Source organism: Lutjanus erythropterus, chromosome 18 (genome assembly GCF_056507025.1).
Source record: "Lutjanus erythropterus isolate fLutEry1 chromosome 18, fLutEry1.hap2, whole genome shotgun sequence".
NCBI classification, from domain to species: Eukaryota; Metazoa; Chordata; class Actinopteri; order Lutjaniformes; family Lutjanidae; genus Lutjanus; species Lutjanus erythropterus.
Window position 1 is genome coordinate 30,716,686 of NC_139334.1, and position 144,179 is coordinate 30,860,864.

Consider the following 144,179-nt stretch of genomic DNA (forward strand, 5'->3'; position numbering starts at 1 on the left):
TTTTTTATAAGCACATGAATGTTGGTTGGCTGCATCAGAAAATCCACTTTTCAGACAAAAAAAACGGAGAAAACAGCGTTTGTGAAAGAGACATTCTTAAACAGAATATCAACTTCACTTTTTTGTTTTTTTATCACTTCACATTACATGTGTGACTTCATTGTCACCTGTGTGGCAGTGAAGTCACCTGTCCCCCACCTGAAACCCTGTCCAGGAGCCCCAGGGACTGGAGCGCTTTCACCCCCCACTGTGGAGTCCCAGGGGCTGCGGTGTGAGCAGCCTCCCTGTGTCCTGGCTGCTGTGGAGGTCTGGGGGCTGCAGCGCGAACAGCCCTGCTCTTTGCAGATCCACGGATCTGCAGCTGAGTATCAATGTTTTTATGCTAGATAGCACCATCCTCTTCTTCTGCTGCTGCTGATCCATCACAGCGCCCCCTACCACCTCACAGTGAAAACAGCAATTGACGAGATGTGAGAGAGTTGAGAAGGTGTGCTGGATGGATGGCTTAAGCAAACAGAGGTCAGACCGGAGTTCATGTCCCATGTGAAACTGAAACAGTGAGAGATGTGTTGAGAGTGTGTTGGTCAAGACTGATTAACGCACAGTCGACACAGAGCCTACGCTGTAATCTACACAAGTGGCCTACGCCGCTGTGAACATTTATTCTTATTAAAATAACTGCAACACAGAAAAGAGAGAAGAAGTGAGAGGAGATTATGTGTGTGACGATTGAACCAATCGTGGTTCTTGTTTGGTAGCTGAGAGACGCAGATGAGGAAGCGGACCAATCACAGCGATTGTGATCTGCGTTGCTCTGGTGTTTCTGCAGAGGTGCACATCAAGCTGTGTTCTGGGCTGGAGGTCTGCAACCTGCAGCTCCAGTGGCTCCCTGTGACTCTGACAAAAAAATTACATGGAAACGGATAATGGTTATTATTGTTATTATTTTTTTGAACACTTAATTTTCATCTACCATTATTGTTGGTCTGTGAAAAAGTTGAGAAAACTAAAAGTTTCAAGGCAGCATACTTCAATAGATTTTTGAGTCCAACTCAAACTTTTAAGTTTTAAAAAAGTTTGACCAGCTAGTCTATTGTTAAGATAATTTACCTTTCTTACTTAGACAAACTTAAGTCTTTTAGTTTTAGAAACCCTCCAAAACTGTATTCAAACAGATTAAAGTGAACGATGGTTAAAATAATATTTTCAATTAAAACCATTTCATTTTCAGGCACCAAAATAATGAAAAAAATCAGGTTCACAGCTCACTGTGACCAAATTTTGAAACACAATTCTGAGTATCTAAAACTCAAAGATTCAAGTTTAACTTAGATTTAAGTTTATTTCAAATCTTAAGAGTTAGAAGTTCTCAAAACTCAAACATCTATTTCAGCACCTTGCTTTTTTTTTTTTTTTTTTTTTTTAGCTTTTTTCAGCTTTTTTTTTTTACAGTGTAAAGTGATTTTTACATTTACCAGCTGTAAAAATATGTCACCTAAAACACCAAATTTTTACAAAAAGTTAAAATATTTTGTCAACTAAAATGTCCATCATAGCCTATACATCTACATCTTGGTGCCTTTTCCTCTAAATTTTGACACTGGCTCGTCTTTTTGAGTCTTCATAAGCTATGGATACTGGTTTCTTTTTTTAAAAAAAAGGGAAAAGAGAGAAACTAACTGTTTGTTATGTTATTGTCTATATATTATTTTACACCTGATTCTGTGATTCAAAGTGCCTAATTTGTCAACTTTTTGTTCTATATGTCCCTTTGCACTTATTAACAAATCAAAAAGTGTATTTTACAGATGAGACAAAAACATAACAGCCTGTTAACTCCGGCTAAATCCATTTCTCACTTATAAAGTATTTAACATGTGTATGGTTTCAATAAAACATTAAGATAACATAAGATGATGCTGAATTGGCAGTAAAACACTGAGGAATGTTTATTTATGCACAAATTGTCTCTTCCCAAGATTTATTTATTAGGCCTTTTTTTGAATTGTAATACAGAAGTGCCAGGATCTAAACAAAACCACTAAAAACAGTGACGTTATTAAATTCATCTCACTGCTCATCCTCAGTAATTTGTCATCAGTTTTCACCAGATTAGTTGTGCAGTGTGAAATAAAGCTTAACTGATGTTTTCCAGGTGTTATTTTTACCTCAGGATCAGATACTGAAGCTTTAGGGACCGTCTCAAAAGTTCATGATGGGCCAAAGGAGCATTGTAGATTTTTATCTGCACCTCCTCTGATTTTAATCACAGTCTCCAGATGAGCAGTTATGGTTCATTTTTTGCATCTTTCCATCTCAAAACTTTGTAGTTTTGATGCCTAAATCTGACCAAACTGGACAGTCTGTCTCCACTTCATTCTGCACTGTAGATAGTGTCCCGTCAACGTAGGTGGAGCTAATTGTCATAGCAACACATTTCCAGAAGTTGGGAAACTAAACACAGAAGCTTTGGTTTGGTTTTGAGAAGTTGCAGCATTCGTTCTCTGACTGACTCCAACCTAAACTCTGCAAATCATGACCCGTTTGCTCAAAATAGTCCACAGACTTTCTGCGAGCAATTTCCTGTAGGAAGTACTTTCTTCCTTCAGTAGCATCTAAAGGAACTACTTTAGAATCTACTGGAACTACTTTCTTTCTGCAGCAGAATTTACCAGACCTGTTTTAGAATAAACCAGTACTACTTTAGGCTCTACTAGAATGTCTTTCTTTTTGCAGTAGACTCCAAAACTTTCTTTCTGAAGTAGAATGTACCAGGACTACTTTCCTTCTGCTGTCACGTCTTTCTTGTTGCAGTAGAAATTGCAGGAACTCCTTTTGTTCTGCAGTACAATGTACTGGGTATACTTTAGAATCTTAGCATGAGCATGATGAGACACTAGAATTGAATTTTTCCAAAAATATTTTTCTCTTTGTTTGTTTCTTTGAGCACCAGAAGCCAAGTACCATCTACTTCCATTACATATGAAGAGAAGACAGACATCTCTCTGCGACTGACACCAAAACTATTGAGATGGATAAATGGCACAACAGGCCAGAGGAAAAATATGTCATTTTCATTTTGAAGTGGACTGTCCATTTAAAGACGAACTGTGCAGACAAAACAATGCATCGACTCATACAGAAATAATCCCTGCCTTCTTGTACCTTCTTATCTTCTCTTTATTTTGCTGCTCGGGACACTTTACCAACCTGAAATGTCAATATTTCAGGTGTGTTTGCAAACAACAACAGACAAGTCCTACTTATTCTACCTGTAATGATACAGTCGGTTTCTTTTTGTTAATTATTGCGATGGAAGATTGAACAAAAAGGTGAGAAAATACACATAAACAAACAGGTTCTGGTTTGATTTAGGTTGTTTTTAGATATTTCAAGTTGTTGAGAAAGAATGTTTGAGCTTCAATCATCTTGACTCGCGTTGTTTCCGCAGGTCAAGACTTAACGTGCGTTCACATCACAAACGAGCCAAATAATCAGCAGCCAAACAGAGCGGAGTCACGACAAACTGAACCACACGACAACAAACAAACATCCGTCTTTCTGCAAACAAACAAAGGAAACTGAGTTGATCCAGATGAACTCGAGCTCACTGACAGCAGCCATTGTGCTGCGACGACACGCCGCTCTGACACAGACTGACAGCGATTGTTGTGTGTGTGTGTAGGCCCTGACGATGATGATGATGGTGATGATGATGAGGATGAAGGTGGTGGTGATGATGGTGGAGGGTGAAAGCCACTGTCAGCCTCCGCCGCTCTCCGCTGTCATCTCCACCACCGGCAAAACCCGCAAAACCACCGCCGCCGGGCCCTCGCGCTAATTACCGCTACATCTGTCTCTCTGTTTTTTTTCTTCTTCTCCTTCCCTCGCTCCTCCGTTTGTCTGACGAACAAATAGTTCACGCCACCTCCCTCCCCTCCTCCGTCTCTCCTCTTTACTCCTCCTGACACCTCCCTGCGTCTCCTCACAGCTGGAGGCAGTGTCAGCGCCGCTCTATTGTGGATCGTATTTGCATGTTTTCGTGCGTGGCATGTGTGCGAGTGCGAGGGAGCGTTTGGTATTAAACACGGGCGCATTTTTCTCTCTTCCCACATCCTCTCTGTATATATTTGTGTATGCTAATGAGGGATTTCTGTGCTGCCAGCCATAATGGAGCTGCTGGATAATAACCCTGCTAAACAAACTCAGCCGCAAACCAACAAACCAATTATCTCTGCTCTTGTTTTTCCAAGCCCACTGTAATTACTGTACGCGGGGAAAAAAGAAAAGAAGAAGAAGAAGAAGTCGGTGTGTTTTCACCGTAAAAGAAAGTGAGACAAAAACGGCGTGACCTCAAACAAATCATGAGAAATAATCAGGATGAGTTTCATTTTTTTAATCTTCGGCTTACAACACCACCACCGCCACCTCCACCTCCACCGGGTTCAAATTTACCCATCATTCCCATGGAGGGGGCTGCGAGGATCGACAGACAGACAACGAGACGGGCGTTAAAAAAAAAGAAGAAAAAAATGACAGCGCGACAAATAACCTTCCTCGCTTTCTGCCCACAAATTCGACCAAAGATGTAAAAAAAAAAAAAAAGCCCTCTAAACTATGTCCCGCGGCCAAATGAGACACCTGTCCAAACCTCTAAAGACCTTTTGTGTCTTTCACAGATTCTTTGCGCTGCCTTCTAATTGGCTGGCCGGCCTGTGTGTTAGCGTGCATGGCATGCCCGGCTGCCGGGAAGGTAAAACAGGCAGGCGGGGGAGCTGAATAGAAATGTGATTGTGTTGCTGTCAAGCGCTCCCACATGAACTCCCCTTTTCTTTCTCCACCCGGACAGAGAGGAGAAGTGTGAAGGGAGAGGAGGAGGAGGAGGGGGGAGGATGAGGAGGACGGGGGGGGGGAGAAGAAGAAGAAGAGGAAGGGTGAGACTGAGAGGGAGAGAGTGAAAGAGACACACTTCATTTGTCATCCAGCGGCCTGATTGGAGTGGCAAAGCCAATTCACATCTCGAGTGGAGTTCCCATCACACAAACCCCCTATACCAAACCTCCACTCCTCCTCCATCACCCCCCCACCCCACCCTCCCCTCCTCACCCCCTGTATCCTGCCAATCAAGCGCAGGCTGTACAAGCTGCCGGTGTTTCGAGCTGAGAGCTTCATCATCATGGATTATGGGAGCGGTAATGACTCTCTCTCAGGGGCTGTAATAGCTGCAGCTAATGGGGAAGGGGTGGGGGGGAGGCGGGGGAGGGAGGAGGGTGAGGGTCATGGGGAAGGTTGGATGGATAGATGAGGGGTGGGGTGGTGGTGGCGGTGGTGGAGGGAGGGGGCGACTGCAGAGCTGCCGCTGTTGCTGCTGTCACGGACAGAAGCTCAGAACTTTTTTGAGTGATTTTTGTCAAAGGTTTCAGGGTTCAGAGAGTCTGAACGTGGCAGATCGACCATGAAGACATTTTTTATAAACACCGGAAAACCAGAAGCTGTATTTATTTAGCATTTATTTACAATCTTAGCGTCACTATCAGGTATATTGATGAAATACTGACATTGATCTTTACATGATCAGACAAGTTCACATCAGTGAGAACGAGGAACAGGAGAACTGAGCATAATGTTTCACACCAGCATCCAGTCACATTTTCAGAAGTTTTTAAGTGCTGCTGCCAGTTTATTAATCATTGATTTGTCTTCAAAATACATTTCTGATCAATTTGAAGAAATGCATTTTGTAAGAACTAAAGGTTCCCAATATGACTGCGTGTTCAGACCTGCTGTTAACATGCATCCTGAGTACAGGTGGGAACTGATCGCTCAGACCACATTCAGAGGCGGTCTGGGTTGCATGAAGGGTCCTCACTGAAGGACCGCCTACTCAACTGACGTCCTGTAAAGTCCATGATTTGGTTCACTTTAATTTGTGTTACATGCTTGAGGTCTTACCTGCAGGGGATGCTTGTGAACACACTTGTAATCCCAGACTCCATTAAAAAACGGCGCTATTTTGAGAGTTATCGAGAGAGAAGAAACCTAATCAACTTTGTGAAACTCTATCTACAACAAATTTTTAATCATTTGGCCCTTCTTGTAAAATCGGCATATACTGTACCTGAAGTTTTTTCTTCCTTTGTGGAAAAAACAGTGTGTCCATTTGTCTAAGCGTGTTGGCTACTACTGTTGATCCACTGCTTGAAAAACAACAATTATGCAAATGCAGAGAAGGGAAGTGAAACAGCTATGGCAAATTCTTAATCTGTTGTATCTTCTTGTAAATTTGGCACTAAATGCAAAACATTAAGTTGTTTCTTTCCTTGAAAAAAAACATTGTGTTGCTGTGAAGAGAAGAAAGAAGAGAGGCTCTGTGGTACACTGGTATGCACAATTTTATTTTCTCTGACTCTGTGAATAATGTCTGTCTTTGTCATCTGTGAAGTCAAAACATTAGATTTCTACACAGTCCAAAAAAAAAGTAAAAGTGTGCATAAGTCTGATCATAGTTTAGTTATAAACTATAAAATCCCAGCACACCACGGAGCTTTGTAGGCAAAACATGAGGCTCATGTAGTCTGATAGAGGAGTTCAGTGAAGTGCTGAGCTGAAGACAAGAACTGAATTGTCGAATCTTCATAATTAACAGCCACACGGACAGCAATGGACAACTGACAAATTAACCCTAATATTTATTTGCATACAGAGCAGATAAGTTAGATCAGATCACAAGTGGTCACTGAGACACATCCACAGCTGTTTGCTAGTGATCTGATCACCCAAGACACATGCTAATACCAGGTGTAAACAGGCTCAGTATTTCAAAACTTTTAATCTAGATCAAAAGTAACTGGACAGGATTATATCTCAAATTTGGGTATTTCAAAACCAAGAGATGTGATCCCGATCCTACAAAATTTAGATAAGGATTTGGTAACCAAATCCCACCCAGAATCCAGATCAAATCTTACTTTGGATATTTCAAAACTCTAAGGTGGAAATTCTGGACTCGAATATACAGTTTACACACACATACACACACAGGCCTAGAAATATTCATATGCACATACAGGACCTACAGGTCTGCAGTTGAGGGGAGAAAGTTGCAGGGCTGCCATATAGCAGAGGAAAAAAATGACTATTGTACGGTTTTTCATGCAGCCAATCACTGCAAGCATTCTTTGATTTAATGTGATGTGTGATTTGCAGCTAGAACCCTTCAGTGTGCTGTACAGCGTGGTGAAGTCAAGTATGGTGAATCTGGTGGAGTTGACAGCTCAGCATACTAAAATGCCACCAAAATGTTTGACAGTACGGCTGAACTACACACAGGAACACTTCCATTCACATATAAAAGTACTCTGTGGGTGTCAGCATCAGTTTGTGGGTGCAGATATTGTAATTTTTTTTTTTATATCAAGCTCACGGGCACCTCAACAGCTCCCAGGAGGTGAACTGGTTCTTCTCCAGCTACCAATCCACACTTTGTACTGATTAGTCTGTGCTGGACTTGACTGGTTCCCAAATCAAGTCCCCAAAGGCTGAGCTACCGCCACCCCGCAAAATTTTTAACAGCTGCAAAGTAGAAATTGTATTCATTTTAATATTTCTCGTACAGTTGTCCTGTGTGTTGCACGACATGGTTGCACCTTGTTTGGTATCTCGTCGTTGTGTTATTCATTGTGGTTTGCAGCAGCAGAAACATCATCACGTTCCTCTATGTACTCTACTGTAATCTATACAGATACACGACAATAAAGCCTCTTTTATTACTATTATCAGATCATTTGAAATGCAAAAAATTGCATTTTTTATGTATACACACAAAGCATATACATGCATGCATTTTTTTCCATATGAAATTCTTACAGAGATGCATCTTTGGTTTTTAGAAAAGTATTTTATAAATTTTACTGAATTAGAAATTGATTTCAGTCTGTTCTGTTTTTTATTCTCCAAAGGAGTTTAACCTGCAACATCAGAAATATTGAAGACAGATTAATGACAGGAGATAAAGTTTATGGCAAATACTCACTGGTCCATCAGATTCATTCTTTCCTTTCCAACCAGGGTGTGTGGACACCATCAGGCCTATATTATACACTTTGAATGGAAGGTTTTTACAGTAGAACGAGTTACTTTGGCTGCTGTGTTGGGAAAGTAGAGACGTCAAAGAGAAATCTATCTGAACCATGGATTGCACCGCTGTCACATGATCAAATAGAGACAACATCAACATACCTATTACCCAACAATCACCATAGTATACCTATATATGACAAATGTACCAAAGAAAATAATAAAATAGTTTACACTGAATAAGTATATAATTTTGTTATGGATTGCTGCGGACTATTCTAACAAAAAACAAACAAATAAAACAAAATAAAAAGACAACCATGATGGAGAAGGGTTTCCTTGCAAATAAAAGGCACCATATTTAATTTAATGTAAGTTCTCTTTGGACAGTGGATTGTTTGAGGGCGCTCTCTCTAAAAACACAAACATATCCTTTCATGTTTAAAAAGGTTCAGTAATTTCTTCAAACAACTTCTCACTTAAGTTTTCGTCAAACAGGAAATAGCGCACTTGTTGGGGACTATTTTCAGTGGTGGATTAATCTGTATATGCTGCTCTAGTGAGTATTTGGGGCAGCAGGACGGTGTGTGTGAGATAAACTCTAATGTGTGTGTTCATGCTAATGAAGGAACATGTCAGCCAGTGCGACAGTGTGGCTGAACAATGTGTTTTTAATGGAGCTCTACTGCACAGAAGAAGAAGATCTATCAGGCTGTGACACAGACGCGACACTTGTTAGTGGTTATATTCAGTGTTGTTTGGAGATTTGAGGTTTTCACCTGACTTGAAGTGAGAGAAGTGAAGTTAACCTCTGCAGCAGAAGGACAGAGACGATTATTGTCTTACAGCTCAGATTAAATTCTCTGAAATTCAGCGTCTGACCTTCGACCTCGCTCAGATTTCTTCTCCTCCGCCTGCTCGGCCTCCGGAGGATTCGCTTCTGCTTTTCGTCTTTTTTGGTCTCTCAGTCTCGTTTTAATATCGTCCCCGTCTCCGTCACCTCCTCTCCACTCTGTTTTCACTCTTAAATGATGCTGTCAGTCCCATGAATGCAGTTTCTGTGGATGCTGGATGAGTCATGTGCAGGGGTTTTCTGCAGGGTCCGCCATGGCTGCTGGCTCTGCACATAATCTGGTAAACAGTTGTGTTGTTGTGTCTGCTGTGTTGTTTGTGTTGTTTGTGTGGGTGGAGGTGTGAGTCTGCGAGTCTTTGCAGAGGTTACAAACTGTTTCTCAATTTTTTTGTTGCTTTTTTGTTGTGAAATGCACCAGGAAAACAGAAAATGTCAAACTCTTCTCTTATCTCTGAAACTGAAGGTATGTCAGTGGCTGTTCCTCGTGTTTTACACCAGAAAACTTGTTTGGAGGAGTTTTTAAATTCATAATTCCTCCTAAATGGACTCAAACCTGGTCTCTCCTCTGTGCTGGAAGAAATATTAAGACCTTTTACTTAAATAAAAGTATCAATACAACATTGTCAAGTCCTGTATCTGTATTTTTGGTCCTACTTTTAGACAGATTTTAAAAGCTGATTATTATTTATATTTCTTTTACATTTTCATACATGCAATACTGACCTAACTACATGGTTATATGTGCAATAATTTAACTGTGTAATAATAAAAATTTGATAGTACAACACACTGGTAACATTGGAATCATTACTGCATTTATGTATTTATATTGTGCATTTAAACCAACCTAAACTCTAATTTATAATATTTGCGTCCACACACTTATCCCTCATCTTCAGTTATTGTTGTGTTGTTCTCCATTATGTGTTCCACTGTTGTATATATTGTTGTATATTGTTTGTTGTTTACATCTCACATTTTTACACCTCTTATTTCTATTGTTTTATATATTGTTGTATATGGCAGTTTAACACATATTTTTTTTACTTGTTTACAATTTCTATTTCCATTCTTATAATCTTCTATATGCTCATATAAACTTCTCTTCTTGAATGGAAGCACAAACAATTTCCCTAGTGGTCGATGAGCAGGTTCTAGGGGTTCTTTTTGATGTTGTTCCTACAAGGTTTTAGGTGACCTTTACGAGGTTGTGATGGTCACTGATGATGTTATGGAACATTGCTGGGGTCCTATGAGAGGTTCTACTAGTCCCTAGTTTTATTATTGTTGAGGGGGTCCTGTGGCCATTTAGGAGGTTCTAGTGGTCATTGATGAGATTTAATATGGCCTGTAAGAGGTCCTTGTGATTGTTGAGGTGGTTTATGGGGCCTTCAAGAGGTTCTAGTTGTAAATGATGAGCTTCTAGGACTCCTTTTAGATGTGTTCCTTTGAGATTCTATGTGACCTTCAGGAGGTTTTGATGGTGGTCACTAAGGATGTTTAAGGGTACGTGAAGAGGTTTCATTGGCCACTGAGAAGGTTTTATGAGTCCAGAAGTTTTAGTGTTCCTTTAGGAGGTTGTAATGGTTACTAGTGGGATTGTGGGTATTCTCAAGGTTCTACTGACCATTTAAGAAGTTATTGTGATTATCCAGGAGGTCCTATGGGTCCTGTAGGAGGTTATAGTGGTCACAGTGAGGTTATACAGGTTACTTATGAAGGTTTTGGGCTTCTTTAAAGGGTACTCTATAACTCTTTGAGTTCTATAAGTAGTTCTAGGTGTTTTTAGGAGTCTGATGGTCACAGATGAGGTTTTAATCGTCCTTAAAGATACTGTTATGATCACTGAGGTGGTGCTATAGGTGATTTAGGAGGTTCTAGTTATCACTGAGGTGTTCTAAGAGCCCTTATAGACGTTCTAGGGTTCCAATGAGGTTCTAGATGATGTTTAGGAGGCCTGGGTTGTCGCTGGTCATCGATACAATTTTAGTGGTCACTGAGGAATTTCTAGGGGTCCTTTAGATCTTCTAGTTTTCCTTTAGGAAGATCCGTATGAAGGTGTCCTTTATTAGGTTTTAGGGATCCTTTTGGAAGTTCCTGACATCCTTTAGAAATATCACAGGAGTCTTTTGAGAGGGTCTAGAAATCCTTGAGAACATTCAGGGCTAGGGCTCCATAGGAGGTTCTAGTTGTTCTAGTTGATGAGGAAGCTCTAGGAGTCAATGTAGAAGTTACAGTGGTCCTTTAAGAATTTCTTTGGTCCCTGAAGATGGTTCCAGGACTTGTTGAAGGTTAAAGCAGTCATTGAGCAGGTTCCAGGCATTTTAGGAGGTTCTAGAAGTATTTCTAGGTGTCCTTTATCCCATAGAAGATCATTGTGACCATAGATGAGGGTATAGAAGTCACTGATGAGGTGGAAGGGGTCCTGACTATGTTCTACTGGAACTTAAGGAGGATCTGATCATCACTGGTGAGATTGTATGAGTCTCTAAGAGGTTCTAACAGTTCTTTAAGAGGTTCTTGTGGTCACTGATGAGTTTAAGGGTACGTTGAAATAGGTCCTAGGATCTAGAAGAAAGTTCTAGGGGTCATTTTAGATCTTCTAGCGTTCCTTTTGGAAGTTCTGATGGTCACAACAATGGTTCTACAGGTCCTTTCAGAGATTCTACTGGTTCCTGTGATCACTGAGGAGGCTCTATAGATTAGAAAGGACTTTGAAAAGATCTAGGACCCCTTTAGCAGGTTCTGGTGCTCACTGAGGAGGTTCCATGGCTCCATAGGAGGTTCTAGTTGTCACTGAGGAAGCTCTAGGAGTCCATTTAGAAGTAACAGTGGTCCTTTAAGAGTTTTGTGGGTTCTTAAAAGATGTTCTTCTGGTCCATAATGAGATTTTATTTGTCACAGAGAAGGTTTCAGGGGTTTTTAACAGTCACCAGGATATTTATAGGATTTACTGTCATTTGTTAACAATAATAATTAGAAATAAATCAACTATTATTTTATGGTAATTTGTTCCACAGATGTTCTCTTGAATCTAATGCACACTGTCACTAGAGGCAGTAGTTCCTTGTTAATGAACTGAACCTGTAACCGTGTTGGTGTCGGGCGTCGCTGGGCCCACACAGCAGCTGCAGTCAGAGGAAGTCTCAGCGCTGAGTTAAAGCCTTTAAAGGATTAGTCCACAATATATTTAAAGTGTTTCTATCAAAGCGTGTAATCCTCCTCCGCAGGCCTGCTGGGAAATCTGCGTTCCTCCGCTGAAGATCTGTCGGTCTCTGCCCCGACCAGCTCGTCTTTCCCTTCAAAGACCAGAGACCAAACAGAGGTCACAACCTCTGACCTCTGCCAGGATGACCCCCTTACCCCTCCTCACCGTCCATGTCTCCCTTTAAGTTCAGTCTCTCTCTTTCTCTCTGTTTTATAACCTCAACAAAACAACTCAACTTTTGGACTTTTATCTAGAGAGGTTTAGTTTAACTTTATGAGACAACCTTCATAAAAACTTTACTTTTTTTTTTGCTTCATTTCCAACCAAGCTTCATAGAGGAAATTAGTGATTTTACCTCACAGAACACAGGAGTTGTTGGTCCACCGCTGCCTCCGTCTGTTAGTTAGTTTGTTTTATTACATGTCTTCAGTGTTTTAAAAAGACAGTTAGGACTCAGTCACACAATAACACAGAACACAGAAAAACAAACCATCTAACAGATCTAACAAGCTGGACTTTGCAAAGTAAAATTACTAATTTCTTTTATGGAGTTTGGTTGATGTGATATTTGTCTTCCTGTCATTAAAGGCTGTCTGACAGCAAAATAAAGTGATGAAAATATTCTAAGATCCCAGCTAAAATATGAAGCTCAGGTACTACAACGTGTCAACCTACTGAATGTGAAAAGATGAGTTTGCATACCAAAAACTTTAGGTAATTATTTTTAGTCAGATAATACAGGACAAAGTTTAAAGGCCAGTGGAAAATGTTTTCGGCTGGTAAATTTTCTCAGTTTACCTGATAATAACAGATGAGCCAGAAAGTTCATTTTGGACCCTGCTTCCTTCTACTTCTCCTTCATCTTAAGTTGTCTTAATTCCTTTTTTCCTTGCTTGTTTCTTCTGTTTTCAATATTGCCTTTCCTTCCTTCTTTTCCTGCTTTACTTCCCTTCTTCTTCCTTCGACTTTCTCTTTTTCCTACTTTTGTTCCTACCTTCCATCTTCTCCTACGTTCCTTTGGTCTTCAGCAGCAGTGAAACTAAACTCTTCTTCCTCTCAGTGAGTAGCTTTACTTGAATCGATACTTGGATACTTTTGTGTACTTGAGTAGTTTTTCCCTGCCGATTCTTTACCTCCATCTCTTCTCTCACCTCTTCTCTTCCCTTCTTCGATGTCAAACCTGTAACTTTCCTCACGTCTGCACATGTGAAGCTTGAACGAGCTGAAGAAAAAAGAAAACCAGCAGTTTCCAGGTTCCCTCCTCCTCCTCCATCCCTCTCTTCCTCCTGTTTCCCTCTCGGAGGAGAACTCGACTCCTCGGCGGCTGTAATCACTTTACTACTGTTTTTGTTCGCGGTAAGTGGACTAAATATTTGGATGCTCATAAGCAAAGCAGAATAATTGAACGTGTGATTTGTGGCAGCTGGCTCAGAGTCTATGGGCTTGTCTCGGCATAATGAAAACAGCTAGCGAGCCGCTGTAAACAAAAGCAACTTGTTATGTTGCAAACCCCTCGCTGTGCTTTGCTGTGTGTGGGAAACAACTAATTTTCTTGATGGCGTACTGTAATCATGGCGAAGCTTTACCACGCGCTGTGCTGAGTACTGCACTGCTTATTAATACAGAGAGACAGAGTCGGTCCACTCCTGGCACAGCTACTATTACTGTAAACACTTTGAAGCAGAAAGAGGCAGAGAACAATAAGAAAAGCTGAATTATTATAATTATTAGTTGAGTCCAGAGCGGCGGACGGGGCCGGCTGGAGGACCTGAGCCTGTTTACAGCCGCCGCTGGAGCCTCAAACCTGGACTGCGGGACAGAGTACTCAGGCTTTTTTAACAGCTCACAACAATAACAATTATAATAATAAAAATAATTACTGTAATAATAATGACGCAGGTGAAAGAGACCTTCTCCAACAAGCTGGCAAATTAAAGCTGCTCCGCTCGCTCTGAAGCGTTGTGATTTTAGGAATCTGAACGACAGATTCTGCAAGTTAAGAAAAATAAAACTATTATGATAATTGAACAGTTTTAAAAAAAAAAGTTCAAGTATGAGCTTTCACCCTGATGTGGAGTTTTCTCAGTACAACTAATTTTGTAAGTTAATGATAAAAGAACAAAAAACATACATGAATAATAATAATAATATAATGATGTTAATAAAAATACAAATATGTGACTGGAAACTGTCTACTACAAGTCATGAAACAAAGCTTGTCAGAGGTCAAAGGTCAACAATTTCAAAATTTTAAGGCTCTAAAAACATGTTTTACCATGAAGATAATAACGACAGAGATGCCTTTAAATTTTAAGCCAAAATTAATGATAAACCTAATGAAAACATTCCAGTGATTGTTGATGATAAAAGGAACAAGGTGATTTTTTAATCCCAAACTTCCTTTTTCCCAGTTGTCATTCACTTTTCTTTCCTCAGCTGTTCCTCTTTTAATCTGTGTCTCTCTCTGTCTCGTCCTCTCTGTCTTCTGTCTGTGAGGACTCTCCACCTCTTCATCCTCTCTGTCGTCCGTCTTCTTTCTCCTCAACAGATTCCTCCTCCAGAGGAACAAAAGCTGCTCTCCACATCACTTAGTCCTGACCTGCACCTGTGCACGGCCGAGAGACCATCACACAGACAGGCCTGGAGAGAGAGAGAGAGAGAGAGAGAGAGAGAGAGAGAGAGAGACAAAAAGAGGGGAGGCGGGGTGTCAGTCGACCCTTGAGAGGGGTCAAGAGTCAGGGTCAGGGGTCAGAGGTCAAGAGGAAGTCCTCTCTGCTGACGGAGAGCCACTTATCATTCTCATCTAATGGAGCAGCCATCTGTCAATCAGGAAGAGAGGGGAGGGGCCAACAGGTATCACTGGCCCCTGATGCTGCCACCGCTGTCCCCCCAGGGCCCGACGCTCCAGAAATATGGCTCAGGGGTCCAAATCGGGTCGTGGGATTGTTTACGGTGTCCCTCTGTCCACTGCCCCTGAACCAGAGAGACCGATGCAAACTGGTTGTCTCGTCTTTAATCAAGTTTCACTGATGCAGAGGAAAGACGTCCTGCTGCCGTTCTCATCATTAAAGTTCAGCTCTGCTTCATAACACGTCAGCAAATTGTGAAAAATACACATCCCAAGTTCCCAGAGTCCGAGTCGACGCATTCAAACATCTTGTTTTGTTTGATCAGTGGCAGAAAAACCCAAAATATCCGTTTAATATCATATTAGAATCAGAAAAACTTAAAATATTCACTTTTCAGAAGCTAAAATCAGATGATTTTTGACATCTTTAAATGATAAAATTTCCTTTCAAATGACTAATTGATTAATCACCTAATCAGTTAAGCTCTGATTTGGCAATTTCATGTGAAATTAAAATTTCTTACCAAATTTATATTGTGCCAGTGTCATTTCTTTCATTATATAACCAAAAGAAGATGAAGAAAATTCTCAAAAAAAAGTAAAGAAATTAAAATTATTCTTCATGGCATTTCTGGAATAGAATAAAGTTAGGCTACATTAAAAAAGACATTAGTTTAAAACTGTGACTTCACATGGTAGAAAGATGTAATGTTAAAATAAACTCTGGATTGGGCTCAAATGGACTTTGCTTTAGGATTTTTTTTTTGTCAAACTCCTTTTCCCAAACACTTCCAGTGGCTGGATGTACATTTTGCGTACATTTTATGTACATTTACTCAATTACTTTACAGTTTTGAGGTGCAACTATTACTGAGCTAATTGATTCCCATATCTCCAAAAATATCACAACAAACTAAATAAATCTTTAATGACGGAAAACCAAACTTGAGAAGCTTTAAAAGAAGATGTTGTGTCACAGTCTCAACACCGATTCACCAGTTTGACAACAAATGTGCATCACTTAGAAAAATTCTGCAAAGTGAGAAAGCACAAAGAAAAAAACAAGCTTCCTGTTTTCTTTTTTCAATCTGCAGCATTTTTGATGAGATCATGTGTTTGGTTGTGTGCGTTTGTGTCAAATTTGTCTGGAGCTAAAAAAAAACAGACAACACACTCCTCTTAAACGGCCAGTAGGGCTGAAAGTCAAAAAAAGAAAAAAAAAAAAAAAAAAAAAGTAAATAAAAAATATTTTTAAAGAGTTTTTGCAAAAAAAAAAAAAAAAAAAAAATCTAATGTTTCGACTTATCGTCCCGTTAATTATTTGCATATCTGCATCCGGCATCTTGTTTCCTACGTTCTACAGGACACATAAACACATCCTTAACCTGCTTTTGTGTTTTTTTCTTCATCACTTCAGGGTCTCTGTCAGTCTGTCAGTAATCATCCACCTCGAACATGAAGCTGTTTGTTTCACCGTCACATGATCGTCTCCATGTTTACAAAATGTTGTGTAAATGACCAACGGTTCAGCTGGATCCTCGTGTGTGACAACAAACCTGAGACGTATCCCCGCCTCCTCCAAACCTCCTGACTGACTGATCGTGTGTGTGAGAACGCCGTGACAGAACGTTCTGGGCTGTCTGTTGATTCACCGTCACACATTTAATCCACCGATCCTTCAATTATCCCGAAACACAATCTGCTGTCACCTGGGCTCGCACTGCCTTGGCCCACTAATAACAAACATTCCCACTGTCACACAGAGCTGCACAGGCCTCCCTGTGGACCTCCTCCTCCTCCTCCTCCTCCTCCTCCTCCTCCTCCTCCTCCTCCAGACTACACCTCCTGCCTGTCCCAGGATCATCTCCTGCTGCTTTAGAAGCTGCTTTTTGGTTTATTTTTATCCGTTTGGTCATAAAGTTTGTTCATCTACACTAAAAGTTATTGCATTTTCAAAAACATGAAGAACCTGTGGCTGAGACAGACTGAGGACGTGTCCTGCACACAGAGCGGTGTCCCTGCAGCTCTGTGTCTTACATACTGGTGCTCTCTAATGATCAGATCACTGATTTAATGACAGGCTGGTCGGTCTGGGAGAAGCTTCTCACCGTGTTTCTCAGAGCTGCAGGGATTAAGACAGCCATGCAGGGACCGCTGTGGTAGCAATGGCCCAAAACCACAGGTGGTCCCTGGGGGACAGTGGTGAGACACCCACCCTGAGACCTGGAGGAGCAGGTGGAGTGTGGGAAAAAAATAACTGTACTAACCTTCCTGACATGTGCCTTCATTAGCATGAACACACACACTGTAGTGAGTCAATCCCACACACACCGTCCTGCTGCCACAAGTACTTGCTAGAGTAATAAAAATAGTCCCAACAAATGCACTTCTTCCTCCTGTTTGTTTGATAAAAAATACAAACTAAACTATATTTTCACGATGTTTAAGATACATCTTTCCGGTTACATCTTCACAGGTCCAAATATTTCTGGCCAAACCCAAAGAAACCCAGAAATGTACTACCTGGAACCAAGAACGATGTGTCTTTTTTCTGAAAGCTGGGACACGGACTCATGTAGAACAGAGTGATGTCAGACCAGAACCCAGCCAGGAGACACAGACCTGATCGACATGATTTAATGATTCAATGTGATTTCATTTTTGAAACTCATTTTTAAGGCCAAGGCAAACTTTTTTTTTTTTTTGCAGAATTATGACATACTATTTTGAGTAACTGTCCTTGTACTGTACTTTACTCGAGTGATTCCATTTACTTCTACTCTTCTGCCACTTAGGGTGTCATGATTCTCCAGTCTCTCTTTCAATCTGAAGGTCACGATTCCGTTCAGTTAAATTAAAGTTTTTTTGCACTGACAGCTCTGCCGTTGTTAGACTCTCAAGTCATGATTTGAATGAATGGATCACTGGTTTTATGTCCTCACAGCTGTCATTGACATTTTCTAAGACATACTGGACGGTAAGCTTCGCTGTGTCAGGTTAAGGTTCCTTTATTTGTCTCAGATAAAGAGAAAGCTGCGTCAAACCAGACATCAGAGGACAAAAAACAACCAATAAGAACATTAAATAGGTCACATGTGCAAAACATCAGCTTGTGTGTCGATTCAAATCGATTTAATTTTTAAATTATGACGCCAACAAGTACATCTGCAATACAGGATAGATAGATAGATAGATAGATAGATAGATAGATAGATTCTCATTGTCACTCTGTTCATTATTTATTGTTTATTTCTGTTTTTTGACACATTTATATATTTATATTATATATATATATATATATATATATAAATTACACAATATAAACCACATTAACTGCAGCAACAATGCTGGAACACACATTGAATGAGACTTTTTGTGCCCCAGTGCATGCTGGGAGGGCATCCTCACAGACCTAACTCTGAAATATAAACTGAAACTGCTGATAATTATTATTTTTTGTCCTAAAGCACAGCTTAAATTTTTAAAAAGACTCCTTTCTGTCTCTCTGTTTTATCTGTGCCTCAGCTGAGCCCCCCCGCCGGCCCCCGCCGGCTCCTGCTGGCCCCTCCCCCCGCCCCGTCTTGTTTGTTCAGGTGAGCTACCCGGAGTCACGTTTCATCCTCATAATAACCTGTTTATAAACAACCAACACAACAAATCAAAGACTCAGCGTGTCTCTGGTTTCTGTTGTCAAACATAAAAAACAATCAACATTTAATAAACTGTCACCGTTTTTAACATAATTAATGTGTGACTTTGTGTCACGTTTATATTTAGCGTAATAAAAGTAACAGATCTGTGGCTCAAACTGCTCTGAATGATGCTGTTTTTAAAAAATGTCACAAGAAATCAGGTGAAATGAAAAACTGACTGTCCCACTAATCAGCTGTTTGACAGGACGCGACAGAAATGTGTTATTTTTGTTGTTTTAATTTGTAGTTTTACAGGTAGAGTGACAGGTGTGTAGGAGAGGCTGATCCCTCAGATCATCTGTGTCACTCAACAGGTTTCTGAAAACATCTTCGACACACGACAGAGACGTTTTAGAAAGTTTAAGGTAAAGGTAAAGATAATGAGAGGGTTCGGGGAGAGTGAGAACGGGTTGACATTTTTGGAAAAGTGAGATTGACTTTTGGAAAAGGGAGATGGATTTTTGGAGAGCAAAGACATTTTAGGAGATGAGGACGTTGTGTCTGATCTACTCTTTGGCACAGACAGATTTTTCAAGAAGTGGAGCCATTTTAGAAAAGTGAAAACTTTTCTGAAAAAGTCAGGACAATTTTTCCTAAAGTCAGGACAATCTGTCTGGTCCTCACTTTGACAAGCAAAGACATTTGTGAAGAGCGAAGACATTTAGAAAGGGACAAAACATTGTGAAAAGAGCACCAGTTTTGAAAAGTGGGACAACTTATCTGATGTTTAGAGACATTGACATACTGTCTGGTCCTCACTTTCAGGACAGTTTGGAAAGACTATGAAAATGTTTAGACAAGCGAGGACATTTGTGGAAAGTGGAAACATTTGGAAGGGGACAAAACATTTCAGAACGAGGACTGTCTTGAAAAGTGGGTCATCTTGTCTGACCTTTAGAGAAAGTGACATTTGTCTGGTCTTCAATCTGAGGACATTTAAAGACAGAGAGACTCCTCTGGAAAGCAGAGACATTTTGTGGGGACAGTGATACCTTTTCTGCATGAGACGACATTTAGAGAAAGTTCTGGATATTTTTTACAAACTGAGGACAGTTTGTCTGATGCTTGAATATTTTGGCACAGAGATTTCAGCAGGTGAGGTTATTTTTGGAGAGCGAGTATAAAAACGTGAGGACATTTTGGGAATTCATCACGTTGTGCGCTCGAAGTGACGTCAGGACGTTACATAAAGTGTGGTGCAAACAGTGACGACAACACAAAGCAGAGACAAAGAAGAAGAAGAAAGACATCATGTCAAACAGAGACAGAGAGAAAAAGGACTGAGTCAGTTGGACAGATTTTAGGAATATGGAACAGTTTAAGGATAATAATTACATCACTACAAGCATAAATACCAACAAAGGCAGCGGGTAAATATTTCTATTGCAGATGAAACACCTTCACATTATGGTCATAAAAATGAGCAAATCTTAAAAACTAAAATTTGCACATAGTTTAGATGATTTCTGATGAAGTGTTAAGGAATATTTTGTCCATGTTTCTGCATTCAAGATAGTTTGAATCAATATGCTTTGTGTGTTTAGTTTGTAAAATATGATGGAAAAATGTCACTGTTATAAATTACGGCACAATTTCTCTCTCTCTCTCTCTCTCTCTCTCTCTCTCTATTTTTTTTTAACAATTATTGGTTTATGATAAAATAAGTTAAGATAAGATGGTAAGAATACAAGACACTTAGGAATTCACAAATCACAAAAATACCACCTGACCATTTCTACTGCAGAGTTTAGATTCAGAAACACCTCACAAAGAAGTTGCCATCTTCTTCACGGTTCTGTCATCGTTTTATCTACAGATGAACCCTGAAGTCGTCCCTGCAGGTCCGACTGGAACTCACAAGATCACAAACGTGAATCCTGATTAAATCCTGCCTCTTCTTCTGTGGTGTTGGTGGCAGTCTGCCGTATTTACACCACAGTGGAAATGAAATTATCTCAGCTGGAACAGAGCTTGATTGATGAGTATTTTCAGGACGGGGCTGATCTAAATACTCCCGGCTTCAGGTTTGTCATGTGCACACTCGGGGCGTTTATTCCTCCAGAAACACACAATTCCTTTATTTCCTGCGTGTCAATCATCATCGTTTTTTATTAAACGATTAGTTAAGGAAAGAAAAACACTGTGATTCTGCGGCGGGATCTCCAGGAAGCGAGCGGCGGCCTGATTGCGGCGCAGCTCGGCCCCTCGCCGTCGACGGCCCTCGTCGGCTGAATGCCGGTAATCATTTGTCTGATTTGATACGAGGAGGAATGAAGCGAGCCGTCCTGATTAATGCTGATTTGGACGGATGGATGGATGGATAGAAGGATGAATGGACCCCCCCACACCCCACCACCTCCTCCCACCATCATCACCAGTATCACCAGCACCCCCCTCCAGGAGCCGACGGCCTGCTGGAATATTATTACACATCGACAGCGTCCAATCAGCTAATGGCTGGTTATCAGACAGGAAGGTGGAGGACTGTCAGATATCTGACCTCCTCGGAAAGAACGAAGGCCGAAACCTGAACACACAGCCGGAGTGTTTGGATCCAAACAGGCGAAAAACACCAGGAAACAGGAGACAGCTCCTCCTCCTCCTCCTCCTCCTCCTCCTCCTCCTGCTGCCTGACGGTCTGCACACAGATCTGACTTTGCACTAACTCACATTAATCAGCATTATTATTAATTATCTGTTTTTATTCCTCTGCCTCTGATTGGGATCAGTTTTCAGAAAACATTTGGTAACTGGCAGAATTCAATTACAGGAAAATTTCAGATATTTTAACAATGTTGGGGAAGCTAACGCTAGTTTTTCAGGCAAAAACAGTGACTGTATTCCAGAAAAAAAGATGTAATCAGATTACAGTTACATATAATGACAAGCAGGTTTTAACAGGGTCCAAGCAGGTCGCAAAAAAGACATTTCTAGAGCAGACAGTGATGACTTCAAAGATTTAAATTTCGGCTCTCTGCTGTATGTGAGATAATTGGTAAAACTTGATTTTACATTTCCTTGAGGTCAATGACATGATTTTTATAAAACTAAGAAAAGGTCAGAAAAGTTGACAGTTTTCCAGCAGAAGACTAAATGAAAAAAGACTGAGAGGAATTGAAAGATTAAAATGGTTAAAGAATTTTATCTCTTTGCTAAGCTGTTTGAAAGATACTGACAAAGACTAAACTTGTTTGTTAAAGCGCCACCTTGAGGTCAGTGAGTAAATGGTGAATTTTTGTCTTGCAGTTTTTGCTGCACAAAAACGCTAAGCAAAAAAAAAAAAAAAAAAGAAGAAGAAGAAGAAATAAAGAATAATCAGAACAAAAACAACAGAGGTCCACAGCAAGTGACACTGAACATAATGATGACATGAAGCACAAACGTGTAGTTCATTTTGTATCATCAACATTTAGATTCTGTTATCTTTAAAAATGTAAAAGACTGACTGATCAGTCCCTCCAGGAAGTTGCGATCACAACAATTCACGCAAATTCAACCAATCCCTGTGAATTGTGCATGACCTTGCCATTTTGTCCAATCACCGCAACTTTTCTGCATCATGGTTGCTTCTCGCAAGTTCAAATAAACATAGCAGCCCCCACGCACACGTCATACATGTACGTCTCAGTGAACGCACTTTGTGTTTTATTATTTACTTTTTTTGTATTTATATTGTTTTAGTTTGTCACAGTCGCTGTTTTGAATGAGTTTTAGCTCCTAAAAGATTTTGCTTCCAAACACCTTCATTTAAAAATAAAATATATTTTGTTAGAATTTTTGTAACCCTGAGCCTTTTTGTTACGGTTACTGAGAACAGCAGAGAGCTGTTTTGTTCTTCCTGGAACAAGTTGCCTTGTTTAATGGATTATACAAAAAAGAAACAACTTTTTTTGCAACTTTGATCTCGCTATTTCATTCCATAAAAATGCCTAAAAACATTGCAACATGTGTGGCAGTTTTCAAGACAAGCTGCTTTGAAATCAAGCATTTTATGCTGCAACAATTGCAAAAGAAGCTCACAAAACAATGGAGGACTGATACAGTTAATGTTAATGTTGAATACGGGCTGTGGACTGTACCAAATCACCTGCTGCATCAAGGTGGGGTTTGTGGAGTGTTCAGTTTGTGCATTTGTAGCAGAAAAGCCAAACACGGAGGCATGCACAGATGCAGCAGCTCATGGCTCTCAGTTTTGGTCATTCAGCTGCAGATGTTTGCTTACTGTGCTGGTTTTTGTTCCCGTCTATTTTTGTATATATTAGGTATATTTTGCATGTGTTTTTACTGCAGTGATCCCAATGCTGCACAATGACAATCTGATGATTTTTCATGCTGGCATTAGGTATCTAAAAACTTTCAGGTGAAAACTCCTCTTGCAGACTCAAAAGAGTATCTGGTCTGTGGTGTACATACTTTCTACTGGTATGCATATACTGTATGTACGTAAATACTGTGTATATTGTTTTATTTTATATAAATTGTATTCTATTTCAAATATGTATATGCACATTTTGTGTGTGTGTAGCACAACTGACATTTCACTACACAAATGACAAATAAACCTTGAAATGTTAATTAGTTCAGCAATTAATCAGCAACTATTCTGATAATTGAATCAGCCTGATCAGTAAAGTCAACATTATCAAAATCATTAAAGACATTCAACACTGCTGTTTGTTTTTATTGTGATAGTTTCTGCGAGGAAAACAGGAGGACGGGTGTTTTCCGTAATTTTCTGGAAGATGACGGAGATCCGAGGACAGAAGAAAAAAAGATGGAGGAAGACAGTTTGAACAGTTTAGTTGAGGACAGTCCTATTGAATATGCGAGGAGGATACGAGGAGCGGTGTTGCTCGAAACGTCAGTATTTTGATGCATGACATAAGTGAAAATTGGAGCCCTGCAGCGTGCGAGCTGAAGCTTCATTTAAAACTCAAAATAATACTCCAAATGTAAAATAAATAGCCTGCTTTTCCAATCAACCAACAGATGTCAAGACTCATCTGTTCATACACACATTCATGACGACAGAAGCTACCATGCAAAGAGTTGACCTGCTCATCAGGAGTGATACAGAGCAGACAGGACGAGCCGGGGATCGAACCACCTGACCTTCTGATTAGTGGACAACCCAATCAATACTGTAACTATGGCTGCATCTAACAATTATTTTTGAAATGATTAATCATTGATTATTTTTGTTATTATTCAATTATATAACAATCAATTTGCCTACAATGCATTTCAAAAAGTTGTCTGTTAATATTTCAATATTTTTTGTAACAGTTTTAGCTCTTTCTGACTCATATGTGTTTGATGAAGTGAACAGAAAATACAAAACTGCAGAATAACAGTTAGAAGACGCGTGCTGTAAAGTTAACAGAGCGCTGCAGACATTGCGTTGTTGTCGCACAACATGCAAATCGACATATTTTTGTAATCGATGACGTTGATTACATCGACGAATCCTTTCCTTTACTTTGCAGAACTAAATGTTAAAACTTCTGAAGGTTCTGTCTTCTTCAAGTGAAAAGCCACGTACAGGAGGAGGCCTTCAGTTATCACCATTAATGTGCATGATGTACTGTGATAATTGATTCTAAATGGTATAAATGTCGGCACTAGGGTTTTTCCCATGACCCTGTTTGTTTTTTGTGGATGGAACCAAGCAGATTGAGTCACTGAAGGCAGGAAGATATAAAGAATTTGACAGGTTTTAAGTGCGGCACTCCAGACTGTGACTCCTCTTCTTCAGATTCCTCTAAATCTGGCGGCCACGTCGGATCAAATCAGCGCTGGTTTTGTTGGCGTTTGTCACATTTCTCGCTCACATGGATCCGCCGCTCCGTCAGCTGTCAGCCGCGCGCTCCGCGGAGCGAAATAAACGCCTTCATTTTTTATTCAGGAAACAACTTTGATGAAATTTGCTTTACCCAGTGGTGCTTGAATCAAAGTGCAAATCAGGGACAGTGAGAGCTGCAGGCTGCAGGTCGGTGATGGAGATGATGGAGGAGACATCTGATCAGGAGAAATCAAACTGCCTCGCCTCTCAGGAGGAGGAGAATCAATTCATCCTGCAGCCTCCTGATGAGGATGATGATGATGATGATCTAAAAATATCTCTCTGCTGCAGAGTAACCTGCATGTTTGGCAGGAGGCCTCTGTGGTGTTACATGAGAAACACACACAATAGATTTTAATAAATACCTTTTTTAAAAACGGACACTTTGTCTTTTCCTCTTGCGATTCTGGCAGACGATTGTAGGCGTTTCACTTCCTCCAAAAATTAACTCGCCGTCACTCCATCAGACGCTGATTCAGAGAGAGACACAAAATAACCAGTGAGAGAAACAAAACACCACCTGTGCAGAGACACACAAAATGACCACAAAGACGCACAAGCCTACAGAGACACAAAATAGCCACAGAGACGTGTAAAACATTTACAAAGTGGTGCAAAACAAGCACGAAGACACACAAAATAACTACAATGACACACAATATGACTACTAAGAGATTAAAACAACTACAAAGAGACAAAGCATGACCACAAAGAGACACAAAGAGACACAAACAACCAATAAGGGATATTATGACCACAAAAAGGCACACAACTACTACAAAGAGACAGAAACTGACCAACACTGCCTGTACAGACAGATTGAAACAAACACAAAGACACAAAATCACTGCAAAGAGACACAAACCTACAGAGAGGCAAAAACAACTACAAATAGACACTAAACAAGCATAAAGGGATACTACATGACCACAAAAAGACACAAAATGACCACAAACATGGGCAAAACATGCACACATAATAACAACGACTTGCAATATGACAACAAAGATATTAAAACAACCACAAAAGAGACACAAAATTACCAGAAAGACAAATAAAAAGATCAACATCACCTGTACAGAGAGACTGAAAATGACTACAAAGACACAATCACCAGAACACTACCTGTAGAGAGACAAAACAACCACAAAGACACAAAGTCAGCAAAAAGAGGGCAAAACAAGCACACACACAAAAGAACTACAATGATGCACAATATGATCACAAAGAGATTAAAACAACTACAAAGAAACAAAAATGACCACAAAGAGAAGCAAAACTATCAGCGCTACCTGTGCAGGGAAACAAAATCACCAGAAAGAGACACAATCTCACAGAGAGACAAAACAAGGCCACACATACATAAATGGACACCACAGGACCTCAAAAAGGCATAAACCAACTTCAAAAAGATGCAAAAAGACTAAAACAACGGACAAAATATGCACAAAGAGACAGAGAATAACCATAATGACACACAATATGACCACAAAGAGATTAAAACAACTACAGAGACAAAAAATGACCAACACTACCTGTACAGAAAGACTGAAAATGACTGCAAAGACACAATGACTGAGAAGAGACACCTGACACAGAGACGCAAAATGACTTAAGACAAGCATAAAGACACACTAAATGATCACAGAAAGCCACAAAACCATGACAAAAAGGGGCAAAACAAGCACAGAAAGACACCAAATCACTACAGTGATGCACAATATGACCAAAAAGAGATGAAAACAACCACAAAGACACGCAAAACAAACACAAAGGGAAACTAAACGACAACAAAAAGAGGCCAAACAACCAAAAAGTCTGTCTTGCTCCTACAGAGATGGCGGGGCCTTTTACTCATCTGTTCCCAGGGACCCGTTCTCTCATAATCCATCGATGAAATGTTTACACAACAGATTTATTTAGTAGCTCAGTCGTGTCTCCGTCTAATGAAATGTTCATATAAAAGTACTGTAAAGGTTCAATCTGTCTAATTATTCAGCAGGTAAAATGAATGTACTTATGATACTAATGATGTAAAATGTCCACAGTAGGCCTGTTGTTGTAGCCGTTGCAGCTAAGCTAACGTTAAGCTAATGTTAAAGTTATTACTGTTGTGGTCCAGCACCTCTGATGCTGAACATGTTAGCTTATAGCTGAACATGCTAACTGCTAACAACTTCACATTCATTTATCACACACACGTTTGAGTTTCAGTTACCTGGATGTTTGCTGCAGGTGATCCAGCAGCTGAAGCTGCACACTGTCAAACAGGAAGTGGGACAAACCAACTGGCTTTATAGGAAGGGGGACCTTGGACTGTACTAATTAGACGAATTACAAAGGGGAGGAGTTGATTGTTCTCGAGGGTTATATATATTAATGTGTCCAAGCAGTGAAACTGTATCTGTTTTGATTATTTTTCTCCCTTGTTCTTCCTCTTGTGCCTTTAAACAATCTGGATCTATAACTTGAACTCTGAAGACAGGAAGTTCACCAGCAGAGCTGAAAGTCCAGTTAGAACTGCATGGTACTGGGTTTAATACTGGGAGACCCTCTGCTGTAAACTGGGAGTTGGAAATCTACTTCATCTATATTTACTGCATTTCATATTGCATTATTTTATATTTTATTTAGTGTGTTTGCTTGTTATGTGTAGGACTGCAGATGTTAATTAGCATCTCCTTAAATCTGCTGCAACCATGTTTTCATTTCATTTTAATCACCTAAATCATCTGCATCTGCTCTTCTTCTATAAAAATCAATCAATTTTTGCAGATTTGCAATCTGGAGTCTGATTATTGCCACTTGGTGCCATATTTAGAATTGGTTTTGTTTTAAATCATATGTACATACTTTATATCTTTGAAACAAATAAGAAATCAAAAATCATTTAGATGATCTAGCAAGACAAAAATAACCTGTCTCACTGGCTGGCTGTTATCAAGCCCACCAGCTCCACCCACCATCACTTACCTGTTCTTTGTCCCCTTGATGGTCAGATGAGGTCAAATCGGAGAAATCGATGGAAACTCAAGACAAGAAATGAACTTGATTTTGAGTGGTTTGACCAGACACACACACACACACACACACACACACACACACTCACACACACACTCATGTACCTCAGATTGTCTGAGCTGGAGTTTGTTCCCACATCTCCACGGGACAGGGTCGACATCCTTCCCCACTGGACCACATTCAGTACTGATGAAGTGAGACAACCAGAGAGACAAAGAGGATCAGCCTGAGGGAGGAATCTGCACAAGATTCACCTCCAACAATCAGGAGACAGGAAACTTTGGACGGATGAACTTTGTGGATTTTTCTTATATTTGTAAGGATTATATTTTTGTGATTGCTGCAGCAAACCAGCTGATTTTTCTTCCAGAATTCTCTCACCAATATTTGAAAGTTTGTTTTTTACGTGTTTAAAATTTAAACAGACAAAAGTACCTCTGTGTGGCATTGGTTTGTGTCACGTTGTAAGAAGGTGTGTGGAGAACTGTTCTAGTCTGGTGGTTTAAGATGTTTCCACCTCTGTGCTCAGTTGTGAGTTTGAACCCTGCTCAGGGCTCTCAGTGGAGTTGAGGGTGAAAAAATTTTGCTCAAATGCTGCGCACAGGGCCTCAAACAAAAATCATATCTGATGAACAGGATGCGCTTTTGCAACCAGATTTAGTGGACATGAGTAAGACGTGATATTTGAGCTTTGTTGGCGCCTTTTGGCCAATAGGTGGCGCTGTAGCAGCATCCTAAGTTTAAATAACCATAATGCTCCTGTTTGGTCTGCGTCATTTTGTTCCCTCAAAATGTGAGAAGGCTCAGAACAGGCTTGTCTTAAGTAGCTCACAGTGTGAGATCACTCACCTGAACAAAGGTCACAGGTTCAAATCACCAGGATGAACATGTCTGCACTGACTTTTCAAGTTCTCTAAAGTTCTATCTGGACCTCTTCCATCTCCACTTGCAGCTGCATTTTTTTTCTGGTGTTTTAAAAGTACATTAAAACTTCTGCAAGAAGTTTTTAACTGATAAGGAAACAGTCTGACGGCTTACGGAAGCATGTGAGACCATCAGCTGTTTCTAGAGATATGTCTGCCACCAGGACAGATTCCTGCTCACAGGTCCGTCTTGTCGTGTCCAATATGGCGGCGGTGTTGACGTATGAACCAAAGACTGCTGCAGCGTTTACAAAATGTGTGTATGGTTTAAACTGTAATAAACAAAACCTGTACTTGGTTTGTTGTCATATGAGAAAAAATATGTTTTATTTCAGACGCCATGTTTGTTTACATTTTTGTTCCTGAAAGTTGAGCGCAGGTCATAAAAAATGGAGAGCTGTGATTGGTTATTAAGAATTTATGACTCTATAATCACCTAATCTGACACAGTGACTAAATGAACATAGAGACATAAATATTGTGTAGTCTGGACCCGGCATTAGTGTCTCATGCTAGACTGGAATGATTGACAGGCATGGCAACAGTAACTAAGGGAGGCGGGGCTTAGAGAACACGTCCACATGACAGAGAGCCATTTGAGCTTTAAGTAAAGGATTTTGCACGACTAACATTTTTGGAATCAGCATGTCAGAACCTCAAAACTGTTAAAAATCTGATAATAAGTTCAAATCCCATCCTTAGATTCCCTCTTGGTGCATTTTCTCTCAGACTGAAGCAGTCCTGTGTGAGGAGAGCTGGAGGCCCCGTCTGAACCTGCCGCAGTCAGCTCCAATCAGCTGCTGGCTGACGGTTGTCAAAGCAACGGGTTGAAAAGGTGTTTGATGTGGGGAAACACAACAGTAAAGCTGCCCTCGCTTACCCGACCGACCAATCGGCTGCTGCCCCCGCCGCTGACATGTGACAGCGCTTAGCCCCGCCCGCCTCAGCCGGAGGCCCGTCCAAGTGTCTCGAGACCGTTTAATCTGTGTGCGTGAAAGACAGAGAGAGAGAGAGAGAGAGAGAGAGAGAGAGACGGGAAACAGACAGACAGGCAGCGTGAAAACAAGATGGAGGAGCCGAGGCAGGAACAGGAATGTTTGATGTAAACAGGACGAGGTCACGTCCAGTCTGAAGCTCCGAGTTACTCTGCTCAGTCACAGAGTTCAACTTTAACTTTTTCATTCTACTGCACTACATCTCACACTCAACTTTTTACTCCACTACATTTGTCTGACAGCTTTAGTTACTAGTTACTTTTCAGATCACAGTTTTTCAGCCCCTTCCTGTCCAGTGAGAACCACATATCTGCAGATGTGCTGATGGTGATAAACTGAAGGATGAAGTGCTTCTTTATGTGTTGAGAAAATTCCCCAACATCTTAAAGGGACAGTTCATGCCAAAATATACATAACATAACATAACATAACAAGACGATAAAAAGATGCAAAAAACATAATGAGACAAAAAAGACGTAAAAAACAAAATGAGACTTAAAGGACGGGACAAGACACAAAAACACAGCAAGACAAAAAAGTCGATAAAAACCAAAACAAAAAAGACCTAACAAGACTTAAGATGCAAAAAAATAAGATGAGGACAAAAAAGTCATAAAAGTCATAACAAGATGTGAAAGACCTGACAAGATGCAAAATCACTGCAAGACAAACCAGATGAAAAAAACATAACAAGACAAAAAAAAAAGATGTAAAGATGAGAAAAAGAGGGTTTTTACTTTTACACTTTGAGGACATTTCAGAACCTGAACTTTTTCACTTTTACTGCATTAAACAAGTTGAATCAGTACTTCTACTTTTTTACACAAGTATCTGTACTTCTACCTGAGTGCAGAATACATACTTTTACCACCTCTGATCTACACCGAGTAGGAAAAAGTTTTATTTCTAACTTAATCTGTGCAGATAATTAACCCTTGAATGTAAAAATATCTCACTAAAATAGTTTGAGAAATGTAAAAGTTATAAAATCTGCTCACAGGTCCATCTTGTCGTGTCCAATATGGCAGCGGCGTTGACGTATGAACCAAAGACTGCTGCAGTGTCTATAAATGTGTGTACAGTTTAAACTGTAATAAACAAAACCTGTACTTGGTTTGTTGTCATATGATAAAAATATGTTTTATTTCTGCATGTTGTTTGGGGCCAAATGGAATGAAATGATTTCTTCTGTTAGTTTGTGGTTAAACAAACTGACAGAGAGACACTCAGAAACAGCAACCTGTCAATCTACCAGTTAACATAAATGAAAATAAATTTCATTTACTGTTTATTGATCTCTGAACTCTGCTGACTGGAGACGAAGCAGCCACCGATTTAAAGCTTTAATGTCTCATTTGCATGTCACTTTTATGTCTTTTCATATATAAACTGTGATAAAACATATTGGCAACGTCACACTTAATTATCTCTAAATGACTGATATTCTATAGAAAGACATTTGCACCATGTCTCATCAGGAGAAAAATGTAATAAATAAATGTATAATATTGTTTTTGTGCTTTAAAAATATTGAAAGCAGCAGTCAGAGTAATTACAGTCTAATTTCCACCAATCATATTCTAATTGAGAGAGAATAGGAGGCTGGTGGAGTTTTTAATGACGCTGTTGTTTTTCTTCCACTTCTCACTTTTCAGAGTCTAAATTTGCTTTTGAAATTACTTTTCAACATTACTTTCAATTAAAAGCTGAGAAGCGCTGAAACGTTCTGACATCAGCTGTGATATCCAGTTTCCCCACGGGGATCATCGTCTCATCATCTCGCCCCCGAAATAGAACAAAAAAAAAAAAAAACATTTCGACAACAAACTTCAACTAAAGTCGACTGCAGGAGCGTCTGACATTTTATTCACAGAGAAAAAAACAGGCGTCTCTAACCTCCGTTTGTTTTTCTGTTGGAACACTACAGCTGTGTGTTTTCCTAAACTGTAAGTGATGGAACCAAAATAATGAATATAATGAAAGTTTAGCAAAAAATCTACTAAAAGAAACAAAACTGACACAATGAGCTGACTGAGTTTATTTGTAGTGTATCAATTCACTTCGAAATGTGAGAAATTATTCTGCCTATTGTCAGATTGCTGTTTAATCTATAAAATACAGTTTGTGAATCCATTAAATTTTCTGTATTTCTGCATAAATGTGACCTAAAATGAATCAAAAAGATCAGGTTTAGTTTGTCCCAACTCTGGGAAACAGCTCGTAACCTTAAAGGAGACCTTAAAATACAACTTACGATGCACGTAGCGCTACGAAGGCTCTGGGAAATGGGGTCCTGATCATGTGAATCAGGTGTGTTGGAGCAGAGAAACATCTAAAACATGCAGGACAGTGAGCTCTGAGGACCAGGGTGGGGAACACTGTTCTAAAGCCCTTTGTGCACACTGTCACACCACACACACACACACACACACACACACACACGATCATGGCTCCAAGCTACAGTGTAGCTTCAGGCTAAAAACACGTGTAAATGATGTCTTTCAAGTGAGACTTGGATTACTTATATACACCTCTTCATTTACTTATTCATTTAATTAGGTAACAAAATTATCCAACATCAAAAATGTTTTTGTAGGAAAAAATATCCAAACCTCAGAGACAGGACCAAGTCATTATTTTGCAGATCACAAGTACATCTCAAGTCTGTCAAGTCAGAATGGAACAGTGAGTCTCCAGCCTCATTGATTTACAGTTACTTTGCTGTTAATCTCTATAAACAGATATCTGAATATGTCTGCTGTTTGTATCCACGTAGTAGTGACTGATCCCGTATGTCTCAAATCTCATTGGTTATGGCCTGATGACAATTTAGATTTTTATTGGTTTTTACGCTGCATCCATATGCATAAATATATGCACGCCGTTTAGCCTCTAACTCCATTGTCATGTCTGAAGTTGCTAATTGGACTGTAGTCTGACTCACCGGATGCACACCGCTGGTATAAGTTCTGCCATTGGTCGCTTGATTCATTTGGCATTGCAGCGTCCACCATCTACGTTTCCAAAGTCCCCTTTTTGCTGAGACGTTGTCCCCAGAGGTTAAATCTTCATCAGACAGTCGCTGATGGGCTTCAACATTGTTGAGCTAACATTAGCTAAGCATTAGCTCACTAACTATGTTAAAATTATCCTCAGCTTACTGTTCTTTGTGCAACTTCAAATGTTGAGTGAAGTTTGAAGTCTGTAGTTTTAACCTGAACACTTTACAAACCACAGGTCCTTTTCATTGACCAGCTCGTAGCTTTTCTACGTGAACAAAATGATCTCTGGGCTCATTTTTCTCCAGCTGGAGCTCAGAAACAGAACTTATGAGCTCTTCATGGTTCTCTGCTCTCTGATTAGTTCAACCAAAGTGGATCTGATGAATGAAGTGTCGACTTGATTAATGGCTCACTCTTTTTTTTATATAAATTTCAGGATCAACTGTTTTCAAAGTTATTTAACTGCTCTAAATTAAGTATTAAATAAATAAATTTCACAATTAGGTAGCGATGTAAAGAGTACTGAAAATCTGTACTCACGTACAAGTACTCTTACATTACCAAAATATTACTCAATTACAGTTAAAAGTACTGGTATTAGTACTGGAGTTAAGAGGTAAAGAAAGAAGAAGTAAAATCTTCTTCAAATCTACTCAGATTATTAGTTACTTTTTTTCTTTAACTGATAGTTGAAGCTGCTAATGATCATGGTTTAATTTTTGTCTCATCTTTAGTATTTTTCTGTTTGGTCTTTTTTTCTATTGATTAAATATTGATTAATACATTTTAAATTTGTAAAATTCTTAATAGCATTTTATCAAGTTATGATCAGTCATTAACATCCATAATCCAAAACAGAGGTGCTACAGGGTTTGTGATCAGATCACCTGATTGGCTACAAATATGCAGATGAGAGGTTTGGATATTAATTAAAATTGTACTCAGTTCAATTATAGTAATTTCAGTATTTTTAATTAGTTACTTACACCCCTGCAACTAGGTATTCACTTGCCTGTATGATTAATGTCTTTATGACCTTCCATAAATGACTGTGTCCCAGATAACAAAAGTATTTGGACCAAATTCTGAAGTGACCCTTGAATTATTATAAAATCAAATCAGTTCTGACAAAAATAAACTTTGTGACTCACTCAGACAGGTGTGTGTAACACACACACACACACACACACACACACACACACACACACACACAGAGTTAACATGTGGACATGTGACGTCACTCAAATGTCAAAGTAAAGTGAGCGGAGTGCGATACAGGAACAGTCGGTCTCCACTCTTGCTGTTACTGCTCCTCTCCTCTCTGATCACCTCCTCATCTCCATCTTCTCATCGTCTCTGTAAAGGTCACATCCAATCGTTTCACTCTTTTTCTCTGTCTAAATGACTTTTTTTTTCACCTCAGGACCCTCTGAAACACAGCGAGCACCAGAGAACGGAAAGAGGAAGAAGAAACCTCCTGAATATCTCATTAAATCACACCAGGCTGCTGTGAATTACCCTCAGACTTCAGACAGCAAACTTGAAATGCAGAAGAATGTTGAAGTGGAAGAACCTTCAGGTAAAGGCCTTTACACACCAGATGTGTTTTTTATGCAGTTAATTCACATGTTAGTATTTTTCAAACGTCAATTCAGGCTTTCACATTAGTTAATGAGCAATATATATGAGTGCATCTGACCAATCAAACTGCACGTAGTGAAACTCGCCTCTCTTTCTCTACATTTTAGACAGAATCTTTGGGGTAATTACAAAGGTACAAAGGTAATTAGGTCCAGTTTAATTTTCTGTTTATCCGTCACAATGTGTCTGTCCATCGCTACGCAGATGACACACAGATATTCCTGCCTCTGAGATCTGATGACCCAAGAGGCCTCGCTGCTTTATTAGACTGTCTCAACCATATCAGCTGTTGAATTGTTGCACAGAACTTTCTCCAACTCAACAACTCGATCAGAAGTCATACACTTCAGTCCACCATATCCCATTAATCTCCCTGAAAACAGCCTCGGTCCCCCGTCCACAAATGTCACTTCCACCACCAGAGGTCTAGGGGTAACTAAAAGTAATTCACACGTTCATATTCTCAAGAACTCTCTGGCAAAAAAACAAAATCACTCTCCTGCCTCCAGCCGGTTCAGAACGCAGGAACAAGGCTTATTATTGGTTTTTAACAGACGACATCACATCACTTCAGTCCTAGCTTTCCTCCATTGGCTCTCTGAGTGTTATAAATTTGATTTTATAACAGATTTTACTGATCACTTTAAAAGCCCGTCTGGGTCGAGGCCCCAAGCTACATATTTGAAATGATGACACTTTATGAGTCACTTTGCAGCCTGAGATGAAAACAATGTAACAAGATGAAACGTAAAAGATGTAATGAGAAAAAAGCAACGTAACAAGATGTACTGTAACAGATGTAACCTAAAAGACATAATATGAAAACACTGTAACAAGATGAAAACAACATAAAATGTAACAGAAAAGACATAACGAGATAACGACTCCCTGATGGAGAAAAGGGGAGGTTCAGTGAGTTTTGCAAAGAAACAATCAACCTTATATTCAGCCCAGAAAATCAGACCTCCAGCTTGATAGATTAGTTTAGTTTCACCAGTCATTTAACTAACAGAGCCTGAAGCATCAGTGTGGTTACTATGGTTACCAGCAGGTTAATACTGTATATACCTTGAGCTCTTGAACTGTTGAACAGATCTGTATTTGATGTGAAATATAAAAAAAACGACTATTTTCTGCAGCCATGGTAGAAGTTAAAAACATGATCCCCCCCTAAAAAATTGTTTAGCTAATGAAACCAAGTTGGACACGGAGGTAATTCTCAGGAGAAAAGGTTATATTAGCTTTCTAATTTAGCAGCTAGCATCTCTGATTGGTTCGGAGGAGTGGAGTCACCCTGAGAGATGGAGAGACAAAGAGTGGTTTAATTCCCTCAGTGAAGGCCGGAGCTGCATGAGAAACCAATCTGAGAGCTATTATCTTCCCTTCTCTCATCAAATTGGAAGCAGGTCTGATTTGGCCTTAATCGAGCTAATCTCCCCTGCTGCTCCTTCACAAAACTGGCTGCAGCTCAAATCATTTCCCTGCCGGAGGAAGAATATTGGTCATTTTCTTTTAGCACCAGGACTCTTATTAAGAGACATCTCTAATTTTCTCTCTGTCTCACCGAGGGGTTCATGGGAGGAGGAGGAGGAGGAGGAGGAGGAGGAGGAGGAGGAGGAAGGGAACCGGGCGTCGGCACGTGATTACAGTTACCTAGACGACGGTCCGGCGGTGCCCCCGGGATCGTGGCCGGGCGGGGTGATGGAGAGCAGAGGGAGAGCTGAAATTGCATTCCATTAGTGCTAATACAGAGACATTAAGAGTCTGTCTGAAGCACGGCCGCTAACGATTACGGTCACTAATTCATCCAATCAGCTCGTGAGCAGACGCTTCATGAAGTCATAACGACCTCGCCGCCTCTCCTCGCTGGCTATTACCGAGTGATTGACAGCAGCCAGTGCTTTGTTTTAAACGGAGTGAGAGAGAGGAGAGAAAGGCCAAAAGGAGAAACATCCGCGTCACTCTGAGAGGAAAAAAGGCTGTTTGATTTCTCCTCCATCCTGACAGCTCTCTGTATTAAAGGACCAGACCGCTGATTTTTTGTCACCTGTGTTCCTGTTGATCATTTTCCAGGATAAACTGTCAGTGTGATTGATTTCTGTGAAATTCAGTGTGCAGAAAAATGAAACTAATCCATCATTTTCAACATTGAGTCAGGAGAACTTTAGTTAATTGTGTATATTGTACAGTTATGGGCTGTTCCTAGTTAGATACAACATCTGCTTTGACATGAACACATCAGAAGTTATGCACCTGATGGTACCTGTTGGGTAACCCTTAAAAAAAGTTGTGTGATGGCAAAAAGTAAATAAATAAATTTTAAAGCAAAAACGAACTAATGGCAGACAGGCAGAAAGTGAGAACAATAATCTGTTTTTATTTACTTTTATCTCTCTGAAAAATCAAAATTTAATTGACTGTGCAGCATTTTCAACATTTACATCAGCTAATATTTTCAAGGGAACGTCGCTGATCTGACGGCGGTGTAGACCAGCTGATCAAAATGGTTGACATAAAAAGGCAAAAATATTTAGTGGAGAACAGGGAGAGTACCAGATTTGTTGACAATAAATTGCTGTAAGACAAGTGGGATGTTTTTCAGCGGTCAACAAAGTGACTGTGCATGTGTGTTTAGTTATGAGTAAAGTTGCAGGACTTATATTAACAGGTCCAGGTTTGACTTGGAGATAAATGCGGGTAACAGGTCGGTTCTGGTACTCTGGTACTTTTTTTAACCGTGCAAATCATTACGAACAAATTCTTATTTGCAAAACCGGACCCGTGCAGGGTGATGGGAGCTCGCATCACCTTCAAAGTGATTTCTATCATTTCATGGCCCGTGTCAGGTTTTAAAGAAACGTAGTGTATGGAACACTGCTGGGGAGCAGCAGGGTCCCGTTTTGGGGCTCAAAACAGATCAGATTGGTGCATAGATCCATGTACCTGCCAAAACCCAGGATTTTATCAGGTTGATCATGCACACGGTAACATTCAAGATAAACTGCAACGCTGGCCTTAAAACAGGATTGAGAGAGTCTTGAATACATCTCAGAACATCAAGGTAAAGTTGACTTCTGTTCATCTTTCCTGTTTTTTTTTTTACCACAACTATGATCTCTCTCTTTATTAAATCACTAAATTATTGCCTCTAATCAAAACTGTAGCTCTGTGGAAATAATTAATGAGAAAAAAAGTTAAAGTTGAACATAATCTGGGGTTTTGAATAGTTCAGGAGCAAATGTTTTATCGGGGAGTCTGATCTCTATTTTCTGATTTATTCCTCGTCTGGAGTAGTGATGATTCAAGTTTATGATTTACCTTTTTGCTAAAAGTTAATTTATAATCATATGATAGTTGAGACTGTTGAGTAACATCTTGTGGGTGAGTTCGACACAACTCTGCTGTACTGTTGTGTTTTGTAGAAATAAAAATGATTTATTTATCAAGACATCAAAGAAACATGGAGGAAGTGTTCAGTTTGTATCAACAGCTAACTAAAAAAAAGTAAAACTTGTAAAACAGGCTTTCATTTACCTGTTTAAAAAAATCAACATTATTTGAGCAGGTTCAGTCTTGTCTCTGTCTGTCACACACACACACACACACACACACACACACACACACACACACACACACACACACACACACACACCAAGATCTATAGGTTTGCAGTAGAGTACTTGTGGGTCGGTCAGTGTGTATTCAGACTGGATGAAATAATTTCAAATCCTCCAAACAGCAGCAGAGACGCAAAATCCAAAAGGATACTTTGATAGCATCAGTTCATTGAAAGAAGAGCAAAGATCGGCACTGAAGGCTTTTCTCTATAGAAAAGATGCTTTTGTTCTTCTCCTGACGGCTTCAGGAAGAGTTTGATCTGCTTGGTTGAATTTTGGTTGGTTTATCCAGTCACCCGCTAAGTGCTTTTTTGAAAGTGCTTGCCCTTTTCCAATCAGTTTCTTAGGACAAATCCCCATCTGAGGCATCAGGTTAGTGTCTGACAGGTCAGAGTCCTCAATCGTTCGGGTATCCGATTAAACCATGTTCAACATCTCATCTGTCTCCGTCTTCTTACACGAAGAAGAGGTTGTTGAGGAGGTTTGATGGCGATGGAATGGGTGTTTCTTTCTTGATTGGCGAGAGCAGCGTGTCTGGAAATAGTGTTGCGTTGATAATAAAATGGCCAGTCCACTTGGTTGTGGATCTTGGTTTATTGTTTCTTTAGTGCCGTCTGTTTGCTTTTGTGATTGGTTGATGCCTCTCTGGTTCAGCAGCCTTTTCTGTGCTCGCAGATACAACGATGTCCCTCAACGTCGTCTGCCTGTTGATTTCTGAGGAGCTCCTGCGCTTCGAAATCTTGCCAAATCTCTATGTTGATTTGATCCACGTTCACCATCAGTGTATTTGCAAACAGGCACCTGTGAATGCATCCATCCAGGAAACCAGGAAATTCAGTGCTGGAAGTTCACACCGGAGTCAACCCTGATCTTTGACAGGTGGGTCACCAGGCGGGGTTGATCAGCGCAGGTAAAACCCTGGTTGAACCTTGGTTTAGAAGGCCTGTTAGCTATGAAGTAACAACATCACACTGTTGGTCTTTGCTCCCGACAGACAAGAGTCATCATTTTCAGGGCCACTGCAGGACATTTAAAGACTGTTTATGTTGGGCGGTTATCAACAGGAAATAAAAATACATGAAACTGAGACAGAGACTGAAAATGTGTTTCTTTTTGAACAGTGTTTTTGGGCAGATTTTCCATCTCAACATGCTGCCTCTTGCCTCGTTCTCATCTCTCATCTGTCTTCTGTACGTGTGCATCAGGTCATTTCCTTCGTCTTCCTGCTGCGATCAATAATGCTTCATCTCATCTCGATCAAACCACAAACAACAAACATCTGAGAGGAGAAACAGCCGTGCCGAGATGAGAAACGACTCGACGGCAGGGCGATAATTGTGAGGCTCGATTCATTTGTTTTTACTCGTCTGTTGTCTTTTCCGCCGCTGTGTGTAATCAACATGCGGGCGAGCATGGCGGACAGACGGAGGGATTGAGGGACGGACGGATGGAGGGACGCAGGGCGGGAGGGAGGGAGGGAGGGGTGTTCATGTTGTCTAGCCTCATTTTGTTTCCTAACAGACACAACTAAATCATTTCGACGTGGGAAAACTGTTGTATTTGTGTGTCGTCATCGGGTGATGCTGCCGGTGCCAACAGAGAGAGGCTGAATGGAGGAGTTACTACGGCAACAAACCCATCATCCCCTCTGTCTGCCAGAGACAGAGAGACAGAGAGAGAGAGAGAGAGTGAGAGAGAGAGAGAAAGTGAAAGACGGTGAGAGGATGAAGAGGAGGGAGAGGAGAAAAGAGCGAGAGATGAAGACAAAGAGACAGTGGAGGAGAGAGATTGTGTGAGACAGCGACAGAAAACAGAGAAATAAAAAGAGGCTGAAAGGTGCTGAAAACAGAGATAAAGAGCCAGAGAAAGAACCGTCCTGTCATCTTCTCTTTCTTCATTTCTACTGAGAATCTCTGAGTGTTTTTCCAACAAAAAGGAGAAAAGAAAACAATAAAAAAAAAAAAAAAACGCTGTTACAGTTCTGTGTTAAAGAGCACTTTCACTGTAACTCCTGAATTGTTACATTTTTATTATATACACATAAAGTTTTTCTTCTTTCTACAGGAAATGCAATTTTTTTAAATAAATTTTTTAGTCGCAGTCTTTTTACTAAAACACCATTTAGTTTTGTCTTATTTTAGTCATCAGATTTTTTAAATTTTAGTTTAGTTAGTAGTTTTAGTTGATTGAATATAAGATGAATATATGAATATGTGCAAATACACTCAGATGTAGTCTGTTTGCAATTTATATTTCATTGTTTGTCTTTTCTCATGCTTATATTCTGTATATTTTTTTCCTATTTGTAACATTTCCTCGTCTCTATATTGCTCCTATAATTTATATTTCCTCCTCTTTATATTTCTTGTTTAATTCCTCAGTGTTCTTGTAATTTCACTTTGCTGCAGGAACACTGCAGATTTCCTCATTGTGGGACTAATAAAATAGTATCTATCAATAATATCAATATCAATACATTTACAGAAGATTTCATTTAAGGTTTTACAGAGAAAGTTATTTTACAGTTTTTTCCTGTACATTTATTGTTGTCTCACTTTATTTGAATAAGGATACTTTAATGTTTTTTGCCAGTCATTTGACCTGTTTTCAATAAAGTGATAGCACTCATAGTTTTACAGAGAAACACTGTTATTTTACAGATTTTTCCTGTAAATGTATTTTTTTGCACTTTATTTGAATTAGGATACTTTAACTTTACTTAACTTTTTTTGTACCATATTTTTTTGTAACAGTCAGACGCCTTCAGTAAAGTAAAGCATGAATTCTTCTGTGAAATATAAGCTTTTAAATTATTGTTAAATATCCTAAACTGAAAATATACTGAAGAAATCATGCATCTACAGTCATTTCACTGTTTCAATTAAAGTGATTTGAAAACTTAAATACAAATAAAGTACACGCTGCTGTTGATTCTAAAATATTTTTTATTTAATGTATTCAGACAGAAACAGTTCTTCAGAGCCCTGCAGGAGGAACTGAAAGTTTTCTTCAAACACTGACTCTACTTTTTTGTCTGGTTTTAGTTTCAGTTTGCAGAAGCTTTACACTCTTTAATTTAATTTACAGTGTTTCTTTTAGCTTGTTTTGTTATTCAGCTTTAGTGAAAACACACCAGCTGATAAAATAATGTTAACTTGAAACATTTAATGTTACGGTGGAATAAATTTCAGGATGACTCATTTTCAAATGTTCCCTCAGATTCATGTTCTGTTTTATTTTATTTTTTTTACCGCTGATTGTCGTTCCATATGGTTTACACAGGTTCTTGTTTTCCTTGACACCAAAACTGTTCAGATGTTTCTTCTTCTCTTTCCTCTTCTTTCCCACTTCTATCCAACTGTGTGCATCGAACTTCACTAACACACAGAGAGATCAGTTCTGATTGGATCTCTTCACAACTCGCCCCTCCCTAACATCTCTCTTGTTTATATTCATTAATAAAAGTTTTTACCATCAAAATTAGTCTTAATTTTTTTATTGTCTCTATTTCACAGGTGAAAAAAGGCAGATGATGAAAATGATTGAGTTTGTGTTTTTAATTAATAAGAATTATGTTCATATTAGAAGATTCTGCAACTCAGGATTTACATTTGGAACCAGCAGAGAAAATCTTGTGTCCTTCATGCAGAGAGGTGGATGTCAGGGTGATGGAACCAAGTTTATTTTCACACCTGAACTGAGGTTCATGTTTTTGTTAAATTGCATAGACTAGATTTGATCCCAAAGATGCAAATCATGAGATGCCTCAGTCGATTGAGATTCTTCTTATTTTTCTCTACTGGGGACCGAAACGTCTCCAGAAAGTAGCTGCAGAGTGAGCGCTTTTCTCTTTCACACTGCTCTCTGGAGTAAAATCGTTCCACTACGTCAAGTTGTCCTGTCTGCTCGGTGAACACGCCTGCAATGAGAACAGGCAGCTGTGGACTGCGACCCAGAGAGAGTAAAGCCTGGATTATACTCCAGGAGGAAGAGAGTCCTCGCCCAGTGAGGCTCTGAGATAACGTTATCAGTTTCTCTGATGTTAGGCATTTTTTGCGAAGAAAGAGAGAGAGAAAATAGTGAAAACACCAAACACTGAGGCGGTCTGCTCTGATTGGAAGAGTTCACAGGGATCGGTTGAATTTGTGTAAGTTGTTGTGATCGTGACATCGCAACTTCCTGGAGGGACTGAGTTGGTCTCTGGCTTTGTTTGTGATGTTGCTGCACATTTCTGATCCATCGTAAACCGAGGTAGCACACATTAGTTTTACTGTGTTACATGAGCATCGCTGTTGCCCTGAACTTCACACCAAACCCCATTCAAAAATCTGTCAATTTAAAGGGTTTGTCATCCTCTAGAAGAGATGTGTCTCCTTATGCATGACGATTGGTTTGAAGACGGCGTGCACCCGTCGTTGGACGTGTTCAGTTCGGCTCCTCTCTCTCTCTTATCCTGTCAGAGAATAATTGAAAAGTTTTTCAGAAGTCGTCAGTCCAAATGTCATTTAAACATTTACTGTCTTCCTCTGCTCATGTGCGACCGCGGCTCATTTTGTTTTGTTGCATTGTTTTTCTTTTTTTTTCCCTGAGTCCTGCCAGATTTTCATGTAATTGGTCCAAAAGTCCAAACCATCCAAAAAATAATAATAAAAAATGTTTTCACACAAGAAACGAACTGATTCATGGTTCAGTTTCATCCGGACTGAGACCGAAGAGCCGGGCCTCAGTCTGACTGAGGTCCAGCAGAGGTTACAGCTGTGAAAACGTTCATCTTTACCTTTTTATTAATTTTATTAAAATTTTTATTTTAGGAGGGAGCCCAAAAATAAAACAAATAACAACAAATAAACACAACAAACACAATGGTGTCCAAACATGACATCAGTCCAAAGGTAAAGTTGTTCCAACATCAACATCAGCACCAGAAAACATCAATGCTGACCTCAGGAGAACTCAGACCAATGAGACAGAACTATAAGTTATAACATATTATATGCTTATAATGCATCATAGACGTGGAGAACACAAGTCAGCATCACTCAGATTTATATTCATTACCAATATGCTAATATGTGTTATTGATTTGCTGCAATATCAGAATCTGAAACTTTGACACAATCCTAGTAAAGAAGACATCCAATATGATGACAATTAATTGACGATCATTAAGAATTTGATCAATTGCGTAAAATTTAATCAATCTAAGATCCGATAAAGATCCTAAATGTATCAGAAATGATTTGTATGAGTGCACTCTGCATGTTATCTTATATTTAATTACACAGTATGTGTTTAATATGTAGGTCTCTTCATCTGTGGCCTGTATATTGTTGCTGTATGTCACTGGTTCTCAAACTGGGGGGGGCGGGCCCCTCTGAGGCCACCACAGGGGAGGGGGGTTCATGGGTGGCCAGGGGAGAATTATAGACTGAAACTAAGCTGAATAAATATGATTTATGTAAAGAAATAAACAAACTGACCCTTGGTTTCCCACTAAAATTCAATGTAAATCCTTCTTTATCAGTTGCTTCAGTTATTTATCAGCTTATTAGTTATTAATAATCCTTGTGGGGGGTGTCGGGGTACAAAACTTCTTTTGGTTTCTGAAGTGTGTGTGTGTGTGTGTGGGGGGGGGGGGGGGTATGGCAGAAAAACTGGGCTGTGTGATGCTAACATGTTGCTGTGGCAATAAAGCTTCGATTAATAAGAAAAAAAACACATTTGGTATTTATTTCTTTATTATTTCTTATTTGGTGTCAGCAAAATCTGTTTCTTTAATTGCAATTAATTGACTATTTGATCATTAATGTTGCCAGTGATCGATTTTGGAAAGTGCTTTCAATCTTCAACTCTACTCTTTTTTTTTTGTTTTTCTTTTTTCTGATTTCTTTATTTTCTTTTAATGAACAACCTGCACACGGTGCAGAAAACATCTCTGATCTCTGACAGAACAATAATGACTGAACTGAACTACTGAGATAATGAACTGATTCTGTGTCGTTTAAAACACCTATGATCGATAAAGTGTCAATACTTCTGACAGACTTAATTTGTTTGATTTGGTCGTCTTGTGCTTAAAGAACACATTAACAATACTGTGTATTCAACGCTGGGTTACAAACAAAAGGGGGGACCTGCTGCAGACCCTGAGGGGCCCCTAAAGGTCCCACTTTCACTACTCGTCAATTAGTTTTTGTAATTTGATTAATTGCACATTTGTTTGGGACTTTGGACCTTTTAAATACAGTGTGACCGCTCCTCTCTGTCACAGTGCAGCTATTTTAGTTTTTGTTGTAATTAGACATTTATCTGGTTTTGTTGGGGACTATTTTCAGCGGCGTATTAATCCACATTTGGTGCTGTGGTGAGTCTTTGGGGCAGCAGGACGGTGTGTGTGTGTGAGATAAACTTCAGTGTGTGTGTTCATGCTGATGAAGGAACATGTCAGCCAGTGCAACAGAGTGGCTCATTGATGTGTTTAATAGTTTTTGGACAATGGAGCTCTATGACACAGAAGAAGGAGATAAATCAGGCTGCGATACACACATGATACTTGTTAGTCCATAAATTCAGTCTGAAAAAGAATAAAAATATAAAATATCAGCTGATTTACTGCAAAATACTGTAAGTTTATATCATTTTTTGCAGGTTTTTGTCTAAATGTGCAATAAATTCCTTTTGAATTTAAAGATCAGAGAGTGAAAGGCAGAAGGAGAGAGATTAAAAGATAAAAGAAGGAGAAATAAATCAATCCAGCGAGCAGGATGAGGAATCAGAGAAAAAAAAAAGAGGAATGAACAGAGAGAGATGGAGAGTAATGAAGCGAGAAAAGGAGAGAGAGCAGAGACATATGGTGGCTGGTGGTTTGCAGACTTTTCTGCCTCGCGGCGTCGAGCTGACAGCTCGCCTCACCGCTCTGAATAACACGGGAACACAACATGTAAAAATAGAAATAAAAGGAAGAGACAATAGAACGAGGCAGGAGTGAAAAAAGGTAAAAACCAGCAGCAGCAGCAGGTCTGTGTGTGAAATGTACGTTCAGGCTTGTGTGTCGTGTCACATTTAAACAAAAAGGAAGGAATAAATCAGAATTTAGTAAATAAAAACTAGAATAAAATGTACAGTTAAAATGAGCTGAATCGGTTTCTTAGCTTCTGGTTATGTGTATAAATACACACATTTAATCTTTGAACAAATCACAGATTAAACAGGATTAACTGAATTATCACAGCAGGAAAACAAAGACATTTTTTAAAAAAGGAAACTGAAACAATGAATAAATAAATAAAAGAAAGCACATAGCAGGGCTTTAATACATATCATATCTATTTAATGTTTAATAAAAGCTGTAATTTTCATGCAACTTATTTTTATTTTTGCACAGATGTCTTAATTTAATGTTTTAATGTCAAAATAAATTTAAATCTATATTAAAAAAGAAAGAAGAGAAGAAAAATAACAGGGAAACTGTTTCATTTCTGTATATATTTACATATGAAGTAAGGTATTTAAATACTTTTATTGCATTTATTTCAAAATTTAAGGATAAATATCTTTAAATGTGTCATCTTGTGTTTTAAGGTGTCCCCACACAAAAATGTGAACATTAAGTAAACAATAATACAACAATAAGTAATGTATATTTAACACCATAAAACAATAAACAAACAAAATACAAAGTAGATTCACCATAACAATTAAAATAATAATAAAATAATAATACAAATAATTATATCTATGAATGTGGTGTGTCTTTGTCCATATGATAATAAAAATAACAAAATTGCTGAAAGTTAAAATCAAACATATATAAAATAACAAAATATTACAAATGAAAAACAGAATTGAAAGCTGAAACAGCAGCAGTGAGTTCACACAAAGAAATTAAATATATAAATAGGATTAATGCACATAAAAATATATCATATATGTTGTATTTTTAAATTTAAACACTTGCTGCACAGAAATGTCGTGATCCCTCTGCTCTTTGTGTTTTTATTTTTTTATTTCTTGGGATTTTTTGGAGAAATGAGCTGCCTGCTTTCATACAAACTTTAAAATTCTGCTCACTGCAAATAATATATATGTGAATTTATCTTAAAAAAAAAAAAAAGCTGCATCTTATTTGAATTATTTGAACTGCAGATATTTTATAGTGTCATACACATGAAATCAGTGTGTGTGTGTATAAGTGTGTATGTGCTCTGAAGGTTCTCATGCGTGCAGCTTGAATTCCCTGTAGTGCGTTCATTGTAAATGCTATAGAATAATTGATGAGGTGTTATATGTAGGTTTCTTTATGGTTTGGTTGCTGCCTCAGCAGGCGGACGCTTAACGAGAGTCTCAACACAAAGAATGTGTGGTTTTTTTTCTTCTTCTTCTCCTTCTGAACAGACTGAAGCTTATTTCTTTCTTTCTGCTGCAGAAACAAACGGCTCGAATCAACGAACCTCAGAGGGACAGAAAAGAGACGAATCTGAAAAAAAATAAAGAGGAAAAAACTCAATTTAAAATTAAGGATCATTTTAATGAATTAAAACACAAAAATAAAGCACAGTGCACCCATTTAAAGAACATTAAAAATGTCAAATATAATTTACTTCTGAAGATATTTTATAGTGCAACATTGTTCTACTCCTAATGGTAATAATAAAGATGAATTTTTAATGTATTTAATTGTTTTTTATATATATTTTATCAAGTGAATTGTTGGATTGTGCTTTCTGTCTGTTTCATTTTCAGCTCTCCGTGCTGTTTGTCAAGTCTTTGTCACGTTGCCAGAAAGATATAGGCTATAAATAAATGTGGGGGGGGTTTAAATTCTGAAGCACTGATTTATTTATTATTTTATTTGGCCAAAGTGTCATTGAATTTAAACATATTCAGTCAAAAAAAGAATTTAATTAGCTCATAAAACATCCAGCATGTGCAAGTTTTCTTTTGTGGCTTTTTAAACAAAACAAAGCAATTTACAAAAACAAGTAAATAAATAAAATTAACAATTGTTCATTTTAACAATATTAATAATGACCCTTTAAGTGTTGTTGTTATTACTTTGGTTATAAATAGGTGTTGATGTTTTTGTCATTAAAATAACAATTATTTGTTTTAGTATATACATGTATAATTTAATAAATAACAACAGTTTATTCATTACCCTTTGTTATTGTTTTATTATCAATTGTTTTTTTTAATCAGAGGAAAAAAATAAAAATATTATTATTACGAATGTAAGCAGACATAATAAGTTTTACAGATTATTAATTACAAATACCACCAATCATCTGGCTCATTTTGTGTCACATTTGAAATAATAATAATAATAAAAAAAATATATGTATTTATTTCAAATGTGACATGAAGTTAATATGGCTGCTAGAGATTTTAATACAATTAGAGTGTTTAATACCTGCATTTAGTTTAAAGTAACTGAAGACTAATACAAAAAAAATATAATACGTAATAATAAGCATTTTAAATGTTTTATAAAATGTGTATTCTTAATTATTTGGCACAGAAACATGTAATCTGCCTGCATTTGGGTTACAAGATTCAATTATTGATCATTTTATATACAGCAGGGTTGAACAGTGAGATGCTAGTTGTTCCCTTCATGCTAATCACAAAAACAGAATTATATGCAAAAAATGTAAATTATATAGAGTAAATACCAATATAAGATATAATATTTATAATTATAAAGAATAATGCAAAGAAATGAACTTAAAAACTAGTGAAAAAAAGTTTCTATATTCTAACTGAATTAAGATCAAATACATATTTACTATAATAATAATAAGTTAATAAAACAGGTTGAAATTGATTATTGATTATTGCTGGTTATGTTTTTATTAGAAGTATTTATAGATGTTTTTTTGCTGCAGCTGCTTTGATTCTTTTACACACATGTGACAGCTCTCTCTCTCTCTCTCTCTCTCTCTCTCTCTCTCTCTGTGTGTGTGTGTGTGTGTGTGTGTGTGTGTGTGTGGTGTGAAAACATGAAGCTCGGGTGTCCACATGTGTTTCTGCTGCAGAGAAACAAACCGAACAAACCGTTTGAGTTAAAACTACATATTTCTTCTTCTTCTTCTGTGGTGGTTTGTCATGTTGGATATTTCAGGAGGATTTGAGCCTCTGAGACGCTCGTCGTCGTTCTGTTCTCTCTCTCACTGCAGAGTGTCTAAAATAATTCAGTTTTTTTTTTTTTTTTTGTCTTAAACCCGCCTTCCTCTCTCTGCCTGTGTGTCTCTGTGTTTTTTTAATTGGCATATAGGGAGGCTTGTTTGTTTTTGTTGTCTGCTGTTTCTTAAATGTGTGTGTTCGTGTTCATGTGGCCCCCGGTGTCCCAACAAGCACCGCGGTAGGTGTTGGGAGGCGCTTTCGGCGGCGCAAACACACACACGCGCGCGCACACACACACACACACACACACACACACACACACACACACACACACACACACACACACGACAACAACAACAACAACACACAGAAACACACAAGACAAAATAGATGACAAAGACAGAAATACACACAGGGACAAAAACACACAAAGACAACAAACATACAAAGAGTCGTACCATGGGAAATCACACACACACACACACACACACACACACACACACACACACACACACAACACAGAGACAAATATCCGTTAGGACGCACAAAAAAAGACACACATCCTCACAGAGAAGCACACACACTGTAAGTGAGACACACACACACACACACACACACACACACACACACACACACTCAGATGGAGGCAGTTGCTTCTCATGGAGCGCCATCTAGTGGCGACATCCACCATCAGAGCAGCAGAACCCTGCAGTTTGATTATTGGTGATTTTTATTCCTGTTCAAATGTGACTTCTTCCACATCTGTGTGTCGGTAAAAGTGTTTTTCAAATTCTGAAGAAGTTTTATTGGTTATTTTGTTTCTGTTTGATGATTCTGAGGAAAAGATGTGAATGACGTATTGTAATTTATGATGTTAAATGCCTATTTATAATATATTTATATAAATGTTTATTTATACGTTTTGATTTCTCTTGTATTCAGATGAAGTTTTGACCCTCAGATCTTTATTTCTTTTTCAAGATGAACCAGTTCGTTTTATCCAGAGGTTGATTATTTTAAAAATGTATCCTGATACAGTTACTGATTACCTCTAACTTGTTTATTTTATGTTACTTTTGGACCACATCAGCATAAAATATGCTCAAATTGTTATTATTAGTTTGTCCAGCTGTTCCTTCCTTTGTTATGTGCAATTTTGATTGATTGATTGATTGATTGATTGATTGATTGATTGATTGATTAAAAGACAAAAAATGTTGAAATTTCCAGTGAAGTATTTTTTCACTGGAGGTCATGATGATGAACTGTGAGCTGTGTGTGAACTGTGCACGGTAGGATATTGTTCTTTACTTTAATTATAATCCTACTATTAATCCACTTTTTGTAATCTGATTACACCTTTTTTATCTGTAACTGTAATGAAATACAATGACCATACAGTAAAACACTTAGAGCTGTAATGATTGATCTATTATTAATCAACCACAATTATTATTACTATTATTATTTGCATCTATTTTGATAATTGATTCATCATTTTGAATCTTTTTTTAAAGAACAAAAGTTCTCTGATTTCAGCTTCTTAAGTGTGAATATTTTGGACAAAACAAAACATCTGAGGATGTCATCTTGGACTTTTGGACATTTCTCACCATTTTCTGACATTTAATGGAGCAAACTATTAATTGATTGATTAATTAATGATGAAAATAATCATTAGTTGCAGTCCTAAAAACATTATATCAGCCTAAACAGTATTTCATATTGAGGTCATTCAAAAATAACGGAAAGTAATCAATTACATTACTTTAATGTTGTGATACTTGGATTGGTTGATTACTGACTAGATTTTTTTAAGTTGCCACTTTCTGTTGTTGAACTTTCTTGGAAATATTTTGGAATATATATATATAAATTGGAAAGTTCAGTCTAACGCAAGAAAATTACATTTTGTGTTAAATTATGTATCTTGTTAGATATGAAATTATCCACCTGTTAAATTATAATTATAATAATTAGATGTATAATAAACTAAAAAAGAAAAAATGTTACAATAAAAATACTTTTCCTGAATCCATACAGTTATGTTGTAAAGTTGCAGTATTTTACTTTAGGCTAAAGCAAATAATCGAGTTGGAAACTTGGAAACTTTGAAGTTTCCTGCCTTTTAATTTAAGTTGCATTAATGTAAAGTATTGATTTGAAAGGATTTAGATTATTGAGTTAATCGGATTTAAAACAATTATGTTCATTTTAACTTGTTAACACTTTTTTAAAATTTGGTCCAACATTTCTCTGTTTTCAGTGCAGCTGCAGCAGTGATACCAGCAGTACTTACAGCTGCAGTAGTAGTAGTAGTAACAACAGTAGTACATTCAGGACTGGAAGAAGTAATCATGTAGTATTTAATGTATTTATTCATTCATGTAGTACAGCAGCAGTGGTACTACTGTCTGAAGCAGTGTATGGTACTGTAGAAGAGTAGCAATGGTTTATGCAGTTGTATTAATAATATTAGTACAACAGTAGTTAGAGTAGCAGTAGTAGAAATACTAACTAGAAAGAGTTAATCAGTAGTATTGACAGTGTACTTTTAGCTGCGGCAGTAGTAGTAGTATAGCAGGAGTAGTACTTGTCACAGCAGTCTGGGCCTCATAGTTGTAGCAGCACAAACAGCAGTAGTTACTGTTGTAGTTGTTGTACTAACAGCAGCAGTAGTAGAAGTAGTACTAGAATAAATAATCATGTAGTATTTACAGTGTTCCTGTTGTGTATTAGTAGTGGTGCTAATGTCTGCAGCAGAAGTATCAGTAGTACTTTAAGAGAAGTGATGCTATTTTAGGCTTTGCAGTCCTCATAATAATATTAGTAGTACAACAGTATTTAGAGTAGTAGTAGTAGATGCAGTACCAGAAGGATTTAATCAGCAGTAAGTAATCATGTATTTCCTGTAGTACTTTTAGCATGGCAGTAGTGGTATTGACGGCTGCAGTAACAATAAGGTTTAGTACTGCTGGAGAAGTGAAGCTAAACTGCTGTAGTAATATTGTAATGTTAGCAGTAGTTACAGTAGCAGCAGTAGTACTCTTGTAGTATTTATCACTCTTGCAGTATTCCTCTAGCAGAGCAGCATCAGTAGTGTAAGTAATAGTCACAGTACTTTTATAGGAGTGACTGTTCTCTGTACTTCTCTTCAGCTCAAGTGTGTCTAATATAAACTGTTTCATGTTTTAATAAATGTAAAATATGAAAACTGTCGTGTTTCATCATAAGTTTTGTCCTGGTGTCTCTCCTCGTTGTGAGCTGCAGGATTACTCGCCATCTAACCCGTCTGTGACCTTCTCCACTTGTCTCTCTAAAGAGCCGCTTCCTCCCCGTTTCCCCCCCGAGGCCTTTCCTCCGTCGTCGTACATTAACATCAAACCTGAACGAGGAGGAGAACCAGAGGCTCTCACCGAGAACCAAACCTCCACTGACATGGAGCTTCTCCTGCAGCCTGGTGAGCTTCATCACAGGAGGAAGAGATGCTCACAGCTTTGACTTAAACTGCTCACACACTGTACGATATGAGCCTGTCTTCAACCCAGTTTTTACTGTCTTTAGAGAGGAAACAATGCTTTGTATTATGATATAAATTTATAAAAAATCATGTTCTCAAGTTTATCACTTTCACATCACAAAAGTTCAGAGCCATATGAATGGGATGCAGGTTTATAAATGAGCTTATAAATGTTGCAAAATGTTGACTTGCGGAGGATTTTGAGACAGATTTCACATTTATGGTGTAAAATAAAATAATCTCCATAAATGCACGATGTATATTGCAACTTCTGCTGCATAACTCATTTTAAAGTTATCCCAAATTTCAGTTGCATCAGGCTTTTGTTTTCTGTGCAGTGTACAGGGTGGAGCAAGGACCAGCAGCCAACAGGACCAACCCTGACAGCTGTCAGATGTTCAGATGGATTTCTGACATTTCAGAAACGTTGTTGAACCGTCGTCAGACTCTCACACGGTTGAAGCAGAGCCACAAGTCGACATGAGAGCCTTTTTTTGTCACTGCGTGCTAATCTGTGATTTTTTCAGCTTCGTTGGTGTAACGTGCATCTCCTCTGAAAGAAAGGCTCTTGCTGGCATTGGAAAATGAAGATGTGGGGTTTGCATCAAAGAGCAGCGGACACTGATACGATCAACAAACATGTGATCAGATCAGCTGGAGGCAGCGCTGTGCAGGAGCAGAGGAGGAGATAAAGCTTAAGATCTGTGCTCAAACCCGGCAGGATCCGACAGGTTTGGGTCAGGCTGAGTCTTATTTCTCACTTATTTCACACTTGTTGGATAAGGGGTTGCACTCCATTTATTTATTTAGTTTCATTTTTCTCCCCAGTTTAGTTGTTGCAAATTCCATTTTCCTGCATATATTGTCTCTGTCACTGAAAACTCCTACTGTTTGGTGCATAGAGGGAAGCTTGTAAAGAAAAATATTGGGCTGTAATTGGATTTGGGCTACAATACACTAATGAGGGTCGGGTTTGAGTCGGTTTTGGACAGAATTTTGTCTTTATCGGACCTTGACGGGCCAAACTTTGCAGCCATGATTAAAGCCTTAGTCAGGGAAATGAAATGGACAATATGGGACAGGACAAACCTCTGGAAACCAGAGACTTCTGTGTCCTACTCTGCAGAATCCTGGATCAGGCTGCTGCACAGTCTGAGCTGACAAGATCCAACACACAAGACTCCAGCGAGACAGGCAGTGAAAAAACTTCAGTCTCTGGCTTCATGTTGTCAGCTTCAACTGACAATGACTTGTACACACCTCCAGGTTGATTTTAAAATATCTTTATTTAAACATGATCCAGAAAAAAATACATCTTTGAAGTTCCTGCAGATAGCAAACACTTTGTGAGCACTTCAGGCAGGTTGTTCGGAGCACAGACGCCAGAGGAGTGAAGCCACATGAGAAACAGTCGACCATTCAGCACACGGACACACACTTCAACACAGGAGGCTAACAGCTCTGAGCCTGAAGCTAAACACGTTCCACCTCACTCCCATACTAACACTGAGCTGTTCAGGTTTTACTTTTATAGAGCAGGATTCTGCCAACGCACCCAGAGGGGGAGACAGTCACTGTTTTAACTTAAAGACAGACGCAGCATCGAATCTGTGACCTTTCACACACAGACCAGCTCTTCTAACCAACAGGCCGGGCTTTAGAGGCTGCCCATCAGTCCACCATTACTCCAAAACCCCAAATGTCCTATTGGACCAGAAGTCCATTCCCTATCCAGAAAACAAACGCCTGTGGCTCTAAAGGCCCATTTCTCTGAAAAGACAAACTCTCTGCTCATGGTACTGAATTGTCAGAGATTTTTGTTTTTTCGTCTTTCTGGCTTATAGAAAACAACGTAAAGAGACTTTACTGTTGCAGACAAAGGTTGGGGTTAGGGGGAGTGTATTTTTGGAGTAATGGGCCTTTAGAGCAGTGGACGTTTCTTTTTCAGGATGTCAGGCTGGACATTTATTGGACTTTTTGGGGTTGCAGAATAACCGGGCCACTGGAACAGAAGCATGATGCCAGCTGTAGCTGTAAATCTATTGAAAAGAAATCCTAAGATCTTGACTATTATCCACTACCAGGGGATATTAATAGCTTATTAAATTATCTGTAGTTACCCAAACCCCAAATATGAAAATATTCTACTCAACTACAAGAACTGGAATTAATCTGTAGAAGTAAAATTTAGGATGAGGGTTTGAAAGTACACTTCCATTTCAAGAATACTGATGTTTCTTGCAGAGGATTACAAGAGATGATTGATACTGCTCTTGCATATTTCTGTTTGAAAGAAAACTGGAATCAGGACGCGGTTAGTTTACTTAACACAATGACTGAAAGCAGGAGAATCAGTTCAACAGCAGTTTGTAAAACAGTCGCAAAATTCGATCAAATAAGAATTTATATGCATGGACACAAATTTTCTTTTTTTCTTCTCGGTTAGCTTCAGGAAAATATCATGGTTTGGGATAAAAACCAAATTCCGTCCTGCTCTTTATACTACCTTACTCCTTATCATTTTGAAAGTCATGCTGTCCTAAAAAAAAAGTCAGTTTCGTTTCTTGACTATTTCACAAGCTGAAAAACTGGGCTGAAGTGACACGTGAAGTCATAAAGCTGGGGTTTTTGCGGAGGGTTACATGTGTCGACTGTTCTTCAGTCTCGTCCTCACCATGAGGTTTCCGTGAACCCAGCAGAGACTCTGTGTGGGACCCGAAACTCTCCAGCGTTTTTTTGGAGAGGACTTACTTGCAGCCTGTAATATCAATAAATGTCAAGCCGGTTGCTGAGATCACCTGCCAGTCAACATCTGTCATTTATGATGAGAACAGTCTTTTCTAAGAAGCCCTTTGATTATTACCTCCACCGAGGAGTTTGTCTGTTTGGAATCACAGGAAAAACACCGTCTTAAATTTAATGAAACTTGGTAGGAAAGTGTGACACGGGCCGAGGAAGAACCCAAGAAATTCTGGAGCGGATCCGAATCACACAGCGGATACACAAATTATGTTTTACTTCCGTTAAAATTCTGAGACTGGGCATTTGGTCTTGGTGGAGGTCTGCGTTCTCCAAGTGCCCACTGAGTTTACTGGTGGATCTGTTGTCTCTATAGTCTTTAAATATATAGATATACTAACTTTTGTACTTCAAATGTATATGCCAGAGTCAAAATATAATCATTTTTGCTGCTAAATTGTTTTGTCTAAATGTACAGCAGCAGATTTTGTGTAGCTCTGTTTCTTCATATTTACAGTTTGAACAACACTTCAATACAAATTCATAAATATATATGAAAGAAATCAAACATCTGCATTGTGGTGTATGATATTTGATTATGTATATTATAAATATACATTATACTAAGAATAACAGGTGTATCACCACATCTCATGGATGCAGTTTCCTCCAGTTTGGACTCCTGGGTTCAAACTCCAAAGAACATGAACTCAGACTTATCTGTTGGGTACATTTACCTGGTCACCTGATATAATCTCACCTGTCCTTTTAACAGTCCTAACTCCCTGCAGACACCTTCAGCAGCAGACTGCAGCTGCGTGGATGAAAACCCAGAGCTCTTTTACCTCCAGTCGTCTACAGTTTCTTTGCAATAAATAACACACACACCACTGTTGGACCATTTGAAAAACACAATTACAAAACAGGAATTTCAACAAATGCTTGATAAATCACCTCTTTACAGAGAAACATAACAGACAGGTGACATTTCTGTTCCGGGTGAAGCTGAAATGTCGGTTTCAGAGGCGACAGAAGCATCGATCAGCGAGAGGCACGAAGAAGACAAGGCCATGAAGGCTTCAGAGAAAGAGCCCTTATTTTTCAGATCTATGGCAGTATCATAATAATATAATAACCCTGATACATGCTGTTCGCCTTTGTCTCTGTATGGGAGGAGTTCAAAATGTGGCAGTTCAACTCTGCCTTGCTTATCGGTAAACAGACGTCCTGTAGAGCATGACGGGAGGCCTTTTCTGAACCATTACTGTCCGCTGAGCTGCACACAGGGCAGTAAACTATCAACTTTTAAAATTAATTTGCAGCGATCACTGCAGCCGCCCACCATGTGCTCTTGGTGGAAAAAGACTGTAGGAGGAAAAGTGAAAATTTGAATACCGAAGTGCCAAATTATCAAATGATTTGGAAAAAAAGGTTTGAAGTCATGTTCTATGATCTCAGTGCAGAAATTAAAAAACCCTGTTGAATGTTCTTCATTTTTTTTTTTTTTTTTTTTTTACTGCATGAAAGCCAGAAATACAACAAGCCAGAAGGGGATGTACTTGTAATTATTTCAACAGAACAAGCTTCATTTTCCAAAGTTCACAAATAGCCCATTAGTCGGAAACCCCAATAGTCTGAAAAATGTCCCACTGGAACGAAAGTCCATTCTGCACGACAGCCAACTGCTCCGAAGGCTTGTGAAAATACACACTCTACCTGGAGTTGCTTTTAATTTGCACAGCAGTTCCACTAATCGCAAAGACTCTGTTGTCATGATTGATTTAAGTGCAGAGCATTTTGTTTAACTTTGCAACTCAAATGCAAATAAAACAGAGGAGCTTTCCTACTTTTAGTTTCCATCAGTCAGCAAAGCAAAACACTGGACCGACACAGTTAACTGCAGGCCACGTCGGGTCAGATATGAAGCTTTTTTCCTCCTCTGTAAAAGCATCATAACATCCACCTACTGGTTTATTATCTCATTGAAGAACTCAACATATGCTTAACCTTTTGTAATCTGACTTTTCAGTTTAAATATTCAACACAAATCCAGCTAAACTTCCCAAAAAGCTAACTCGGCCATAACAGCAGGTAACACGTAGATTCCAAAATACGTCCTTTTCTGCTGCAACAGCTGACAACAGCTAGCACTAAATTAGCTGGCCTCCCTGCCTGCACACTGCTCAAACTAGGTTGCATGACAATTATTCGCGGAAAGAGTTTCCCGAAAGAAGCAACAAAATGAGAGAACGCTGGGAGATTGCCTTGCAACACGAGAGAAAACAAGGAAAAACGTGAGCGCTGGCAGGTCGGAACTAGCACTAAACGTTCAGATGAAGATGCAGCGGATTCTGCAAATTTTTCTTGAAGTTAAATCCCACACAGAGACAGAACAGCATGTATCTGGGCTGCAGAGAAACTAACAACATTCATACAGTTTACAGAAGACGCTACGTAGCATTCAGGTGAAACAGCCGACACACCATGCTGTATGTCATTTAAAAAAACACACCTCTTTTTAAACTGATGCATGTAACTGTTTTCTCAGAAAAATAAAAAGACGTGGATGTTGAACAGCGTCCAGACTGAGCGACAGGCGGACACTGCAGCAGGTCAAACCCAGTGAGACAGGAGCTCTGCTGCTGCTGTCGCCTCCCTGTGGTCCAGAACACCTTGACCGGTTTGTTAAAATAAAATCTGTGTGTCGCTGTTGGAGAGCTGTAGATACAGTGTTCAGAAAAAAACAGAACCAGAAAAAAACACTGAAAAACTAAAATATAAATTGCGGTTTTTGGTATTTGTTGGTTCTGTGATTGTTTTTTTGAACGATTTGAGGATTTTCATTCCAAAATGCTACATATCCATTTCCAGAAAACAAAAAAGGTATCTGAAACTTTAGAGTAATCCAATTATTTATTTACTTTTATTTCCTGAATGTAGTCGATTTATTTGTGAATAACTTCATTATTATTTTGGATATCTCCTTTTGGAATGAAACTCCTGACATTTCTACAAAGTAAAAGATCAGAAAAAACATTTATGAAAGTCGACTGTCCTTAGAAGAGTTTAAATTTTATAAACAGAAGACAATTAGCTTTAAATATTTATTATACTTTTCACGCAAAGAAACAGACTTTTTGTCAGGGCTTAAGATGAACGCTAATGACGCTTTTCTTAGTTTTGGTGCTTGCTGCTTTAGAGCCGTAACAATTATTCTCACTGGTGATTAATATAGAAATTATTTTATCGATTAAGCATTTAAACATTTATTCCACGCAAGGTCAAATAAAAGAAAGTAGAGTAGAGTAAAATGTATGGTAGTAAAGTGAGAGAAGAATATGAAAACATTTCTTCATTCGTTTTGAACAGATATATCTATATAGAAATGATGTGCCTCTGTGTTATTTAATTTAAAGTCGTGGCTTTTTCCTGAACTTAACTTGACTGTAATCATCAGTGCAAAGTCACAGAGAGTTTGTAGAAAAGTGACGATTACACAAGAGGCACAAACTGGGAGGTTTAAAGTTTTCTAAATGTGAAAGCTGCTGTTTCTGATTGTCTTAAAGGAGAAGTTGCTGCTTTTAGCCTCTCTGATAAATAACTCTGCAGGTCGAGGCTGAAAATTATGGAAGTACATCACAATCACCAAAGAATATAAAAGAAAGAATATTAAATATAAAATATAGATTTTATTTTGTAGTTATGACCCAGTATTTCATAATTAGCAGATATGTAAACATACTCAAATCAGCCATGTCTAAAAGTTGTAATGTAATTATGAGAAGAAATAATTAAAAGATCCTTATCTGATAATAGAAATAAATAATATAATTACAAGATCTCTATATCAAAACAAGCATTTCCTAATTCTGGAATAAATAATTACAATAACAAAGCAAGAATCTCATAATTACTACATAAAATCCTCATAATCACAAAACAGGGATGTTATTGTTATGAGATAAAATATTCTTAAAACTAAAAGAAAGTTAGTAAAAAGTACGGTGGCTCAGAGGGACAAAATTTTATGAGAAGAATTTAAAAACTATGAACATGGCATATCAGGGCCATTAGGTAAAAAAAAATTGAAATGGAACCAACGGAGGAATAATACTCTGAGAAAAAAAGAAAATTTCCAAGATTAAAGTAAAAACATATTTATTAGAAAAAAGATTATCTTCTGAATTTGAGGGCAAAAAAAAAAAAAAAAAAAGGAGCAGTATTTTTCTTTTTTCCTCATAAGTTGTGACTTTATTCTCAGAGAAGTTTAAGTTTTTTTCCCAAAAAAGTGTGAGATTTTTCTCATAAATACACAAACATCATCAAAAAACTTTAGCATCAAAGAATATTTTTGGTGTAAATTTCTGATTTTATTTTTGAGGGTTTTTCTTGGAATATTGCTATGCTATGCCTCATGATACAAACTGAGATCTTTACGTTGTAATTCATGACTTTATTTATTCCTATTTTATATTATCCTATTTTATTTATTCTTATTAATTGATTCTTTATCTATTTATCTAGTTATTCTTTGATTAATATCCTAATTACAAGATACAATAATCACAAATACTTACCTTACAACAAAGACTTTATGAGATTAAATAATTATGAGATCTTTATCTTGTACTTAAAGACAAGGACCTCATAATCAGATGATAAAATAATGATCTTTACTTTTAAGATTAATAAACAAGGATCATAATTACAAGATAAAACAGCCCTAAATAAAAGATCCTTACCCTGCAAAATAATAAATAATTTTGAGACTTAAATAAAATAAAATTCAATTAAATAATTCAGATTACAAAACAAAACAAGAAATGTACCAATTAAATTCAAGATAAAAAAAAACTGTTATCCTTATCCTCTCTGAAGCTCATTTGCAGAGATGTTTTTCTCCTTATGATATGAAGAGTTTTTTTTTCTTTTGGTGAGTGCAATGTGCTTTCATAGAGAGCGTTTACAGCGCTGTGAATTATGTAGTCAGTGAAGGAAATTTAAATTAGTTTCTTAATGATGTTCAGTTAACTATTTTAGTAAAAGTCTGGATTAAAGTGTCTCCTCACTTGGTTTAATTTTGTGCTTTCTTTCATTTTGTTATTGTCGCTGTTTTTCTGTCTCCTGTCAGAGTTAATTTTTTTTTAACATGTGGCCCCATCCTCCTCAGAGTTCACTGACCCTCTCACTGAGGGTCTCCAGCTCCTCCTCCTGCTCCTGGTAACGCTCCACCCCCTGCCCGCCATCGCTGTGGGGGCCATTGGCGAGGTGCGTGGGGTAGTCGAGGCCGCTCAGCTGGGCGTGGTGATGCCAGCGCAGGTCATCGCTCTCGTGGGTGATGTAGCGCTCATTCATCCGTGACTCCAGGTTCCTCAGGTCCAGCCACATCTGGTAGTCCTGGTGGGGAAAACAAAGCATCAGCAGCGAACGAGCAGCCAGACTCTGCACAGTCAGAAGTTTTCCTTCAGTATATGTGAATATTTCTGATCTATTTTCCCATCAACATGATGCATATGACTGAGGCATAATCACCACAGTGTGTGTGTGTGTGTGTGTGTGTGTGTGTGTGCACCGGTGGGAGCAGACAGATGTTGCCGATCAGAGCAGAGGGATTCAAATTTAGCATTAAAGTTGTCTTGTGGCAGTAAATGTACAGTTAGACCACAGAAACACTGCAGACAAAGTTCTCCAGCTTTTTCGCAGTTGCCGGATGAAGTGAAGGGAGATTAAACCAGAGCAGAGTGAGCAGATCTGACTGTGAAGCATACTCTACTCTGGCTCGGTTGCAAAATGTAAAAAAAAAAACGTTTTCCATGCCTTTTTTACTGGGCGCCAGCCTTACGTTTATGCGCGCATTGTTGAAAAAAAGGTTTGAAGTCTAAATAAACACCTCAGAACGTTTCCACCCATCAGATGCAGCTGGAGTGCAAGACACGTGGAACTGCTGCACAAAGCTGCACCAATCAAAGTGAGATCGTACAAGTGAATATGTACGAAACGGGCGTCATCATCCCACGACGTCCCAGATCGAAATGTAAATTTCAAAGGACAACATACCAGCTGTAGTGTTGCATGTATTTCATCTTAACAGGTTTCCTTTACTCTCTGATGACGTGTGGCGCTCATTTTATGATTTAGAACAGTAAATGTATTACATATTTCTTTAAAGGTCCATTTAGTAGTTATTTCTGGAGCTTTCAACCATTTTCTCATGGTCCTCCTTAACAGGAGGATTTCGCTCATCACATGACCTCACAATATGGTCAGTAATTCCAGTCACAACTATAAAAACAACTCCACCTACTTTCCAGGGTCAAACACTGAATTCTGACACTCATCTGTATTTTTCATTTCTTCTAAACTTAAACACAATGTCAAATCAAAACAGTGAATGCACGACTAATAGAGACAACATAAAACATACACATGCAAATTGCAAACATTGAGGCTTTGTTGTATCCAGGTTTCATTACTGAGTTATTTACTCCAGAACTGTTAAATTTAAGTTTTTAGTTCACTGTTGGACCGCACTTTCCCTTTAACATTTTGTCTAGACTTATTTAGACTTATACTTACTAATCTGGTGTTAACAGCAGTTTTTACAGTAGTTTTACACTAATTAAATGTTTAAATAAATTCAGAAATGCCCCCAAAACTTATTCTTAAAAATTTTAAATAACTCACCTGTAACCAGGGGTGACTGAGGGTTTTGTCAACACTGTATCTCTTCCTCATCTTCACTTGCAGCAGGTTGTTAATCAGATCAATCGCTGAAAGAAAGAAAGAAAAAGAAAGAAAGAAAAAGGAGGAAGTGATGAGCGAGGAAATGCTGAGGTAAGGCGAGGGTCGAGCGTCCATCAGAGGGAGGGATGAAGACGTGGAGGAGGAGGAGGAAGAGGAGGATGTAGGGTCGGGCCCCCTCCTGTGGCGAGGGGCCAGCCGGGGCTAATGAGCAAAGCTAACATGATGTTAACATTTCTTCAGGGGTCAGCGGTCTGAACAGCTCTGGGACCCCGAGGCCCCTCAGGTCTGCAGGGGCCTCCATCGCTTGGCATTATGCACATGAATGGAGCAGCACATGAATACCCCCTGAAATCTGTCTGTCGCTCTCTCTTTCCAAGAACCGCCCGCACTCTCGCTGCTCCTCACATATTTCTCCCCTCCCTCAGTCCTCTTTGTCAGAGAGTCACATGACCGACTTTAATATGCACTTTTTTTTTTTTAAACCAGGGCTGAAGGATGGCGACGTCGGTCTATCCAACATACGCTCAGAGCACGATTATCTTCAGCACTCAGCCAGATTTTCCCATGGTCAGGAACTTTTATCACTTGCCATTTTTGGGTGAATGATCCCTTTAATGTAGTACATGTCAAGCTTGCTCTGTCACTTTTACTACTTTCATTTCTCTGCCTTTTATTAGATCATACATTTCTAATAATTTATCTTTTGTAATTCTCTTTCCCACACTGTAAATTGCTTAAGGTTGCATGTTCTGTCATGAAAGGTGCTACATAAAGAAAGGTTATTAATAATATTAATAATCAAGAGTTAATAGCAGAGCTGTAAGTGCAAAGAAAAAGTTTAAATCAAAAAGTCAAACTGTGTATTTGAAGAATCGTGACACCCTTGATACGATCTGTGTTTGTGCTCCTGAACACATCAAAACAGTCACAGGCAGTTATTGTCATCTAACTATTTTTAACTGATTTCAAATTAAACTGTTTCATTCTTCATGTTTTTGTGATGAACACTACACAATATTTTTGAATCTGTTTATAAAATCAATCATGGTGTTTGACGTCATAAAAGAGGAGTTTCAAAAGTGCCCTAACTTTAACTTCTTTATTCAAGTGTCTCTATTAAAAAAAACAGAAACACTCGCCTCGTGTTTGCACGTGGGCGGAGGGAAAAATGAGTTCTATAACAGAAGCCCTTTAACGTGTCTTCTTTTAAAGTGATCTTTGGAAATGCAGATTTGTTGACGCACTGAGAGTTTATTCTCTGACATTTAATCCTCCTGCGGCTGACAGAAACGACTTTTACAACACTTATTTTGAAGCGCAGCTGAAGTCGCCGTGGCGGGATGAGGAGGTGGCAGAGGGAAGGTTAAGAGCGCTTTGGGGATCCGGCCGAGGAGCGAGTGAGTCAGGCTGATTTAAATCTGTCTCGTAGTCAACAGGACAATTCCAGCCAACACACAGGGCGGACGTTTTTAGAGACAATGACGACAACAACATGAGTCACGCGGCAGCAGCAGCAGCAGAGAGGAACGGCTCAGACTGACTTCAAGGAGGGATCAGACTGCAGCGGCAAAGAAATAATAACCTGAGCTGATGTTTGGGGACAGAAAATAACCACCGACAGGAAGGTGAGAGGAAGCGTTCGTCCTCAGGGCATTACAGTGGGCGTTCACACTGTTTATATTTGTTGGTACACGAAGGTGGATGCATCCTGATCTGAGGATGATGTTTTACTTACCTTCCTGTGAAACTTTCTTCCAGGGGTGAGGAGGGTACATGAAGGCAGCGTTCTGGATCTGATCGTTGATGTCTTCATCTTCGTTGAAAGGGAACGTCCCACTGAGACTGAGAGCACACCAAAACAATGAGTTCTATATTAGTAGATTACAGATTTGACAGATTTAACCTGTAGTTCAGTAAATGCGGGTTTATACCAGCCTGGTTTAGTCTGGTTGAATCAGACCCTTGAGAGTTTACCCACTTGAGGACTTTTCACACTGCCTATCCTTAGCCCTGTGTAAGAGTTAACCCCGGGATAACTTAGCTCCTTTTCACATACACATTGTTAACCCCGGGTTAAACTAAGCACAGTGATTCACACTGCTCTTCCTCTAGCCCTGGGTTAAAGCCTCCGTACACCCACACAGGTGGTTGTCTTCTTCATCTACTCTTTTAGCCCCGTTTGACACTGGCAGCTTTTAGCCCTGGGGTTTAGTCGTTTTTCTGGAGATAACCCCGCAAACTCAGAGCTAACCCTGCTCCAGAGCACGGCCAACTAGCCCCTTGGCTAAAGTTTGGGTTAGCCCACTTTGGAACATGCCAGGATTGTGCCATTTTGAAAGCTCTATTAGCCCTAGGCTAACAGCTAATTTAGCCTGTGGCTAACTGCTCTCTCAACCTGGGGGCTAAATGCAGTGTGAAAAACCCTTTGGAGAGTAACCCATCCAGCATCGTGCCCCTGCCACACAACCACTCTAATGTGACTGGTGATCAATACAAATTACAAGGTAAAACCGTATCACTGTTCTGGCATTAGTATCCCAAATCCTACTGGTGATTTACTGCAACTGTCTCAATAGTTACCTTTATTAAACTTAATTAAAGGATACAATCATAAGTGTTCATCAGCTCCTGTAAGGAATAGGGCGGTTTGTAAGTGTCGCTGCTTACAAGTAAAGGAGAGTGAGCTGCAGACGGCTCATATCAGAGCAGAAACTTGTGTCAGTGTTGCAGTAAATGTACAGTTCAGTTTACAGTGCATCAGTTAATACACACCGCAGCTTCTCAACACCAAGAAAAATCTCATGCCGTTGTACCTTCACAACATCAGCTCGGTGCGGTCAGATCCCTCTCAGAGGATTTGTAATCCAGCCTCGAATTGCAGCATCTTTTTTGGAAACGTGGTAAAATAAATCCATAATGATAAATACAGCCCCCAAATGTATTCTTTAGTTCTTAATCCATTTTGCAGTCTTGAAAACAGTTGAGGTTGTGTTCCCTACTTGTGTGTGACAGTGGCGATCCTTAGGTGTATTAATAGATCGATGCGCTGTGTTTGCAGCATCTGACCGATCACAATGTGGACCAGACTACTGACAGCACACCACCATGTTTGACAAGTAAAAAGCAGCTGCCACATGCAGGAAAAAAAATCATCCATCAGGTGACCCTCCTACCTGACGTATATGATGACTCCCACCGACCACATGTCCAGAGAGCGGTTGTAGCCTTTGTTCCTCAGGACCTCGGGAGCGAGATACGCCGGCGTGCCGACTACCGAACGCCTGAACGATTTCTCACCGATGATCCGGGCGAAACCAAAGTCACACAGCTTCACCTGAAACGACAGGACAGACGCGTGTTCGACTAAACCCTTCGTGCTTCTGGGAAATGACTTATTATTCAGATATTTTATTTGTGATGATTTAAAATGAAGTAATGTCTACTGGAGATCTCACGTCACTGAGTTTTTTGAAAATCAGCTTTGACCAGTTACAACCAAAGAGTTTATTTTTATTGAGATCATTTTTAGAGGTCAGAAGATGTAAAGTTAGCATTAAATCTGTAGAAAATAAGCAAACAAAAATGTATGAAAGAATAAACATATTTTTGTGCCACATTTGTATATTTCTTTCTTGTGAGCACATGATTAATACACCAGTGAATTGTCTTGTCCACGTGTTATCGTCTCGCCCATTTAGGCTGAAGTAAGTCTCGATGTTGGGAGGGCGACGCACAATAATGCAAAATAAAAAGAATCAATAATTCCCCTCAAATGCATTAAAACTAAAGTAACAAGCCTGTTTTGAAAAGGTAAGTAGTAAAAAGTACAGATATTTGTGTTAAAATGTCAGGAGTAAAAGTACTTCAGATTTGGAGGTTAAAACTGGGCGTTCATGATGATGAGTCCGATCGTCAACATTTAAGGGTCAGTTCTCGTGGCTGGATGTTAATTTGTCTCTACAGTAAAAACAGAATCCTGGACACGAAAAGCTTGCTGCTCCTGTTCGTCTTTCCATACAGCACACAGTAAATAATTTAAAATGAGCGTGATATTTGATATTTTTTGCTCCATTCCAACCACAGCAGGGGGGGGGGGGAGGTCAAGGGAACGTCTTAATTAATCTGAATCATAAATTTTAATTCGATCCTCCTGTTGGCTCTGCAGCAGCGTCTCTGTTTGGATGGAGACGCAGGAGGGAGGATGAGTGTGATGAAGCTGCTGACAGTGAAGAGCTGTTGGCTGCTATCTGTGCTGGATGATTCACACGCGCTCAGGAGAAAGATGGAAGTGATCAGAGATACGTTGGCTCGCCTCACAGTCGTGTTGTGATGAATCAGTTCTCTTCAGCATCGACTCTGACCTGCTGCTCGCTTCTATTTTGGGTTTTACTGATATCGAGGCCGTCGCTCCTCATTCAGGTGCAGATTCAAACGAAGGTGGACCGACCCGGTTTTGAGTCTGTGTTGGTCAGACCTTCAGAGAGGCAGCATTGTTTTTGTTTTTCAGATTTGTTCTCTTGATTGACACGTATCATCGCCTGTACCTGGACTTCTCTTACTTTGTGATAGACTGTCTTCTGTAGCTGTCACACTGTCAGCTGTCAATCAAATGGCTCCGAAGCTAACTGCTGCTAAATTCCAAATGTCGTTTTTATGATTTTACTTGTACACCTGTTCAATAAACAAGATACAACATCAGCTTTAGAGTTGTTGGGAGCTGTTTTTCTTCTCTGATGCTTCCAGTCTTTGTGCTAAGTTATTCTACACGTGTCCTGGATGTGCCTCTGTCCTGGACTGAAAAAGATAAGCCTGATTCCTCTTATCTGACAGCAAACGACAAATTTTTATATTCCCCTTGATTGCATGTTGACTGTAAAGCTAACATGTCAGCTAAACATGTATCGTAAAGTTACTTAAATCTAGAGGTGGGAAGTAAGTATTTCAGGTATCTGTGCTGAAATGTGATTGTTATTTTGATTATTGGTTATTTTTATTTTACATGATAGTGTGCTGCCTTCCCAACATCGAGAAGAAAAAGACCAAAAAGACATAACAAGATGAAAATCAGCATAACAAGACATAACAGGATGAAAACAAGACAACGTGATGAAGACAACGTGACGAAGACAACGTGATGAAGACAACGTGATGAAGACAACGTGACGAAGACAATGCAACAGGATGTAAAGGATCCAACAAAACACTCCAAAACAAAAACAACTTGACGAAAACGACGTGATGAAAATGACTTGATGAAAACGATGTAACAAGATGTGAAAGACGTAACTAGACAAAAATGACGTGATGAAAATGATGTAACAAAAAATATGTGACGAAAATGATGTGAAAAGAGAAAGAAAAGAGTATTTTGCTGAATAGTGGAATAGCCTTTGGATGCTGTTCAGCTAGCAAGCTGATGTGCCCAGTGGACAATGGTAGCTCTGCAGCTAAAAAATGTTATTAGCATTGCTGATGTTTTGCGGGTCAGAAATCCATTTAAAAAGCTTTATGAAGCTGGTACACCAAAATTAACATCAGCTTGCTAGCTAATTCAGTTAACCCTTCCACATTGTGATAATGGCATTTTTTTGGATTATCCCTCTCTTTTAATGCTAGGCTAGCAGTTTCTTCCTACTTACAGTCCTAATGCTAAGCTAGGCTAAACACACCTAAACCAATCTCTGTACTGGACACCAGAGGTGACACTTCTATCCATCTTCAAATATGGAAAGCAACGGAAATGATTTTCATATGTTCATTAAAGTGTTTTCATTAGCTGACATATTATATCTTAACTAGCTTTAAAGCATTTTAATGTAGTAATTCCAGACTAGCTCTTTAAGACATTAGCATTTTGTTTGTTTCCTGATATTAGCAGGAGTAGCAGCCTCTGCAGAGGATCCACAGTAAGTGAAGTGTGTGAGGAATCCTGAGCCCAACAGCCGGCCTGATGCATCATTAGAGCTAACAGTTAGTCTGTCTGACACAAACAGCTATTTCTGGAGAGGAGACTGAAAATCACTGCAGAGCTGCTAATAGTTACACTGACAGCTAATGGACCGTCTGTGTCTGTTTTTGTCTTGTTTGTCTCTGTCAGCTTTTGTTTGATGGATATATGGTTGGAAACATTTCTGCATTTCTGCACTGACTTTAATAACTTTTGCTGACGTTTTGTCAGGATGCATCCGGAGTTTAGGCCAAATAGTTTCCTTTTTTTTCTGTTCACTCCCACCTGTCCTGCAGTAACCTCTCCGTCCCCTCCATTCCCCATCACCTGACATCCCCTGCCCACCTGTTCTCACTTCCCCATCAGCCCTGTAACAGACACAACATCGTCTGTTGGGCAGCACTGAGTTTCATCTGCAATCCCTGCCTGGTATTGACCTTGAGTAAACTTTTTATTTTACCAGCCTGCTCACCTGAGTCGTGCTTTTGGGTTCAAACCTGAAATAACTGAGCCTTTCCATGATCCCTCTGTCTTCTTTACCTGCTTACATACTTTCAAATCCACCCCATCCATCACAAAATCTCAAAAATGTCCAGTTTGAGCCTGATATTCCTGAATTAATTTGTCAAAACATAAAAAAAAAATCTAGTTAATTGATTTATAACTGAAAGTGTTAAGTGTTAAATATGAGGCAGGTTCATAATACACTGTGAAATAATAATTGTAATAATAATAATAAAATAAAATAGTAAAATGCACACCAAGTCAACATGTTTTTTGCATGAATTCAAAAAATACTACTACTACACACACACAATTGTGCACTCTGATGCTTTTTAACTAAAAACTACTTGAAAACTTCCCTTATTCATGATCCTCTTGGAACATGAAAATAAATAAAAGAAACACACGTTAAAAAGAATCAAAAGAGGCAAACACACACACACACACACAAACACTCGGTACCTGTGGAAAAGAGTCTGCAGAAGCCAGCAGGACGTTTTCAGGTTTAAGATCACAGTGGACGATGTTCTTGAAGTGGAGGTGACGCAAAGCCACCAGAATCTGACGGTGAAAAACACACAACGAACATTTAATAACAGGACAGGAAAATAACTCTTCAAGAGGAAAGGTCACATCAGAATCATATTCAACAGGTTTCATCCACTGTGTGAGGACATTTAGATTGTTTCTGTTCAAATCATTTCTGACTGTTATCCCTGAATGATCTACAAGGGAGTGGTGTGAGTCTGTGGAGGCGAGAACATTTTTGTCAGACTTCTAGTACTGTAGTTCATAAACATGAGCCCCTCCTTCTTCTTCTTCTTCTGGTGTTTTTGTCAGTTATCAAACAGCTTCAGGTGCATCACCACCTCCTGCTGGACTGGAGGAGGACCAACTCTGATTCACATGAAGCTGAGGAAACAAAGATGGAGACACAGTGTGTGTGTATGTGTGTGTGTGTGTGTGTGTGTGTGTGTCACCTGTGTGACCAGGAACTTGGTGATCCTCTCAGGCAGCCGTCCCTTCTCGCTGGACAGGATCATCTCCAGCATGTCTCCGTGGAGCTTCTCCATGACGACGAACACTCTCTCCGGTGTCTCAAACATGCAGTCCAGGTTGACCACGCCCGGGTGGTGCAAACTCTACAGGGAGGAGGAGGAGGAGGAGACGAAGTCATCTTCATCTAAAGATCTGCCAGCTGCTGCTGCATAAAGCCTCATGAGGGTCGAGATCAGGATTTAAAATGCTATTTATTCTGTCTGTGATTATTCCACTTCAAATACGCAAAATATGAACAAAAATACATAAAAAAAGGAATTAATTATTAAATAAATACAGTTAAATGCATCTAAAATATTATGTACACATTCATGAACTGACATTTCTGTTGAAATTTTCTTCTGTATTAGTTTACCTTTCTATTAACTTTTTATTTACTTTCTCATTTAATTTTCCATTTGATCTATTTTTCTATGTATTTATTTTCCCTTTGCCTTTTTATATATCTTTATCATTTGTTTAATGGAACAGAAATGCAGTTTGCTCAGTTAGCCAACAGTCCTCTTAGAAGACTAAATAAATACATCTAAAAATGAATAAATAAAACATTAAATAGGATAGTAAACAAAGGGAAATTAATACAAACATAAATAAATACAGGAGCAGATTAAAACAGAAATATCAATTTATATCACATTTTACAAATTAATTAAAGCCTACATTTATTTTGACTTTCAATTTTAGTGCATTTCATGGCATATTAATTTAGTTTATTGAGTAATTTATTCATTTCTTTCTTTAGTTTTGTTTTCATTTCAGCCCTTCATATCCATAAGATTAATTGTAATATAAATTGAATAAGGAGTAAATTGCGGTTCCCAATGGAATAATAAAAATATAAGTCAAGTAAAAAACGTGAGAAAAAAATGAAAAGTAATATTGCACATGCACGATATTGAATACAATATAAAAGTATGTGAAAAGTGCAATATTTGCATAAAATGAAAATACTCCAGTAAAGTAAATTCCCTAAAAATTGACAGAAAAAAACTGAGCAAATTTATTAAGGCATTTCTTTGCACCACTGCAGCCTGCAGATGAAGAGGAACATTTTTTTAAATAAAGTCATTTTCTCATTTTAAAAATGGCAGCATCTTCAGTACAGATTTGGATTCTGTAACGTGTAACATGTCTGTGAAAACAACTGATATTAAAGTGAACTGCAACCTGAAGAAATGAAATGAAACTGTCATATTAATATAATATTCCCAGCAGAAGAGAGCGGAGCTGAAGTGTAGTGAACAGTGTTTTATGTGCAGGTGTGTGTTGCAGCAGCAGCGTCTGCAGGTTGAGCAGCGCTGGAATATTACAGGATGTCACACCCCTACGGTGTTGCCACGGTAATTAAGTCGTTCACGACAGGAAGTCTCACTCACTGCCAACAGGCTCCTGAGCAGCACCGCTGTGTGTGAGTGTGTGTGTGAGTGTGTGTGAGTGTGTGTACCTGCAGGATGGCCACCTCGTTGCGCAGCTGACTCTCCTGTTTGGTTGGGAAACGGAGTTTGTCGATGATCTTGATGGCGACGTCTCGGCCGGACTTCCTGTGTTTACCTGCATGTAATCACACAAACGTCAACATCATACACACACTCAGCTGTTTCCAATGGTCAAATGTAACTGCGTACATTTACTCAAGTTCCGTACTTTGGGACAAATTCAGGGTATTTGTACATTTCTTAGAAAAGTATTTCAATCTTATGCAACCATACTGCTATTCCACTACAACTCAGAGGCAAGTACTGCAGCTTTTAGTCCACTACATGTACTTGACAGCTTAAGTTACTAGTTACTTTTCAGATAACAGTATTTCATACCCTTCCTGGCCTGTGACAAGCGTGTGATTTTTTGTGAAGTAAACTATAATTTGAGAAAAAAGTAAACTACAATATATTGAAACTTCATTCTCAAAATATTAGTTTCCTATCCAGATATTTGGGGAAAGTATTTTTCTTTATTTTCTAAATATTACTTTCACTTCCAGTTACAAGCCTCAGATGTTTTTTAATCTCACCTGTGCAGATTTTTATGTTATTATTTTATCTTAATATATGCACAAAGAAAAGAACATAATACTTCCAGTTTATTGTCAAAAAGTCTCCTGTGCCCTGAAGTGATCAAACACATTAGTTATTGCAGCTTTAAAGTGTTCTGTCTGGTGAATAACTGAATGATGCTACTTGTAGACATAGTTTTCATTAGTGTTTAACGATGGTGTGTGTCTGTCTTCACTTGGTGCAGGTGTGTTTTACCTCCATAAACAATGCCGAACTGTCCCGAGCCAAGAACCTCATCTGGAAAGATCTGATACACAGAGTTGATATCCTGAAAAACAGAAGAACAGTTCTGAGTTCACATGAATCATTTGATATGATTCAAGAAAAGAGTCAAGTAGAGGCTCTGAACTAAAGGAAATCACTAAGATCGCCTGTGGAGACACTGAACCTGCTGCTGAAGGATCCAGGAGAGTTGAGCACCTGCTCCAGGGCCAGCGAGGTCAAATCCCCCTGAGCCCTACGAGGTCCAGTCTTGAGTGTGTTTTTATGACGCCTTCCAGCCACCAGCCTCGGTCTTTCTGACAGACGATGGATGGCAGTGATACAAGAAGCCCGGGCAACAATGGAGATGAACATGAAGTCCATGTCTCAGGTTTTAAAACTTCTCTGAAAATGTGCAGATGCACCTAAAGCCAGAAGACTGCCAGCCCAATTTTTTTTTTTTTTTTGCATGTCCAGATGGATTTTAGAATGTCTGGACCAATGACGGTAAATAAAGATGGACATTTCCACTTCCTCCAACTGTACAAAAATTAAGCCAAAATATCAGGGATACGAGCGCTGCCATCTTTTTTTTTTTTTTTTGCGCCGGTGACGTCATTTGGAGTGAGAGTCTGTGCAGTAGTGACCAGTGTTGGAGCTGCGGTATCGAGGTCCCGCCCACACAGACAGCTGACTCAATGGTGAGCCGAGCTCAGCTGTCAATCACAGCATAAAGCCCTGCTTTTATATCATCAAACAACAAACTAAAATCAAACTGAGGAGAAACAACATAAGTGTGATCAGAACTACCTAAAATGACAGAAACCATCTTTGGGAAGATTTTTTTTTTTTTGACGAGTACTTTGATGTTTTAGTTTAACCCATGTGCTAACTATTAACACTGGGAGGCAGGATTTATGACTTATACTGCAGCCAGCCACCAGGGGGCGACTGAGATTCACTTTTGGGGAGCTGTTATCCTGTCTTCTTTTTAAAAAAGACATATCTTTGGATGGGGGGTTACACCTTTGATTTGTAGGACAACTGAAGAAATGACAGGAAAGAGTGAGAAAGAGTGGAGGAAATACATGCAGCAAAGGACTGCAGGTGGAAGTCGAACTCACGGCCGCTGCAGAGGACTCACAGCCTCTTCAATTGTTCCCAGAAACACAAATTTCATCTGTCTCAGGTCTTAAAACCACACTGGAAATATGCAGATTTGCCTAAAGCTTTAAGACCTTGTTCAGACTGTTAGCCCACATCTGTTGTTTGGCATCTCCAGACTGTATTCGTATCAATCGGATCCATGTTTGGAGGTGGTTTGAAATGTGATTTTGATCAGACCATTCATGCAAGAGTCCAGACAATCTGGCCTCTTGCATGAATGTTTTCTGATGTCTTGTGTTCAATCTTCAATTGAATGCACCTGACAGGAAATTTGCAATTAGCGAATGGAAACAATTGGAGAATTTTGTGAAGCTCACGTGTCCATGGTGTCTGTGAGGTGACTTTCGTGCATATTAGCTTACAAGTAGTCATGGGCACTCTAACATTTTGACTGACAGTATTGATGAATGCCACAAAATTTTTAAAAGTTTGCACGCAAAAATAATTTAAGATCAAATCTGTGCATATGAACAATTCATGCATGAGGCCCATTGCCTGCAGTCATTTCTGTAAGGGACTTGATTTGTATACATGTATCGTAATACTCTTCCTCAGTTCTGGTGCACAGCTTGACATCAGTGCTGATTAGACCAATCACAACTGAGATATCACTGTTTAATGTTACAGTGCCAGACCAGAATCAGTCAACTCTGTGAAGTGGGTGGATTCAATGGTCTGGACTGTGGCAACCAGAGCAGCTGCAAACTGTGGACAAAACATTGTTAAAGGCCAAGTTTGACATGGATTTTGGTGCTCTCAAAGACAGTGTCAGTGGCGTTGCTGGTTGTTTAAAGTTTCTAAAGTTATTAGCTTTTGATAGTCGTAAGCTAAGCTTGTTGTCACTATGGAAACACATCAACAGCTGCAGGAGTGGTGACTGTTTATTGTGTGTTTAATCAATGTCAAAAGGCTTATGTTCATGATTCTGGGCAAGTGCATATTTTACTTGGAAATAATTGCGAGTAACGGGTCGGTTCTGGTTCTATTTTCTCTGGTTTAAAACTGGATCCATGCAGGACAGACTTTGAAATAAATTGTCTGCTGTCACAAACTATGGGGGAAAACATATGTAGAGGTAAAGCTGGAAGGAACCAACCGGAACAAGACAATCTATCAAGAGATATAGGACGTAGTGTACATGGTTACTGACATCTATATCATTACCACATTATGATGCAGGTGGGTTGGTGATATCTGGACACACAAATCTGATCCGATCACTTTAAAATAATTGTGACAGTCTGTTTTAAAGATCTGATTTACCTGCAGTCTGAACAAAGCCTTAAAAGTCTTGGTTGAAAATGAAAACCTCAGGTCTCAAGCTGTTCAGTTCCCTGTGATGGAAAAGTGAAGCGGAGGAAGGTGAGGCTGGTTGACAGAAAGTGGGTTCAACAAAAAAGTGAACTGCGTCAATTCATCACCTGGTGGAGGACTTTTCAGAGCGGGGTTTTGTACAAGGGAGCCTACTGTGCGCCTCCCTGAGTGTAACTACATGGCGTCAGTGATCTGCCACAGCTTTGACACCAAAACTGCTAAATATTTTCTCCTTGTCTGCAATCACGTCTCCCTTTTCTCCCCTGTTAGCTGACAGCCTAATATCACACCTCAAGCAAAGAGGACAGAAATACAATATTATAAACCTCCTCCCCCTTCCCCGAGCTCGCTGCCTAATTACCATCCGTCACCATGGAAACCGTTTGGCTGAGTGAGTAATCACAGTAATCTCCATTTGAGGTGCTTGAAGACGTGCTCACCTTGGAGACGGCGAGGTGAGCACGTCTGCATGGAGCTGGGACTCGATGTTCTCTGCGGTTACATTTGCATGAATAGAGTTTGCAGACATCTGAGCTTTATGTAAATCTTTATGATGTAAATGTACAGAGTGTTTGATGCACGTTGACCTCAAACTCTGTCACATCTCCTGCAAGTCTTCAAATGCAAATCAATCAAAAGTGAGAGAAAGCAGGAGGAGCTGTGCACAGAGGATGTAGACGTTTATCATGATCATAAACTCATGACAGAAAGTTAACAGGGTAGTTTGGGTTTTCTGATGTGGGAATGTATGAGGTACTATACAGCCATTACTCCATAGTCAGTGTATCACCTACAGTAGATGGTGGTTGACATGCCCCCAGTTTGGAGAAGCAGCCGGTGTAGGAAGCTAAGCAATGTGCTGCTGTTGTCAGGGTCAGCAGAAAAACGACACCTAAAAATATCCATATAAGTTAACTATATGCTAAATTTATAATATTTTCATCATTTTACCTTGCTTTCAGACAGCTTTTTTCATAAAAAATCAACAGTAGAGCTCACAGCTATGCTTAATAGTGAAAGTAAGAACATTTCCACACAGTGTGAAGAAAACTGAAGGGATTGGGACTAAACAGCTGTGTAGCCTTAAGAAAACCACTTATCAGTGAAGATAATCAGAAAAAAAGGTTTCAGTTTGTTAGTGAACATAAAGATTGGACTGTGGATCAATGGAAAAAGGTCATGTGGTCTGATGAGTCCAGATTTACCCTGTTCCAGAGTGATGGGGGCATCAGGGTAAGAAGAGAGGCAGATGAAGTGATGCTCCCATCATGCTTAGCGTCTACAGTACCAGCCTGTGGAGGCAGTGTTATGATCTGGGGTTGCTTCAGTTGCTCAGGTCGAGGTTCAGCATCGTTATGATGTCAGCTCACTACCTGAATATACTGAATGATCAGGTTTTTACATCAATGGATTTTTTTCTTCCCTGATGACACGGACATATTCCAAGATGATAATGTCAGGATTCATCAGGCTCAAACTGTGAAAGAGGTTCAGGGAGCAGGAGACATAATGGACTGTCCACCACAGAGTCCAGACCTGAACCCCACTGAGAATCTTTGGGATGAGCTGGAGGAGATTTTACACAGCGGTCCGACTCTCCATCATCAATACAAGATCTGAGTGAAAAATTAATGCAACTCTGGACAGAAATAAATGGTGTGACATTAAATAAGCTGATAGAAATGAAGCTATGGTGAATATGTACCATCGACTGTAATAAACTGACTATGGAGAAGAACCTCATACAACCACTCCTCAAAAACCTCCTTTTAAGTACATTTCGCCTAAAATACTTACATATTTTTAGTTTTGTACTTTCATAACATCTTTGACTTTTACTTTAAGTATTTTTGCACTGTGGTATCAGTACTTTAACTTATTTAAATGATGTAAATACTTCTTACAGCACTGAACAACAGTGAAACATATCACTGGCTATTTTTAGTTAGATATGTGGTAAATCCTCATGCTGGGGAGAGATGACAGATGGCAGACATAGTTATATACCTGCATATACACCACTACACCTCTGTGTGTGTGTGTGTGTGCGTGTGTGTGTGTGCGCGCGCGCGTGTGTGTTTTCTCACCACGTTCTCTTGGATCTGGCAGTTGGAGACAGAAATACTGATAGAAATTTCCTCTGTTGACGAAACACAAAAATGATGAGTTAAAACAGTCAGAATGAATCATCGTTAAAGAAACACACATAATCAAAGATATTAAGAATTAAGCTTTTAACTCCAAATGACACATAATATTTTAGAATAAAAAATGTGCAAACTAATTAAATGTCACCCTTAAAAACGGTTTTGGATAATAAATATGCTCCCAGTAGCTTCTGTTAAGTATATTAACCTGTGTATTTACTCTGTCTGAGCGGCATATTTACTGTGTGTATTAATAATAAGTGTTATAAATCTGCAGCCTGCAGCCTTCTGTCAGTGGAGACACTGTATTATTTTAGTGTTTTATCCCCTCAGGTGGACACACAGTCAGTCAGAAGGCACTGAGACCACAGTGAAGTGTTAGTCATGATCAGTTTGACGTCAGTGAAGGTCTGAAATATCTCTGATGGGTTTTGTGTGGGCGTCGATGGCCCTGAGGGGATCTGAGAGTCTGCAGGAGAATTCAGCGGCAACGTGAACATTATTAATACCTGAGCTTGGAAAATTTGTCCCTTTCACAGGCAATATGATGACATTTACATTTGTCCAGTTTCATTCCTGACAGAGTCTCAAGTGCGATGAAAGTGAAGCCTGCGTTTGACAGGGCAGTCTTTGCCTTCTCGACATCCACTTCTCATTTCATTTCCTCGTTCCTCTGACAGTATCATCCAGCATGTCCTCACTCCCAACACGTCAAATACGACGGCTTGCTCAGTGTCCCCATGCTGTGCCGCTGTAGGTACCCTCTACTGTCGTTTCTAGTATTTATATTTCTGTTGAAGTCAGGTGACGTGTTATAAAGAGGATGGATGAGTCAAAAAAATGCTTTCATCCAGGGGTTCATGTCCAGTGGTCAACATTTTCATTTCATGTCTTATAAATACATTGTGTACATAACTTATACCTAAGTTATATATGTATTTTATGTAATGTATATAAGTTACATAATTTATGTCCACTTATGTAACTAACATACTTATTTTAACCCAAACCATGATCTTCTCCTAAACCTAAAGTAGGTTTTGTGCTTTTATTTTGAAAGTGTACCCAATCATTGCAGATTTATTCTTGCTACCACGGAGCCCTGCACGTGTAAAGTTGGCGTTACAGCAGTCATTCAAACACTGGGTCGGGACCCACAGGTGGGTCACAGCATATTTTATTTGGGTCCCCAAATAAATAAAACACTTTAAAGGAAATTCTGGCAATTTTAAGATTAACATATGCAATATAAAGCATTTATTTATTTATTTATTTTAGGAAATATATGCACCAAAATTTATTAATGAGGCTTATTTGGGACTTGGAGGAGACACTGGGTAGAGAGGGGTCATAGTTTGAATCTTACAGAAAAACTTCAGCAGGCACAGCAGTTTTCAAAATAAAAGAACCTGTGCAGACTCACGATCGAACTACGTAGCACGCTTATCCATGGTAGAAGCACAAAGAGCAACAAAAGAGGACCAAATCAACAAAGTCTGAGCAAGTAAACAAAACCAAGCAGGCAAAACGCTCCCCTGGTGAATTTATTCTGAAATGCAGATGTGTGGAGGATGGATTAAAACCGTGGGGCTAACATGCTGTGACTGGTGGAATTAACCAGTTAAGACAACTGAGCAAGCTGCTGTATTTGATGAGTTGGGAGAAAGAACATGTTGTTTCATGAAACATATATTGTGTATCATGTTATTCCACCTCTCCATGGTTTTGATGGCTGAAAGTGTCAGAGTCTTGTGCATTATTTAACACACATATCACCAAATCTCAGCCTGACTTTTTTGGTATGCTTGAAAACTTTGGGATCTTCACATGAACTTTTACCAACTTAGGCTGATACTGTAATTTTCTTGAGATACCTTGTCTCTGTGGGTTTTGTAAATGTCTTTGCAGAGATGATTGTGACTGCACAGACTGCAAGATAATGTTGGTTGATTCAGCTCATGTTGTGAGGCTCAAAACAGGAAAGAACAAACAAATGTTCTGCCCAAAATAGTAAAGTCTAAAAAGATACAGCCACACGAACATGCCTACAATTCAAATGTAATTTTCAAGACAATTAAGGAGGCTCACGTCATCAGGATCAACAGCTTTATAGAGCTGAGTGTTGTCTGCATAGGGATCCAATGGTGTGAATTAAACCTTGTGGGACTCAACAGAAATGTTTGTTCCTACTTGGGACCAATAAAGCAGGTCAAGTCAATTTGGGTAAACTGTCTTTATCTTCCAAAGACAGGATGAAACCTTTTACAATCTAAATATGAAAACAAAACCTAAATGATCATACAAAGAACCAGATTTAAAGGCAAACACCACTGATAATACGTGTACAGATTTAAAACTGCATTGATGCATTTCCATCGCAGGAACTATCCTCAGGGACTGGGAACCTTTAGAAGAATTTGGGGGGTTAATATTTCCCAAAAGGAAGTTTGGGGTTGGGTTGCAGTGCTGAAGATTTCTCTGTGGTCGAATACTCACAGCATTTGATTTCAGACACCATTTTTAAAAATCTGCAGCTGCGAAACTATTTTTTTTATTGTGCCTCAGCATATCAGCATGAAGTTACAGAAGAACACATATGACTGACCAACGCTGCACGCAAACATGATGTGAAAAAAACACTTTTTTCATGCATCAGCAGACTAATTTGCCAAATCTTTGCAAGTCTTTTGACAGCAACAGACACTCAGACAACAACAGGTTGAAGGAACCTTTTACTTTCTTGAAAATTAAGGCATAAGACACTTTATTTCTCTTTGTATGCGAAGTTATGTTTGGTGGTAGTTCCTGGGACTAAAAGGTCCAGGTGCTTTGGGTGGAAACGTGGCTTATGTGACCTATGATAGTGTCTTACTGTGTCCACTGTGGTGAGAGCTGTGGGAGATTCCTGTAGAGACGGCCGGCATCAGAGCGTGCTGGATCGCCATCTCCCACATCCGAGCCACATCCTGTCCCACCCCGCTGACCTGAAACCAGCCAGTAAAACCAGTGATTAACTTGATGTGATTAATAAAGAGGGCCAAACTTTTCTTCATATTGCACATGTCACAGTTATGATCCAGTGTAGCTTTAAAACAAGTCCAGCTCAGTGCTTGCAGGTGGAGTTAAGCCGGACTCTCTGGAGGCGGAGACGGAGAAGAGGATGCTGTGAAGCTGCTTAACATCCTGACCTGATCTAACTGCCTATAAACAGATCATCATATTATTCACCAGAATGCTGCTGCCAGTCACAGATGATTCAGCTCTCTGCAGGTTCTCTCCGACGTAGTAAACCAGTGACGCCGTGGCGATCTCGAAGCAGTGAGGGTTGGCTCCGTCAGGAAGCAGAGAGAAAGTCTGAGCCGGTTCCAGAGATAAGATCTCTGACAGAGGGATCTCCTGCAGAGACAAGCAGGATGGAGGATGAAGGAAAAAATATCAGTACTCTCTCAGGGAAGGTTGAGAACTAGACAAAAATCTGTTCCTGGTGCAGTTAACACATTTGTCTTCCCATCGAGGGGGTACGTAGATGTGAAACTAATGATGTGCCTCAGACAGATCCCTTCAAACAAAGACAGGCAATATAGTGTGTTATCTTTTAACTTTTTTCTTTTTTTTTCCACTTTTAGACTGCCAAAGACAAACTGTATCAGTCACTGGTGCTACAAAAAGGACATGATCCCTAACCAGCTTCACATCTCAACTTTGCTTCAACTTGGTTTGCCCTCATCCTCAAAACCTTTTCTTGAGAAATGTCAAAATACTAACAAAGAAATGAATAAACTCTAAGACTCTGCATTAATATTGTAATTCATCTAAACTAGAGCAAACTGTTTGCTTTAACTCTAGTCTTTATTTTGCATCATTTCATACTGCTGAGTTAGCATTATAACCGGTTTGCAACCATTATTAATATTAACTACAGTGACCCATCAATTCACACCAAGAGCAAGTATGAAGGCGGCAGTGGGGAGGAAAAACTTCTTTTTTAACAGACAGACAACTCGAGCAGAACCAGACCAGTTGGAGTTGGGAGAGAACGTGCCCGTTATCCTGAAAACTAAAGAACTTTTAATATTTTCTTGTAGCCTGGGAACGAGACGAATGTGTGAGCTCAAGTTTTCATTTTCAAAGCTTCAGGTTCCCAAACTCAGATCAAACTATTAAACTAGGCAGTGCTGATCATATATGAAGTCGACATTCTGTAAGTACATTGCAAATTTCTCACCTAAAATATTTTAAGAGACATATTTTAGTGGACTGTTTAGCTGTAATATGAGAAAGAGTGCAGATTGAGCACAGTTACATCAGACATTTTGTTGCTTTGATTGGTTGTAGATCTATCCAACTGTGTCCAGAGGAATTTTAGTCTGGTTAATAACACCCTTTGGAAACTGAAAATGACCCGAGAGGTTCCAGACCGATTCATAGTGAAAATTAGTCTGACGATGTCTCGTCATAGTTCCAGTCGTAGTCAAGTGATGTTCGGTTGGTTAAAATAAGAAAGACACATCAGTTTAGTTATGTATGTAGGTTTGCATCAATGGTAATTTGGTTTTTGTTTCACAAATAGCTTTTTGCCCAATGGGATATTTTTCTGACTATCGGGGTTTCGGAATAATGAGCCATCGGAACAATGGCATGGCACCATAAAACCTGCCAGTGACAGTTGTATTTTCAGCTGACAAAATCTACAGCCATTGGCTGGAAATTAGACACAGCTTTTGTCTACTTCTGTCCAGAATCAAGGACCCATTGTTTCAAAAGTTAGAAGGAATTTTTACATTATCATTGAACAGAAAGATTAACAGGTGTAACAACAGTAAGTCAGTTGCTAATAAATGTGTCAGAAACTCCTCCGCACCAACAAAGAAGACAATGTATAAAAAGAGTGAAAAGTCAAAGCACTCTGGGATTGTCCTTTGACTTTTTTTCAAAGGAAATGGAGATGGAGCTAGTCTTACCTTGTAATATTTACTTCCTGTGTCGTTCTGAAACAGTGTGATGCATTTACTGTCCAGCCGCCAGTAATGTCTCTTCCTCTGAAACATAAGAGAAGAAGAGGGGGAAGAAGGGAGTGAGTTGCTTGTATTTTGGGGTCTTGTTCATGAGTGACAGTAAGATGGAGCATGAGATCGACAGGCGGATTGGTCCGCTGAGCCAGACAGTCCTGGTAAAGAGGGAGCTGAGCCGGAAGGCGTTGCTCTTGATTTACCAGTTGCTCTACGTTCCAGCCTTCACTTATGGTCATGAGCTTTGGGTAGTGACATGAACAATGAGATCACAGATACAATCAGCCGCAAAAAAGTATGTGTATGAATTTATTTGAAGGAACATGCAACATGTACCTTCATCATCTGTCTGTAAATGTCTCAGCAGCACTGATGCTCTGGTAAGTCTACCACTGCTAATTCACCTTCTTACAGTTGATTTTGGTGGTGTCTCTTCAATTGACTCTTCACTTCACAAACTGTCCAACCATAGATTAACAACCCTCACTAGGGAGTCACAGGCCTGTCAAGTTTTGCATGTCTCTCCGTGTTGAAGTGGTGTGCAGAAGGATCTGAGATGAGTGATACCTGTGTCTTTTTGTTGTCTCTCAAAAATGTGAAACACAAGAGCACACATGTGGGGAATGGATTGAACTTTGTCTTTATCTGCTGAAATGTAAGCTGCAAATATTAGCATGTCCACCTAACTAATGCTAGCTCGTCTCTCTGGCTAGCTGTCTTAGGTTTGAGATTTGTTAGCTTAGCTTTTGTCTTGGCTCTCTTCCTGGGGTGGTCACAACCCAGCTGGTCTGCCTGGATGACCTGTCTCAAGGTCTGCTGCACTGATCTAGTCCCTGCATTTCCTTTTCGCACATACCTGTCCTATTTCCCCATCCCACCATCTTGCTGGGTGTCAGCTAACTTTAGCCTCAGTGTGTTAGCATTAACATTATATCATGTACACAGCTGTTAGGTTATTTCACATAAGACACTTTCACAGGATTCTTATTTTAAAATGTGTCAGATGGAAACATTTAAAAGTCCACTGGAGAAGGACTTTTTAGCTAAAAGACCTCATGTTTCAGCAAAAGGTTGACAGGCATAGCAACATTAACTAAGGAGGCCATCACTTAGCACAGGGTGAATTCTTTGGCATGTACCATATTATTGGCACATGGCACAACACCTGCCCTTTTAGGAGCTGTTATCGATGCTCATAACAGTTTATGATCAAGAAAATGAAGAGAAAATCTCAGAAAATGTTGCTGCGTGAGGCTGTGTTGTGTGATAAAGCTGCACATTTTTAGAGTGTCCTTTTATTGTGACCAGTCCAAACACACCTGTCACGCTGTCAAGTGGATGGATTATTTTAAAAAGTAAAATGCTCACTAACACAAACAGATTTGTGAACAAAATTTGAGAAAAATAAACCTTTTAGGTGCACAGACGAAGTCTGAGATCTTTTACTTTAACTTGTGAAAAATGGGAGCAAAACAAAAGTGTTGCGTTTATATTTTTGTTGAGTGTAGTTTCAACTTTCACACAGAGCTAATAGAATTGCAGAGCAGCAACACCTCCTCAGAAACAAATATGTATTTTATTACACTCTAGTTTAAAAAAAAACTCGAGTGTGTCTCAGTTTTGATGGAAGATCTGCCAAAAAATTAATCTGCATCAACACTAAACCACCACGTGCAGAAACTGTTTCTATAAAGTCAAAATAAAAACTTTTCTTTGAATATTTTCTCATCTGACAGAATCATCATTCTGTCCATTTATGTTACTAATTTAATCATCTTGCTGATATTAATAATATGCCTAATTTTCATGTCACATCTAGTTATCAGCACATTTATTTCTTTATTTAGAACAAAAGCTCTAACAGAGGATGGGCCGGCCGATGTGCGAACAAAAGATAACCACAAACAATAAGATGAAATAAATAAAATAATCTGACAAAGTGGACTAGAAATCATCAACAAAGCATGTTCACAGATAATATTCACCCAAAGTAAAAAAGGCTAAAAATAATGTTAAGTAACAGAAAAATCATGACAGGTAGACAAGACAGGTAAGTCATCAGGTGGACAGACAGACAGACAGGTGTAGTACCAGAGTGTCCTTGCTGGTGTAGTGGACCATCCAGCCCTCCTTCATCACGTTGCTGCTCTTCCTCTTTGTGTGTTTGACCGACTGAACGACTCGCATCAGAGGGATGTTGTTACTGGTGGACGGGCTGCAGGGGGCGGGGCAAAGCAAAGCCTGTCATCTGTGTGCATGTGTGTGTGTGTTTCTCAGTATGTGTGTGTGTGTGTGTGTGTGTGTGTACCTGATGGCCCTGTTGGACTCGTCCAGGTCGGGGTCGTGCATGTCGCAGAGGTCACTTGGCCCCGCCTCCAGCAGAAGACCCCCCTCTGATGTCAGCGCTTCGTCCATATCATCCAACAGGCCACCGCCCCTGTCCACATCATGGTCGTCAAGGCAACCCTCCACCATGACAACGTCCGACTCTGCCCCCGGGCTCAGGAGCTCTGCGAAACAAAGACACACCCAGAAGTGAGGACATTAGAACTATGAGCATCAACGAGTGTCCTTGTATTTATCCGCATGAGTTGAAACTTGCCTCCATTTTTGGAAACTTCTCCCAGGCAGTTGTTTGGCACTTTTGGAGCACATCGTTTATGACAATTAAATTTACAGTCTGGGGAAGAAACACAGAAGGAGGACAGAGATCTAGTCACAGCAGGTTACAGTCTGTTTCACACTGCGTTGGTTACTTGTTCAAATTGCAGAACCATCTGAAAAGTTGTTCTTAGAAACTGTTTGGAAAAGGGTAAGTACTTTTAGAATACACTTGTCAGGTGATTGGATGTGTCTATCACACCTAACATGGGCTAACTTCAACCAATCAGATCAAATCATGCTGAAGCTGGTCGGGAGAAAATTTACGTTATGGCTTCAGTAAGAGTAAAAAAAGGTTGCATAATGTTGCTGTTAGCCTGTTAGCCAATGGAGCTTCAGCAGTTAATACTCAAAACCCTTCGCTCTTTTCCTGTCCTGCTTTTCGCTTCAGTGTGCAAAAAAAAAAAAAATAAAATAATGGCGAAAATCAGCAAACCTGCCTGCGCTGCGTCACGGCTGCGCTGCAGTTTTGCTCCATCATGCACGCGACTTCAATTTACATCAGCAGCGTTTCAGAAGCATTTCAGAGCGTTTTGCCCGTCTGATTATGTTTACTTGCTCTGATTTAGTTGATTAAGTCCTCTTTTCCTTAGAGGACTGTTGTGCACACTTCAGTGACACTACAGGCTTTAGAGTTATAGTATCATTCACCAAATGTGTGTAAAAGTTTAAAGAAGCTGCTCACCTTTACACTGCAGGCCCTGTCTGAAGAGGCCCTTCAGCAGCTTCTTGCAGTGCTGGCAGACGGTGGGTCGGGTGTACGAGTGGATCAGGAAGGTGTGAGGAACTTTAACCTTCGACAGTAAGATCTTGTCCAGCACGATGGGACGGCCGATGTACGACTGGGAGCTGGAGCGCCGCTCTCTACCAGGGAAGTAATCTAATTGGTTCTTCTGCTGTGAGGAGAGGCGGAGACAAAGACTTTAAACCATCAATCTGTCCTCAAACCAAACACTCAAACTGCTATGATAATTAAATATCTTTCTAATCTCTGATTTTTTTGTTTTGTTTTTCAGAGCCCCAAAATTATAACAAACTGATCGACCAGTTGAAACTAAAATTAATGGAGGAAACAAATATCAGATTTAAACACCCTCACTTTGTTTTTATAGTATCAAAAAGTGGTGCGACTTACCTCCATGCTGGGACTGACTGGAGACTGGACATGAGAGAAAACAAAAGAAAGAAAAAAAATAGTTGGAGTTTGGTTTTAATGTTCATATAAAAAAAAAAATAACTGATGATGATGATGTCTTTCTTTTTACTCAACACACAAGCCATGTTCCATCTAATTATAAAACCAATGTGAAGCATTGTTCATTCATTTAAAACTTTTTAAATGAAGTGTAAAAGGAAAGAAAGGTGAATTAGGTGGATGTTAATCAACTGGAGCAAATAAACTACGCAAAGTGGAGTTAAAGTTGCTGAGTGTCTGTAAAAAACAGAGAAACCTCAAAAAAGAAGGAACAAAAGCAGTCGCCTCGACCATCTGCAACAGAAAAATGGATTTTATTTTTCCGTCAGGCAAGTTGTAGTTATTGTAGTAGTTATGTAGTTATTTTTTCATGCGACAGTCAAAACAGACAGAAACAGGTTCTTCTTCTTCTTCTTCTTCTTCTTCTTCTTCTTCTTATTCTTCTTCACTGTAAACCCAAATTAGTCAACAGTATCTAAAAAAAAGACCCACATTTTTTGAGTTGATAAAGTTAAAAGTTGGAGATGAAGAGAGTTTAAATGTAGTTAGTGTTTAAAGTACTCTTTGATTGCAGTTAAATTAAAATGATTAAGCCAACTCGAATATTTTCAGTTAATGTAACTTTCATTCATTGCAAAAAGTTAACACACTGTAAAAGAAAAAGGCTGAGAAAACTCAAATTTCAGGGCAACTTATTTCAATAGATTTTGAGTTTTGAAAAACTTTTACCAACTAATGTTTTGTTGAGCAAATTTTCTTTTCTTCTTTGGATAAACTTTTTCTTTTTTTGACTTTTAGAAACCAAAAAATGTTTATTTCAAAAGTTGTTAAAGTGAATAATGGTTAATTAATTAATATTTTCAGTTGCAACCATTAATTTCCAAGAACCCAAATAAAGACAAACCAGGTTCATAGTTCACTGTGAACAATTTTTACAACATGATTTTTTTGGGAAGTTTCTTAAACTCAAGAAAACAATTTTATCTAAAGAGGAAAGATAAATTATCTCAAGTTAGAGTGTCTTTACAGGACAGAACTGACTAATTTTAAGAATAAAAAACAAGTATTTCATGTTTGGTAAACTTCCTATCAATCAAAAAAAAGAGCCTTTGTGTGCAGCAGGGATCATCAGCTTGCCATCACAACCAGCAAATGCACCATCAAGTAGCCTAAAAAATGAGGAGCCATTTGCAGGATTCTTGTTTCTGTCGCTCGTGTTAATTAGCTTGGTCACACTAATAAAATCTGGCATAAATGATGATCGATGATTAAAACTAAGAAGCTTCTTCTGTCGACTTCTGTCTGATATCAAGGACCCATTGTTTAAAAATAACAATGAATTTTGATAGTAAATCTGTCACAGACATGTGCAGTTCTAGCCTGAGAAGAAGAAGAGTCATAGCAACAGTAACTAAGGCAGGCGGAGCTTAGTGAACTGGCCTGACTACCTGCAGACATCACATGATGGTTCTTTAAAAAAGGCACGTCACCCAGACATGTTTAGGATGTATGATGAGTCTGAATCCCAGCCTACTGACCAGTAAAGCATCGTCGGTGTAGTGGGGCGGGGAGGGCTCAGCAGAGAGGGGGCGCCCCAGGTTTACCAGCCCCCCCGTCAGGGAGACGTTAGACGAGCGACGCCTCCTCACTCCACTGCAGTTGTTGGGGATCTTAAAGGCACAACGCTTGTGATAGTTCAGACCGCAGCCTGGAAAACAAAGACACACAGCAGCAACAGTTATTACTCAGAATCTCAAATAAAAACTGATGGACAACAAAATCTACATCGGTAAGTTCGTACCTTCACATTTGAGTCCCTGTCGTACGAGTCCCCACAGCATCTCTCCACAGTGGTCACAGAAGGCCGGAGCTCGGTACGAGTGGACGAACAGACAGTGTGGACGGATCTGGAAGTCCTCCACTGTGGCTGAAGCTGCAGAAAATTAAACAATATCAGGATACGAGTGAATTCAACAACCAAAATGAAGCAATCATTTATCTGACCCAGCAGGCTGAAGATAATACACCCGTGGATGGTTCTGCTGAAGAACTGCACATGAAATATTTAAAACAAATTTAATTTGACTGGAGCAGCTGCTGATCGGGAGGCGACTGGGCCGGCCGCCATAATGGCCATCTGAGCCTAAACATCCTCCAGCTGTTTCCACAAAAACTCAGTTGGGCACTCTGGCAGCATCGAGAGCTCCTGCTGACGAACCCACAACACCACACGAGAGAATCGGCCGGCCTGTGTGAGCAGCTCAGAAAACAAACACAAATTTTGTCTCGTCTCGTGCCTCAAGCCCTGTTTCTAATGCAGCAGGTTCAGAAATTTGTTTCCTCCCTCTCAAAATTCAGACGCAACAAGAAAAACAAACCAGAGAAATCCAAACTGATCTGATCAGCCTGAAGATAATTTACTGGTGACTAAAGAGCTCATCAGCTGGATATTGTTTACATTTTTGGATATTAATGAGACAATACCAAACATTAAGAAATATAAATGTCTTTCTATGAAAATCTTTTGCAAATTTGATGCCAAATTTCCCAAATAAACTGATTACTGTTTGAAGGCCCTGCAGGCACATGGCAGGCCAGCACAGGTGTTTCCACTCTTTGTGCCTGATTAGACTCTTCTGAGGACTGAGTGGGTGCAAACACTGCGCTTCATTAACGTTTCCACACACAATCTGCCACCTTTGTTGCACCTGTTAAAAATGGGAAACTCGCTCCTTTATCTTTCCTGCAGGTTAGTCACATTATTCTCAACATATGCTGCATTTATGTGGTGTCAGAATAATGGGGAAAATGAGCTCTGGACTGGGAAAATCTACATGTTAGAACAACTTGCAAAGTCTGGAAAAAGATTTGGTGCTCAAACATGGAGGATGAAAGTAAATGTTAAGTTGCCTGGGCGGCAGTTTGAAGGAATTAGTAGGAAGTTAAGCATTGTATTTAAAGTTTACACTACATTTAGGATATTTTCACTGCTTTGTCTTGCTGTCAGACAGCCTTTTCTGACAGGAAACTGCTGTTACACGAGCCAAATATCACTCCCTCCAAAGCAACCGCACTCCTTTGACAAAAACTGTAATTTCACCTCTCAGAAAACAGGAGCTGCGGGTCTACCGCTGCCTCAATCTGTTAGTTTGTTTGTGTTATTGTGTGACGTTGGTGTTTTGAAGAGTTAGTTCGGATTCGCCGGAAGAAAAATACAGAATAAAATCTGAGTTCTCCTTTAACTCGCCAGAGATGGAGGGAGAGAAGAGAGGGGAGGGAGATAAACAGAACAGCAGAGACAAAGAGTAATGAATGGGTTGTTAGCGGGTATTTTGTAAATGTTTGGGAGGTATGAGAGGCTCTTAGCGGGCGCAGATGGACCAAGTGTTTGTTTGGTTGGCCAGCAGGCTTGGCAAGGCATGATGGGTAGTTTGGGATATCGTATTCGCTCTCTTTTTCTCTCTCTCTGCATGTTATTTCTGAATCTCCCTCGCCTTTTCGTTTTCTTTCACACACGCACACACACACACACACTCGCCCTGTGCTGTGGTCCTCCAGTAGAATACGGCTCTGATTAGACATTCTGCTGCAGGAAATTACCTCCATTTATTCAAATTATTGTTTATGCCTTTTGTTTGGAGGGCCAACATACGTTTGGAAGTCTGAACAAGCTCCCGAACTGTTATTATATGCTTCAGAAAATGACTTGTGTGTATGTGTGTGTGTGGCGTGTGTGTGTGTGTGAGGGTTTCCTAGGTAGTCCTTGTCTGAATATAAATGCCTGTGTTTATGTGTGTGTTCTGTGTGGTGGAATTAGGAGCGTTAAGGAGCGCTCGCTGCTGGCTTGTTAACCCACAACCAGAAAACAAACACTGCGGGTGGAGAAACTGTGAACCAGCAGTGGTGGAGCTGCGGTGTGTGGTGTGCTAATAATTATATTCCTGTTTTAGATGATTAGCTCAATAACTATGTGTAGCAGAAGACTAAACTTTAATTATGAGATGGCAACATCCAGCGACTAGCTGAAAAAACAAGTCACAGAGGTTTTAATAAATCTCTGAACATCCTGTAAACATTTTAGCACCTGACAGAGCTCACAAACCCCAGAATATTTCACCGTTAAAGCCCCACTCCAGTGTACTTTTGCATTTTTGTGATATTTCATATTTCTCTTTATTTGATGAGAGCATTAAGGGATGTGGCTAATAGATAGCTGATCAGATGACTGACGATGTCCTTGCTGCTGGATGTTTGCAGCAGCTTACTGAGGTCTCTACATTAGAGCTTATTACTATAACTGATTCTTAATCAATTACTAGACATAAAGTAAAACACATAACAAGAAGAAAAACAACATAAAAGATGTAATAAGATGAAAATGCCGCAAAAGACATGAGATGAAAACAGTGTAAAAGATGAAACAGGACAAAAATGACATAAAAGACACAAGAAAAAGATGTAACAATATGAAAATAGGCACCAAGACCAAAAAAGTAAAAGTATTCTGATAATCGATAAACAGGTTTGAGTATTATGAAGAAAAAAAGTCAAAATTCTCTGATTTCAGCTTCTTAAATGTGAATATTTTTTACTTCTCTATGAAAATTAACGGTATGACAGTTAACAACATTTTAAAACAAACAATATTAATTAATTAATCAGGAACATAATTGACCAATTAATAATCAATTGTTTGCAGCCCCGCTCTACAGACTCTTTCCTTTCTCATACTGGTCCAACAAGAAAACCGCCACATTTTCCTGTTTTTGTCATGTGATGATGCTGGTCAGGAGGTGTTACTGACTGTAACCATGGAAACACAGGATTGGCAACAGCGTCACATGCTTAAACAATATGAAGAAGCAACAAGAACAGGCAAAATGGACTATTGTACAAACACGCTGTCTGAGTTTCAGCGACCTGAAGACTGTTCAGATTTTTGTCTTTGTCTGTTGGTGACGGAGTCCCTCAGAGGTCAATCCTGGGTCCTCTGTTGTTTAATCTGTACATGCTTCCACTTGGGTGCATAACACAGCAATGTAATATTTCATATCAATTATACACCGATGACACACATCTGTTTCCACCAATAAACCAGTAGATCATCTCATCCGGTGGATCGCAGGTATCAGATTTTGGACTAAACTGTCTATAAAACCATGTGAGCATCTCAAAAACTTGGGTGTGACTTTAGATGCTGATCTTAACTTCCAGAATCATCTCTAATAAATCTAAGACAGCCTTTTATCATCTTAGGAACAGATCAAAACTTAGATGTTTCCTGTCTCACTCTGAAAAGCTGGTTTGTGCATTTATTTCCAAAAGCTTTCCAAATCAGAAAACCAACTTCAGGGGGCGTTCCAGTTGAACCTTCCAACTGGGAACTCCAGCAATTCCGATTCCCCAGTTCAAATGAAACACACAATAATACAAGCTACGAACACTGTCCTCCAAAAACAGAGTAATCACAGGGAATATGATCCAGTTTCACCAAAATCAGTGAACCACAGTTGTAAAGTTGTCAATCCTGGTCTCATTTGTGCTCTCATGAACTTTAAACTCATCAACTTCAGGTAAAAACAACAGCATGCAGACACAACTTCATGATATCCTCATTCACAAACTCTCCAAATTTAATTTCTCCAATAAAACATTGCAGTAGTTGAAATCTTACCTGTCCAACCAACAACAGTGTGTTTTTATTGATAATGAGAAGTCTTCTCTTTTAAAGATTAGAACAGGAGAACCACAGGGTTCTGTTCTTGGTCCCCTTCTTTTTAACTTTATGACTTATCACAGTCATGTGTCGGAGCAGGTGTTCAGATGTATGTGGACGATACAGTTATATATGCTTTGTTCTGTCTCTTGTGTATTTGTAATTTTACTTTAAAGGCACAGCTGGGGATCGGCAGTGCATATTAGCCTATAAATGCTGTGGTGTGTTGGTGTTGATTTATGCTACATACTTGTCTCTACAAATAAACATTAAATAAATAAATAAATGTTTATTTGAAAATAAAGGAAGGAAGTGAGATTTATCCACAAATGGTCACTTGAGAGACGCTTGTGAAGACGCGCTCCAAAGCCAGATGTAAACTGACAGCTGTCCACTTGTGATTGGATCACCCAAAACGCACAGGTGGTTGTTTGGTAAATATACTGTGCATTGCACCATAAGACACTATATGCACTAAATTTGGATTTAATTACCCTGAATGACATATTTTGTCTGATTTGAGGCGTCCATGTTTGTTTGTCAAGTCAGAAATATGACAGCTTTAAGTAATAAAAGTTTGCATAGTCATGATAACAATTTGAATGTTTATATGGACACTTTTTACACTATTTACTGTAATTATGGTATATATGTTTGCACATTTACATGGATGAATACGTGTTTTTTTTTTTCTTTTTCATTTTCCTGCTGTTGAATTTTAATGTTTGTCTTCATAACAACTTTAATGAAAACAATAAATCATCAGTGGAGCGCTGAAGTCCCATCATCCTCGGGGTTTATTGTAGATTGTAAACAACCTTAATCAACATGTGAGCTGATTAAAAAAAAATACAGGAGGAAACAACAGTTTGTCAACTAGGTGCCTGGTTCAAATCACAGCCAATAAAACCTGTCTGCACGAGTGTTTCGGGGAATTATCAGGATGGTTTTTTTTTTACAGGTCGTTCGTGACCAATCAGCTCGCTTGGCTGGAGCTGCCTGTTACACCGTACAAAGTCAATTTCCTGTTTGTTTCCTCCACACTTCGAGCTGTCGCAGGGACTGGCAGAAAGCTGTTAACAAAAGTGTTTTTAACTGAGTGTCAGCATCCTGACAGAGGAGGAGGAGGCGGGAGGAGAAGAGGTAGAGGAGGAGGAGGAAGGTGCGTGTATGTGTGGGGTGGGGGGGTGAAGAGGACAAGGAGAGGAGGGAAATAATCAGGAAGATGGGAGCATTTAAGGAGAAGAGAAGGAAAATGTGAAGGAAGAAGAATAAAAAGAAGCTTAACGAGGAGAGAATGAAGATAAAGAAAAGGAAGAAGTCAAGTACAAGTGCAGCTCCTTTCACTGCTTATTTTTTATAACTTTCTTCCATTTATTTCAGAGCTCAATTTCATCTGCTGCTCCAGAACTTCTGTTTAAATTCACACAAACTCACTCCTTGTACTTCAAAATGACTTTTCAACTTCTTTCAGCTCTTTCACTTCAAATAAAACTTGTAGGGGGGGTTAGAGTCTGTCGTCAACAAGTTTAAAATATGTAAATCTGTGATTTATGATTCATGTGTCTCTCCTATACTAAATCAAGGATGTAGATTTGGGTCGGGGCAGACCGGCCGGACCCCTCCTTACTGGCAAAAACAGACAGATGCAGACAATGCATTTTTTGTGCGTCAAACTTGGCCGCCATCTTGGGGAGGGGTGGTGGTGTCTCCTGATGCATGTGTGCCTACGGAGGCAGGAGGTCTGTCCTTAATTAAAATCATCATAACTCACTGAATTTTTAATGGATTTTCAAGCAGTTTTACAAATTTCAGACGTGTATTATACAGGAGACTTGAAATAAAAAATTCTGGTTTTCATACAATTAACTACGTAATTAGGTTTTAAGTATATTCGTTTTTTCAGCCTGTTGCTGTCAAGATGTAATTTGGTTTACAATTTTCAAAATAAATAGACTAAGACTCATTTAAAATAAATACATTTCTTACACACTAGAATTTTAAGATCTTAAATTTCAACTTTCAGTGCTTCAACTTTGGCTATTACTCCTTCAGAAAGCATCAGAAGCTCCAAAGACTGAAGTTTTTATGACAAACAAGCAAATTTTAAATATTTCAAACTTTTTTGTAAAAGCAAGCACATAAATGATCCTTTAAATAATAGCAGTCATAAACTTTATTCATACTGCACTTTCAGAAACAAAGTTAGAAAGTGCTTCACGTGGTTGAACATGGATTAAAATATTTCAGGATGCAATGAGCGATATTAAATCAGAAAATTAAAGAGAATACAAAAATGAAAAGGAATAAAATACCCAACAATTACACAAAATGACAGTGTGCTGTATTAATTTAAAAAAACTCTTTTCATAAGTAGTTTGAAGGAAAAGTACAAACACATTCATTAAAAGAAACACACAAATGCAGACAATCATTATGCAAATGTACACACACACACACACACACACACACACACACACACACACACACACACACACACACACACACCACACAGACACTGTACTGTGACAGAGAGGCAGGAAATTGCGGGTAGCAGCAGCTGTCAGACGGTTAGCGTATTGGGGCGTGAACACCTGAGTCCTGAGCTGGACGGCAGCCAGACAGACGAGTCTGACACCAAACTGAGATGAAGATCTTTATTAAACACATCTGGATCCTGTCAGCTGTTTATCAGGCTGCCACAGCTGTTTACCAAACCAATTAAACAGTCAGCTGATACCTGCAGCACAGTTTCTTTGGTTTGGTTTGTTTAGACCTATTTTTGACTAGTTTTACCCAGAATCCTCTTGTGATTCGCAATGATTGTTGTTTTACTTAAAGCTACTACAAGCAACTTTTCTACTGTGTTGATTTTGGAGCCACAATAATAATAATAATAATAATAATAATAATAATAATAATAATAATAATAATAATAATAATAACTTTGTTATTTTCCATCAATGGAAACTGGAACAGAGAGAAAATTAAGAGGAAGAGTGTGATGTTTACAAAGTGAGTGAGTGTGTGTGTGTGTGTGTGTAGAGAGAGAGAGTATCACTCAGGAGGTGAAAGCAATGTGAGACATCTTCACAAACACACACACACACACACACACACACACACACACACACACGCACACTGATCCATCAGCTGAGGTGAAATGGAGTGTGACCCGCTGAGTGTTTGACACCTTTGAAGAGTCAAATACTCGACTCCCTCCTGCTCAGACACAAACACAACAACGTCAGGACAAAAACACACACAAACACAACTTCACTTTGAATCCAGGTCTGTTCGTACTTGATTGTTATTCCCTTTATTTACAGACATTTGGCAGAGCGACTGCATGTTTTACCCAGACATCGTTTTCGTCCGACCGTCTGCAGCTCCAAGCTGCTTTCACACTTGCACTGCAGCCCTGTACTTATCCAGACATCACCCAGAGGAGCTGTATGTGAGAATGCAAATGTTTGCACTCTTTGACCTGGACTTAACCCTGCCAGCTCTTTGGTCTGAGGCCATGCTACCCAGCTGGGAGGTGGTGGGGAACACGACTGGAATGAATAGGGTTATTTCTTTTCATCACTACAAACTCTGTTGGAGCTTCACTCTCTACCACTTTGGTCTCCTGTGTTGTTCCTCTGTTCTCCTGTTGCCTGTTATTGCAAAGTCAGTCTCATCTCTCTGGTGGATGGTGTAGGCAGAGACGGAGAAACGCTGCCAGAGGAGTGCTGACTAAGATTACAGCATGTATGAAAATAAATTGCGATGTTGCACGTATTTCTCACTTTCCCCCTGAATGTCTGAATAACTCATTTGTCACTAGTTGCTTAATTTATATATTAAATATTTTGGCACTAAGAAGAGACGTGTGGCTTTAGTTTATAAGCAGTAGTAGGGTAGGGTGACAGCTACGCAGGACATGCCCACTCAGCCAGACCATGAGTGCTCTGAGCTGGGCGAGAAGCGAGAGGGAAACAGCCTGCAGAGTCAGGCTCTTTGCACTCTTTTCATGCTGTGAATTAAGGATTTAATTCAAACCAGACATGGTGATTGTTGGAGGAGTGGACAGACTAACAAAGATGGTTTTGATGAGTTTTACATGTTTTTCTGTTGAGTTTGAATGAAGTTTGTTTTACAAAGTGTTTTGTTTATTTGATGTAGTGAAAACAGATGCAGGACACATAACATAATGTAACACAACTCGTTTTGCATTTAGTTAGCACAAAATCTTTGTCACAATACTGAATCTCACTAACTAACAGGGACTAACAGTTGCTATATTTAATTTCTTCATCAAAATTATTGCTAGGGACAATTCTGCAAACCCTGGACATTGGCAGGGATGTGTCCTATCCTGGCCTGTTGATGACGTCGTGCAGCTGCTTTTTGTCACAGTCACATCTTCACACCAGGGGTTTATCATTCATTGTGTAAATTACTTTATATTTTACGCACTTTTACTACTGTTTGCACAGTCTGGTTCAATGCTTAACTCCATTTCCGTTTAAGATCGTCTTTCTTACCTGACAGCACGGCCTCCACCAGGTCTCCCTCCTGGATCTGCGAGGCCGAGCGCAGCAGCTGCAGCACGTTCTCCGACGTCTGGTCATGACGGAACAGCAGGATCTTATCATACATCCCATAGAAAACACACTCTGGTATCTGACGGAAACAGAGAGCAGAGCAGCGAACGGGTCAGTTCAGATCATCCAGGCACGGTGACCAGAGACTGAGGCCCCGTTCACACCTACAGGCTTTGACTTTTTACTTAAAAAACAGATATTTTCTAATGTCTTCTGCGCTGATGATTGAACCTGGAAAATTCACCTGTCTTCTGGTCTCAATAACAACAACAACAATAATAATAATAATACTAAATTTGTGGCTGTAAAGTGATGCCTTCCTCATGTGACTCCACTGTAAGAGGTGGAGAACAAAATCCTTAGCGCTTGCTCTGTGCAGAAAAATGGATTCAGAAGTTCAGCTGATGATAAAGAGGAGACCGATCTTCTTACCCTGAATCAATCCGTTAATTACGATCGTGCCAATAAAGCAAATTTAAATTTGAGACAGAGATAACAGAGAGAGCTTTGTTCTTCATCAGCAGATGAATAAATCATTCAAATTGTCATCAGGAGCTGATGGACAGAATAATCGAACAGAATAAATTAATACAAAAACATTAATGTTTACAGACAGTGAAGCCACCAGGATCAAATGATGAACTTCAGCTTCATCATGTAATAATAAAGAGCAGTGTGACAGTCTTATATATTATCTGGCATTTCATTATATTCACAGGTTTATTGCATTTTGTTTTGTTAACATTAGTCATCATCTCGCAAATATTACATATACGACTAAAGATGTCAGTTGTGTCACAGCGGGATGAAGGAGAGAAAATGACACAGATGCGTGGATTCACACATATTCTGGCAACAAATACTGACAGTTTGGACACGTTGATTTTACAGGTGAGCCGTACAGAGGAGGATCATTCTGCAGGAGAAAGTTCAGTGGGGCTCTGATACTTTTTTCTGCCTTAAAAAGATTTAAATGTAAATTTATTAAAACTCATCTAATGTCATTATTATTACTTCAGCACGACAACACACACGCACACACACACACACACACACACATACACACACATACACACACACACACACACACACACACACACACACACACACACACACACACACACACACACAGTGGAATTAATCCACAGGTAGTTAAAGGTGCAGTTCGCTGTTATGTTGAGAATCGATGAGGTGTCACTGAAACGAGCAGCACAACTGTAGAGCACTGCTGAGACAGCTATCGACCGCACTCATGTGTGTGTGTGTGTGTGTGTGAATGGGGTGAATATTGGCATGTAGCGTGCCATGCTCTGAGTGGTTGCAGGACAAGAAGAGTGCTATAAAAACAGCCCATTTAGCTTTTACAAAATGGCAATTCAGTCTGATCATTAGGTGAATGATACACACTGTATATAAAAAGCTGCAGCTGCTACGCTGACGCTTTTATCTAAGGTGATGTACATCTGAGAAGTGATACAACACAAGCAGGGATCTAACCAGAGGAGAGCAACACGAGTCGGTGCCATGAAGCTAAGTTCAAGTCTGGTAGGATGTAGGTGCCTACAGACATGAGATGCATTGGATAGTTTGTCCAACTGAAGCCATGAAAGGCTTCAGTTTTGTACAGTGGGATCTTTTATTTCAGGAAGAGGTTTAAAAAATCTTTTTTTTAATTGTGATGATTGATAATTCTTGTGCTACACACTTCTGACTTCTCTCTTTGTCCTACTTTTGCTCAAGTACAGCAACATAAACTCGATCTACACACATGAACTGTACATTACATGCAGAGGGGGATGTTTGAGAGATGCTAAATTATCTACAACACTTCCAGCACGAGTCCCGGGCAATCTCTCGCTGTCCCCGGTCTTTTAGTTAAAATACTATGTAATATTATAAGCTGTAGAGGTTCAGACCTTGCTTTCACACATAACCAGGCAAACAGACCTGAGTTTGTTTTTTTTAACCAAATCACACAGGTTAATGTAGTTTATTTGGGCTGACATGAAAGCTGTCAATCAAACTCTGGAGCGAACCAAACAAATGGACTCAAACTCTTAAATTTTAAAATAAACTTAAAAAAAAAAAGTTTTGCTGACCTACAATCTTTAGTTGAGATAATTTCCTTTTCTTCTTTAGATAGAACTTGAGTGAGCTGTGAACCTGATTTGACATTATGTTTGTGCCTGAAAAAGAAATGGTTTTAATTGACAATATTAAAAATTTAAATCTCAAAGAGTTTTCTCAAAGTTTATCTAAAGAAGAAAAGTAATTTATTTCATCAAAAGATTAGTGCTTGGTAAAACTTTTTCAAAACTTAAAACTAAAAAAATCTATTGTATGTTGCCTTGTATTTGGAATTTTTTGGGAGTTTTTCTCAACTTTTTCAATTTTACAGTGTACATCTGCTCAGGAGTGATGGTATAATTGAGCTCTATAAGCTGTGTGTTTATGCAAATCATTTTGTTACATGTATGCACATCAGTGCAGGTTTGTTTCCTGAAGGTTTTCAAACTGCTGTGCCTGCATCCCTCTCAGTGTTGTTTTCAAGATTAAAAAGTGTGAATAGTGATCCCACAGTAGCACAGTTCTGTACAATTGCTTACACCTGAAATTAAAAATAACACAGTTAGTGAAACCTGACACTCAAGGAGCAAAACATCAGCCCACATCTGCACATTATCAGCCTTACACTTTTTGCAAAACACTGCACACGGTGTTTTGCAAATCGCTAAATGCAGGTGTCTACATTAGACTCAGAAATCTAACCAAAATACCTCACCTACATCTGACTGATGCTGCTTCATTGTAAACCCACCAATCAGACGTAAACGCTGTAACAATGTTGGACACTGAGAAGAGCATAAGTGAAAAAAAACTTAAAAAAAAAAATCGCTCCTTTTGGTATCAACGTTCCATGTTTGAAACAGCGTTCTGCACGCTGTCATGTGACTCATTTTGTCAAAACACTACCCACAATTTATACAACCACACACACAAGTAGCAGAACACCTCGGATCATTCAAAACTATATAATAATTAGATAATACCACACACACAGTTCATACGAACTGATTTTGTTTGAACCAGTTAGACACTGATGTGCTCATTCTAAAACATGTTTAAAATTTCTACTTTTTTCCATGAAAAAAAGTTTGTTTGTTTTTTTAGTGATGTTGTCAGAGTAAAATACATGAATATATGGATCAAACATGACACAGAAAACAGTCCTGCACACTGATGAAAATAATTATATCTCTCTACAGGTCAATATAACCATGCACCTGCAACGTTTGCATTTTGCACTGAAAATCAGAACACAACATTATTAATAGCACATAAACACAACAACAACATTTGTGGAGATGAAAAAGAAAGCATGAACTCTCTCACTCAGGCTCTGACCTACAATATGCTGATTTTAGAGAAAAGTGGTTTTTCACCTGTGCTCATGTCCAAATGTTTAAACAGCAGATCTGCTGAAGTTGAGCTGAACTCTCTGTCCAGACTCTCTTGAATCGCATCTGATAAATTTGGTCCTTTGTGGTCCTTTGTGTTGAAGACAGGTGCAGTCACAGTCCTCACGGACCTAACGGCCATGTTTGATCGATTGTTTGAACAGTGTTGTTTTTTTAAAGGCAGTGCTTTGAAATGGTAAAGAAGTTACATCATGTCAGATTTCTGTGTCTAATGTAGAGAAAAGTGTGTAGTGATTTGCAGAAAGCGTGAGGCTGAGAATGTGCAGATCTGGGCTGAGCATTTGTTTTCACTAACTGTGCCTTATTTTTAATTTTAGTGTGTAAGCAATCGTAAAAAACTGGAAGCCCACTGACCAGATCCAGCTAGCTGAAGATATGAGGATTAGGGTTTTTGTAATCGATGCTTTATGTATTTTTGTTTTGTTTATTCTTTTGTTATTCTGTTATTATTCTTATGAACCATGTGCGTGTCATAAGGTGACAAAGTCTGGTTTTTCACAAATTATTGAATAGTTTTGAATGATGTGTTTAATTTTGCAAAAGGTCTGAAGTGTTCTGCTACTTGTGTGTGTGGTTTTATGAATCATGTGTAGAATCATGAGCCTTGAATCATCACTGTACCAGACGCCTCCTCTTTGTCCTGCTCATACCTGTCTGTCATCATGTGACGAATATCAATAATGCTGTTGATCACTTATTTCTTCGTGAACTCTTTGACACAGCAAAGAGCATAAATCTACACATCAGAATCATCAAAGTGCTGCACAAACCTCCGTCAGTCACCAGAATCTGACTTCCCCAAGCTGGTCCTGATGATGCAGGATGACAATCACCAAAACTGTGCAATCAGTGAGCTACTTTTCAGTCTGTATAACTTCACGCTCACTTGTAAAAAGTCAGCGTGTTTATGTTTACATGCTATTCAAGACTTTTGTTACACATCTCTGTGGGATCTTTTCATGACTGATTATCTATTATCACTACTTTTTACAGTGGTATAAGCACCTCTAAGAAATGATTTTCTCCTTGATACTGCACATCATTGCGATGGTTTTGACCGGATGTTTCAGTCATGTGATATTCAAGGTGTTCGGGTGACTAGCTGATTGATTTTTGTACTTTTTAAGTTACTATGGAGCTTTGCATAAGTGTTTTGTATTGTATTGACATATTGATCACGTGACCTGTAAGGTGACCACTGGATGTACATATGGAGGTGTGTCTCCTCACTTGTCACATGTGGTGGTATACCTTTAAAAATGCTATAAGGAGCAGCTTCTGGTGTGCGAACTCAATTTTATAGTTTTAAGAAGTCAGTGTGAACACAGTCTGACATCGCAGCGTCCACCATCTACATTTTCAAAGTCCCCAGGAAACAAGAACAACCTCTGAGCTGCACCTGGGGCGCTAATAATATCAACATAAACAAGCTAACAGCTGTTAGCTTTTGCAGCGATGTAGTCATTTTAATACCAGAACTCACTTCCCGACGTGGAGATGTTCCACCAAGACAAGTTCCCCCTTGGCAGTATTTTGCGGTAGCACCATCACCATTTAGAGATATTTGCTGAGCAACAAGTTGACAAGTTCAGATCTAAACAAAAGCAGTCAGCTGTGCATCTGCTCTGAACCAGGACTGCAACACCCACAGTGCCTTGCAGGGCAGTCAGGTGAGCTGCAGTTCAATATACGGTATCGTACATTCAGTACAGAAAGAACTGAATTGAATCAAATTGAATAAAAGGGGACGAAGAGGAGGAGGAGGAGGAGAGGAGAGGAGCAGCCTTGAGTTCTCGCTGCCATGACAACAAGACTAGCACTGCTGCTATGGTGACACAGCACACACACATGCATAAAGATGTATCTATGAAGTGTATTGTTGTTGAGGATCTTATTGAGAGGCAGAGAGAGAGAGAGGGAGAGAGGTGGAGGCCTAATGAGTGAGAACATGAAAGGTGAAGAGTCTCCTCCTCTTCCTCTTCCTCTTCCTCCACATCATTGTTCCAGTCTGGTCTTCCTAACGTTCAGCATCCCCTCCCCCCCCCCCCCCCCGCTCCTTCTCCTCCTCCTTTTTAGCTTCTATCTTTTCCGTTCTCCTCATCAACAAGTAGCTCCATCTCTAAAACCAGCTCATTAAACAAACCAGTTACATCATGTAACATGTTACATCATACAGACGGGTGCTAACGACATCATGTTGAGTTTTTATGAGTGATTTTCCTGCCTGTTCTTCTTCCCAGGTTGTAAACACCAACATTTTGCTCTTTAGCGACTCATACAGATGCACAAGGTACCTGTCTGTGGCTGAAAGACACAGACAAGGCTTTGGACAGAGAATAAAGCAGATGTTCTCATGTTTTCTCTCAGCCAAGGACCCCTTGGAAGATAAAAAGAAAATACAGTGGGGACCCCGTAATGTTTGCCCCTTGGAACAATTTGGCAGCCACAACACAGCAAGAGAAATGTATTAAAAAGACGTGTATTAAAGATATTCTCACCATGTCCACAAAGAAAACCCGTAGTAGCAAAAGAGTGTTACTGTGTCTCAGTTCAGATACTTCCATTAGTACACTGTCATGCAGTTCACTTTGCACACTACACAAGTGAGTGAGTGTGAAAACTTCAACAGGGTAATTCTGTCTCAAATTGAGGACAGCAGTTGTGTCCTTACTGGAAATGCAGATTGAAGCTTCTTCTTCTTCTTTGCGGGTGAACTGAAGCCACACAGAGCTTTACTGCCACCCGCCAAAAGATCTGCCAGCTTCTTTATTTATTCGTGTTCAATTTCATCTCATTTTACTTGAACATCCCTTTACTTCCCTTTAATTGTTTTGTCCTAAACCCACCCAAACTCCAACCATTTCCCAACATTAATCGTTTTACAAAAAGGCTTTCTAGCAGAGTCTCATACTGTTGCTAACAGTATGAGATCACTTACAGCAACATTTACAGCTAACATCATTTTGTTTGCCATTTTTCTGTTTCTGATTTTCATAGATGTAGCTGACAAGCTGTAAGGCTGCGACGGCATGGATTTTTTTCTTACTGCAACCGAGGGAGAGTGAGCAGCTGCTCACAGTGAAGCAGAAACTTAAAGTTAACACAAAGTTGTCAGTGTGGCAGTAAATGTACAGTTCAGGTTACAGTGTGTCAGTTAATAAACACTGCAGCTTCTTAAGTCTCATCTGTTATTTCCCAACTGGTGAAACAGTGACAGGCTTACTCACCATACTGTGAGAGCACTACTCATTATACAATCTATGTCTAAAACCACAAACTTAACTTTTCTTTTGTGTTCAAATTCAGCAAATCAGATGCTATGTTGGTAGGTATATTCTGAAGTTTAGACAGAGCCAAGCCAGCTGTTTCCCACTGCTTCCAGTCTTTATGCTAAGCTAGGCTAACCACAACCTGACCCCAGCTCTGTACTGAACACATAGACATGAGACTGAGTCCATCTGAATGTCTCACTCTCAGGGAAAACAAATGAATTGGACTATTCAGTGTTTTCACTGTTCAGAAAAGTGTTACGTGTCAAAGTGATTATTCAGACTTTATTTAATCAGGTTTGTCTCATTGAGATCAAGACTGAGTCCTGCAGGGAGACCTGGCATAAGAAGAAGAGGAAGAAGAAGAGGAGGTTGTAAGATAAGTGTGAGCGGAGCTTAGTTCAGCCAACAGAGCTGTAAACAAGAAATCAATACGCACACACACACACACACACACACACACACATACACACACATACACACACACACACACACACACACACACACACACACACACACACACACACACACACACACAGTTGACCTACTAACAGAGCTCACACACAGTCCAGTCCTGCTCTCTGACCAGACCACTTCATCACCAGTATGTTACTGGTCACACTTGTTATCTCAGCTATTAAAGTTGCTTCCATTTCAGTTATTATGTGATTTTGCTGTTTAAAAGGTTAGTTCAGATTCTCTCAAGACACACAATAACACAAACTAACTAACCAATCTGAGGCAGCAGCAGACCAGTAAGTCCTGCGTCCTGTCAGGTAAAATGACTGTTTTTGTTAAAATAGTTTGAGTGAGAGAGAGTGATACTTGGATTATATAACTTCAGTTTCCCATCAGAAAGGTCCGTCTGTCAGCGAGGTAAAGTGGTGAAAATATTCTAAATATAGTGTGCACTTAAACTGATTTTTCTGCTGACCCTGTCTACAGCAGGACATCGCTCAGCTTCCTACACCGGTACTCCTGCTGCCTCTCCAAACTGAGGGCACGTCAGCCACTACCTACTGTACTGGACTGACGATGGATGAGTAACTCACACAGCCCCACTTGAGAAGTCAAAAGGCCTGCTGTAAAAAGGTCTATTAAACCCAGCACAGTTGTAGATTTAATGTGTGAGACACTTGTTAGATTTACAGCGTCAGTGCCTGTTCACAGCTGTGTGTGTGTGTGTGTGTGTGTGTGTGTGTGTGTGTGTGTGTGTGTGTGTGTGTGTGTGTGTGTGTCACTTATTTACAGGATCAGTGGTTCTGCCTGTAAAGTGCAGTGAAGATAAACGCAGGAATACGTTGTTACTGAGGCTGCAAACCTCTTTTCCAAACTGAACTGCCCGCTAAAGACGACGTCTCAGACTGACCACAAGTTTTTGTTTTTTTTTTCAGACTGACTTTTAAAAAGACAGTGAGACAGAAGCCGAATCCTCAGACCGCAGCTTCAACGTGAAAATCATCCAGACTGGAGTTGTGAGGTTTGTTTTTTCACACAACAACTCTGATGATGTACTGGCCCTCACTTACAACACCTAATGGGGATGAGAGAGGGCTATCACCATGACGACAGGGCATGCTGCGTGATGCCATTTATAAAGGTGTGTGTTTGTGTGTGTGTGTGTTTGTGTGTGTGTGTGTGATCATTATTTAGTGACATCAGCAGCGACAGCAGCAGCAGATTCAGTGATATCTGAGTGAATGAACACGTGTGTATGAGCTTTACAGGCTGACAGAAAGACAAAGGTGTGTATCCTCTGTGTTCATACACTGATAAACTATCATAAAGCTCAGTTTATATAGAGCACAGAATTAGGTAGAGATTGAAACATGTCCCTTCCAATATCAAGGGGCTACTTAACCAGACTACTGATTTATCACTATTTTTTTTACTGATTTTGATTCACTATGTGACAAAGCACCTGTGCCAATAATAAATACAAAACAATGCATTTAAAAGTATTGAGATATTGTGCACACCCCCTCAGAGATCGCACACTCTCCTGGTGTTCTAGTGGTGACAAAATGTTAAAAAATATACACAGGAGGAGTTTGGATTAAACTGAAGCTCCCTGCACTCTCTGGAGAAAACATTACACCAAACTCCCTTTAAGGAATCTGACATTAAAAATTCCTTACATGTCTGTAAAAACACAAATCTTTAGAAACACGAGATTAAAGGCGTCACGTCTACAGTCTTCTTGTCAATTCCATAAAGACAAATTGTATTTCTGTATAAACTCTACACCTGCTCTTTGCTGCAAAAATAGTTAAGTAAACTTGGTGCCTGGTGGAACCTTGGTCAAGTTTCTTCATATATGCTGAAAAGAACACTTGACATATTGCTGTGGGACAAGTGAAACAGACTTAGGCCGAACATATTCTTGCTTTTTACCTTGCGTTTGCAGTCACATGTACACATTTTAGAGGACGTGCACAACCTTTGCTCCAAACAGATTCAGAAAACATGAGGCAGCCGTGATGCAAATGCATGTCCATCGTTAAAAGCAAGTCTCTGGCCACATAGTCACATCTTAAGTTAGCTAATGTTAGAGAAAAACTAGCTAACTGGGTTGTTTACTAATCATTTATGTAGAATAGTATGCCTGTTCCATCTGCAAATTTGCTGAGGCCAAATCAGTCAAATGTTGATGACGGTTCCAAAAGATACAGAAAGGGTGTGTGTGTAACCGTTCATTTAACTACCCGCTTTCCTGCTTCCTGTTTGGTACTGGAGGGACCGTCAGATAATATTAAACATGTTTGATTTTATCGGAAATTCAAGACCAAAAAAAGACTGATTCAGGACAGCTGGGACCGTGTCACTGGTGTGTTTTTGGACAACAATAGAACTCTATGGCACAGAAGAAGAAGATATGACAGAGTGTGATATACACACACAATACTTTTCAGTGCTGGTTTGAGTCTGAAGATGTCGAGAGGAAAAATATAGAATATCAGGTGACTTGAAAGGAATAAAAGGAGGAGATGAAGAGAGGGAAAATGAGATGAAGAGAAAGATGAAGAGACATGAATGGATGAAAAAGTGAGGAGATGAAAGAGAGAGAACAATGACAGAAAGCACACACATACACACACACACACACACACACACACACACACACACACACACACACACACACACACACACATCTGTTCTCTTCTGCTTCATTCAGTGTGTGTGTGTGTGTGTGTGTGTGTGTGTGTGTGTGTGTGCCTGTCTCATAATGGCCCTCAGAAGGACACTTCACAGCCGCAATCATCATCAGTTGCCAGGCAACAAGGAGAAACTGCTACCGACAGAAACACAGTACACACACACGGCTTTATTATACTGTTACACAGTGGCAGAGGTGTGTGTGTGTGTGTTTGTGTGTGTGTGTGTGCGCATGTGTGTGAGGAAACAGGGATGTTCAGTGACACTCAGAGTGTTGGACAGTGTTTGTGTCATTACTGAGAGGAAAAAAAAAGTCTTTCTTTACCTCCAGAGAGCTGAAGCCCAGAAAATAAAACTAATATTATCTCACAGAGGTTTCTTTCTTTCATCAGTGTTTATTCTGCACCTGTTCCACATTTAATCTTTTAAAAACATTATTTTTATTCAAATTCAGGTATTTGTCAGTTTTAGTCTAGTTTTAATCTTTGTTGTTTACCGTTACCATGGTTACAGGTGTTGTTCTTGTTGATGGCAAGGTTAACAGGAGAGACTCTGCTCACCACAGTGTCCTGTTGTCACTGTAAACACGATGAACTGCTCTTTCCTGCCCTTTCCCCTCAATTATTAGGCAAATAAGACAACTTTAGAGTTTGAAATAGTCTGCAGTGCATTCGCTAAAGTCCAATTATGCACGCAGGTCATACGCCAATCCTTCCTATTTAAAAAACTGTCACGTGATGTAGGATAAGGAGTGAGAGGGTCCACGTATGGACAAGGTGGGCTGGTTGGATGGGTCCTCAGTCCTGCACCTGGTTAGGTACTAGCTTTTGACCCGACAGCTGATGCACAAAAACACTATGTAAAATATACTCACTAAATTCTGGCTAAGGCAGGCAGCTGGCGAGAACCATAATATAACAAATATGATACAATAACATCTTTTTCCCTGGTGAAATCAAAAATGAAAATGATTGTGCAGGATTTTAAACAGCTGAGAAACACGAGGACGTCACAGTTTGCTTTGACGGCTGGTGAAGATGGATGACATGAAGGATGGAAAGGATGCAGTGCAAATGGAAGGAAAAATAACAACACCAAACTGTGGACAATACATTGACAAAGGCAAAGTCAGACATTTGGGAGGATTGTGCTGCTCTCAAAGACTGTGACAATAACAGTGTCAGTCACTTTGATGCTTGTAAAAAGTTTCAAAAAGTATTAGCTTTTGATAGCTGCAAGCTAGGCCCCTCATCGCTATGGAAACACATCAACAGCTGCAGGAGCACAGGTGCTGCGCCAATTCAGGACACAAGTGACTGTGTGTGTTTAATTACAGGTGAGTTGTTGGTGCAGATTTGACTTTGAGAAAATTGTGGGTCAGTTCTGCATCTCAGCTTTGCAGGTGTGGGCAAGGGTGGGTTATCAAAGCTGGACCAGTGCAGGACTCTGGACAGGACTCGACTTTTTGCAGACCTTTTTATTTTCAAAGAGTTAACTGCATTAATTAATGAATGAATCATTTTGAAAGCATCATAAAGTCTCCTGCCTGTATGAGAATAACAAAATGAGGGGGAGGTAGAGTGTTTCGCTGTGTGTTGTTATTATCGTTGTGTCTCCAGCAGTGGAGCGCAGCCTCTCTGCTGCACCGTGAGCTCTGAGGAAAGACATCGAGCTGCATGTTGGACAGCGATGACTTTTCAGAGTTTTAGAGGTGAACAGTCTGAGTAAAGAGTGATTTCACCACAGCAGTGTTTTAAGTTGTGCAATGCCATGATGTGCGTCGCTCAGCTGCTCTTGTTTGTTACAGTTAATCGCTGCTCCGCTCCTCAAGTCTTTATGTCTCCAGGTGATCGTAAAAAGTATTCACAGTACGCTTCACCTGCGTCTGGTAAATGCAATTCATTAGACACTAAATTAAAACGCAATCACACCCACTGCCTTTTGAGAAGATGAAGTACATCTCTCCTTGTTAAGTGCCGATAACTCTTGCAAGTGTGCGCTCTGTAGACGGTCTGGGTGCTGCACTGCCCTCGCAGCTGAATTCTGCCTTTTTCGGTTCATTAAAAATCAACATTTAGAAAGTCGATTTTGAGAATCTTCTTCGTCCGCATTGCAATGCATCTAAGAATCGAGTATTTCCCCCACCCCTACTATATGCTCCCTAGAGAAGCAAAGGGCTTAAGTAAGTAATAGCTGCTGTTTGCTTAGTCCAACATATCAACTTTAAAAGATGGTGACGTGTCAGTGTTGTTTCTGCTGAAAACAAGTGAACAAAATCAGTTATTACAGATTTAATGACTTCTACAACCCAAACAGAGTCCAAGATTTGTCCCAAAACAGCCACAAATCTCTGCACAGCAACCGCACTCTTTCCAAACCACCAGCCTTATCTGAGCAAACAAGAAGGCAGCGACAGAACCCAAACACTTCAGTCACAGCTCTGATTAGACCTCCGATAAATATTTAGAGGAAGAGAAACTTTTGCAGAGAAAACAGTTTGGTCGAGTTTCTGAAAACCTTTAATAACATTTATAAAAAGCCATTTCAAACACACCTGCTTTCACACACACACACACACACACACACACACATTTCCTCTTGTTAATCAGTTCATTTGGTGCCATTTGAAGTGTTAAGTGCTGCATGTTTCGAGCGGTGTCACACAGGTTTGGTGTGTGAACAGGTGCTGAGGTGACCTGCTGTACTTTATGTTCCTCTGTAGAATATCAAACACCCTGCTAATAAACACTTTAAACAACAACCTGTGTGTGTGTATGTGTGTCGCATGGTGTCAACCCGTTACCATCTTGGCTCTCGGGTTTCAGGTACGTGTGTGTGTGTGTGTGTGTGTGTGTTGTGTTCAGGTGTAAAAGTCTCACTGTGGGGAAATGAGGTGATTTTCACCTGAAATGAGACGATTAGTGAATCTGAGCACAGATAATGGACACATCACATCCTGAATATGTGTGTATGTGTGTGCGTGAGTGTGCAAGAGAGAACGTGACCACACTAATCTCCATAAATTTGCCTTTTTTCATGTTTATTTTAGGCTTGTATTCACACTAAGCAGGTGTTTTCTACCATTTTCTAATTTGCTCTCTAGAGCGAGTAAATCTGACATTCTGGTTTCATGTTGTTGCACAGACTTCAGCACAACACCAGTGGGACGGTGTACAGGAAGTGTTACAGAAGACAGAATATTCTTCACTCTGGCTTGTTCTTAGCATCTGGATCTCTCAGTTAATTTTTTATTTCCGTGGGGAGTTATCAACAGATGCAGTCCAAAATGCCTCTGGACCAACCCTTGGCACAAGCTGCAACATGTGATCTAACATGTGATTAATGTTATGAAATGCTGCAGCTCGGTCTACCTTGAGGTTGAGCTCATTACCGTGATCACAATTTTATTTTGAAGGGTCAATGTCACGTTGAAATCAGTGCTACTCAACCCAAGGTATCTTGGGATTGCCAGTAGGAGGCTTACAACATGCTAACAACAACAACCACTGTTTTCACCGTGGAAAAGTGTATAACTAACGAAACTATTCAGTGTTGGATTTATCATTGTGGATTTATTGGACCATGTCTCCAAAAAACGACTGCACCAAGCTGATATTGTAAAGATACAACGCTAGCATTAGCATTAACGTAATGTTAGCTTTTCCTGCTCAGCTTACTTCATCATTTTTCCAGCCGTTTGGAAACAACAGACAAGAGTTTTCTTGGTGTTAAGAAGCTGCAGTTTACAGACCAACACACTGTGACCTGAACTGTACATTTACTGCCACACTGACAACTTTGTGTTAAGTTTTAATTTTGTGATCCACTATGAATAACACTGTCATTTGTCTGCTACTGGTTTGCACTACACACACTTAAATACCACCCTCATTGTTAACGTTATGCTTATGACAGTTTGCTTCAGTTAAGTTCAATAAAACGTAATTATTGGGGCAGCTGCTGTAAACCACCATCCCTCCATGGTCAGAAAAAATCCATACTGTCACAACCCTACTTTAAGATATGACAATGGCCCCATTCCAATCCTGTCATGATCCCGTCACAAGTCCAGCCTGACCCAATCCTAACCTTGTTACGATCTCGTCCTGGTTTCTTTCCAGTACGATTTTGATCTCATCCAGAACCCACCTCGATCCTGGTCCAACCCCATAATGATCCTGTCCTTCAATCTGATCCTGGTCCTGTCACAATCCCACCTCAATTTTCTCCCAGTGTATACCAGAGGAAAAGCTTCATACTGACAAAAGAAATTCAATGATATCTGATAAATCAAAAATATATATTCAGTAATCTTTCCAGGCATATTGCCTTGATGGGTTTGATGTGTCACATGCATGAAAAAAGACTGTGGATTTTGATCAGTGTTGGTTTTGAGAGATCACATTCCTAATGACATCATTGTTATTTGTGTAAATGAGAGAAAAACAAGCTCACATTCACAAACTTCTGACTTGTCTATGTGAGAAAGAGGACATCTATCACATTCATAAGGACATTGACACTGTCTGTGTGTGTTTCCGCATAGTTTAATTGCGAACGCTTGGCAACAGCTTTAGTTCATGAAGTAAAAGCCAGAAAAACAGAGAAACCCCTGCAGAGCGAGCGAACAAAGGCAGAATTCATCTTGTTTCCAACGAGAAGTGACTGAGCCTCAGAGTGAGTCACCACACTGACTAACACTGGAGCAGATCGCTGCTTTCCAGGCTCACATACTGTACGCTTTACACATGGAGGGAAATACTGCTAAACACACTGCAAGCCATCAGAGAAATGTTGTGTGTTCACATGTTTATAGAGGCTTTACAAATATATCTCAAGTCTCAACTGCAACTCTCTCCATCATGGAGGAACAAGGAGGGATTGAATTACGCTGGTACGACCGAGTCAATCAGTGACAAATTTCTAAGAGTGCATCTGGGTGAGAGAGTAAGGGTACAGAAAGAGAGCAAGGTTATTCCCGCAGGGAAATAGCGAGCCAAAAGCAGCGGCTAATGTTCGGTTACCTTTCCAAAACTTGATGCAGACGACACTCAGACACACGTCTAACCTGAGGAAACACCTGGGCCACACAAAAATACATCTAAAAGGTCAAGAGTGCAGCATGTTTGCTGGTCTGAAACAAAAGTCTCCTGCAGGAGCCACAGCTAACATTAGCACACCTGCAGCCTGTGCTTCAACAACAACAAGTTTTTAAGCTTGGCTGAGGTATCAGTGATAAAAAAAAAAGCAAAATGTGACAAGTGAAATGGAAGCAGACTTAGTGAATAAATCATGACACACATGAAATCCATCAAGTTGCCACTGAAAAGCTACAAATACTCACATAAATACACAAAACAACAGAAATGTCAGATTTCCATCATATTTTCTGGATTGTTTTTCATTGTTTGAGGTTTAACTACAGATCTTTTAAGTACAACATCCTGCTGCACCCTCTTCTTCTACAATTATGTAATGGCACCCAGTGGAAAATTAGTGCCACCAGCTGTTTAGGGCTGTCAACTAAAGAAAGTTGTGAGGGATTTTCACACTGCACTTAGCCCCAGGCTAAGGGAGCTGTTCACATCGGCACAATCCTGGAATATTAAAAAGTTGGCTGAGCCCGACTTTAGCCTAGGGCTTGCTGGCTCTGCTCCAGAGCAGGGTTAGTCCTGAGTTTGTGGGGTTGTCTCCCGAAAATCCAATAAACCCGAGGCTAAAAGTGCCGGTGTGAAACAGGGATAAAACATTCTAAAATGTTCCCATCAGTTGGTGCACCAAAAGACATGTAACCAACTTTAATGCAACCAGGAACAGACAATTACATCATATTCAGAAATAGCAATATCCAAATATCTAGTCTCATATCTCTTTATCGATATAATATTGATATTTTGCCCAGCCATGTGACAATTAGTTTGAAACCGAGAGAATGTTGAGTAAATAGTCTGTCACTCCAAAACAAATTAAATCAGGTCTGCATGGCCCACCACCCAAAATAATGGACTAAGAAGTGTTTTTTTCTTTTGAAAGTAACACCAGCAACTGTCCGACCAATGAGAATTAACTTGTAAAAGAGCATATTGATCAACCAATCCTGTTCATCTGAACGAACCATCTCCCAGTATTCATTTAACATGGAAAAGTTAATTAATTTGCATTTTCTTTACCAGGTTTTCTCAAACTTCAGTCAAAATTTGCTCTACATTTGGATGAAATCTTAGTGACTTTCTGTTACATCATGAGTTTTAATATTTAACAATGTTTCAGAAGACGTTCCTCTAACCTCACCTCACCCCAGTTACACAATAAAACAAACAAAAAAACACACACTTGCTTCAGGCTTCATGTTGTTTGCACCACTGAATGTCTCGTCTCAAACCTCCAGTCAAACATCACACTGTCAACAAGGTGACTCACTGTTTTTGCCTCATTGTTTGGAAAAATTATGTCTCGAACAAACGTGTCACTTTTTAAATTCATTATCGGTCTAATTTGCCAGATTTAATGGATCCTGAGACACAGTGCAAACAAAAAAGAAAAACTGATGTGGAAGATGAAAGAATCAAAAGAATTTAAGAATTTCCTGTGTTTTACTGACATTTACGGCTCAACACAGTCAGAGTTAATGCATGAAGGTCCAGGAGGTCACCAAGGTTAAAGCTGTGTCATTGACTGAATGTTAGTGTTACTATAGAGGGTATCGCCTATGGCACTGCACATTATCCATACATGTCAGTTATTGAATGTTCCCCCCTCACAGCACACACACACACGTATGTATATATGTAGGAAAATGTCAGTGACACGTCACAGACTGTCATCACCAGACATCATCATCACAGGGACCGTCTGCATGGGGTTACCAAATGTCAATGTCAATTTCATGCAAAGTCCAAATATCGATTTTTCTCCGATCTGTGACCAAGTCTGTAACGACACCAGGGTTGATATGACACGCGGAGATCAACAGTCACTGACACACCATGGTCAAACTTTACTGTCCTGCAGTGAAGACACCTTTTAGACAGTCTTTCCAAAACCTCCTGATCAGTAGAAATGAACTTGTAGTCACAATCAGACACACAAGAATATGATCTCTTTGTGATCAGTCTGTGTTTGTGATTGATTTGTGTCTCTTTATTTCTCTTATTTTCTTTTGTGGTCAATTTGTGTCTGTGTAAGTGTTTTGAGTCTCTGTGAGGTAGTGTGTGTCACTTTGTGGTGATTGTGAGTTTCTCTGTAGTCGTTTTGGGTCTTTTTATGGTTGCTTTTAGTCTCTTCGTAGTTACATTTCGGCCTTTTTGCATCATTTTGTTGTCGTTTTGAGTGTCTTTGTAGTTGCTTCACTGTGGTTTTCCATCAATTTGTGGTCATTTCACATCACATTGTGGTTGTTTTGACTCCTTTGTGGTCGCTGTAGGCTGTTGGTGATTGATTTGCTTCTCTCTGTGGTCATTTTGTTTGTCTTTGTCGTCTTATTGAGGTTGTTTGCAGTCACTGTGAGTATCTCTGTGGATGCTTTGAATCTTTGTGAGGTTGTGGCATCACTTTGTTTTTTTTTTTGAGTCTCTGTGGATATTTTTCATCTTTTTATGCCCACTTTTCATTGACTTTTAAATATAAATGTTAACAGTGCACTCATACAGAGGATGTGATACTATCAAGCCAATATAATATCACCTCTGACTCCTGTAGGAGGGGGGGGCAGATGCCTTTGACAGACAGATCTTTGGCCCCTGAACAAACCATGTTCTATTCAGAAACATTGAACACAAACTCACACACTGCCTCTATCATACTTATAACCCTGAACGTCACTGACAGCATCAGTCAGTGTAGCTGCATCAAAATTCAAACCACAGGATTAGAAGCAAGACTGGATTAACAGCAAGGGCTTGACACAAAAAACAAGACAATACATCCGCTCTACTTATAATTTTAACCCCATCTGCAGTTTTGTTTAGCAGATACAGTCTGCATCAGGTCATCAGGTGACCGAGGCGCCATACATAGCTCAGCTCAGTCATCTCCATGACAACTGGGCAAACTCCATCCGCTGATGTGCCCCAGGTCTAGACTACACACTGATTCTGAGCACATTTTTAGTGCAGTCACACTGGAAAAGTGACTATAAATGAAGTTGAGGAAATGGGGGAGCAGCTCACAGCTGAACAACAATGTGAATAAACTGTGGGCGGTGGTGACACAGCTCCCAGTCGCTTTGTGAAGTTTAACTGGGAGAAGCTTTCCAGTTGCAGTTTGATTCAAATCTGACGTCACACTTGTTATATAAATTCCTATTAGTGTGAAGTGGTAAAGTGTGGTGATATTTACACATTGAAACAGTACTCTATGATGATTACTCTACAGTACATACTGTATTAAATTTGACTTTTGGTTAATATTTTTTGCTGCCTTCTCTGGGTGGAAGTTTCACCTCTGACCACGCCCATCAGTGATGTCACAGGGTCCAGGAGTACACCTGTACATCACTGCAGCAAAATGAAAAGTTAAACCACAACATTTTCAGTTTAAGTTACTCTTCAAACAAATCTTTTCAAGGTCAAGAATTGATTTTCATTTGTTTTGTATGATGCACTAAAGTACATCACCTGACATGACTGTGCTTTTAAAGGGACAGCACTATTTATCCATCTAGATAGTTTTGGTGTGAGTTCCTGAGTTCTGGAGTTATTGGCTGTAGAAATTTCTGCCTTCTCTCTAGTATAAAAACATTTATACATTTAAAAAATTTAACAGCACTTCATCTTTCTAGAAATCATGACCTCAAGATAATCCAGAGACTTTATTAAGAGCAGTTTCATGAAGGAACTATTTTCTTTCTGTCAAACTACATCTGACAAAAAAACAGTACGTCACCACACAGGAGGAAGTGTGCATCTACTCATAGACGAGAGGCTTGTGCTTGTGATATTGTGGGATGTAAACATTAATGTCTTTCTCCTCAGCTGAGCTGTGACATTAGCCACACTGAACTAGCTAGAGCGGTGATATGGTGCTTTCTCATAAAGGACTATTACAGATCCAAGACAAAAGTGACAGAAAGACTCATATAAAATCGTAAAGTTATGTCTGCCATTTCAGCACCATGGACAGCACCATGGATTTATCAGGACAGAGACGTCACACCACAGACATTTCAGAGCCTCGGTCGGGGCCACAGACTCTAACAGGAAGCGTAGATTAACATCAGCTAAACATCCGTTTGTCTGCCCACCAACAACGCCTCTGCTCCTGAACTCTGCTCCTAAGGGATGGAGGGGCTAACAAAGGGGGTGGTACGCCCTCATACCACCTCAGATCACCAACTGATGTGTAAAGTTATGTAACCTTTTACATTTTTTGAAAACATAATACCAGTTGTTTTTATTTTGTCACTTTATTTTAACGTTTTATGTATATTTTATTCCTTTTCTTAAGTACAAATTCAATATATATAGCTTTGTTATATATAAATAGTTGATTTTACATCATTCTAAGGTCTGTTATTTCTGTATAGCAGACCATTGCTATGAAGAAGTGACTATTGCTATGAAGAACAGATAGTTGCTATGGACGCAGTTCTGATCATATGGTGCGTTCAAACGAGGTTGTGTTCCCGAGAAGAACCCACATGAATGCCCCCCTGTCTGCTATTTATTCTCTGTTTAGCTGGGACGGCTGCTGCATGTACTCAAATGTCGTAGTAGTAGCAATGCAATAATACTGTGGATAATGTACAGTGAGCAGGTCATTATGGCAAATAAACTCCTTCAGGCTGATTTAAAACCCCTCCGTTTCGCGTCAAGCTCTTGCATCACCCTGCTGAAGTTTAATTTTTTGTGTAAACCTTCCCACTGTACATGATCCCACACACATTTTTTCTGTCATAGTTATTTATTATGAATGTTATTATTAAAAAAAAAAAAAACACCAGTCAAATTTAAGGCTACTGTTTCAGTGTCAATGTTATATTGAACAGTAGATTTTGTGACACATCCTGCCTCCAGTATATTTCACAAATGGTAACCATATTTTAGGGATCACTGTAAAAATGTGTTTTATTCTGAATTCTGTGATAGAGATGCAATGATTAATTGCTTATTAATGAACTGTGAAATGAATCGTCAACTATTCTGATAATTGATTAATCGGTTTGAGTCATTTTTTCATTAAAAAAAAAAAGTTAAAAAATTCTCTGATTTCAGCTTCTTAAATGTGAATATTTTTCAGTTTTTTTTCCCTCCTCTTTGGCAGTAAATTGAATATCTTTGGATTTTGAGTTTGTGGGCATCACATTTGGCTTTAGGAACAGATCAACATTTTTCAGCATTTTCTGACATTTTATAGATCAAATAAGTACTAATTGAAAAACATAATCAGCAGATTGATCAACTATGAAAATAATAATTAGTTGCAACCCTATTCTGTAGGTCTATAGTTTATTCTTCATAAATATTCAATTTATTAATTTTGCAATGTTTTAAGAACCTAATATCTTTCTTGCATCAGCTTCAAAAACCCAGAATCAGTCCAGCTCTAACTTGTAGGTCTTGTAGTATGAATATTTAGTTTTATGATAAAAACAAAACTACTGAATCTCCCTTTAATGCACCAACAGTGAACTGCTTTGGGGCTCCTTTAACTTTTGATACTTGAACTTTTGCCACATGATTAAAACTTTTGCAGGAGTTAGACGTCCTGCTGCTCACACGCTTCTGGTTTACCTTCTGGTCCACGATGGAACACGCCACCTCCCGCACCTGACTGAGGCTGAGCTCTGCGGCGTCCAGCAGCACCGGCTCCCGGCTCAGACCGATCTGGAGGTGGAAGGAGATCACACCGCCACCTCCTCCTCCTCCTCCTCCTCCTCCACCACCTCCTCCTGCTCCTCCTCCTCCTCCTCCTCCCCCGGTGCCGATGTTGGTGTTGTTTGTCCCCCCTGAGAATGGGAGCGGGCTGGGCGCGCGGATCAGCGGAGGCGCACTCATATGAGCCTTTTCCCCGGTGCTTTCAAACCTGCCAGGAAACAATTAGGAGTCACGACGAGAAGTGACCGCACCGGTGATTAAATTAACGGCGACGGGTCCAGGTGGAGCAGCCGGAGGAGGTGCGGGATGCTCGGACGCGCGGAAACTCCCCAAAGCGACAGAAAAGCGCAAAAACAAGAGTTTCCGACAGAAACGACGACTGACTATGAACGAACTGTGACAAAAACTGAGAGAAAGAGCGCAGAAGAGCCGCGAGAAGACAAACAGAGACAGGACGAGAGTACAGAGGGAATTAGAAGACACATAATGACTACATGACTGGACCAGAGAGCAGCGTGGATACCGCTGATGCGGGTGACAGAGCCATGGACGTCAACAGTGGCTGGAGAGGAGGAGGAGGAGGGAGGAGAGGAGAGAGGGAAAGCGCCCGGACTGATGGATGGATGATGGATGGATGGATGGTGGGAGAGATGGAGCTGAGGAGGCACAGCTGGGTTTTATTTGACGTCTTGAATCAATTTGAAAAAGAGAGTTTCACCTTTAAGGTGGTTTTAGGTGGTTTTGCCTCAAATAAACTGCAGATCTTCGAGAGAGAAACTTATGAATTCTAATTTTGGGTCTAAATTTTTATTTATGGCGGAACAAGTAATCACAGTATCCAAATTAGGGCTGCACAACTGATCACTATTGCAATAATTGCAATATCCAAATGGCAGAAAAGGAAAAAAGTGTGAGAAAACAACATTATAATGAGTTACTGTAGTGCTGCAGAGATGACCTGACCTAAAAATCTTCTTCTCCAGATGTAAGAAAATATTTTTGTTTGGTACAGACTCCAGCAAATGTCACATTTTAATCTATTTTTTCAGTGAAAATGAAAATTATGATGGAGAAATGATCATTGCCACTAATCACAATTGCAATATCTGTCAAAATAATCGCAGTATGATTTTTTCTTACCATATTTTGCACCCCTAAAGAAAAAATGAAGTTATAAAAGTCCCAAAAGTAGTCCCAAATCCTGAGCCCTGGTTCAGATCTGTAGGCAGGATTTTAGAAGGTCATGAGTCAAACACCCCCCACCCTCTGACTCCCCAGACACTTAAAATTATTTTGAGTCTGCTCGATGAAATTGTAAGTTCATCGAGCAGTGAGCCGCCAGCTGTAGGAGAACCTGCATAAACTCACAAAAAACGCTAGAGGCTGGTCATCTGGAGCCAGAGTTTGGTTTGTTCGTTCTGGGCTACCGTAGAAACATGGTGGTGCAACATGGAGACCTTCACTGATTCCATTATTCCATGTATTCTGAGAATAGACCTCCATAAATCTGACACGCTGGACCTTTAAATTATTAAATTTGAGGAAATCCCATCTGCTTCAAAACGCAACTAAATAGCAGAACTTTGTTTCTATTTTCCCCCAAAAAATTAGAGCACCAGGTTGCCCAGTTCTTAAGCACTGCTTTCTTTTTTTATTTCACATTAATAAAACCTCTTGAGGCAAAGTGTGATTTGGGATTCTGGGTTGTAAATTTATTAGTAATTTTTGTAATGAATGTTTGTAATAAGTTTCACACAATATCTCAGTTATGTCCAATTTTTTTAGTGATTCACAAGCATTCAGAGACTTTCAGTGAAACAGGAACAAAAACAAGTTAATATCCTGCATTATTCTTTTATTTCTTATGTTTTTGTTGTGTATAAATAATGAAACAGTATTTTTTCCTACCTAGAACAGTTCTCTAATACTTTTTTGAGTGATGATCGGTGAAGATTTGTAGATTTTAGTCATTTTTGTTGCATTTTGGGTTCTTGTTTTATATTTTGTTAAACCGAGAAGATGAGAAGTCTGACTAAAGGCTCTTTATTTTACACCACATGCAGAACGTCAAGCTGCATGTCATTTCACACCGACTCACAGAACCGACTCCATTTGTCTGCCCACCAACCACCAAACAACAAGCAGAAGAGAAGAAAAGCTGCTTTTTCTTTCTCCACCTCAACAGTCAGTCTTTCCTTGTTCATTTATCAACTGAATTAACTACAGAATGACAACAGAAAGTCAAAAATGAGTTTGGGTATTTTCACTCCCTGATTAAGGCTGGATGCAGTCAGAGCAGGTAAAAAAAAATAGCAGAATAAACCTGAAAAATTACCTCCTTCCTTGTGCTCAGTGGCAGATATGACCCTGATCTGTGTGGATGAATAAAAAAGGTGGACTGCATCGACATAATCTCCTGAAATAAGTTTGAAAACAGAGTGAAGGACATACTGCAGGACGGACGGATGATATTTGAAGGATGGACAAACAAAGAAGTGTGTTCACTGATGCATGATATTTTCTAAATTTTTGACCATTTCTGTAGTGTAGTGTAGTGCCACCAGGACGTTGTTTCCTGCCTCTGAATCGCTGCTGGTCACACATCTGATTGGTTCACTAATTCAAACGTGTGATGTTTCCACCTGTTAGAGGAACAACTGAGCCAATCAGAGCATTGTATTAACAACAGGGACATCATCGTCCTCTATCAGAGCCAGATACAGTGAGGGTGAGATGTTAGCAGCTGTACAAACTGTCTGTCTGTCTGTCTGTCTGTCTGTCTGTCTGTCCATCCACAGATGCAGACAGGTTTTATGACACACACACACACACACACACACACACACACACACACACCTGTTGAGTATGAGCACAGATTCCTCAGAGTGCTGCTGCTCTGTCGGCTCAGTACAGACAGAGTGAAGTGTGTTGGTTGCTAGGAGACACACACACACACATACACACACACACACACAGACGTATACACAAAGACACACTGCCAGCCCTCCCACGCGTCAACCTTGCCGCCATTTACTTCCATTTATTACCAAGGATGATGCCAGACTCATGGCATATGGTGTGTGTGTGTGCGTGTGCGTGTGCATGTGTGTGCACGTGCGTGTGTGTGTGTGTGTGTGAGAGTGTGTGTGTGTGTGTGTTAGAGAGAGACAGGAGGCTCCTGGTCAGGTCAGCAGGTCGGTCTTTGGATGAAGATGACAACATTTTACACATATTGTACATTTTGTCAGCTGTTCTGTCCATGAACATCTGTGTGTGTCTGTCAACATTTAATATTTAATGCTTCCATCTCCCATGAAGAGCATTAACTGATTTAAAATAGGTAAAAATTATATTATGCATTATACATGTTTATTTTATTTACAGGAAACACAAATATGATTAGAAAAAAATCAGAGAAGAGAACATTTTAAAGCAGTTTTGTGAGCAGCTGAGTCCCTCTGGGATGTTTGTGGGATTGTTGCAGTCTATATACCTGATTTCTAAAAAAAAAATGCAATGCATGCTGTGATGTTTCTAGATGTTTTTTGCAAGTGAGAACTGGAAAAGAAAGTTGTGATTTATTTTTATGTACTTCATTAAAACTTCTCCCTTTTCCAAGGAGAACAAAACTGCACTCTGTTCGACTGTTCTTTGTAACTTTACCAAAAAGGCACAGGATTACAAAAATTCTAACAAATTCTGCTGAAGGAGTGCACCTCGGGGGGTATTCCACAAAGAAGCAAAATCTGTTTTGGAACTCAAACTCAGTCAAACAGTAGAAAATTATAAAACATGAATGTGTGCAGAGCATTTACAAATGTCACACTTACAAATGTTCCTTTCAGTGCCCGTGATAAAAATAAAAACATGTAAATGCAAAAATATTAGTGGGTAATAATGAAACTAAACATTCACTTGGTTTATTGAGGCATACATGTTTTGCACAATGGACTGCTATGATTGGTAGAACCCGTGGGAAGGAAATGATTGGTCAGATTTGCAGAAACTGCTATCTTTGCTTGTAGCCTGCTGCAGCCGCTACGTGCTGCATTCGCTTCTGGTGTAAATAAATGCTAGCTGCTACCATTCTAATTCACGTGTTTTGGCTGCTGTGGATGCTGTGCAAGAGATGTACAGCAGTTGTGCTGCATACGTGCTGCATGTGGTGTAAAATGGCAGTTATAGTTTGACTTAAAGACTGTACATGTGGGGTGAGGACAGTTTAGACTCCAGAGAGAATAATGCAAACTGTGTTGCTGACAGTCCTCATGTTGCGTTTGGTCTTCTTCAATCTGTCAGGTCTAAAGGGTCAGGTCTCAACATGATTTAAAAAAAAAAATCATCTCCAGATCACGTCTGGATTAATCCACATCCAGGTGCTGCGTGTCCTGACTGGCAGATTGAACTAGAGGAGATGATTTGCTCCAGTTTGAGTGAGTCAGATTGAATTCTCATGACGTGCGGCAATAATCCCATCAAAAGAGGTGTTAACAGTGTGTTCCTCCTGATTTATCTGAGGATTTGTACATCATCGCATACGAAGCTGTAAAATCCGCATCTCGGCAGACACGTCCGCCGTCTTCCTCCTCCAGTGATTCACTCTGCCAGGGTTCAGCTTGCTGTGCGTCCACCCAGGCTGGAAATGTGCAGTGTAGTAATCGTCCTTATTTATAGAGACGCAGAGTGTTAAAACAGTACGATGATGATGATGAGTCAGAGCAGACGAAGCTTTGGCTCTAAACTTCATGACGGCAGAACTTTATTTGTCAGCAGCAAAGACGAAAGAGAAAACTGGTCCTTTGTGCAAATCACTTGACCTCTTGTAGCCATGCTGGAAACTGTGAATGTTGAATTAAACGCCGAAGATGCAACAAGAGGACGTCCATTATAAACAGAAACACAAATTACATGTTAATGTCACCCACCAGTATTCAAAGACTCATTTAACTCGTTTGACTTTCCGTCTGTTTGTGGTCATTTTGAGTCTCAAAAGTCTTTCACTTGGAATTTTTTCTGAGATTCCAAATGTGGCAGCAAACCGCTCATATTTGATCTCTTGTTCAGTCAAACATCACATCTTCATGGTTTAGTCTTTTGAAGTAGTACCACACAAAGCTTTTCACTGCTACTGTATGAATGCAGGTCTGTAAAAAGGTCTGGTATGAAACACGACTTTAATGGCAAAGATCAACGTTTGCTTCTTGTTTTATCTCCAGTCAGTGTTGGTTTAACCATGAAATCAGTCGTTCCTTATGTAGTTTTAATTGTCTGAACTCAATAAAAGTCAAATGAAACATTTTGGAAAAAGAAGTTCATTCATTTTTTATATCTGAGGATTTGGAGGAGGATTGTAGGAGGAGAGGATGATATCTGAAGTCAATCTGTGCTTTTTTTAGACTCAGAAATCACTGAAGGATGTCCATAAACAGATCTCTTACTGTATCAGTGTGTGTGTGTAACATCAGCCAGTGCTGCTGTGAGCTGACACACACACACACACACACACACACACACACACACACACACACACACACACACAGAGGAATCTTTCTATCTGAATCATACTTTAATGTAAGGTGACTCAGCAGTTGAGGAAATGCAGACTCCCACTCTGAGCCTGAAACTCTTCCTGACCAGCAGCCTTCTCTGACCTGCTCGGTTTTTATCCGCATTACAAAAATAACTTCACACTTCTGTGACCACAGAGGAGGTTTTATTAGACTCTTGGTGTATCTCTTATCTTCTTCAAATGACGTTCATAGACTACTGATTTGTTTAGCTAAATATGTTTTAGAGGAAACGAGTATCAGTATGTTTTCCTTGAGTATCCCTGTTTCTTTCTTCCCCAGTCTCTCCTGTTTCCCGTCTCTCTCTCTCTCTCTCTCTCTCTCTCTCTCTCTCTCTCTCTCTCTCTCTCTCTTTCTGTGTGTGTGTGTGTGTGTGTGTGTAAGTAGTGTGGGTGTGGCTTCCCTCCTGATTGCAGATCATTCATCTCACCTGCTAAACCTGCCCACCTGTCCTCCATCAGCTCATCAGCTTGGCAGTACCTCAGTCCAGCTCGTTCATTCAGTGCAAGATCATAAACTCTGCTAACAGTGGCTATCTTTACATGCACACTAATTTTCCAGTCTCATTCTGAATATTGCAATATTCAGAATTTGACATGTGTCATGTAAACAGCAGATTCTGATTGGATAATCTGAATTAGGCTTTATTCTGAATGGGGTATATTCTGATTAAGACATGTGGGATATGCTGTTATTATTCTGATTTAAGCAGCTTTGTTTGAACATGTAAAGAGCAAATTCAGAATATGCATCTCAGTTGGGGTTTTTATTGACAGCTGTGCTACAGACGAAGCTCAGCACAGTCAGGCTTTCTTTGCATGAGCTGCCTCGACCAAACCAAAGCACTTTTACAGCTGATTTACTCAGAACATAACCTGCTCCGGACCAGGTTATGAGTTCAGCATCAGTTACCTGATGTAGCCAAGTTAAAAGAAGAAGAAACACTGAAAACCTTTGCTTTATACCTCGCCAACACATTAATGTTGTAGCCTTCTGCAGTTTGTGACACACGGTCTCTTGCTTATTTTCAATCAGATCTACGCTGTAAACAAACCAACCAGACAACAGTTTATCAGACCGGAGCAGAGATGCACGCACAAAAGAAAATCCCAGATTTTTGGTTAAAGGAAGAAACAAACTTTAAACATTATTTTAAACATTTGATATCAAAAGATTTTGTATATTTGTACATATATATATATATATATATATGTATATATATATATATATATATATATATATATATATATATATAGATAGATATGCACAGCTGCTTGTAACAGGAATACTAGAGGAATATTCACTTTTATTACCCCTATAGAAAGCCTAGTAGGAATATTGTCTTTTCACAGAATAAGACCAAAAACCGTTGGACTGTGTGTATGTAATCTTAGTCACTTTTTGAAGTTTCTAGTTATTATTATCATTCTTGTAATTATTATATATCAGTAACTTATGCTGCAATCCAGATAACTCAGATACCTCCCCCTTTGTGTCCTGGTGGCCTGGTTGGTGCGGTGTGCACCCAGCCTGCGGCCCCGTGCCTATTAGACTCCTATTTGTGAACTGGGGCAGCTGTCTGATGTCACACAACAATGGCAGCACCTGCAGAAATCTAAAATAACACATAGTTCATGTGATAAAACCTGCTGTGTGTAATTGATGTCAAAATGTCACCAATGTTACTGAGTGCTGTAAAGTAAAATATAATATGATGGTATTTGTTAGTGCTGGATATTGTTTTCAATATCAGAACCCTTAAAGTAATATCGATACCAAAAGTGTACTTCATTAGATTTTTCCTTACTTTTGTACGTTTTGGTGGCATCTCTGCACACTTAACTGCAAAAAAATCCAATCCCTCCATACTGCAGGGCGTCTCAATTCCTAAAATGCACCCAGAGGATCGAGGAGGCTTGGTGGACGAGCTAGGAGCAAGGATGCACAGGTCCATCCTTTGCAGAGGTCTTTTCAGCACACGTGACAAAAACACGAGTTGTGACACAGCTGCACAATGACAAGCACAGGTGTGTAGCGCACCTGTGACGCACGCATCAGTGCACGTGTTCGCTTCAGGTCATTCAGGTCATTTAACCACAGCTCATACCACAGTGGCAGGTTTACGCACATTAGTCAACTGTAGCTGAGCAGACGATCACGACGGAGGACTGACTTTTTGAAGAGATTCATCCTGCTGAGAACATTACAGAGCCACTTTGACTGTTTCAGTTGTTTCAAAAACAGACAATCAGAACTGTGAATATTCGTTTTCCTCACTTGGAGAGAGAAAGTATCAGAGTGTGGTTCCCCTCTGCTCCAGTGTACATATATGATTATTATTTAAGATGATAAAATATGAACTCAAACTATATGTTCTTCACTGTTTGTGTCGCGCCTTATCAGCCGCTCTAACCACATTCTTTAATGACATTTCACCTTGACATTTCTTCTGCTTTTTATTGATGAATGTCTTCTGCACCCTGTTCAGCTGCTATAATCATACGTGAGAGATTAAAATATATATATGTCACTCTTTATTTACACTGGAGCCTGTGTCAAACAAACAGTTGTAGTTCATTTCACGATAAAATATATAAAGGTGCTACACATACAAAACATTATGCCACTTTGTTAATTGAATTAAAAGTGTATTAATGTCATTAATTATGCTCATCTGACAGAGATAATATAATACAGCAGTAGATAACTAGACAATTAGACAGATGATGCAGTTGTCATCTTTAATCAATGTCACTTATAATGCAGCTCAGGAGCAAAGATGTCTCATTTTATTAAACACTTCGACTCACTGTGTGTCTCTCTCTCAGGCAGGAGGGACAAAGACACGAGGAGAGGAGGTGAGGAGAGGAATCGAGGATGCACCAACTGTGAAATGATAAAGGGCCTGTATGTGGCTGCAGCTGTGGGCCAATCACATGTTGGTGACTGACTATGAGCCAAACAAGACAAACTTTTTTTTTTCTAAAAAAAAATATAATAAATAAATTTGGAAAAAAAAAAGGTTAAAATGCAGATACTGTCTGGCTGGAAAAGTTTTGATATTACAATGTATACCTCCGGAGCCGCATGCAGTTTTTTATGTCCACTCCAGTGGCTCCCTGTGATTTTGGCAAAGAATTACATGGAAATGAATAACAGTTATTTCTTTTTTTATTGTTTCATTTTAATTTCTTTTTGTCATTGTTAAATGAGAATGAAAATTATGTATTTTGAAAAATAAAACAAAAACTAAACAGAGTAAATGCATTGAAGTGAAAGTGAATGGTGCTTAATTTTTTTATACAGTGTTTTTAATTAAAACAATTTAATTTTCAGGTACCAAAATAATGACAAATCAGGTTCACAGCTCACTGTGATAAATTTCTGTAAATATTTTTTTGTTTTTGAATTTCTAAAACTCAAAGATGCAGATTTATAAAGAAGGAAAGTAAAATCATCTCAACTCAGCAAAACTTTTTAAAGTTTATTTCAAAAGTCAAAAAGTTTCAGTGGGCTCAAAAAACATTTTTTTTTTACAATGTGAACTAATTCTTACATTTTCTAACTGTAGCTTATACACCAAATTAAAGAAAAAGTGACTAATCTTCTTGAGCTCACTGTGGAAGCCAAATAAGAAAATAAGAAAAGTCTTCAGAGAAAAGAGAGACTTTAACAGTTGCAGCTCCAGATGTGGCTGTTTTGCAGAGCGCTGCCTTAAAGGTACCGAGTTCATCTGTTTCCTCATGCATCTTTTTTTTCTCTATGTTGTTTATGCAGGGACGCTGCTCTACTGAGGATTAAGTTTAGTTGTGTCTGTAGCTGCCAAAGAAAATCATTCATTTGTTACAGTCAGCCATGTTTCTTGTTTACTTCTGACATCAAGAACACTTTGAGATCAGACATTGGAAATTTCAAGTGGGAAATTCCAACTGACTGGAGTAGATCAGTCCTGACACCAGTCCCTGTTTCATCCTCTGCGTTTGGTCAAGTTTTCTGTTCTGCTTCCAGCCTCCTCCTCCACACGGAAAAAACCAAATGCTCAAAACACCTACTTGTAGTAAACAGTGAAAACTTAGCTTCTGTTTAGAAGTCCTACTAACTTACAAATGTTGAGTGTCAGAAGAAATTTCTTTATTTTTGTTTCTTAAACTCATAATTTTTTGAATTAATAAGGGAAATAAGGTCCCTAAAACAAATATTTTAAAGAGATGGAAAAAAAAGCTTTAATTTATTATTATATTGAGTTTACCAAAAAAGATGAAATGTTTTTTTTCTACTTAAAATTTATTTATTCATATTTATTTACACTGCAGATTCTAGTTTCTCTGGATAGTTTCTCTCTCTGTTCCTCTCAAGTCTCGATCCCTGGATCGCAGCTTCCTGCTCCATTATGTCAGCTCAGTATTTACAGTAGATACCATCTGACTGCTTTATGTCTCCTGCTCTGTCTGCTTTTGGCTTCACTATCTCAGCAGCCTGAGCAGAAACATCTTAGCTACCTGGATCATGGTCACGGTTGTTTTTTCCACTCCAGGAAGTGAAGTTCTTGTGTCACACAGAACCTGTAGGCAGGCGGTTTGACACAGAGCAGGAACACAGAGCAGGAACGCAGAACAGAGTTCATGTCCTGCACTTGTTGTTAAATTTAGGCTAGTGTGTTGTCAGTCTTGGCAGAAGCACCAGCTGCACAAAACACCTTCAGTTAAGATTTTTCTTAAAGTTAGACAGTTATGGTTTCCTTAAAATAAAATGTCACTAGCCTCCCCTGCTCGAAGGTATCTCCTCCTTTTTTTCTCTCTTGTCCTTTATCTGTTCTCTTTCTTTCTATTAGTTTTTGTTTCAATTATTTCCCCTTGTCGCTTTTTTACACACACACACACACATGCACACTGTCCTGCCCCCTGTCCAATACACGTTTATTTCCATTTTACTTTTTTTGTTAAGACAAAATGACGACAACAGTGATACGCATCCATGGAAATGTCTTGTCTCAAACAAAAAATGGTGGCTTCTGAACAGATTATCTATGCTAATAGATGAGAAAAGAGTTCTGCTCTCCATGGAAAATATGTTTTCACTCTTTTCCTGACCGGCTTCGGAAAGAGTTTGATCTGATTGGTTGAAGTTAGCCCGTGTTAGACATGATAAGACAGATGGTTCATCCAATCACCTGCCAAGTGGTTTTTGAAAGTGCCTGCCTTTTTCCAACCTGTGTCTAAGGACGACTTCCGAGATGGTTCTGTGAAACAAACCATTTGACGTGTCAGGTCATCTGTCCTGATGCTTCAGTGTACTTTTGATCTGAGTTCAGGTCCAACAAGTGACACTTGAGGTCTCCATGGTGGACAGGAGGACATGTGGCTCATGTCCAGCAGGCCACACCTGAAGTCTCCAGGGTGGCGGAGACTTGTCTGGTTTAGGACTTAGGATGTTGCCACACTTGCCAGCTGACACCAAAAATCTTAGTCGGTTGAACTATCAATATTTCATTCATGTCCATCCAGTTAACTGTTGTCTCGAAGCTGATATGCAGACACCCACCACTAGTTGGGGCTGTGGCCCCAACAGATGGCAGCCCCTCTCACCCAGCACGAATGTCCTGATGGACGACCCAACCCCAGATGTTGTTATCAACAAAGTCGGACAGATGGCAGAAAATAAAGTTGAAGGTAGGCTGTCAGAATAAACTAAACCTGATCAGGCAGCCAATTAAACAGCAAATCAACAACAGTCAGTCAATATATCAGTCAATCAAATTGCCTGTCTGTCAGCCAACCAATGAGTCAGTAAGAGAGGCAGCCAATCAGTTAATCAGTTTTTCAGATTTTCAGTTTTAGCTTAGTTGAAGCTCAGGACACTGAACTGTCTTCACTAAAGTCTCATAGTAACTGTGTGTTATGTGACATTAACAGCTCAGAGAGACTCTGAGAGATCTCTGTGGTCCATCTGTGGGTCCAGAAACTGTGCAGGACCTGAAACCAACAGGACCATGGTGTGAAAACACTTCAGCTGAGAGTCACAACTACAGAGACACTGAGGACACACTGGACCACATGGAGTGACACTGATGACACCATTGAAATCAGGCTAAATCAGGCCAGAAATGAGACAGACCTGCTCCAGGACTGATCTCATCCTCATCTTCAAGCGATCTCCAGAACAAAATTTAGTTCTAAAATCTTATAACATGCAAACCTTTTAATAAAAAAGCCATTATTGTCACGTGCATCGCGCATGAAACCATTAAAAACAGCCTGTAGTGTGTCAGAATCATATCTGCCAAGTTATTTACTGATTTATTTTGTGTGGTCAGCAAGTTTTGGTTCGGCAGATTTAAGTAAAATGTGAACATGTGAAAAGCAATATAATCTTGAAGCATCCGTTTCACCTGGCTGTGTGTTGGCTGCATCAGAATTAACTGATATAAAACAACTCAACTGGAGCAACATGTGACCATGTTCAGCACAGACATGGACATCAACCTGCAAGCAGAGCAGCTGCTGCTAGCACCGCTAACGTTAATGTCAGCTCCGATGTTATTTACCCGCAGACACTGTGATCATTTTCAGTTTGAAAAGGTGAAGCATTTTGTGAGCTGTTGTCATGGATTATACGTTCATGTTCAGCATTAACTGCATTTAATTTGGTGATTGTAGACTGATTAACTTCTTCAAATGGCTCTTAATACACAGTATTTTTTTCAGACTGTTTATCATTGTCAGTCGATAAGCTGTGCTCAATTTTAACTGTTTTCTTACTGTTAGACTAGTTGATTGGTCTAATTTAAATTTTGTGTTTAATCAACAGGGAAATTAGTAACCAGGAACATCATTCTGGACCGCCTCCCTGTAGGCCAAATCATTGAAGCTAACCATCGTTTTATCTTCTGCAAACTTGATAATGCCACTGGAATCTTGTGCAGGTGTGTAGAATAAGAAGTGTAAAATGCTGAAATCATAGAAGATGGTTTTGTTTTTGACAGACAGACAGCGGCTGTTAATACCTTGAAGAGTGATTTCAGTTTTCCAGTTTCACATTCAAATTTTCTGTAATGAAGTTTCCGTGTGGAGGCGGCTCGTAACACAAGCCAAAAACACAATTAAAACAGAGAAACAGACAAAAGCGAATACCTTTAATAACACACAGTAACACCACATTATACAATCTGTTAAATAAATCATCTGATTAAAAAAAACTGTTATTTAAATGTCTGACTTTTCACATGAGAGTGACTCCTCTCTCCTCCAACATGGTGGCTGTCTGCCTCGCCGCACTGAGCACGCTCAGATCAGACTTTCTCCAACACCTCAAAACACACACACGCAGCGCTCAGTTACTCTCAGTTATTCACACACCACTGTGGCAACACGAACACACACTGTTCATTCACACTCATACTTCACTAAAGCTGAACACACACCCTTCTCTCTCACACACACACACACACACACACACACACACACACACACACACGAACAAACACCATTCTGACAGATTTGACACTCACCACCCGTTGTTACATTTTTACAGCCCCCTCCTCCCTCCATGGGTGCTATTCCCGTCACCGGGGGGTGTGCGAGATGCGGCAAAGTGCTAAAAAGCCGCCGTCTCTTCCCAGTAAACTTGCTGTCGTTGTTGTATGTTGTTGTGCAAATGTTTTGAGGGGAAGTTTGCCGACGCCGGCGCGTGGCGAGGTACAACAGTAGTCAGAGGGCAGCGGTGGGAGGGGCTGGAGCGCGCCGCGGGAAACCGAGACGTGTCAGTCTGCAGGTCACAGGTCACGCCTCCCGCATGTTACAGTTTGTCTTAATTACTTTCACATTTTGTGAAACTGTACCTCACTTTCACAAAACATTAAGAACACTGACACAAACACGTGGCATTATTGAGACGCCATGTGTGAGTGTGTTTCTGTCTCAGATAGAAAAATATCCCGACTGTTCTGGAGCTTCTGCTTCAGCTGAAGACGGATTACCTCCTTGACGCGTCATCAGAGAAAACCGAAGGACAGCGACTCAATCTGAGACCACAGTCAGTGGTCCTTTCCCCACTACAAGTTTTAATGAGATTCAGAAGATCCAGACCTCTGAATCACTGACCGCATCACCGTCACCCGCTTTACACCTGGTATTAACATGTGTCTTGGGTGATTTGATCACAAGTGGACAGCTCTTAACACTCAAGCCACAGCACTCGTACCTGTGCATGATGGCTACTTCGCTGAACTGCGTCAGCTTGCACATCTGTGGTGTCCAAGACAGCGCTGATGCTGCAGCACTGCTCCTGCTGATCTTTCAATGTTAAGTTTGCAGAAGTGTTTTGCAGAGAAGAAGAGCTGTCACCAGAAAGCAGCATGATTTTTCTCCCCTTGTTCAGAGAGAAAAAGATATCAGGATATCAAGGTCACTCATAGTCATTACACAACACAGAGTTGTCCAACAAAAAAGGAGTTGTGGTTCATGCCACACACGCATACATCATATCAGTAGCAGAATCAGACTGTCTGGAAAAAGGGGCAAAAAAAAGGACACCAGCTGTATGCGCCATGGCACTGGTGCATCTTGGGGGCATTCACACCTGTACTCAGAGCTGTCCACTTGGGATCAGATCACCCATGCATGTTAAATGGACATGTTTCAGTGCAATGTCATCACAGAGATGTGTGCACAACAAGGCGGCAGAAAACAGCACTCGTCCACAAAGCACAGCCAGTGTAGCCGACACATTTAGCAACTTTTCAAACCCTCTTGGTGACTTTACTTTAAAAGCAAGTCGGCACAAATGTAGCAACTTACTCTGCAAACAGTGTCGGGGTCTCTTGCCTTCCTCTCCCTCCCTCGGGCCGCTGGTCATGACAGTCATGACTGCCCAGTCCCAGCCGTCACTTATGTCTCATGTCTTGTACAGCAAATTTACAGTCGCTGTCATATCTTTCTTTCAAATGTGGTCCGTAACATTACGTCCATGCGCCTGATACGGTTCATAGGGAGAGAATAAACAGGCTCAATAACCAACAAAACAAGGTAAGTTGAGCAAAATTGATAGGACATGTCAGCAACCCATAAAGTTTTTGCAATCCAGCCCCTTTTAGCTAAACAGGTATTTGAATGGCAAACTTAGTGGGGCGACCTGATGACCATTGTAAACTAGAATTTTATGAAATATAAGAGTACGATATGAAAGACAAACATATTGAAATTGCATTTTGTTGAGTCAACAAGGATTTATAAACCATGCAAAATGACCACTGATTACAACAGTTGACTAGAAATTTTAGACCAACTATCAAAGCTGTTTTGCCCCCTGAATCAGTCAAAAAATGGCACCGAACACAGAAACAAATCTGGACGCAGATGTACAGAAAAAAAAAAGTTTCTTTAAAGATTGACTGTTGTGAACACCAACTACCTGTAGCAAACGTGACCCCAGCTTTTCACTGAAAATGATGCAAACATGAACATGATGTGAGAGTGAAGTAAAACAAAGTGTTGATTCAGTCTTATCCTCAAGCTATAGACTGTTTCTTGGTTTTTCAACAAAAATATGCATCCCTGGTGTCTCTAAAGACGTCCAGAATATGAGAAACTGCCATCTTTTCTCGTTTTTGGTTGCTCCTCCTTTCAGAAAATTTATGTTCCAAAACACTGAATAACCACCATGACTTCCTTTTTAAGACACTGAGTGATTTTGAGGACTTGTTGGTTTCAAGGTGTCTGCACTCTGAAGATTGGACATAAAGTATTTAAATCCATATATGTACATTTACTGAGATGTGGGGGTGAGCAGTGTTGGCATTCAGCTGCAGCACAGAGAGTCGTGGAGATGACTCATGACAGCAGTGTCAGGTGAGTTGATTGGCACAGCTGGTGCTGGTTAGGTAATTACACTCTCCTTTTAAAGGCAGTAATGTGCTGCAGCTCAGACGGCTGCTGCACACCGAGGACGGACGGCCACGTCGGCCTGCAGAATACTGTCTTGACCCACAAATGACAAACTACTAAATTTAGTGCATTAAAGGAGAAGTGTGTGATTTCCAGTGGCATCTAGCTTTCAAACCTTAGATTGCAACTAAGAGGATTTACCCCGACACCGCCCCTCTCTCACCAAGAGTACGGTGGCCGTCAGCGGACAAAATGGCGAGCGAAAGCTATCTCACAACAAACTACAATTATGTGTGTAGGATGAATTACCTGTCCAGCAGAAAACAGGCAACCTCGGCGTCACTGTGAAAAAAGTTTGTCTTCCATCAGCGATTTCCATCGTGATTCACTGTCCGCTGCTTTTTGTTCTGGTACAGTGTATGTATGATCCTCCATTTGTCAAAACTGTGCCAGTCAAGGTTCACAACGCTAAATGGTCTGCCAGCAATCACCCGCATCTATCCTCCCCGTCTACTTCCGTGTTTACGCTGCGGCGTCTACGTAAGGTCGCCATGGGCTTCCCAAGACTCACTGTTAGTGCAGTTTGTCCGCTCTGCGCTGCCGTAGACGGCGCAGAATGATGATCTCCATAAGTCGACCCGACCGTATGTAACTATAAATGGCTATTTCTAAAGTAACGGGAACATATAGATTATGAGTTTACGTTGATTGATAATAATAAATAACATACTTATATATAATATATCTCATTTATGTACATAAATTCCTGTAATTATTACACACTGGTCCTTTAAGGAAAAACCCCTGTTAGAGGCAGGAAAATTTGATTAGATTTTTTTTTTTTGACAATCACAAAGTAAGTTTAACATTAACTATCAATGCTTAATGTCACGTTTACACTGGATAAAGACATGTTATTGAAATTATATTATTTAAATTTAAGATGCATTTGATGAACCTTTCTGGGAAGATTTCATTTGTGCATAAATAAATGTTCTCGACCATTTTCACTCCCAATTCTGCATCTTGACATTTTACTGAAAACATATACACACGTTAAAACTTAGGAAATGAGAACATGAGTTAATTTAGGCTTAGCAGTGGTGAATCATGACTATAAGAGCTCAGACTTCAGTTCAGTCAAAACTTAGCCAGAAACCAAAAAGGAAATAAGCAGCAGGCAGCTCATGATGTGTGTTTGTTGTGTGTAGTTGCCACATACAGAAACCCAGTAGAGGGCAGCAAACACCACACAATGATAGCAGAATAAATAATGTTTTTTCTAGAGTATTCTTTACTTAAGTAGATAATTGCCATTTACTCTGTTTCTATTGTTTGGATAAGTTATGATTCAGTTTGTGTTTGATATTAATAGCTGTAATAATCTCTCTGTTTCTCCCTCACACACAGTTACATGTAGCATAGATCTCCAGTTCTATTATTTCTGTCTACCAACACAACTCCATTTGCTGAGCTGCACTGATGGAGGGAGCTTTTAAAAAGAAGATTCAAGTGTCTGAAAATTGTTTTCAGACACTTGAGTGCAATTTCAGTCTCTAAATAACACAGTCCTTTGCTCCACTATGCTGTGAATGTTAGCCACCTAGCAACAGCATTGGTCTCGACCTCTTTGTCTCGAGTGAGATGTCTCTGTTCAGAAAGTGACAGCGTGGGACTAAAAATAATCATCTTAGGCTTTCCTGGAGGACAAACACACTGGCCCAGTGATGAAGTCCTAACCAATGAGTGAGCCAACTCAAACCTTTCTCTGCCTAGAGACAACAACAAAAAAAAAAAATTAATTGGATAACTCTGTTTTACTGTTTTTGGGACATTTCTGAAGCAAAGTTGACAGAAAATGAGGCTGAAATTAGAAGAGAATAGCCTAATAATTAAATGAAATAAATCAAATATAATATTTGAAATACTGATGTTAGACCTTCAAGGGCCCTCAGGGTTCTCCTCTGCAATTTAGCCTCTTTCATAAATGAGACAGTATAAGTGCATTTAGACGGAATAAACAAACTTGTTTGTTTTTCCTTCAAACAACAAACACATTTTAAATGCTTTACAAAATATGTATTGTAGATATAAATCTTAAATTTGCAGATTTTCTTCCAGAGTCTTTAATTTATTTGGGGACCCAAATAAAATCGCCTGTGACCCACCTGTGAGTCCTGTCCCAGTCTTTGGGAATGACGGCTGTAGAGGACATTATAAAATTCTACCGTGGACATGAATGGGTTAATGATAGACTTGAAATGTTGTTTGTGAGCTGTGTTGTGGGATTCAAAAGTGACTGGACAAAATGCACCAGAGAAGCAAACTAGAGCTGAAGTTTCTTCAGTTACGCTCTGGGCGATGACAATAACTGACACCACTGATTAGTCTTAATTCTCATCTGCAAATCTTAAGAACACCGATCGCTTCTTTTGTAATCAATGATCAGCCACATTAGCATCTGATTAATTGAAGCACCTCTGACTTCCACACTCCCAAATGTTGATAATTGAGGTTTTTGCGCTTGTCTGATGTGACATGTTGTAACGTGAAGCAGGTGAGTCAAACACCTCTGTGACTGACAGCACCTCACCTGACAGTGTAAATGAACCTGACAGCCTCCTAATAAACATCTTATTTGTCTTCAGTTTGTCTGATGTGACGGTGCCCTCCTCGGCTTACTGCTGGAAGTTTGTCCTCAAACACTGAAAACACACGAATTCACTAATCCATTACCTGTTTGGATCATAAAATTAATTAATCCTGTCACAACCTATCAAATGAAAAATAAGTCCAAACATTTCCACTAATCGATTAGTTGTTTGTTCCATAAAATGTCAATCAGTGCTTCTCGTTTTTTTCACAACTCAAAGATATTCAGTTTATTGTCAGGAGTAAAGAAACAAGAAAATAATCACATTTAAGAAGCTGAAATAAGAGGATTTTCACATTTTTTTCTTTCAAAAATTACTTAAACTGATCAACTGATTATGAAAATAATTTAATAATTGATTAATTATTGCAGCTCTAGTCAAGATAATATAAGAAAATGTGAAAATGGAAGTACAAATGGTGAGAAACTGGGTCGTGATGGTTTGTAATTCTTCAAAAGTGGGTCCCCATGAGAAAAGTTTGGAAAACACTGGTTTTAAGGCTTTTGGTTTCTCTAGACAGAGCTGTGTGGTGTCTGATAAATGTCCTCAAGTGATGTCACTTGAGTCCCTGTCTGCTGGTGTTGAAGTTGGAAAATTAAATAAATCTGTTTTGGCGTCATAAATGACAGATTTGCCAATGACTCACAAGTACGAGCAACAGGCGTACCAGACCTCTAATCACATGGTTAAAGGCGCTGCATATGACATTTACCCGAGAGGTCACTGTTGAGCACCAGTGTCTCAGACCAAAATAAATGCATGCTTTATTTTTTTTCAATGAAATAGGAGAAAGGGGTCAAAAAAACTCTGATCAAACTGTCAAATTAGGCTACATAATGAGTTTGTACAATGAACAAACAACACACACAAATCTCATGAAAGTTTAACAAATCTAGGGTTTCCCTCAAGAAACAACAGTTTCTAATGGCGACTCCTGAAACTCAGATCAAACTGATCAGTGTTGATCAGAAATGGATCAAAATACAGACCGCATCATCCATTCCTGCCAAAAATGTTTTCATAAACACAGTTTAGTGACTCTTCAGTTGTAAAACAAGGAAGATTGTAACCAGGTTGCATCTAGAAGGGACCTGCATAAGATCTCAGTGATCTCAGAGTAATCATTTTAATCCAAACTATGATCTTTCTCAAACAATAACAGAGTGTTTTCTGTCACTAAACATTCCCAGATCTTAAGCAAAGTAGTAAACATTATGAGTTTGTACAACATGCACAGTGAATGAAAAACATACACATATTTCTCAAGAGTTTAACAACTCTATGGTTTCCCTCCAGACATGACTGCTTCCAATGGAGACTCCTAAAACTCAGATCAAACTGCTGCATCACGTATTTGTAAGTAAAATGCTTTCAGAAACACATTTTAGTGATTGTGTAGCAGATAAAGTTACTCAAAAGGCTGCCATGTTGAAAACTTTAAACACAGGAAAGACTGAGAGGGTCAAGAAAGATGAATGAAATCTGACATCAACAAACAACCAGCACCCACCACAACAAAAGACTAACTTTACTCACCTCATGATGATGCCGGCCAATCATTAATCATTAACCGATGCCCACTGTGGAACTGGAAGTGTGCATTTCTATAACAAACTAGTGCTCTTATTTCCATTAGATCCAACACACAAAGTGTATCACGATATTTTGCTTTGCCACATGATCGCAGTCATGTTGTCATAATGTATATCTGTACAAACGCAGAGAATGTGTTGTGATGATTCAGTCATGTTCACGAGGTGTCTTCAGGATTTTCTCATACAATAATTACAACTCCTGAAGTTTCTGAATTACAGCAAACAGAATTTACAGCACTAGCCCAGAGGCATACACACACACACACACACACACATCATTGTGAACAGGGTGAGGATGACACCCGCTCCTCCATGCTAGCTGTTTCCCCGGTGAGCTTTATGTAAATATTGACGAGTGTCGACGCCTGCAGCCGAGCCACAGTGCAGGAGCTGTCAGCTTTCATGTTTCATTTCCTTCGACATATGTTGATGAAGAAGAGGATGGAAGTGGCGCTGCAAAAGGTGACAAGTCTTGCAAGTGATTTTATCTTGTGGTGAAACCTGTCAAATTGGTTTACAGCTCTGGAACGAAAGACAAGTAGCCTCTGTTCATAATTTTATTTCTCTTTTTTTTCTTCCTGAGGTGCAGCTCGGAGCGAGTTTTTCCCTCACTTTTGACTGCAGGCATCCTATCTGTCAGAAATACCACAAGAAAAGCAGCAGGCCTGTGGTTTTAATCCAAACATGACAACCAGAAAGTGATTGTCAACTAACAAACTGCGCTAATGCTAATGTTTCCATCCACGACAGGAAACTGTAATATTGTTGGGCCAGTAAAGGAGTTGTTGTGAAGTGTTCTGTTTTCATGAGTCAAACATGAGATGAAACTCATCACTTCCTGCCTTCAGTGGGCTCTGTGTTGAACAGATTTTATTGGCACTGTGAGCCAGTGTGGATCAACGTTTCTCTTTAGCACAGAGTGTTTTGAAGAGACTCTCCAGCCACTGAGAATGGAATGTTTTCTACTCAAACACTCAACCACAGACTCATTCATACATGATGTATTTACTGCAAACATTATGAACTCCAGCAAGCCAGGTTGACTGAGGCTGAACAGCACTTTGAAGCATAATCAGCAATGATACAGACCTGCTGATCACAACTTTATGTTATGGTATATTTTAAAATATTTCATATAAAATCAAATCAAATTAGGATTGTTCCAATAACTAGCCTTAAATGCTAGATTGGGTGTTTGCTAGTACGTGGGTATTTCCACTGATCTGATATCACATAATTTATTAGTCCTGAAAATGGGACCCTGCTAATTCTGAGCTGCATCTCATCACCAGGCAACAGACAGTGAAGCACCTACTGCAATGCCACCACAACTGCCAGATGCAACCGGCACCACCAAAATCTAAATCTTTGATTCCAAGTGAACATTTGTGCCAAGTTTGAAGAAATTCCCCAAAAATGTCCTTGAGATATGGTGTTTGACCCATCCATCCACCCCACTTCCTCCAAACACTTTTTATATTACATCCACGTACTCTGATGATATATCAAACCATAATGTTAGTGTGGCATCTGCAGAAGGGTGGTGATGCCAGAGGGGTCCCTACTGTATCATACATTGAAATATAGCGGAACTGACCAGGTTGCTGGAGTCGTGCAAGTCATGCTAGAAATCCCAATTCTACTTCTTCATTAGTAGATAATAGAATGAAATAATATTTACAACTTTCTCAGTTTACACTGCTCCTTTCATAATTACTATGACCACTAGAGGTCAATGACGATGTATAGACCCTGCTGACATCATCGAAAAGCATCAGACACATTTCAGCAACAGAAGCATCGGTCTCCCCAGGTCATCCAGACGAGTTATCAAGCTGCAAAATAAACGTTACTGAATTAAATGTTTTACTGGCACCAAAATTACCAAAATTTCTGGTTGTTTTGATACGATACGTCAGAATCGATGTTCCGCTGGTCGACTTAAATTGTACAGAATTGGGACAGGATCACGACCATTTCAGGCCAATCAGCTGTGTATATGGCTGCAAACTGCTCGTGTTTGCAGCACCCACTGACAAGCCCCCCACCAAACTTCTGTTGTCAAAATAAAAAAGTGTTTTTTCTGGTTAGGATGTATTTTGAGACAAACAAGTATCAGACAAATGTTTATATCTCTTGTAGCCATGTTTTTATGTCTGTATTGTGTCTGTTTTCTCATCGCTTTGTTTTCATTCTTGGTCATGTGATTGATTATGATGGTTTGATTCACCCTGTAGTTTAAATCCAACCTGACTGGTGTGATTCATTACAGACCTGTGCAAATCATAGTGATGCTACTCATACTTGAGTGCTATTTTTCAAACCTTTGTAGTAAAGGCTGTGATCTTTTTTTTGGCTTCACACAATGTCTTTATTTCAATCTCAAAGATTTTCAGTGATTTTACTCAGGAAAGTGGCTACTGCAAGGCCCAGAGCCCAGAGTGAAGAGACAAACGGCCAAAATAACCAAAAGTTTACAAAGACATTCAATAAAAATTTGGCTTATGTTCTTGATGCATGTTCATAAGGCAAATATTTTTTCTAGAATGTCTCACAGGCAGGCGGTCAAGTTAAATCATTTGTATCCCGTCACCTTTTACAGTGCAGGTTTGGGGATGTGATGCTGCGAGCGACAGCACCAAGAGGCGACAGTCTCAGAGATGATTAAATAAAGACTGTTTGGTAATTTATTCCAACGTGTTGCAGTGGAACATATGTCGTGAGAAAAATGCTGTTTCTCCTGAGGAGGCCTTTTGTTACAGACTCGTTAATGTACTTTAAAAATAACACGAGGACAAACGCGCACCAACAAATCACCCCCATTCAGCCTCAAAACAGCCTGCATTTATGAGCTGCGTATTAGCAGAGAAAAATCAGAGATCAGAGAAATAATTCAACAATAATTTCAGAGTTTGAATCATCTGCAGACCTTTTATCATTAAAATCGAGTTTGTGAAGTTGTGCATTACAAGAAAATACATTTATTCTCTGCATGTGTCATTTGAAAAAGTAAAACTGATGTGTTATCTGCTGTTGACCTCAGTATAAGTTGCTTTTGATGAATGTGATTATTAAACTGTAATTAATGTATACTCTAAGTGTAGCACTTTGTCAGTTGAAGGATTCATGTCATGTTACATTCCTATAAAACCTCAGAGTTACAACAATAAATGTATCCATACAGTAATTAAAGGTAATTAAAAGTAATTGTGGACATCATGATCGACGTCACCCAAACAAAGTCTGACAGGAAACAAACAACAGATCAAACTGAACGTGAGCACATGTGAACAGTTGGTAATAATCCTTCACTGTACATACAGCCTGTTTGTTTATAGCCTGTTTCAGCCTGTAAACAGATTTCTTTTAAGTGATGAAACACTGATCAAGTAGTGTACAATGACATTTTACAGCTTCTACTCCTACATTAAACCTGCAAGAACTCACTTTTTGGCCACTTGTTTTCAGCAGAAAAAAAAGATCAAATCTAAGTAAATAAGATCAAATCTTTGCGTACCAACGATTCATGGATGATGAGTTAAAACTCTCTATAAAGCTCTGTAAAGCTGCAGATCGAGCTGATTATTCTCTGGAAGCATTATTGTCTGTGTTTTACTTTTTCTTAATATTTCACAGCACAAAATGCAAGTCTCACGTTGCCTCACTGCCTCACATGTGGTCTGGGACAGTCTTAACAGAAAGTACTAAAATATTGCTGAATGCCGCAAAAGTTCGTAAATTATTAGCCGCACAATTTAAGATCAAATCTTTGCGTACAAACGATTCATGGATGATGAGCTGAAACTCTCTATAAAGCTGCATAAAGCTGATTATTCTCTGGAAGTTCATCACGACCAGAGACACCAAACGCACCGTCACGTGATCGTCACATTGTCATTTCATACATCATTAACATAGAAATATTAATTATAGCTGCTTAAGTGACACATTTCAGAGTGGTGTCAAGGAGACATATATAGGTTACGAGACAGTGTAAAGTTTCATGAGCAGTTTACATATTTAGAACCAATTTTATATGAAACACTACAGTTTCTAACATCACCCAGTGCTGATCTTATCCTTTAATTTAACTGTAATTATGTATAAGTGTAATAAATTTCACTTGGCTGTCGTATACACAAACAAACGCACACAAAGTCACATTCAAACCAATTCAGAAATCATGTGTTTGTGAATTGTTTTGATTATACGCAAGTGTTGTTTTTCTCCAGATGATTATTTTACATCATGTTTTTCTCAAATGTTTGTCTGTAAACAAGCAGTGTGCCGTGAGTGTGTGTGTGTGTGTGTGTGTGTGTGTGTGTGTGTGTGTGTGTGTGTGTGTGTGTGTGTGTGTGTGTGTGTTTCCAGTGGGAGGTCTGTTTCTTAAGCACAACTCAATCACTCTAACATTCATAACAGTCTGATTAAAGCTTCACCTCCACTCTGTTGCTGCTGTTTGTTCTTTATTGTTGTTGTTGAGGGAAAATGTTAAATATTTATTATAGATTTAAAAAAAAAGCACAATTCAATATCTCAATATAATCACAGCAGGTAATATAAACTCTGTAAAAAAAACACTTATTTTATCATTAAATCACAAAAAGTAAGATTTAAATGTGAATCCCAGCCCTTTATCTCCATCTTGCCGCCTGTTTGATCCCTGCAGGGCGGTATGTATTGATGTGATGTGTATCAGTGTTTGTGAATTGATAAGTGATTCACAGCAGGACGGATCACAGTCTGCAGCACACGTCGCACCATCAGCACGTGTATGTTTGTGGAGTGAAACGTATATGAATCATACAGGATCAGCACATTTTACACCTCTGTGAAGCCCCGGGGTTCACATGCTGCCGCCCTGACAGCAGGACGCAGCTCTGTTGTGCTAATATTGATATGTTTATATGATACTTAATGCATTTATGTCAGTGTTTTTTTTATTATTATTTTCAGATGAGGAAACAGACGTGAAAGAAAAATCAGCTCATATATTTTTGCTTCTTGCTGCAAAGTAAAATATTTTAGAATGCAGAGTTGGTTTCAAGTCAATATAATACAATCTAAAAAATAAAAGAATACCAAATTACACCATTATTATCACTTTAAAGAAAATTGTATTAGATGACTGAATCTGCAGCTTCTGGTTTTCAGAGAAAAAGCTGCAAAAAGCCACTGCACACTGCCTGCTCAGCAGCAAACAGCAGACAAAGACAGATAAAGATGAGCTGGTGAACACAGCAGAGCATTTAGAAACGACGGTGGAGTCCAGAAACAGAGCAAAAAGAGAATGAATATTCGACCAAGCCCTCGTCTGGACTGCAAATGTTTAGCATCGCACTCGTATGACGACAGCGTTCACACCACACTGTGGCTCCGTCTTGTCTGTGCATTTCAAAGCATCCATCAGCCAAACTTTCTGTGCAATCTGCACTTTTCCCTTGATTTTTGTGAATATTCGTCAGAAGCTGAAAAAAAAGTGCTGGTAGCTGCACTCAGAGCAGACAAGTGTTTCCGATCCGATTTTCTAACGAGCAACAGAGTCTGTGTAGTTTGGAGGTCGGGATGTGTCAAACTCAGGACTTTCACACAACAGACTGTGATTTTGTTCCTGAACAACAGATGGAGTCAAATCGTCATTTTGCTCGTCACAAATATGTCTCACGTTCAAAGTCAAATCCCAAGTTTTGAGTCCTAAAAAAAGTCATAATTCGCTCAAATGTAATGCTATTTTAGCATCTGAGCCTTGACTCACCGTTCATTGTGCAACTTCACCATGTTCTCTAAATAGACAACTAAAGCAGTTAGCATCCAGAGAGACAGATATGTCCCTGAGGAGTTGGTGGAGACCAAATGCAGAGCTCAGAGTTAATGTGGGACAAACATTCATCAGGTCATTGATCATCGATGGCTATTTTTATGCATCTTGTCTCCAGTTCCACTCTACCTCACTGCACGTGTCTTGTGTCTAAAAGTCGTCATATTTTTTGCATTTTTGATATTTTTGTATAGTTTTGTTCTACATAATGTATTTTATATTTAATACAGTGTATCCTTGTATATTACTTTTGTATATTTTCACATTTTAGTAAAGTTTGTTCTCGCATATATTTTTTATATTTTCAGATATTCTATAGATATTTATCTTAATAGTTATAGAGGCTGACAAAGATTCTCTTATTCTGTGTACTCAACTATTTTCATTTTGTTCATAACTATCTAACATATCTATATCTGTCATTTTGTTGTTCTGTAACTGCTGAATGTGGAAATAAGCACCTGTTTACTAACAAATCCATATCAAATTTAAATGGTGATGATATGTTTTGATTTCTGCTGAAATTTTCTTTTTACAAAAATCAAGGGTTAAATAATTTTAATATAGGCTACTGTATATATATATATATATATATATATATATATATATATATATATATATATATATATATATATATATACATATATATATATATATATATAAATATAATTTATCATTTATTTGAAGCTGTGACCATGGCAACAGGGCTGCATATTAAACATAAGATGCAATCAGCTGATGTTCACATGTATATTACATAAAGCACATAACGGTATGACAACGTCACAATGACATCACAAAGCTTGTTGCATAACACATGCAACAGTGCATTTTAACTGCTGTGTTGATAAAGATTATTTGAATTGAACACAGACGGAGAGAAGTAAATTGAATAAGAGCAACAGATGAAACCATATGTAACACACACGCACACACACACCGGCAGTATCCCTGAACACACAGCGACATCAACAGCAGCAACAAGGCTCCTTTAATTATTTTTCCTCTCTGACAAACAACTTTAATTGGCTGTGTGCGTGTGCGTGTGTGTGTGTGTGTGTGCGTGTGTGTGTGTGTCAGGCAGTGATCATTAGCAAGCTGGGAACAAGCTGCAACTGTCCATTACGTGCAACATGTGCACACATGCGCACACACATTTTACTTTGTCCTGCTTAATATTAATGAGGATGATGATGAGGACTGAAGGAGGTGGAATCAATGTGAACAATAACAAACACCTGTACAGTGATCGAGACATTTTATTCTCTGATGATCAGTGAACATCCCTGCACTCATGTACATATGTGTTACTACGGTTACCGATAAGTTACATCAAATACAGTGTGAAAAATTCTCATCTTTTAAGTAAAAGTATTAAAACCACAGTGTAGAAATACAAGGAAAAGTTAACTTAATGGTGGAATTTTCAGAAAATCTTTGTTATTAATGACATCGTTGCATGCTTGCAATAGATAGGCACAAGTGAGCAACCTGGGATTTGGCCAAAACTGTGATGTGACATGCATAACTGCTCAGGGTGTCGCTGTCTGCGTGTCTATGCATGCGTGTACATCAAGTCTACATGTGTGTAAAATTTACAATGGAGTGAACTCCAACTGACAGGACTGTAACAGGATTAATTAAGCAAGCAAAGCAGATTAAAGTGACAGTTCAAAATGCCTCCAACCTGCTCGTCTGGTGTAATCCAAGTCTCCTACAGCCCCAACATTAAAGCTGAAAGACATCATTGACACCATGTTTTTAGTCTGAATCTTCACTGTAGATCTTCAGCGTGGAGCCACGTTCACTTGCACACTGACTGAACTGGGTGTGTGTGGCGTGACGGTGTGCAAACGGCATGTTGGGGCTTTAGGAGACTTGGATTATATTACAAGCACTATGGAGGTGTTTTATGATTTTTTTTCCAGTTGTTTTTTACATTTGAAAACTGGTCACCAATCAGTCCTATTGTCCTGGAGATTCTGCAGCACTGTTCTCTTGTGAAACTCCATCAGTTAAAACAGAGCTGGACTTTTATCAGTTCCTTAAGTAAACTGTCATTGCAAGACATGTCTGATTCACTTTCTACTTGACGGAACTGGATGACTGTAACCTGCTTGTTTGTTATTCTGCAACACTGTTCTCCTGTGAAACTCAAGCAGTGTTTTTTTCCCCCTGAAAAAGTAAACCTGGCCTTCAGTCAGCATGAGGGTGAGTAGATAATAACTGAATTTTCATTTTTGAGAGAACTATCCCTTTAATTGGCAATAATCAATATGTGCAGCCATAGGGGAACAACATTCATATTGCATAAAAACCTTATGGGATGGAAATGACTGTTCTAGGTCTTAGTCAATCCATCCATCAAGTGTTACCTGGGAAACAGAGTTATGACTTGTGAAAAACTTGTGTAATGTATGAAAATGAAAATGAATGGTCACATATTTTTTTTTATTATTTGTCTCCATTATGAGGAATAAATGTAGACCTCTGTGTGACGGACTGTTCTGGCCTCTGCGCTGTCCTTTAATTCCTGCTAACAGACACCTCGTCGGGGATTGTCGGGTCACATTTGTCATCACTTTAATGGTGAAGCTGGAAAAGATGGAGCTCAGTAGATTCACACTTTTCTCTGCATGGTGACACAATGGGTGGGTGGATGGGTTTTTTTTTTGGTAGAAAGAAAGTAGTTGCTCCATGAAACTGCTCACAACGAGGTCTGTGGATTATCTTGAGTAACAGGGTCATGATTTCTGAAAACAGACACTGCTGGTAAGAAAAACTCTGCAACTCAAACCAAAAATACCTGTCCCTTTACGTTCCTATGTATAATAACAGCAAAGTCATATTGATAAGATATAATGTTATAACCTCCTTGGTGCAGGATTTGAGAACGTGAGACTTCGGTGACACCTAGTGGTGTGATCAAAAACACACTCTGCTCATAAAAAAGTCTCACAAAGGTGCTTAAAAGGCGAGACGTAGTTAGTGTAAATATGAGAGGGCTGTGACGAGCAGCTGATGGAAATCCAATCCCCTTGTTGTTATTTGTTAAAGTTTTTCTCTCATTTTCTCTCTTCAGACTCGACGCTGAACCTTCAGGAGAAACGTTCCTCCCTTTTTCTCGACTTGTCAGCTTGTTTTGAAAATAAAACTTCACCTGACGCTGAATCATCGAACAAATCAACGGGGCGGGCAGGTCAGCAGAGAGGTGGAGCGGCATCCCATCATGCTGAGCGGCGAGATGAGAAAACATGCCTGTTATGTGGAAGGTGTGTATGTGAACAAAGGACGGCCTCATTTATAGTGTGCGTGTGTTTTCATTGTAACACCTTGCGTGTGTTTAATTTTCTGTGTTTGTGTACGAGTGTTTTATGGTTGTTTACTCATCTTTGCACTGCCACACACACACACACACACACACACACACACACACACACACACACACACACACACACACAGTTTGTCAGACTGTGTACACATATTACTGCATGTTTTCTTGCTTGCCAGAATGTGTGTGTTTGCATGCTGGATACCCAC

At 39.5% G+C, this 144,179-nt stretch overlaps 1 protein-coding gene across 1 annotated transcript; it reads right to left on the minus strand.

Moving 5' to 3' along the window:
- Positions 1-58,933: 58,933 nt before the first annotated feature.
- On the minus strand, positions 58,934-115,629 carry prkd1 (protein kinase D1). Its single transcript, XM_084742170.1, has 21 exons — positions 115,041-115,629; positions 94,347-94,485; positions 85,903-86,034; positions 85,640-85,809; positions 84,042-84,065; positions 83,592-83,802; positions 82,848-82,925; positions 82,554-82,755; positions 82,337-82,460; positions 80,198-80,275; positions 78,465-78,632; positions 78,109-78,220; positions 75,177-75,229; positions 70,603-70,675; positions 69,798-69,904; positions 68,275-68,436; positions 67,757-67,855; positions 64,017-64,177; positions 62,579-62,685; positions 60,784-60,869; positions 58,934-59,496 (listed from the first exon to the last, which is right to left on the minus strand). Exons 1-21 carry the CDS (start codon positions 115,302-115,304, stop codon positions 59,266-59,268), a joined length of 2,781 nt encoding a protein of 926 aa, XP_084598296.1. The 5' UTR covers positions 115,305-115,629; the 3' UTR covers positions 58,934-59,265.
- Between the last annotated feature and the right edge of the window lie 28,550 nt (positions 115,630-144,179).

Coding starts and splice junctions, on each gene's coding strand:
- prkd1 (XM_084742170.1), bottom strand. CDS start 115,304: ATGAGTGCGCCTCCGCTGATCCGCGCGCCCAGCCCGCTCCCATTCTCA. Junction 80,276..82,336: donor ACACCAGCAAGGACACTCTG/GTACTACACCTG, acceptor CTTATGTTTCAG/AGGAAGAGACATTACTGGCG. Junction 69,905..70,602: donor GTTCGGCATTGTTTATGGAG/GTAAAACACACC, acceptor GATTACATGCAG/GTAAACACAGGAAGTCCGGC.